Below are 144,179 nucleotides of genomic sequence, written 5' to 3' on the forward strand. Positions count from 1 at the left end.
CTCTGTATTGGTTATTCTAGTTATACATTCTTCTAAATTTTTTTCAAAGTTTTCAACTTCTTTGCCTTTGGTTTGAATATCCTCCCATAGCTTGGAGTAATTTAATCGTCTGAAGCCTTCTTCTCTCAGCTCATCAAAGTCATTCTCCGTCCAGCTTTGTTCCGTTGCTGGTGAGGAACTGCGTTCCTTTGAAGGAGGAGAGGCACTCTGCTTTTTAGAGTTTCCAGTTTTTCTGCTCTGTTTTTTCCCCATCTTTGTGGTTTTATCTACTTTTGGTCTTTGATGATGGTGATGTACAGATGGGTTTTTGGTGTGGATGTCCTTTCTGTTTGTTAGTTTTCCTTCTAACAGACAAGACCCTCAGCTGCAGGTCTGTTGGAGTACCCGGTCGGTCGTGCGAGGTGTCAGTCTGCCCCTGCTGGGGGGTGCCTCCCAGTTAGGCTGCTCGGGGGTCAGGGGTCAGGGACCCACTTGAGGAGGCAGTCTGCCCATTCTCAGATCTCCAGCTGCATGCTGGGAGAACCACTGCTCTCTTCAAAGCTGTCAGACAGGGACATATAAGTCTTCAGAGGTTACTGCTGTCTTTTTGTTTGTCTGTGCCCTGCCCCCAGAGGTGGAGCCTAAAGAGGCAGGCAGGCCTCCTTGAGCTGTGGTGGGCTCCACCCAGTTTGAGCTTCCTGGCTGCTTTGTTTACCTAAGCAAGCCTGGGCAATGGTGGGCGCCCCTTCCCCAGCCTTGCTGCCGCCTTGCAGTTTGATCTCAGATTGCTGTGCTAGCAATCAGCGAGACTCCGTGGGCGTAGGACCCTCTGAGCCAGGTGCGGGATATAATCTCCTGGTGCGCCGTTTTTTAAGCCCGTGGGAAAAGCGCAGTATTCGGGTGGGAGTGACCTCATTTTCCAGGTGCCATCTGTCACCCCTTTCTTTGACTAGGAAAGGGAACTCCCTGACCCCTTGCGCTTCCCGAGTGAGGCATTGCCTTGCCCTTCTTTGGCTTGTGCATGGTGCGTGCGCACCCACTGACCTGCGCCCACTGTCTGGCACTCCCTAGTGAGATGAACCCCGTACCTCAGATGGAAATGCAGAAATCACCCGTCTTCTGCATCGCTCACGCTGGGAGCTGTAGACCGGAGCTGTTCCTATTCGGCCACCTTGGCTCCTCTCTCTAAATACATTTTCAATTGATATTTTTCACTTAGGATTTTTTTGGAATGTAGTCCCATCATAAGTCAAAGAACATCTCTGTATCCAAAACACATGCTCCTTGACATGACTGGATTCAATATTTATATGAGGGACTGCATGCAACTAAACTTTTTATTGTGTCTTTAATCTCGTTACTTGTTATTCATCTGTTCAGGTTTTGAATTTCTTCCTGAATCAAATGTGGTAGGTTGTATGTATCTAGAAATTTGTCCATTTCTCCTAGATTTTGTAATATATTGGCATATAGTTGCTTACAGCTGCCACTAATGATCCTTTCCATTTCTGCAGCATCAGTTGTAATGTCTCCTTACAAGCTGTTTCTTATAAGCTGTTTCTGCTTTATGGAGCATCCCAAGCCCAGTAACCTTGTGATTGTTGCAGACTCATAGAGGTACCGCCTTGATGGTCTTGGACCCAATCCAAGAGAATTCTCTGGATTACCAGGCAGAGACTCTTGTTCTCTTCCCTTAATTTGTCACAGACATACAGAGTCTCTCTCTCTCTGTTCTGAGCCACCTAATGCTGCGTGTTGAGTGACACAAGCGCCCCTGTGGCCACCACCACTATGATTTCACTGGGTCAGACCTGAAGCCAGCACAGTGCTGGGTCTCACCCAAGGCCTGTGTAACCATTCCTTGGCTACTGCCCATGTTTGCTCAAAGCCTTGGAGTTCTACATTCAGCATGTGACAAAGCCAACCAGGCCTGTGTCCTTCCTTTCAGGGCAGCAAGGTGCCTCAGGCTCCATGTGGGTACAGCAGTGCTTTCTGGGAGTCAGGGATTAGAGCCAAAAACTTAGAAGTCTACTTCATATTCCATTGTATTGTGGCTGAGCTGGCATTCAAATCACAAGACACAGTTCTTCCCACTCGGCAGTCCCCTTTGCAAAGGCAGATTAACCTTACCCCATAGCCACCACCACCTCTGGCCATGAGCTGTACTACCAGACTAACACTGACGTTCTCTTAAGGCCTAAAGACTCTTAAGTCAGTTTGTGGTGAATGTTGCCTGAGCTGGGACTCTTCAGAGCAGTGGTCTCCCATCTGGCCAAGGGCAGGTCTAGAAATGCTGTACAAGAACCAAGTCCTGGAACTGGGGACCCCAAGAGCCTGCTTGGGGCTCCATGCTCTTGTGATGGTGCTGGTACCTAAGGTGCAAGACAAAGTTCCCTTTACTTCTCCCTCTGCTTTTCTCAAGCAGAAGGAGATTTTCCCCAGCATAGCTGGTAAGGTTCCAAGTCTAACATGAAGCCCACAAGTGTCAGAGGCTCACCATGATCCTCCATGTAGTACCTGGGCATTACTACTGGTTATTCAGGGCTTCAGGGCTCTTCATTTATCAGGTGACAATTGCTGCCAGGACTGAGTCCTTTCCTTCAAGGCAGCGGGTTCCCTTCTGGCCCAGGGTGTGTCTAGAAACGTCACCTGGGAGCTAAAGCTTGAAACGGGGGCCTCACAACTCTCACCAGTGCCCTGTTTGGCTTTGGTTGAGCTGGTATCCAAGGTGCAAGACAAAGCCCTCCCCACTCTTCCTTCTCCTCTCCTCAAGTGGAGGGAAGGGGTTTCTTTTGGAGCTGTGAGCTATGCATCCTGGGTTTAAGTGAGGGGCAATGGCAGCACTCCCTTGGCTGCCCCAGCTGATGTCTCAGTATGTTTTTGCCCTCCATCCGCTGTCTAAGGGCCCAGTTCAGCCCTAGTACTCACCTAAGATTTGCAGTCATTATGGCTTAGACTGCCTTTCAAATTTACCTGGAGACCCAGAGTGCTATAGTCCTCTGTGACGAGGTTTCCACACAAGTTTGGACCACTGGGAATGGCGATTCCCTTCTGGCTAGGGCTGGTTTAAATGCTCCCTCTGTGGGAGGGCGTCAGTTGAGTTTGGCCTGGTTTTCCTTTCTGCTCGAACAGAACAGCTGAGTTCAATGCCTCGCAATTGCTGTGTTCCTCCTCCCCCAGCACCCAGAGATGCTCTCTGCACCATGCCACTGCTGCCCAGGGGTAGGGGAGGGCTGGTGTGTCAATGATTCAGGACTATTTTTGCTATCTCTTCAGTGCCTCTTTCAGCAATGTGAAGTTAAAATCAGGTACTATGAGTGCTCACCTGATTTTTGGTCCTTAACAAGGTGTTTTTTCTGTGTAGACTGTTGTTAACTTTGTGTCCTTGTGGGAAGGGGGTACAGTTGGTGAAGCTTTCTATTCCACCACCTTTCTCTACCTCTCCCTCAATTTTTAGTTTTGATAAAGGACAATTTATGTATGCTTTTTTAAGGATCTAATTTTAGGTCAAAAAATGCTTTGTGATGGAGGGAAGGAGCTTATCCTGAAGTTGAGGTTGTTCTACAGTCTGCAATAGAAGATGTATGACAAGATCAGTTGGACAAAAGGTTTTCAAAAATTCTGCCCTTGTTTCTCCCCAGTGTGTCTTGGAACATTCATTTCTACTGCTTTCCTATAGGAATCTGAGACAACACTTTAGACTACAGGTTACAGTACCATGCGTTTATATAATGAAGCACAGAAGTTTGTATTGTTGAGGCACTGTGACTCCAGAGGATATACTAATTAACACATGAAATTCCTTTAGAGATAAGTCTTGGAATTCTTTATTATCTTATAAAGTATAGCTAATGGACTGAAATAGAATAGTAAATATCAGAATGAATCACACATAGATAAGCTAGGTAATTTTGCATGGAACTTTTGAGATTACATGTACGTACATATAAACTCCAAATCACTAACACATTTGGTAGATATTTCTTACTTTATACTATATTTGAGGTTAAAAATAAAGGTCCCTGCACCGGAGTATGCAATGTTACATACAACTTGGAAAGATCAGGGGCTTACAAAATCTTCCAGTTCTGCCTCTTCCCTGTAGAAATACATATTTTTTGAACACAGGATTCATAGAGACAGTCTGGCTGGTCAAGAGAAAGAATAGGTCAGTGTGTTTTTTCTCTGACAGTCCTCCTATCCTGTGCTCTATGCCTTTTGGTTCAGCTTCCCTATTTCACATCTACAGTGAGACCCTGACTTATTCTTTATAAGGTATGCAGTTGGGCAAAAGCTCAGAGCTTGCAGGAAGGTGTTATTACCAGATAACCTTTGATCAAACAACAAGGATCCCACATGAAGACCTGCGTGAGAGAAGACTGAGGTGACCACAAATTTCAGAACATAAAGATTAACACATTCTTACCTCTTCTTTCAGCCCTGAGAGACACCAGGCAGCTGTGTCTCACATATTTGCCTGAGGTGGTACCCAGAATCTAGGGAAGGTGGGGAAAATCATAGGCCACTGCAGTAGAAGGATTATTTTTCTGAGTATTCTTCAGACTTTGCTGGCTGTTAGGACACACAGCTCTCCCTAGGCCCCTCGGATTACCCCATTCACCATGAATAGTGCTGTAAATGTTTTGTGTACAAAAACTGATGAAGGGGTGAACAGCCACGAGGATGAAAATCTAAGCATTTCACAAGCCCCACCTGCCCCTGAAAACTCATGCAAAGACCTTCTAACCAAGGAGGTGGCTTTGTTTATGCACAACTGCATATGTTTACTTTGTTCAAATATAAAATTAGACTTTTATCATGAGAGCACACATTCTAAAAAAATGTCAACAAAAATTATAAGGACCACATCTCCATAATCCAATGGAGAGCCTCTGACATGTGGAGTTGCTCATTGGCTTTGACTCAACGGGTTTTAACCCTATGAAGCATCTCTATACCCTTGTCAGCAAATTGGAACTCATCAGTGATGGGAGTTGGAGTGCTGGTAGGGGTTGCCAAAGAGCAGATTGTTGATGATTCTTCTTAGTGTGACCTTCATGAAGAGCAACTGCACCACTGAAGAGAAGGTCTGAGAGTTTCTAAATGTGATAAATATATATGCTGGGACAAAGCATTTCATCAGTAGGTAGTTCAGAAAGCTCATCACCAGAAATTTTACATAGGAAAGGTACCTGGAGTACCAGCAAGTTCCCAGTAGTGATCCTACATGCTATAAATTCCTGTGGTATCCAAGAGCTCACGGTTAAATCAGCAAGAATAAAAGTCCTAAAATTTTTGTCTAAGGCCAATGATATGTCACTGTCTCTTTTTATTCCTGTGTGAAAAGTCATTGTGAGATGAGTAAAAGAGAGCCCAAGCCAGAGTTGCAGCCAGGATTGGCACTATCATTATGGCCAGGGCATGTTCCAGGGCCATGTACAACAGCCTTTTATACCCCTAGTAAAGTCTGAGGTAGGTTCTTCTCTTTCCAATTGAATAGAGCAAATAACTTTCAAGTAGTAGAGGCCATTATTGGGCAGGAGGAAACACACTGTACATGCATCATTTTTGTATTTTGTTTTACCAAATAACAAAGATTTTCCTTCCTTCCTTCCATTATCTTGTTCTTTCTTAACTCTTTCCTTTTTTCTTAATTCTCTTTCTTTCTTTTCAGTTAATTTCTAAATGCTATTTTTTAAATCGAAGGTTTAAATTGCTTCAGAATATAAGTTTATGAATTGTCACTTGGATTATACATTTATTGCTGTGTATTAGGTCTAAGGGTAGGAACTAAGCTATTTTGAGAAAAAAGGAAAATCTTCTATTTTACTTCATGATAATCACATTATCTTGTGGTAATCACAAGATAATGTGGCAATCAATTAAGTGTTTCATTGGAAATATGAAATAACAGTAAAATTGTTTGGCTCAAGAAATGGAGACAAATGAAGTGGAAGATGTTCAACTTTTAGATTCTCTAAATTTTCAGTGTATTGTTCTTTAAAATTTACATATACATACATACATACATACATTTACTTAGCTTATTCAAGAATGCAGGAGAAATTAAATCTTAATAAATATAGACAGATCAAGGCCCCTGGTTTGCAGATGGCTGTCTTCTCGTGGTATCCTCACATGGCAGAGAGAGAGAAAGCAAGCTTCCTCATGTATTTTTATAAGTGCACTAATTCCGTTCACAAGGGCTCTACCCTCATTGCCTAATTACTATTCAAAGACCTTGACTCTTAATACCATCATATTGGAAGTTAGGATTTCAACATACAGATTTTAGAGGGACACAAACATTCAGTATATAACAATGCTCATTGGCTCATTTATTCTCTGAATATTAATTGAATATCAACTTTTTGGAAAACACCATGTTATTGTTGGAGATCCTAGAATTTCTGTTATAGGAGCAGTAGAAGTTGGTGGCATCTAATGGTAGTCAGGCAGGATGATTTAAAAGAAGGAATGAGAAGGTGGGAATCAAGGCAAGAGCAATTAAGTGTAAGCGTCTTGAGATAAGTCTGTTTGGGTACTTGAGAAACAGTATTTCTTCAGTGGTACTGATGTTTAGGTTTCTCCCTGTGGTTAGTGAGGTAAGGCTCTGGGAGTGACAAACTGGCACCAGGGCCTCAAATGGTGTGTCTCAGGGTCGAGAGATTAAAGCTTAGAATGCAAAATGGCTCTTAGCAATTATTCTTGAATCCTGGATAAACTAAAGCAAAATTTTCCAGAGAGAAGTAAGATAGGCGTTCCCTGTACTTGACTCAGTGTATTTGATCATAGTTTGGTAAATAATTGTTCTGCATACTAAACTGCAAACATATGCTACCTTCCATTAAAAAAGAAAGGTGAAATAGAAGGTACAACCAAGAACCCATAGGATGGAGCCACTACCCAAGAAAATTATCCTTAGGCTTTGAAATCTAATCAAGGAACAGACAACCTTTGTTCATTGGGATTTCAGAACTGCTATTTTCTAGATACTCTTTTGTACCTCCAATTATGCCTGTTTTTACATAAGCATGTCGATAGCTGTTATCCTATGCATATCTCATCATTGTACATTGGGTGTGTTGACAGACAACTTGTTTCTTTTGTTACAGAAATCTACATATAAAGGTGTATCTTGCCCAACTGCTATATTTAACAACTACCCCAGAGCCTCTTCATCTACAGATAGACCTGATTTAGATGGTGCAATTTGAATTTGGAGCTGATGCTGTAATGAGAACAGAGTTTTGGGGATCTTTGGAAGGGATGTATGTATTTCACATAAGGTAGAGATAGGAAACAACGGGTTCTAGAGGGCAGACTGCAACAGAAAAAAAATCTTATGGGTCCCCAAAAAGTCCCACCTTCTGGTGATCATGACTTGTGTACTCCTAACTTTAATGTAGGTAGGGCATATGATTTTATGCTAAAAAATAGATTATGACAAAGGTGATGGGATATCACTCGAGCAATTACATTAGATGTCAGAGTAGAGATGACACTCGTCTAATAACGGATACTATGTAAGACACTATTTTGCTGTCAGATAGGCTCTTGCTATCCTGCTTGTCTTGAAGAAGAAACCTGCCATGTTTCGAATGGCCTGAAAAGAGGGAAATGGGGCATGACATTGCAGGCTTTGGTTAGGACTGAGGCTGGTCTCTAAGCAAGAGCTTAAAAAACACTCTTAGTCCTATAGACAAGAGGAAATGAATTATGCAAAAAAAAACAAAACAAAACAAGTGAGTTTGACAGTGGATATTTTCTTGTCCACTTTCAGTTTCCAGTCCAACATGTAAGGAGCTTAGACATGTGTCACTTCCATCCTACCAATGAGAAAAAAGTTGAACAAACTGAAAATCAACCACCTTTCTTAGACCAATCAGTTAACTGAGGTCACAGAGCAAACGGCTGTCCCCACAAAATGAAGACAGACTAGAAGATACAGAGAATCCACAGCTCACTGGAGCAGAACCCCAGGAGCAGAAACCACTGCTAGAGCTGGTACCAGGATAGGAAAATGTAAGTTATGTTTGACAAGTTACTGAATCTTCAGTGTAGACTAGCTTCACAGTTAAAAACTCTACTGGGGCCCAGTATATTAGGGGGCCTTCATACTCTTTTGAGTTTTTCCTCCAGTGGTCCTAATAGGTTCTCACAGTGAAGACTGGAGATCAGATAAAAATGCCCTTGTCCTTTCAGCAGGGGGAGGAAAAAAGCCATTTTGAAACGTGCCCAAAGCAACCTGTTCCTTATAACAAGGCCTGCTTAAAGATAAACCTATTTACCAGAGTCTAACTGACAAGGGTTTCACTAGGGCCTAAACAACTTCAAAAGAGGAAAACTCTCCATTCCAGCCCCCTCTATATCCTTGTAAGCGGAAGACGAAAAATACTCATTTACAGGTCCTCTTGACTTCCTGTTTCCCCTAAGGGGTGAAAAACCTGAAGTACTTGTGAAGTCATAGCTTAGTGAACTGGCAAAGTCTCATCAAAAGATTGAGACTTAACTATAGGATCACCGAATGCTTCCCCTCACCCCATACATTACCACTACATCAACAAGGCTCCTATATAAGAACCAAGGATTATAACTGAAAGAACTTCACATCACTAAGACTTATTTAAGAAGAACAGGGGAGATAAAAACAAGGGCATCCAAGGAAATGATGGAATCTAACACCTACAGCTATAGCAAGCAGTAAACATAGACTCATTCCAGGCCAGAAAAATATGAAAACTCACACTAAAGTCCTACTAACCTTTTCTCCTTTCACCCAGTATATTATGTTTGGTTTTTGACAAAAAAATTACAAGTCATACTAAAAGACAAAATACACAGTTTGAACAGATAGATCAATCATCAGAAGCAGACTTAGATATGGCAGACATTTTGGAATTATCAGACCAGGAATTTAAAATAATTATGATTAATATGCTAAGGACTATAATGGAAAAAGTGCACAACATGCAATAATGGTGGGTAAACTGAAAAATGAGACAGAAGAGAGTTAAAGACATAAACTGCTAAAAGAAAAAAACCTAGAATTTTATATTCAGTAAAAATATTCTTCAAAATGAAGGGGGAGGAAAAACTCTCTCAAATAAAAATCAAAACCTGAGGGATGCTGTCACCAGTAGACATGCCTTGCAAGAAAGGTTAAAAGAAGTTTGTCAGAGAGAAGGAAAATTATATACATCAGAAACTCAGATCTACATGCAGGCAGGAAGAGTGTTACAAAATAAATGATGGTAAAAGAAAGCATTTTCTTATTCTTGGTTGATCAAAGTGACAACAGTTTGTTCAAAATAATAATAGCAATAATGTATTCAATGATTATACCTTATGAACAAGTAAAATAAATGACAGCAGTGTTATAAGAGACAGGAAGTAGGTATTGGGAATATTCTTCTATAAGGTACTTGTGCTACTTGTGAAGTGGTGGAGTATGTTTTGAATGTGGACTTGGATTAGCTGTGATCATATTTCAAACTCTAGGGCAACTACTGAAAGAACTAAAAACACAGAAGTATAATTGATGTGCTAAAGAGTAGAGAAAATGGAATTGTACAAAATACTCAAAACCAGAGAATGCAGCAAAAGAGTGGAAGACAAAAATTAACATAAAATAAAATAAAAATAAAAATAAAAGAGCAGTGGTTCTCCCAGCATGGTGTTTGAGCTCTGAGAATGGACAGACTGCCTCCACAAGTGGGTCCCTGACCCCCATGTAGCCTAACTGGGAGACACCTCCCAGTAGGGGCCGACTGACACTTCATACAGCCAGGTGCCCCTCTGACACAAAGCTTCCAGAGGAAGGATCAGGCAACAGTATTTGCTGTTCTGCAATATTTGCTGTTCTGAAGCCTCCGCTGGTGATACCCAGGCAAACAGGGTCTGGAGTGGACCTCCAGCAAACTCCAACAGACCTGCAGCTGAGGGACCTCACTGTTAGAAGGAAAACTAACAAACAGAAAGGAATAGCATCAACATCAACAAAAAGGACATCCATACCAAAACCCCACCTGTAGGTCACCATCATCAAAGACCAAAGGTAGATAAAACCACAAAGGTGGGGAGAAACCAGAGCAGAAAAGCTGAAACTTCTAAAAACCAGAGCACCTCTTCTCCTCCAAAGGATCACAGCTCCTCGCCAGCAACAGAACAAAGCTGGACAGATAATTACTTTGATGAGTTGACAGAAGTAGGTTTCAGAAGGTCGGTAATAAGAAACTTCTCCAAGCTAAATGAGGATGTTCTAACCCATCACAAGGAAGCTAAAAACCTTGAAAAAAGATTAGACAAATGCCTAACTAGAATAAACAGTGTAGAGAAGACCTTAAATAACCTGATGAAGCTGAAAACCATGGCACAAGAACTACATGACACATGCATAAGCTTCAGTAGCTGATTCGATCAAGTGAAAGAAAGGGTATCAGTGATTGAAGATCAAATTAATGAAATGAAGCGAGAAGAGAAGTTTAGAGAAAAAAAGAGTAAAAAGAAAGGAACAAAGTCTGCAAGAAATATGGGACTATGTGAAAAGACCAAATCTACATTTGATTGTTGTACCTGAAACTGACAGGGAGAATGGAACCAAGCTGGAAAGCACTCTGCAGGATATTCTCCAGGAGAACTTCACCAACCTAGCAAGGCAGGCCAACATTCAAATTCAGGAAATACAGAGAACGTCACAAAGATACTCCTCAAGAAGAGCAACCACAAGACACATAATTGTCAGATTCACCAAGGTTGAAATGAAGGAAAAATGTTATGGGTAGTCAGACAGAAAGGTCCAGTTACCCACAAAGGGAAGCCCATCAGACTAACAGCGGATCTCTCAGCAGAAACTCTACAAGCCAGGAGAGAGTGGGGGCCAATATTCAACATTCTTAAATAAAAGAAGTTTCAACCCAGAATTTCATATCCAGCCAAACTAAGTTTCATAAGTGAAGGAGAAATAAAATACTTTACAGACAAGCAAATGCTGAGAGATTTTGTCACCACCAAGCCTCCCTTACAAGAGCTCCTGAAGGAAGCACTAAACATGGAAAGGAACAACCAGTACCACCCACAGCAAAAACATGCCAAATTGTAAAGACCATCGATGCTAGGAAGAAACTGCATCAACTAACGGCCAAAATAACCAGCTAATATCATAATGACAGGATGAAATTCACACATAACAATATTAACCTTAAATGTAAATGGGCTAAATGCCCCAATTAAAAGAACCAGACTGGCAAATTGGATAGAGTCAAGACCCACCAGTGTGCTGTATTCAGGAGACCCATCTCACTTGCAGAGACACACATAGGCTCAAAATAAAGGGATGAAGGAAGATCTACCAAGCAAATGGAAAGCAAAAAAAAAAAAAAAAGGAGGGGTTGCAATCCTAGTCTCTGATAAAACAGACTTTTAACCAACAAAGATCAAAAGAGACAAAGAAGGCCATTACATAATGGTAAAGGAATCAATTCAACAAGAAGAGCTAACTATGCTAAATATATATGTACCCAATACAGGAGCACCAGATTCATAAATCAAGTCCTCAGAGACCTACAAAGAGACTTAGACTCCCACACAATAATAATGGGAGACTTTAACACCCCACTGTCAATATTAGACAGATCAATGAGACAGAAGGTTAACAAGGATATTCAGGACTTGAACTCAGCTCTGCACCAAGCAGACCTAATAGACATCTACAGAACTCTCCACCCCAAATCAACAGAATAGACATTCTTCTCAGCACCACATCACACTTCTTCCAAAATTGACCACATAGTTGGAAGTAAAGCACTCCTCAGCAAATCTAAAAGAACAGAAATCACAACAAACTGTCTCTCAGACCACAGTGCCATCAAATTAGAACTCAGGACTAAGAAACTCACTCAAAACCACACAACTACATGGAAACTGAACAGCCTACTCCTGAATGACTACTGGGTAAATAACAAAATGAAGGCAGAAATAAATATGTTCTCTGAAACCAATGAGAACAAAGACACAATGTACCAGAATCTCTGGGACACATTTAAAGCAGTGTGTAGAGGGAAATTTATAGCACTAAATGCCCACAAGAGAAAGCAGGAAAGATCTAAAATTGACACACTAACATCACAAGTAAGCAAGAGCAAACAAATTCAAAAGCTAGCAGAAGGTAAGGAATAACTAAGATCAGAGCAGAACTGAAGGAGATAGAGACACAAAAATCTCTTCAAGAAATCAATGAATCCAGGAGCTGGTTTTTTGAAAAGGTCAACAAAATTGATAGACTGCTAGCAAGACTAATAAAGAAGAAAAGAGAGAAGAATCAAATAGATGCAATAACAAATGATAAAGGGGATATCACCACCGATCCCACAGAAATACAAACTACCATCAGAGAATACTATAAACACCTCTATGCAAATAAACTAGAAAATCTAGAAGAAACGGATAAATTCCTCAACACATACACCCTCCCAAAACTAAACCAGGAAGAACTTGAATCCCTGAATAGACCAATAATAGGCTCTGAAATTGAGGCAGTAATTCATAGCCTACCAACCAAAAAAAGTCCAGGACCAGACAGTTCACAGCTGAATTCTACCAGAGGTACAAGGAGGAAATGGTACCATTTCTTCTGCAACTATTCCAATCAATCAAAAAAGAGGGAATCCTCCCTAACTCATTTTATGAGGTCAGCATCATCCTGATACCAAAGCCTGGCAGAGACACAACAAAAAAAGAGAATTTTAGACCAATATCCCTGATGAACATCGATGCAAAAATCCTCAATAAAATACTGGCAAACCGAATCCAGCAGCACATCAAAAAGCTCATCCACTAAGAACAAGTTGGCTTCATCCCTGGGATGCAAGGCTGGTTCAACATATGCAAATCAATAAATGTAATCCATCACGTAAACAGAACCAAAGACAAAAACCACATGATTATCTCAATAGATGCAGAAAAGGCCTTTGACAAAATTCAACAGCCCTTCATGCTAAAAACTCTCAGCAAACTAGGTATTGATGGAACGTATCTCAAAATAATAAGAGCTATCTATGACAAACCCACAGCCAATATCATACTGAATGGGCAAAAACTGGAAACATTCCCTTTGAAAACTGGCACAACACAGGGATGCCCTCTCTCACCACTCCTATTCAACATAGCGTTGGAAGTTCTGGCCAGGGCAATCAGGCAAGAGAAAGAAATAAAGGGTATTCAATTGGGAAAATAGGAAGCCAAATTGTCCCTGTTTGCAGATGACACAATTGCATGTTTAGAAAACCCCATTGTCTCAGCCCAAAATCTCCTTAAGCTGATAAGCAACTTCAGCAAAGTCTCAGGATACAAAATCAATGTGCAAAAATCACAACAATTCCTATACACCAATAACAGACAGAGAGCCAAATCATGAGTGAACTCCCATTCACAATTGCTTCAAAGAGAATGAAATACCTAGGAATACAAATTACAAGCGATGTGAAGGACCTCTTCCAGGACAACTACAAACCACTGCTCAACGAAATAGAAGAGGACACAAACAAATGGAAGAACATTCCATGCTCATGGATAGGAAGAATCAATATCGTGAAAATGGCCATACTGCCCAAGGTAATTTATAGATTCAATGCCATCCCCATCAAGCTACCAATGACTTTCTTCACAGAATTGGAAAAAGCTACTTTGAAGTTCATATGGAACCAAAAAAGAGCCCAAATTGCCAAGACAATCCTAAGCAAAAAGAACAAAGCTGGAGGCATCACGCTACCTGACTTCAAACTATACTACAAGGCTACAGTAACCAAGACAGCATGGTACTTGTACCAAAACAGAGATATAGACCAATGGAACAGAACAGAGGCATCAGAAGTAACACCACACCTCTACAACCATCTGATCCTTGACAAACCTGACAGAAACAAGAAATGCGGAAAGGATTCCCTATTTAATAAATGGTGCTGGGAAAACTGGCTAGTCATATGTAGAAAGCTGAAACTGGATTTCTTCCTTATACCTTATACAAAAATTAATTAAAGATGGATTAAAGACTTACATGTTAGACCTAAAACCATAAAAACCCTAGAAGAAAACCTAGGCATTACCATTCAGGACATAGGCATGGGCAAGGACTTCATGTCTAAAACACCAAAAGCAATGGCAACAAAAGCCAAAATAGACAAATGGTATCTAATTAAACTAAAGAGCCTCTGCAGAGCAAAAGAAACTACCATCAGAGGGAACAGGCACCATACAGAATGGGAGAAAAGTTTTGCAATCTAACCATCTGACAAAGGGCTAATATCTAGAATCTACAAAGAACTTAATCAAATTTACAAGAAAAAAATCAAACAACTCCCTCAAAAAGTGGGCAAAGCATATGAACACACACTTCTTAAAAGAAGACACATGAAAAAATGCTCATCATCACAAAATGTTCATGTGCAGCCAACAGACACATGAAAAAATGCTCATCATCACTGGTCATCAGAGAAATGCAAATCAAAACCACAATGGGATACCATCTCACACCAGTTAGAATGGCGATCATTAAAAAGTCAGGAAACAACAGGTGCTGGAGAGGATGTGGAGAAATAGGAACACTTTTACACTGTTGGTGGGACTGTAATCTACTTCAACCACTGTGGAAGTCAGTGTGGCAATTCCTCAGGGATCTAGAACTAGAAATACCATTTGACCCAGCCATCCATTACTGGATATATACCCAAAGGATTATAAATCATGCTGCTATAAAGACACATGCACACGTATGTTTATTGTGGCACTACTCGCAATAGCAAAGACTTGGATCCAACTCAAATGTCCTTCAATGATAGACTGGATTAAGAAAATGTGGCACATATACACCATGGAATACTATGCAGCCATAAAAAAGGATGAGTTCAGGTCCTTTGTAGGGACCTGGATGAAGCTGGAAACCATCATTCTGAGCAAACTATCACAAGGACAGAAAACCAAACACCGCATGTTCTCACTCATAGTTGGGAATTGAACTATGAGAACACTTAGACACAGGGTGGGGAATATCACACACTGGGGCCTGTTGTGGGGTAAGGGGAGGGGGGAGGGATATCATTAGGAGAGATATCTAATATAAATGATGAGTTAATGGGCGCAGCACACCAGCATGGCACATGTATACATATGTAACAAACCTGCATGTTGTGCACATGTACCCTAGAACTTAAAGTATAATAAAAAATAAATAAAAATAAAAATAAAAAACACACAATGGCCACAAAGTTAAAACCAAACAAATTGGTAGATATTAACCCAACTATACCAATAATAACTTTTAAATACAATGATTTAAATACACCAATAAAAAGACAAAAACCAGAAATTATCAGAGGAGATTTAAAAAAAAAAACTTTATGTTGTCTACAAGAAATCCACCTTAAACATAAAGATGCAGACAGATTAAAAGTAAAGGAACTGGAAAAAGATATGTGATTGTACCACAAATGTAAAGAAAGCTGGAGTAGCCATGTTTATTTCAATCAAAGCAGAATTCAGGTTAAGGAAAATTATGAGGTATAAAGAGGGACATTTCATAATGATAAAGGGGTCAATTCTCCAAAAATATATACCAGTCCTCATTGTGTATGCACCAAAACCAGGGTGTTAAAATGAGTTCACATAAGGCAAATACTGATGAGACAAATCCACTCTTAAAGTTGAAGACTTCAACACACCTCTATCAGTAATTGACAGATACAGCAGGAGAAAATCAGTAAGGGTATAGTTAAACTGAACAGCACCATCAATCAACCACATCTAAACGACTTTTATATAATACTTAACCAAATGATAAAATTCACTTTTTCAGGCTCACATACACCAAGATAGAACACATTCTGTCTCATAAAAACACACCATCAAATTTAAAGGGATAGAAAGCATACAAAGTATGCTCTAAATTTACAATTGAATTTAACTAGAAATTGAAAAGAGAATGATAGCTGGAAAATCCTCAAATATATGTAGATTGAACAACATGCTTCTAAATAACACATGGGTCAAAGAAGGCATCTCAAGAGAAATTTTAAAAATACAACTTATCAAAATGTGTGAGGTACAGCAAAAGTAGAACTTGGAGGGAAATTTATGTCATTGACTGCATATACTAGCAAAAGGGATATCTAATATATTAATCTAACCTTCCACCTTAGAAAACTACAAAAAGAAGAGTGAATTAAATCCTAATAAAATTAAAAATAAATATTAGAGAAGAAATCAATAAAACTGAACACATCAATAGAGAAAATCAGCAAAACTAAAAGGCAGCCCTTTGATAAGATTAATAAAATTAATAAACCTCCAGTCACATTAACTAAGAAAAGAAGAGAGAAGACACAAATTGCTAATGTCAAAAATGAAAGAAAGGCCATCACTCATTATTCTATTGACATTAAACAGATAGTAAAGGAATGTTATGAACAATTCTATGCCCACCAACTTGGTAACCTAGATGAGATAGACCAATTCCAAAACTCACACAAGGAGACAGAGATCATCTTAATAGGCCTATATCTATTAAAGAAATTGAATCAATGACTGACAAGCTTCCAAAAGAGTAAACAACAGTCCCAAATGAGCTCACTGGTGAATGCTGTCAAATCTTTAGGAAGGAACGATATCAATTCTGTACAAACAAGCACAAAGAAGAAAAGATGCTTAATATCATGGATCATTAGGGAATTGCAAATTAAAACAACAATCAGATATCACCACACAGGTGTTAGAGTGGATAAAATCCAAAACACTGACAAGACCACATACTGGAGAGGATGTAGGGCAATAGAATCTCTCATTCAGTAATGATGGGAGTGCAAAGATGGTACAGCCTCGTTGGAAGACAGTTTGTCAATATCTTACAAAATTAAAATACTCTCGTCATATGATTCAGCAGTTACTCTCCTTGGTATTTAGCCAAATGGGTTGAAAACTGATGTCCACACAAAAACTTGAATACAAATGTTCAAAGCAGCTTTATTCTTAATTGTCAAAACTTAGCAGAAACCAACAAGAATTAAGTGTCCCACAAGCATACAATGAAATATTGTTTAGTGATTAAACAATGTGTTATTAAGCTATGAAAAGACATGCAGGAGCCTAAATGCATATTGCTAAGTGAAAGTAGCCTATTTGAAAAGGTTACATGCTGTATGGTTCTAACTATCTGACATTCTGGAAAAGGCAAAATTATGGAGACAGTTAAAAAAAGGGGGGTTCTGGGGGATGGGGGAATAAGGGGAACACAGTGGATTTTTTTTAGTATAGTGAAACTGTTCTGTATGATACTGTTATAGTATGTACATGTCATTCATTTTTAAAAACCCATAAGATAGAAAGATTAAACTCTAATATAAACGGTTAACTTTAATTAATAAAAATGTATCAATATTAGCTCATCAATTTTAACAGGTATACCACATTAATGTATGATGTTAATAATATGAGAAACTGTGTGTGAACCGATGAGAGGGTATATGAGAATTCTTTGTATTTACCACCGAATTTTTCTGTAAACTTGGAAACTGCTCTACAAAATAAAGTATGCCCATTAAAACTCCATCCCTGTGTTATATATTTAGAGTAGTTTGTTTTCCTGGAATAACCCATGAATATATGCAGTTAGCTAATTATTTGTATTGATTTTCTCATCTGAAGCTCTTTCAGCCATTAAAAATTTTAAGCAGCCATTTTAAGAATGGCTGCTTAAAAAAACAGCCATTCTGTCATTAGTAATTAAATTTGCTCAAGTGTCTTCTATCATTAAGTAAAATATAACACAACACAACATACCATGGCTCTTTAAACCTCCTTTAAATAATTCTCTGTTTCTGTCCTAAATAAATTTTACACTCCCTAGTTTTTGTATGCATAAACACACAAAAAAAATACATATATTTATATTTATATATTGAAAATATTATAGAGCATTAAGAGATATACGTTCAGCTTGTAAAAAAAATTGAGCTCTACACATAAAGTTCTATTAGCATAATTGTTGAAAAGTAGCCCAAGCAGTACTTACAGGGATATTTATTGCATTAAATAGATTTACTATAAAAAAGTTTGAAACACTGTAACAATTCAAGAAGCTAGAGAATGAATAGCATATTAAACACGAAGAAGGTAGGAATAATGAAGATAAATTCAAAAGCGATAAATGAGAAAATAGTCAAACCAACTAGTAAAAGCCAGTTCTTTGAAAGGATTTATATAACAATGTGTATGAGTACTATCAATTACAAATGAAAAAAGCAGAAATAAATGATACTAGATAAGTAAAATTATACAAAACTTAGGTGTAGAAAAGATGTAATACTAATAGAGAACACTGTAAGTATTATCAAGTATTATCTGTATCTCAAGATAACAAATGATGGACAAGGAGAAGGTTCTATCTGAAAAATTTCGGGTAATAAACTCAAAAGAATTTTAGAATCAGAGAATTACCATCTTGCAACCCATGATAGATTAATGGATAAAAGTGATGGCTGCCAACATCATCACAAAAGAAACAACAGAAATTATCTATCTCTTCATGAAACTGCACCATATCACCTCTGGAGTGCACTTGCCAATAAACTTTAATATGAACAATATTCTACTTATAAAAATTGAAGATGATTAGTGACAAATCTTAGCTGAGTTCATTATTCTATTCTCTGTACTACTGCATATATTTGAGAATTTCCATAACAGGATTTTATTATGAATATCATGCTTTTAAATATGAAAACTTAAGTAAAATGGAACAATTTTTAGCAAAATGAAAATGACTCATAAAAATACAGAACTCTCTTAACGCACAGTAGAAACTGAAACCACAGTCCAAACCCAAAGTACCATCAAACTGTTTTAGGACCAGCCAGGTTTAGAGACCCATTACATCAAATGGTGAAGAAGAAACTAATCACCACTTCATGTAAACTCTTCCAAACAACACGAAAAGATTGGGAGAATTACTCCATCATTTTAACAGGCTTGCTGTCTTTGACACAAAGACCAGATGAAGATATTCCAATAAAACAACATTTGAGACCAGTTCATTCACATAGAGACAAAATATTCTCAATAAATTCATAGTATATCCAATATAGGCATATCCAATCTAGCAGTGAATTAATGAATAAATAGCCTGCATCCAAGAAATGCAAAGATGATATCATATTAGAAAATACCATCAAATGGAAATCACTATGTTACCAAAAATGGTGAAAAAGCATGCGATCATGTGCAGGGGTAAAGAAGGAGGCTTAAAAAACCCTCAACACCAGTGCATGATAGTAACTTTTAGCAAACTTACATTAGGAGAGAATTTCCATCTTGTAAAATCTATAATTGACATACTGAATGTGAAACATTACAAACATCCCGAATAGAGTCCAGAAGAATATACACCTGTTTAGTATAAACCCTACTGCTGACAACTGGATGAAAATACATCTATAGTTCACAACTATAATAATAATACCGAGTAAATTAGAGGTAACAATAACAAAAGGAGATAATTGTGATAATATAATCTCCTAATTTAAAAATAAAACAACGTAATTGGTGCAAAAATATTTAAATGTATAAGGAAATAAAGAAAACGTGTGTACAAAAGATCACTATTCACACAAAATCAATTACTAATTATAATATGTAATGTGAAATATGCCTTTCACAACAGCAACAATATCCAAAATATATCTAACAGAAAACCAAATAGAAATGCACATGTTCATTAAGGAGACAGCTATAAAAATTTACTGAAAGACTTAGGAAAAATAAGTCTCCAATAAAGCAGTGAACTATGCTTATTTACCGTGGAGGAGATATTGTAAAGATGTTGATTCTCCTTAAATTGTTTACAGATTCATTGCCTTAGCCACAGCTGTGAAGATGACAACCAAACCCGGGTGGTTCTTTCCCATGACCAAACTCAACCATAGAAAAGTTAAAGGAAGAATTTTTTTTTTTAAAAAAAGCAGAATTAACAATAGCAAAACAACAAAAATGAGAATCCTGAGAGATGGTCAGTTTGTATTGAACAAGAACTGGTGTGTGGGCAGGTAGGGGCATGCGCTGAAGTAGAGACAGGTCTGTAGCCTACAACAGAGGCAGATAATGGAATTGGCTAGAGGAAAAGCTTTAAAACTTTGGTCTTTGCTTCTTTCACTGTGCCATTGGACAATGCATTTTTTTTTCTGCTTCACTAAAGGAAATTCAGTCAGGAACTTGGACCCTATATGCCAGTTCCATGGGGTAATATTGCAAAACATCTGGGTAGGCTGAAGAAGTATGAATCCAGACACTGTGCTAACAACCACCTGAAACTTCTTTAGTGGAAGTGGACTGGCCTTTAAATTCATATTATTTTAATGTAATATAAAGAATGGACTAAATTAGGATAGCAAATATTGCAGTGAGTCACACAAGATAATGGTAGAAATTCATTCATGAAAGTGTTGAATACAGACACTGATGTCAGCCAAGAGAGAAGTCCCAGACATAGCTATCAGGCTAAGAAGTCTTCTCACTTTCTCCTTATGAATTTTACAGGATCTAGTCGAGGAAGGGGATGAATTTACATCAGAAAATGGAGAAAACTGAGACCCTGCCAGCAGTCAATGTGTGGACCCTGAGTGAGGACTGAGGGGCTCCACGCATCAGAAGAGACAAGAGTGCCCCCCAAATCTCCCTTCATTCCCCGATCTTACATCACAACTTAATAGCAGCAGCCAGGTTTAGGAGGCCCCGGGCAGTAGTGACCAGGTGAGGTGTAACTGAATTGCACATGAGGAGTCTCAGGAAGTTGAAATCTAGTCTGAGAGGGTGTCCTCAAGTCAGTAGAGGGGACATGGCAAGAATGAAGCGACGACACTGAGTGAGGGCTGAGGGCAAAGTCCATTCATAAAGGGGGGTCCCACAGAGCCCCACCCCTACTGTCAGTCTTGGAAGGTCCCGGCATGGCTCCCGGGCTCAAGCTGCACCTTACTTTCAACTCCAAACTCTCAGGGAATGAGAGCCTCTATCTCCGGTTGACTGATTCAGCTCAACAGATAGAGAAGTCCAAGGGTCCGCGAAGAGCCCCTGAAAGAACTTTATGTGAGTTCCCTGGAATCTGCTGCACCCACAGAACACCAGGGGGAGTGACAGAGCCCTGCAGCTGCTGTTACGCAGGGAGCGCCAGGTGGGCGTGGCCGGAAGTGGTTCCTCCTGACTTCCACCTAATAAAGGGGTCTGGGCTGGTCGCCTCAGTCTGAAAAGTGTTGTGGCACGTCAGCGAAAGGAGGCGTCCCAGATCTTCTCAGCTGTCTTGGTGGGTATCCTGACATAGAACTGGGGGGCATTCCCCGACAACTTCAACCCCCTTCCCCTGAAGAAAGGCAGCACCACAGAGCCCTGCCCTAACCGGCCCCGACCTGGTCCCTGAGGAGTCCCCAAACATGGCTGTTAGGCCCAAAGTCCATTCATTTTTTCCGTCGTGTTGAAGAACATGAAGGCCTCGGTCCAAGGCTGGTGGACCCAGGTCAGTAGAGGGAGAAATCTCAGGCCCTACATAGTTAAGAGGACCCTTCTTAGGATTGAGGGAGGGGTCTCCATGTCCCGTAACGGGTTGCACCGTACTCTGCCCTTGACGTTAGCCTGGGGGTCCGGGCAGGTCTCTAGAGACTGAGGTGCATTCTCACTTTGTCCCTGTGAGAGTCAGAGAGGTAGGCCCCTGGTTGTAAGGAGATGGCAGCAGGTCGGTGAGGCTGATTTCCAGGTTGTGGGAAGAGTCAGGGTGAGGAGTCTAATTACCGTGAGGACCATTCTCACTATAACCGGAAGAGCACTCAAATGCCTCCGCTGTTGTCAGCCCTAGGCGGTCTGGGTGTCCCCGGAATGAAGTGTTGGGAAGAAGTGCTTCCTTATTTCCTCCTGGTTAAAATTCCTAGTCTCAATTTCAGAGCGGCAGAAGGAAATGGGCCTCTGGGTCTTGTCAACAATTTTTTTATTATTATTATACTTTAAGTTTTAGGGTACATGTGCACAATGTGCAGGTTTGTTACATATGTATACATGTGCCATGTTGGTGTGCTGTACCCATTAACTCGTCATTTAGCATTAGGTATATCTCCTAATGCTATCCCTCCCCCATCCCCCCACCCCACAACAGTCCCCGGAGTGTGATGTTTCCCTTCCTGTGTCCATGTGTTCTCATTGTTCAATTCCCACCTATGAGTGAGAACATGCGGTGTTTGGTTTTTTGTCCTTGCGATAGTTTGCTGAGAATGATGGTTTCCAGTTTTAATGATGATCCTGAATGTAAACAGAGAGGATCCAACCCCTGAACAGAGGGGCCCCCACTGCCAGCCCCTCCTGTCACCTCAGTAAGCCCCAAAATGGGCTGTCATGCTATAGTCTAATACTCTAACTTCCTCCTGAGTTTGAAGGAGACAAACTGACCAGGAGAAAAGGAGTCCTGTGGGTTCCTAGAGCAGTTGTTCTGTGGAAACTTGCAGAAGGGGCCTTAGTTAAAGCCAAGATGGTCGCTCTCTGCTGAAGATATTGCCGTGACGTCACTCTCTCCCATCCAGGTGCCAGCCTTCCTAGTCTTCCTACCCACACTCCTACCTGCTGTCACAGGCCACAGCCATCATGCCTCGGGGTCACAAGAGTAAGCTCCGTGCCCGTGAGAAACGCCAAGAGCCGCAGGGTCTCACGAGTCCCCAGGCCACTGCAGAGAAGCAGGAAGAGTCCCACTCTTCCTCATCATCTTCTTGCGCTTGTCTGGGTGATTGCCGTAGGTCTTCTGATGCCTCCGTTCCTCAGGAGTCTCAGGGAGTGTCACCCACTGGGTCTCCTGATGCAGTTGTTTCATATTCAAAATCTGATGTGGCTGCCAATGGCCAAGATGAGAAAAGTCCAAGCACCTCCCGTGATGCCTCCATTCCTCAGGAGTCTCAGGGAGCTTCACCCACTGGCTCTCCTGATGCAGGTGTTTCAGGCTCAAAATATGATGTGGCTGCCAAGGGTCAAGATAAGGAAAGTTTAAGCTCCTCACAGAAAGCCATCATTTTTAAGCGCTTAAGCCGAGATCCTGTAAAGACGAAGGCGTGCACGTTGGTGCAATTCCTGCAGGAGAAGTTTGAGAAGAAAGAGTCCATTTTGAAGGCAGACATGCTGAAGCGTGTCCGCAGAGAGTACAAGCCCTACTTCCCTGAGATCCTCAACAGAACCTCCGAACATTTGGCGGTGGCCTTTGGCGTTGAATTGAAAGAAATGGATTCCAGCGGCGAGTCCTACACCCTTGTCAGCAAGCTGGGCCTCTCCAGTGAAGGAATTCTGAGTGGTGATAAGGGGCTGCGGAAGTCGGGTCTCCTGATGTCACTCCTGGTTGTGATCTTTATGAACGGCAACCGTGCCACTGAAGAGGCGGTCTGGGAGTTCCTGGGTGTGTTGGGGGTATATGATGGGATCCTGCACTCAATCTATGGGGATGCTCGGAAGATCATTACTGAAGATTTGGTGCAAGATAAGTACCTGCTTTACCGGCAGGTGTGCAACAGTGATCCTCCATGCTATGAGTTCCTGTGGGGTCCACGAGCCTATGCTGAAACCACCAAGATGAGGGTCCTGCGTGTTTTGGCCGAGAGCAGTAACACCAGCCCCGGTTCCTACCCACATCTGTATGAAGACGCTTTGATAGATGAGGTAGAGAGAGCATTGAGACTGAGAGATTAAGGCAGGGCTGGCACTGTTCCCTTGGCCAGGGCACCTTATGGGGCCACATCCTACAGAACTTCCCATTTCTAGGGAGGTCTGAAGTAGAATTTTCGCTTTATGTTAGAAGAGAGTAGTGAGCCTTCTAAGTAGTGCAGTATAGTAGAGGCTGGAGGGAACAAGATATGTATTTTTCTTTTGTCTTGTTACACATGAGTAACTTGCAGATTTATGTTTTATCTCTTTGTCAGTTTTCAACATTGTTCCTGTTAAGTGAAGGTTTATTTTGCTTCAGATTATACAATTGTCTATAACATAGCTCTCACATTCATGGCTGTTTAACCCAATCTGAAAGTTACGGTTTGGGAATTAATAAAACAAAGTCATACAACACATTTTCTTTGTAATTCAGAACTAGATAACATGGTAACAGAGAATGGATTTTCATATGAATCTTAAAGAACTCCACAGTAAAATAGTTGACATCATAATATGAAGAGAAAGAAAAGGAAAAACAGAAATGTAAAGGTTGCTTAATTCTTGGTTTGCCTAATTCGTTTTCCTATTTGTTTTACTATAAATAAAGGATACCTGGATTTATTTAGGTTATTAAGACTGCCATTAGTTTGTTTTGTTCTAGGGCACTTCATATTCCATGTTATCTACTGCATCAAAAAACCCCTCTGATTGGAGGGTGGTATTTTCTGGGTTTAAAATAATCACATGAAATGCAGTGATCAACATAAGCCAGAATGAGTTCACTAAAAACCTTTTTGAAACAAGGCTGCTAAATGCAAAGAACTTCCATAGGCTTAAACTGTCTCAAATATTTTCAAGATGTGGTAATTTTGTTTCTTAATATACCATTAGGAAAATTAAAAATTAATAATTTGTGTAAAAACACATATTATGGTAACTGTCATTTATGAAAGACTCAGTATTTCCTACTTAGTATGCCATATGTTTTATGGACGGTACTTATACCCCAAAATTCCTATAAGATAGGGTTTAGCAGACTCACTTCAAAATGAATAAATTGCAAAGCTCACAAGCTTGTAATTGACAGAGCTGGGATTAGATCTCTGGTCTGGAGTCATCTAGAGCCCACATTTTTCCAATCCTCTCAGCCTGAGCCAGACTTTGTGTCTTTTAATCCATTTTTCCTCTCACTGCCCAAAATGCTTATCAGAGCATTAAAAGGACACTACCCAAAGCACTTCTTTGGAATATACAACCAGAGTAATCATAATGCTGAATAAATGAGTAGTATGAATTACGAAAAGAAAAAAATAATACACAGTGACAGTATGATCATCTACATATGCAACATTAGATAACCCAATAAGATCAGGAGCTCCCAAAATCATCCTGCTCTGCCCTTTCCCCATAGAAATTAAATCTCCTCAAAGCAAAGTACATAATAGGCTAAGTCTGGCTGGTGAAGCAAAGGAATAGATCAGGGTGCTTTTTCCACTGACAGCCCACCACCTGTCCTGGGCCTCCTGCCTTGTAGTACAGCTTCCCTATCTCATACAGAACCTGGGACAGGGAGCCATTGTCTGCAAGGTTTGCAGTAGGGAACCTGCTCAATTGCTTGCAGGTGTGTGACATTTCCCAGCAGTCTTAAAGAGAAAGGAGGCATGATGAGAACCCCCATAAATGAGGATGCTGGAGATCACTGCCTCAGAATATCAAGGTCACAGAAAGACCAGGCCCTGCCTACTCTCAGATCTAGAAGGCCCAAGCTATAGCAGTAAGCTAAAATTTCTCTATTTACTCAAAGTTCTCAGGTATATAAGCATCCTGGTCTAAGGGTGGTGTGCTCTGGTTATTGGGAGGAGGATCTCAGCCTCTGAAAATGATCAAGGTGAGGACTCTGAATGAGAAATGAGGACTTATCCACCCAGAACAGTAGGGGCTCTTAAAGTTATATCTTGCTTTCTGCCTTGGGTGGCCATAGGCAGGGCTATCTGGTTGAGGTTCCCCCTCATTTTCTTTAGGGCTTCTACCGGTGCCCCAGGGAGATAAAGGCTTTGATCTCATGGCAGTAGCTCCGATTCTGCCCATGAAGGAGGTCCTCACAAGCCTGGATTGGATTTAAGGTGAGGACACTGGGGTAGCCAAGGAGAAGCACCCTGACTTCCCCCTCTGGTTTCTCAGTAAAGGAAACGCTTTGGCTTGAGGCTGGCAGACTCAGATTAGCAGAGGAAGGAGTTCCACATCCCCAAATCAATGTTAGAAACCTGAGTGAGAACTGAGGGAGCCACTGACTCCAAAACAGTGGAATCTTGTAGGATTCTGACCCTGCTATTATTGCTCAGAGGATCCTCAATAACTATGGCCAGATGTGGCTGTTCCTAACTTCCAACTGGGAGATTCCAGGAAGATATGGCCTTGGTCTGAGGAGTGCGGCCTTGAGTTAGTGGAGGGTGGAGTTTCAGATTTCGTTAGGTAGGAGTCAAGGTAAAGATGCTGAGGGAGGATAGAGGAGACCACTCACCCCAGAACAGCGGGAATGCACAGTGTCCTGTCCCTATTGTCAGCCTTAGGAGGCCCAGGGCAGAACTCTCAGGCTGAAGTGCCCCCTCAGTTCCTCTGGGAGTGGTCTCAAGGAAGTGAGAGGCTTAGTCTAATGGGAGCAACCCTAGTCAGCAGAGGAGGTTTAAAGGAGTCACACTGCAGACCCTAAACAGGGATGACAGTACTCCTCCCAGAACAGGTGGAGCCACACGAAGCCCTGCCATTGATGTCTCTCCCTGGCAAACCCGGGAATTCTGAGATGATGAGTCCCACTCATTTCCTTTTAAGGCATCTCAAGGAGGTAAGGCATGTGGTCTAAGGGGTGAGCCTCAGGTTACCACAGGGATAAATTCCAGGTCATGCAAACAGTCAAGCTGAGGACCGTGAGGATGGAAGGAACCACTCAAATCATAACAGTACAGACAACGCAGAATCCCTCAGGTACTGTCAGCTGTAGGTGACCATAAGGCTTTCGTGCTCAGATAAGGAAACTCTTACATCCTTCTTGGTAGTCAAGGAAACTCGTATTTCCTTCTTGGTAGTCTTAGGGAATTAAGGCTGTATATAAGCAGACAGGCCTCTAGGTCTTAGGAATGTTCATTGTGAGGACCCTGAGCAAGGACTGAGAGGAGCAACCAACCTAGAAGAGAGAGGAACCCACATAGTCCTGCCCCTTTCAGCCCTGGAAATCCCCAGGCACGAATAACACAAATATGTCAGCCACTCACTCCTCTCCCTGGAGGATTCATGTCACTAGAAGGAGGAGTCAGAGATCCTTGCTGAGTGAGAACTCAAGGAGTCACAAACCCTTGAACGGTGGAGTCTCACAGAGTCTTTCTCCTGCTATTAGTTCTCAGAATCCCCTAATAGCTCCAGCGAGATCACTTTGACTTCCACGTTTGGGGACTCCAGGTGGCGAGGAACTTGGTCTGAGGCTGGCCATCTCATCATAGAGAACATTACCATGTCGAGCCAGGAGTCAGGGCGAGGACCATGAGGAAGGAGCAGAACATGAAACCTCCTATAACAATGGAGGCAGAACATAATCTCTTCCCTACTGTTAGTCCTGGCAGATTCAGGGATAAACATCTGGCAGAGCAGAGGCACCCCTCAATTCCTCCTCAGGGTGAATGAGGGCCTTATTCTGAGGGGGATGGTAACAAGCCATGAAAGGGAGAAATTGTGGGCACCGTCATGAGTCAAAATGAAGAATCTGAGCGAGGACTGGTGAGGCCAACTCTCATGAGGCCCAAAAGTGCCTGCCACAGCTTTTTTGCCTTGGGAGACTCCAGGCAGGTATGGCCAAATAAGGCTGCCCTCTCTTCCCTCTACTAGGTCTCAGAGAGTTCTGGGCCTTGCTATGAGGAGATGCCTTCAAGTCAAAGAACAGAGGAGCTGCAGGTCCTTCTAGGAGTCAAATTGAGGACACTTGGTGAAGACTAAGGTGATTATACTCCTTCCCCCAATAGAAGGGGCAACATAATGTCCAGCCCCCACCCTGGCTTTCAGCATTTGAAAACCCATAGCAGGACTGTCAGGGAGAGGCTTCGCCAATGTTTTATATTGGATCTAAGGGAGGTGAGCTCATTAGTAAGAAAGTGAAGCCATGATAGAGCAGAAGAGGGGGTCCCAGGCCCTACACAGAGTCAATATGAGAACTCTGAATAAGGACTGAGGGTCCAGTGATCCCAAGACAGAAAGGATCCCCCAAAGTTGTCACCCCTGACAGGGGTGGTAGGCTGAGGCACTCTCTCACTTTTTGTGGGTTCCAGGGGGCTTCAAAGTGTCAACTTCAGAGCAGAACAGGAAAGAGGTACCAGGCCCTGTCAACAGTTAGCATAATGATCTGGAATATCATCTGAATGTTCTCTCCAACCCCAGAACACAGGGAGCTCCACAGTTAGTCTCTGCTGTCACTCTAGTAGGCCCCAAGCTGGGTTGCCAAGCTGCAGCCTAAGACTCACTCTAAGTTGCTTTACCAGGTTCTCAGGGGACAGACTCACTGGGAAAACAATTGCCCAATAGGTTCCTAGAGCAGTGATTTCACAGAAACCTGCATTGGCAGCCTTGGTTAAAGCCAAGGTGGTCTCTCCCCGCTGACGGTGCTCACAGCATTTCATTCTCCTTCCACCAGGTGCCCATGTCACCTGCGACCCTATTCACACTTCTGTCTGCTGTCTCTGCCCACAGTCATGCCTTGGGGTCAGAAGAGGAAGTTCCACACTCATGAGAAATGCCACCAGGGTGCTCACATCACTGCAGGAGAGGAAGAGTCCCTCTCCTCCTTTTCTCCTGTTTTGGAGAGTGCTCTTCAGAGCTCTCCTGCTACTGACATTCCCCGGGAGTCTCAGAGAGCCCCCTTCATCATCACTGCTTCTGTAGATGTTTCATGCACAAGATCTGATAAACATGCCAAGAACCAAATTGAGGAAAAGCCAAGCACCTCTCCAGCAAGAGCCACCACTGGAGCTCACACAGAGACCTTTTATTCAGGAAGGGAAGTTTGGTAATACAATTTCTGCTGGAGAAGTGTAAAATTAAAGATCCCATGACAAAAGCTGCATTGCTGAACGTTATTAAAAAGTGCAAGGACCATTTCCCTGAGATCCTCAGGAGAATCTCTGAGTGCATGGAGCTGGTCTTTGGCCTTGAATTGAAGAAGTTGACCCCAGCAGTCATGTCAATGCTCTTTTCAGTGAACTGGATGTCCCCAGCAACAGGAGTCTGAGTGGTGATAAAGCATTGCCTAAAAGTGGTATCTTGGTGATGCTCCTGGGTATAAGCTTCACGAAAGGTAACTGCACCGCAGAAGAGGAGATCCGAACATTTCTGAGTAAGATTTGGATCTACGCTGGGAGAGTGATTTCATATATGAAGAGTCCAGAAAAAAGTTTGGTACAGGAAAGTAGCTAGAGTACCAGCAGGTGTCCAACAGAGATCCTCTACACTATGAATTCCTGTGGAATCCAAGAGCCCATCAGCAAGATGAAAAACTGCTGACTTTTGGCCAAAGTCAATGATACCATCCCGAGGTGTCTTCCTATCCCTTTATACAAGGCACTGAGACATAAGGAAGAGAGAGCCTGAGGTATAGCTGCAGCCAGGACTGAGGCTAATGCCATGGCCAGTGCACATTCTGGGGCTACAAACAGCAGTTTCTCCCATGTCAAGTGAAGGTTGAGGGAGATTCTTTACCCTTTTGAAAAATAATGCAGTTAATGTTCAACTTAGTAGAGGACCTAAGCAGGACTAGAAGAAATATAGTTTATATCTTGTTTGTGTTTCTGTTCTATGTGAATAACTTGATTTTTTTTTTGGTTTTCAAATATTGTTTTATTTATTTTTTTCCTTCCAACTTTTATTTTAGGTTCAGGGGGTGCATGTCCAGAATTTTTACATAGGTAAATTGCAACTTGCTGGGGTTTGGTATATAAATTATTTCATCACCCAAGTAGTAAGTATCGTACCCAACAGGTAGTTTTTGATCCTCACCCTCCTCCCACCCTCCACCCTCAAGCAGAATCTAGTGTTTATTTTTCCATTCGTTATGTCTGTGTATACTCAATATTTAGCTTCCACATGTGAGTGAGAACATGTGGTATGTAGTTTCCTGTTCCTGTGTTAATTTGCTTAGGATACTGGCCTTCAGCTGCATCCATGTTGCTGCAAAAGGCATGCTTTTGTTCTTTTTTATGGCTGTGTAGTATTCTGTGATGTATATGTGCCACATTTTTTTTATCCCACTCACTGTTGATGGGCATCTAGGTGAATTTGTCTTAGCTATTGTGATAAACATATGCGTGTGTGTCTCTTTATGGTAGAAAGTTTTATATTTCTTTGGGTGTATACCCAGTAATGGGATTGCTGGATGAAATGGTAAATTCTGTCTTATGTTCTCTGAGAAATGTCCAAACTCCTCTTCACAGTGGCTGAACTAATTTACATGCCCACTAGCAGTGTATAAGTGTTGCCTTTTCACCACAACCTCACCAACAACATTTATTTTTTTCACTTTTAAATCATAGTCATTCTAAATGGCATCAGATGGTATCTCATTGTGGTCATGATAACATTTCTCGAATGATTGGTGATGTTGAACATACACAAATCAATAAATGTGATTCATCATATAACCAGAAGTAAAAGCAAAAACTACATGATCATTTTAATAGATACAGAAAAATATGTTGATAATATTCCACATCCCTTCATGTTAAAAGCTCTCATCAGACTAGGCATTAAAGGAAGATACCTCAAAATAATAAGAGCCATCTATGACAAACCCACAGTCAACATCATACTGAATGGGCAAAAGCTAAAAGCATTCCCTCGAGAACTGGAACAAGACAAGGATGCCCACTCTCGCCAGTCCTATTCAATATTGTTCTGGAAGTCCTAGCCAGAGCAATCAGGAAAAAAGAAAGAAAAAGGCAACCAAATAGGAAGAGAGGAAGTCAAACTATCTCTCTTTGCAGATGACATGATACTATACCTAGAAAAACCCATAGTCTCTTCCAAAGGCTCTTACATCAGATAAACAACTTTAGTCAAGTTTAGGATACAAAGTTAATGTAGAAAAATCAGTAGCATTTCTATATATCAATAATGTCCAAGCTGAGGTCAAATCAAAAATGCAATCCCATTCACATAGCCACAAAAAGAATAAAACACCTAGCTATACATCTAGCCAGGGAGGGGAATGATCACTGCAATAAGAATTATAAAACACTGCTCAAAGAAATCAGAGACGACACAAACAAATGGAAAAACATTCCATATTCATAGACAGGAAGAATTAATATTGTTAAGATGGCCATACTGCCCAAACCAATTCACCAATTCAATGATATACCAACAACGGTTTTCACAGAAGTAGAAAAAATATCCAACATTCATATGAAACCAGAAAAGGGCCCGAATAGCCAAAGCAATTCTAAGCAAAAGGAACAAAGCCAGAGTTCTCCCACTACGTGACGTCAAATTATACTACAAGTCTACAGTAACCAAAACAGCAAGTTGCTGGCAGCAAAACAGACACATAGACCAATGGAACAGGTTAAGGAGCCCAAAAATCAAGTTGCACACCTACAACCATCTGATCTTCTGCAAATTCTACAATAACAAGCAATGGGGAAAGGACTCCTTATTCAATAAATGGTACTGGGATTACGGGCTGGCCATATGCAGAAGAGTGAAACTGAACTCCTTCCTTACACCATATACAAAACTCAATTCAAGATGGATTAAAGGCTTAAATGTAAAACCTAAAACTATAAAACCCTTGAAGAAAATCTAGGAAATACCATTCTGGACAGAGTTCCCGGCAAACATTTCATGATGGAGACACCATAAGCAATTGTAATAAAAATAACAACAACAAAAAATAGACCAAAAAAAACAAAAATAGAAAAATAGACAAAAACAAAAAATAGGCAAAAATCAGACAAAAATAAAGAAAAAATAGACAAAATACCAAAAATAGACCAAAAAAAAAAAACAAAAACAAAAATAAACAAGTGGGGCCTAATTAAACTAAAGACCTTCTGCACAGCCAAGGAAGCTATCAACAGAACAAACAGACAACCTAAAGAATGAGGGAAAATATTTGCAAACTATGCATCTGACAAATGTCTAATATCCAGAATCTAAAAGGAATGTAAAGAAATCAACAAGCACAAAACAAACAACCCCAATAAAAAATGGGCGAAGGACCTAAACAGACACTTCTTAAAAGAAGACGTACAAGTGGCCAATAAATATATGGGAAAAATGCTCTTTTATGTATGTATTTATCAGTTAAAAAATATTTTTAACTTACATCAAAGCTTTATTTGCTATTTTCACAGTCTGCATGCAGTATCTTTGTACATGCAAAAGTCATCTTGTTTTATTGCAGTTACCTTGATTTCCAATTGCTCTTTTGATTTTCCAACTGTGTATTTTAACTTCTTTACAGTTACAAATTATAAAAAACACTTATAGACATACAATAATGTGTGGGTCCATAAAGCCTCATTTTTTAAACATTAAAAATATAGGTTTTTGTAGATGAGTGGGACTGGATAAAGTGCCTCTTGCTTATTCTCAAAACTTCTAGAGCTTGTGAATACATAAGGCAATTTCCAGAACAGCAGCAGGCAGGAAGCTCAAATTTCCTACACACAGAAATTCAGTTCCTTTTCTATCATGACTCAAACAGGAAGCTCAGGAAGGAATTCACAAGAAAGGTTAGAAAAATGTATACTCTGTGTGTGTGTGTGTATACATAAATATTGTATATATTACACATATATATAAAATTTCTACTCCCCTCACCCCATCTTACAAAGCATTTTGAAGACCATAATAATCTGGGAAGTGCATGCCTATATGTGTGTGTGTGTGGGTGTATGTATATATACACACATAAATATTATATATATATATATACATATAAAATACCACCATGCCTGGATAATTTTTAAAACTATTTACATATATATTTTATATATATATATATATTATACATATATATTTTATATATATATATATAAAAAATACATATATATTTCCACTCCTCTCACCCCATCTTACAAAGCATTTTGAAGATCATAATAATCTGGGAAGTGCATGACTTCTAAGATATTAGCATGATTTAGGAAACAACACTCTATGAAATATCTGCCATGACACAATATATTATCTTTGTGGTCCCCCTATTTAGAGGATCTATAAGGTTATGTAGAATGAGATAATTTAAAAGCTCAAATTCCTTCAAAACCAGCATAACTTTTAGTAGGCGGGATGCCACAAGCATTGTCAAGAAAGTGCCAGTAGGAGTCATGGAAGACGTTACGGCATCAAGTGCAACAGTAACTACGTAAGGAGACTCTGGAAGGGCAAAGGTGAGAGACTGAGAAGTGTTGATTTTAAGGATTATCTTGCCAGAAATCTCTGGCTGACTTCCCAGAGCAAAGAGACTGATTTTCTGTCCTCCTCCCTGCAGGAACTCACCTAGACAAAAGAGAAAATTCTAAAGACTGGTGGGGACAATAGGAAACACAGACTGGCTAAGACGCAGAACAATCATACTGAGAGGTGACAGCGTGCTGGCAGACCTCACAGCCCTCGCTCGCTCTCGGTGCCTCCTCTGCCTGGGCTCCCACTTTGGCCGCACTTGAGGAGCCCTTCAGCCTGCCGCTGCACTGTGGGAGCCCCTTTCTGGGCTGGCCAAGGCCAGAGCCGGCTCCCTCAGCTTGCGGGGAGGTGTGGAGGGAGAGGGGCTGGCGGGAACCAGGGCTGCGCGCGGCGCTTTCGGGCTAGCGCGAGTTCTGGGTGGGCGTCGGCTGGGCGGACCCCGCACTCGGAGGGGCCGGCTGGCCCCACTGGCCCCGGGCAGTGAGGGGCTTAGCACCTGGGCCAGCAGCTGCTGTGCTCAATTTCTCACCGGGCCTTAGCTGCCTTCCCAACGGGCAGGGCTCGGGACCTGCAGCCCACCATGCCTGAGCCTCCCCCTGCCTCCGTGTGCTCCTGTGCAGCCTGAGCCTCCCCGACGAGCGCCGCCCCCTGCTCCAGGGGGTGCAGTCCCATCAACCACCCAAGGGCTGAGGACTGTGGGTGCACGGTGTGGGACTGGCAGGCAGCTCCACCTGCAGCCCCAGTGGGAGATCCACTGGGTGAAGCCAGCTGGGCTCCTGAGTCTGGTGGGGATGTGGAGAACCTTTACGTCTAGCTCAGGCATTGTGAATGCACCTATCAGCATTCTATGTCTAGCTCAAGGTTTGTAAACATACCAATCAGCACCCTGTGTCTAGCTCAGGGTTTGTGAATGCACCAATCAACACTCTGTATCTAGCTACTCTGGTGGGGCCTTGAAGAACCTTTATGTCTAGCTCAGGGATTGTAAATACACCAATCGGCACTCTGTATCTAGCTCAAGGTTTGTAAACACACCAATCAGCACGCTGTGTCTAGCTCAGGGTTTGTGAATGCACCAATCGACACTCTGTATCTAGCTACTCTGGTGGGGACTTGGAGAAGCTTTGTGTCCACACTCTGTATCTAGCTAATCTGGTGGGGAGGTGGAGAACCTTTGTGTCTAGCTCAAGGATTGTAAATGCACCAATCAATGCCCTGTCAAAACAGACCACTGGGCTCTACCAATCAGCAGGGTGTGGGTGGGGCCAGATAAGAGAATAAAAGCAAGCTGCCGGAGCCAGCAGTGGCAACCCACTCCGGTCCCCTTCCACACTGTGGAAGCTTTGTTCTTTCGCTCTTTGCAATAAATCCTGCTGCTGCTCACTCTTTGGGTCCACACTGCCTTTATGAGCTGTAACACTCACTGCGAAGGTCTGCAGCTTCACTCCTGAAGCCAGCAAGACCACAAACCCACCAAGAGAAATGAACAACTCCAGACGCGCTGCCTTGAGAGCTGTAACACTCATCACGAAGGTCTGCAGCTTCACTCCTGAGCCAGCGAGACCACGAACCCACCAGAAGGAAGAAACTCCAAACACATCCGAACATCAGAAGAAACAAACTCCGGACACGCCGCCTTTAAGAACTGTAACACTCACCGTGAGGGTCCTCGGCTTCATGCTTGAAGTCAGTGAGACCAAGAACCCACCAATTCCGGACACAATACCTACTGCCTTTCTATCTGGCTTTAAGCTACCAGAGGCTTGGCTGGCCCAGAATTCCAACAGGATTCCTAGCAGTTTCTGAGAACGCAGCAGAGGTCTCCTACTCCCTAAGGGCATCTGGCCCAAGGCAGAGCCCCTTCCTGATGTAGAGTGGGTTCTGCTTGTTTCAGGTGGCTTCCTCCATGTCAGTACTGTTCCTTTTACCCCATGGAATCATGGTGCCATAGGACTTCTAATTTAATGTTTTAGCACAGGGCAGAGGGGAAAGGTGCATTCAGAGGATATAGGATGTCTATCACTGTCAAGATTTGTCATGATTTCAACATAGAAATTGTGGCGAAAGGCAATTTCCCAGTGGATAGAGCCTTTCTTTTACTTTCCAACTCTCCTGAAAGTTCACCCTGAAATGCCAGTTCACACAAAGACAACAACTAATCTGGCTTCCTGTTTTAAAGAATAAGGCTGGGTGGCTGGGACTGCAGAAATCCAGTGGGACATGAAGAAACCAGTAAGGAATAGATTTATGTGATAGCCCTCTTCCAGGGTGGGACAGTCTTCCACCCAGGCCTGAGTCACCTTTAAGAAGTATTTGGTTTGGGCAGTGAACCAACCGTATATCTGTGGATTTTTACTTTGTTGTTGTTGTTGTTTAAGACAGGTTCTCTCTTCTGTCACCTAGGCTGGAGTGCAGTGGCTTGATCATGGCTCACTGCAGCTTCAATTTCCTGGGCTCAAGTGATCCTCCCACCTCAGACTCCCAAGTAGCTGGGACTACAGATGCACACCACCATGCCTAGATAATTTTAAAAAATATTTTTAATAGAGACGGGGTTTTGCCATGTTCCCCAGGCTGGTCTTGAATCCCTGGGCTCAAGGGATCCTCCCAACTCCGCCTTCCAATGTGCTGGGATTACAGGTATAAGCCACACTGCCCAGCCATATTTCTATTTTTGAAATTATTCTTAGCTTCCAGAGCAATCTCGGGACATCATGATGAAAATTTTATTTATTTATGTGTTTGTTTTAGAAACAGGGTCTCTGTGGCCCAGGCTGGAGCACTGTGACAGGATTATGGCTCACTGCAGCGTCGGACTACTGGGCTCATGTAACCCTCCTGCCTTGACCTTTCTAGTAGCTAGGACTACAGGTGGATGCCACCATGACCACCTAACTTTTATTTTTTATTTTCTATAGAGATGGGGTCTTTGTAGCCCCGTCTGGTCTTGAACTTCTGGTCTCAAACAATCCTCCCACCTCAGCCTACCAAAGTACTGAGATTATAGGTATAAGCCTCTGAGCCTGGCCTGAAAATTTTAAAAGGATATAGCAACAAGGCAGCTTTCAGCACCAGGTAGGAGTAGCCGAAGACTACTTTAAAGAAATCAGACTAAGGATTTTTCCCAAATCTCTTGCTCAGCCTCTTAGGTTTAGAACCTCAGACTTATGGCTACTTCTATTCTCACTCCTTACCAATATCAAAAGTCAGCCTCACTTCCCCAGATGCACAAAGGAAAACTCATTTTTCTGAAGGTATATGTCTTTGTTTGTCCTCCAGAAAAATATTCTCAGTTCATTGTTCTTTTCCTGAGTCCTGGAAAACCTGAAGCTGTCAGGTCAGCTTCACTCAAAATTCCCAACATTCCAAATACCACGAGGTTTCTCTTTTACCAGAATTTCTGTTGGCACTAATTCTCCACAACAATTGATTTTTGAGGGCTCACCTTAGAATTTCACAGGCCAACGGCCTCTAGTTCCTTAAACAAAGAACCATGAAGAAGGGTATCTCCTGGGGAGGAAAACAAGACAGATATACCAAAGCTGTGAAAATGCTAATGTGCAAAAAGGGGAAAGAGAGATATTGTACATGCATAAGATTTTGCACTCTGTGTAAGATTTTCATTTAAGGTGATCCAAAGGCCTATGGGAGAAGGATTGGACAGAGAGAAAGTGGCTTTTTGCACAAAAGGTTAAAAAGCATATTAAGTTAAAGTTTTCCAAAGAGCCCTTCAAGCAAATGTGAGACACTAGAGTATAACCTGTTGCTTAGCCTCAAGCACCTCACCCAGTTTAAAAAGAGGGGAAATAAATAACCTATTTGCCTAGCTACCTTCAAAGAATCTCAAGCATCAGTCACTTCTATACTTCATTGTATTAATCATAATAAGCAGTATTCAGAGGATCCTGCATTATGAGGGTCATTCCTGACTAATATGCTTTTAATGTGTTCCTCAAAAAGCATGTGTTGGAAACTTAATCCCCAATGCAACAGTGTTGGGAGATGGGGCTTAGGGGGAAGTAACTAGGCCATGAGGTTTCTGCTCTCATGAGTGGATAAATGCTGTTATTGCAGGAGTAGGTTCCAGTGGGCTCTTTATCATGGAAATGGTGTCCTTCTGTCACCTAGGCCGGATTGCAGTGGCTTGATCATGGCTGACTGCAGCTTCGACTTCCCAAGTAGCTGGGACTACAGGTGTGTGCTGCCACACTCGGCTAATTTTTTGTATTTTTAGTAGAGACAGGATTTCACCATGTTAGCCAGACTGGTGCTGAACTCCTGACCTCAGGTGATCCTCCCACCTCGGCCTCCCAAAGTGCCAGGATTACAGGTATCAGTCACCGCACCAAGCCTGTTTTCATTTTTAGATCCCACAAATAAGTGAGAACATGCCATGTTTCTCTTTCTGTGCCTGCTTTATTTCACTTAACATAATGATCTCCAGTTCCATCCATGTGGTTGCAAATGACAGAATCTCATTCTTTCTTAATGTCTGATTGTTATAAACAAGCCAATTATACTCTTAGTTTTTCTTAAATGTACAATTAAGGTACTATTGACCATAGTTGCCTTGTTGCACTAGCAAATATGGCTTATTCATTATTTTTAACTAATTTTGTACCCATTAAGCATCCCAACCTTCCTCCCACTCCCCTTCCCTGTCCGTGGTAACCATGCTTCTACTCTCTATCTCCATAAGTTCAATTGTTTTCATTTTTATTTATTTTTGTTTTTAGTTTTTTGAGACAGAGTCTCACTCTCACCCAGGCTGGAGTACAGTGGCACAATCTTGGCTCACTGCAACCTCCGCCTCCCATGTTCAAGCGATTTTCCTGCCTCAGCCTCCCGAGTAGCTGGAATTACAGGCGTGCACCACCACGCCCGGCTAAGTTTTTGTATTTTTAGTAGAGACACAGTTTCACCATGTTCACCAGGCTGGTCTTGAACTCCTGACCTCAGGTGATCCACCCATTTTGGCATCCCCAAGTCCCGGGATTACAGCTATGAGCCACTCACCTGGCCTGTTTTAATTTTTAGATCCCACAAATAAGTGAGAACACGCCATGTTTCTCTTTCTGTGCCTGCTTTATTTCACTTAACATAATGATCTCCAGTTCCATCCATGTGGTTGTAAATGACAGGATCTCATTCTTTCTTAATGTCTGAATAGTACACCACTGTGTATATGTAATACATTTTCTTTGTTCATTCATCTGTTGATGGAAACTTAGGTTGCTTCCTAATCTTAGCTATCGTAAACAGTGCTGCAAGAAACGTCGAGTTCAGATACATCTTCAATATATTGATTTCCTTTCTTTTAGGTATACACCCAGCAGTGGGATTGTTGGATCATATGGTAGCTGAATTTTTAGTATTTGTGAGGAAACTCCAAACTGTTCTCCATGGTGGTTGTACTAATTTACATTGCTACCAAGAGTGTACGAGCCTTCCCTTTTCCCCACATCCTCTCCAGCATTTAATACCTGTCTTTTATATATAAGCCATTTTAACTGGGGTGAGATGATATCTCATTCTAGTTTTGATTTGCATTTCTCTGTTTATCAGTGATGCTGAGCACCTTCTCATATGCCTGCTTGCAATTAGCCTGTCTTCCTTTGAGAAATGTCTATTCAAATCTTTTACCCATTTTTTTTAATGAGATCATTAGATTTTTTCTTACAGAGATGTTTGAGCTCCTTATATATTCTGTTTATTATTTGCTTGTCAGATGGGTAGTTTGAGTATATTTTCTCCAATTCTGTGGATTGTCTCTTCACTTTTAAATATTTCATTTTCTGTACAGAAGCTTTTCAACTTGATGTGATCCTATTTTTCCTTTTTTTTTTTTTTTTTTTTTTGCTTTGCTTACCTGTGCTAATGGGGTATTATGCAAGAAATTTGTGCCCACACCAATGCCCCGGAGAGTTTTCCCCATGTTTACTTGTAGTAGTTTCATAGTTGGAGGTCTTTCATTTAAGTCTTTCATCCATTTAAATTTGACTTTTGTATATGATGAGAGGTAGTGTTCTAGTTTCATTCTTTTGCATAGATATCTAGTTTACCCACAACCATTTATTGTAGAGACATGAACTTTTAATGTCATTGTCTGCTTATGTTATCTATGTCATTTCTCAATGAATTTTAATCCATTGATTTTTAAAATCTATTTTTTATTGACAGATAATAATTGTGCATATTTATGGGATACAATATGATGTTTTGATCTATATATTCTCCCTAGTGGACATATTCTCCGTTTTCTTTGCATGTCTGGCAATTAGATTATATGCCAAGTATTGTGAATTTGGCCTCGCTCACATTTGTACAGCATAAGTGTGCTGGATATTTATTTTTTAAATAGATTCGTATTCTTATACTTTGCTCTGTGACTCAGTTAAGTTTGTTCAAAATGCTATGATCCTGATAATTCTTGCTTTTAAAGTTTCTTAGGTGTGACCAGAGCTTCATAAATCTAGGACTAATCTCGCATCACTACAGAGATTAAGCCCTTCTGAGTACTCGCTCTCTCTCTCTCTAGTCTGTCTCTCTCATGTTCTGGGCATGACATGATTTTACATTGGCTGGTGAGAACAGGAACCCCCTAGGTAGGCTGGAATTCTCTCTCTCTGAAACTCTTTCCTCTCAGATACTTTGTGCTAGGAACTCTAGATATCGGATCCTCCTCTCACTGTCAGCTTCATCTCCTCGACAACAGAAGATGGCCAGGTTTCAACTGAGCTACCCCTCCCTGCACTGCAGGCTCAAGGCAGCAAGCTGGGGAAGTTACAGGCTCACCTTCTTTTCAGTCTCACAGGAATCACTGTCTTTTGTTGCTGGATGTCCACTATGTTAAAAATTGACATAGATATGTTGTCATTTTTATCTATTTTTTAAAGTTGTTTTAGGTATGTTGTTAAATCTGTCCCCTTTTATTATTCTTTTCCAGAAGTATAAGTAGTATAACCCAAATTTAAAACCTAAATTATTATGGCATGTAAATGTCCCCAAACTGCAAGCTAATCAACAGTTGAAGAACATTAGAGCAAAAACTTGAGTACAGAGATTGTGGGCCACACACACTCATACCTACATACATGTAACAAGTATGTATGTTTGTGTGTGTACCTATATATTTATATAGATGGATTAACATATAAGTAGGAGAGTATAAACCAGCAGTTTATACTTCACTGTGACAGGGCAGCACCAAATTCAATGTAAAATCCTCCAGTCACTGCGTTCTCTCCCCACAGTGCACAGATTCTCTCTCTGCACTGAATGGCTACTGTGGGGAAGTGTGGGGGGTGGAAGAGGCTGGGTGAGGGGTAACAGTGTTTCAAGACTCTCTCTTCTGCCTTACTCAATGCCCCTTTCAGTGATAGGAATTTAAAACCAGGTATTGTGATTTCTCACCTGATTTTTGGTTCCAGAGTATAAACTGCTATAAACCAGTTTATACTCTGGAATAACTGTTATAAAGGAATATCAACAATGTTCCTTTTCTGATCATGTAAATTTGTGATTAATTATTTAAGCTTTCAAGATTTTCCAAAAGAGATGAAACATAGACTTTATTATAAAATGCTATAAATATTCAAAATATGATACAGATACCTGTACTAGTAAGAGTTATCCAGAGAAACAGAACCAGTAGGAGGTAGACAGATAGATAGATAGGTAAATAAATGGATAGACAGATATCCTATTTGTTGGTTGGGTATTTGGGGTGATTAGGTCATGAGGGCAGAACCTTCGTGATTGGAATTGGTGCTCTTATAAAAGCAATCCCAGAGCGCTTCTTTGTCCCTTATTTCACGTGAGGAGACAGTGAGAAGATGGCCATCTGTGAACAAGGAAGCATGCCTTCATCAGAAACCAAATCTGCCAGTGCCTCCATTTTGTACTTCCCAGCCTCCAACTGTGGTAAATAATTATCTATTGTTTAAAACCACCCGATGGTATACCTATGGTATTCTGTTATAGCAGCCAAAATTTATTAAGATAAATATAGATAAATATATACATATGGAAAACATACATAGAAATGACATAGATATAGGCAATATAGATATAGATATATCAATAGACATAGATATAGATAGGCTCGCTTGATATGGACCCTAATGAAAAGTTCAAGATATGCAGGATGAGTCAACATGGTGGAGACCCAGGAGTGCCAATGATGTAGTTCTAGTCCAATGGCATACAGGCTCAAGACCCAGGAAGAACTTATGGTTTAGTTCAAGTGTGAAGTCAGGAAACAACTGATGACCCAGCTTGAATTAAGTAATGAGGCAGAAATTTTCTCTTATTCAAGGAAAAGTTGTTGTTTTTGTCATTCAGGCCTTCAACTGATTGAATGAGGCCCATACATATTGGGGAAGGAAATATGCTTTACCCAGTCTACTGATTCAAATTTAATCTCGTCCAAAAATAGCCCTACAGAAACACCCAGAATAATGTGTTTGAGTAAATATTTGGGTACTCCATGGCTCAGGCAAGTTGACATGTAAAACTAACCATCACAATACTAATAATGAAGACACATCCTCTAGGTTTTTATTGTTGCTGTTGTTTTTTTAATATTGGTCAACTTCTTCCCTGACTCTATTCAGCCTCTAGTTTACTTGCTGTTTTTACAACTAGAGGAAAACGTTAAAAGTTAAGTATAGGCTATGTCTATTCAACCAACTTGAAAGACTCCCTTCAGAAAAAGTGTCAAATTATATTTTAAGAGCAGAAATTATATTTATGGATCATCTCCAACTTATGAGGTTCAACTGATGATTTTTTTGGTTTTACAATGGGTTTATCAGGATGTAACCCCATTATAAGTGGTATTACATGCATTTTCAGTTGATATTTTTAACTTACGATGGGACTACTTTCCAAAAAAAAAAAATCAAGTTGAAGAACATCTCTATATCTAAAACATATGCTCCTTGACATGACTGGATTCAATATTTATATGAAAGGACCACATGCAACTAAACTTTTTATTGTGTCTTCAATCTCATCACTTGTTATTCGTCTGTTCAGGCTTTGAATTTCTTCCCGGATCAAACTTGGTAGGTTGTATGTATCTAGGAATTTGTCTATTTCTCCTAGATTTTGAAATGTATTGGCATATAGTTGCTTATAAGAGCCACTAATGATCCTTTGAATTTCTGTAAAATCAGTTGTAATGTCTCCTTACAAGCTGTTTCTTATAAACTGTTTCTGTTTTATGGAGCATCCCAAGTCCAACCTTGTGATTCTTGCAGACTTGCAGAGGTATCGCCTTGATGGTATTGGACACAATCCAAGAGGATTCTCTGAATTACCAGGCAGAGACTCTTGTTCTCTTCCCTTACTTTCTCACAGACATATAGAGTCAGTCTCTCTCTCTGTCTCTCTCTCCCCCCGTCTCTCCCTCTCTCCATTCTGAGCCACCTTAAAGCTGCGGGTTGAGTGACACAAGTGCCTCTGTGATCACCACTATGATTTCACTGGGTCAGACCTGAAGCCAGCACAGTGCTGGGTCTCACCCAAGGCCTGTGTAACCATTCCCTGGCTACTGCCCATGTTTGCTCGAAGCCTTGGGCTTCTACATTCAGCATGTGGCAAAGCCAACCAGGTCTGTGTCCTCCACAGAGCCCTGCCCCAACCTGCCCCTGAGCTGGTCCCTGAGGAGTCCCCAAGCATGGCCGTTAGGCCCAAAGTCCATTTACTTTTTCCATTGGGTTGAAGAACATGAAGGCCTCGGTCCAAGGCTGGTGGACTCAGGTCAGTAGAGAGAGAAATTTCAGGCACTACATAGTTAAGAAGAGAACCCTCCTTAAGATTGAGGGGACTCCATTTCCCAGAACGGCGTGACACCGAACTCTGCCCCTGATACCAGCCTGGGGGTCCGGGCAGGTCTCTCGAGACTGAGGTGCATTCTCACTTTGTCCGCATGAGAGTCAGAGAGGTAGGGCCCTGGTTGCAAGAAGATGGCAGCAGGTCAGCGAGGGTGATTTCCAGGTTGTGGGAAGAGTCAGGGTGCAGAGTCTGATTATCGTGGGGACCGTTCTCACTGTAACAGCAAAAACACTCAAATGTCTTCACTGTTGTCAGCTCTAGGCAGTCTGGGTGTCCCCAGAGTGAAGTATTGGGCAGAAGTGCTTCCTTACTTCCTCCTCGTTAGTGTTGTGAAAATTCCTAGTGTCAATTTCAGAGCAGCAGAGGGGAGTGGGGCTCTGTGTCTTGTCAACAATTTTTATGATGATCATGAATGTAAACAGAGAGGATCCAACCCCTGTCACAGGGGCCCCCACCGTGAGCCCCTGCTGTCACCTCAGTAAGCCCCAAAATGGGCTGTCATGCTATAGTCTAATACTCACTCTAACTTCCTCCTTCATTCCAAGGAGACAAACAGACCAGGAGAACAGGAGGCCTGTGGGTTCCTAGAGCAGTTGTTTTGCAGAAACCTGTGGAAGGGGCCCTGGTTAAAGCCAAGATGGTTGCTCTCTGCTGAAGGTGTTGACGTGATGTCACTCTCTCCTGTTGGGGTGCCAACCTTGCCAGCTTTCCTGCCCACACTCCTACCTGCTGTCACGGGCCACAGCCATCATGCCTTGGGGTCAGAAGAGTAAGTTCCGTGCCCGTGAGAAATGCCGAGAGACCCATGGTCAGCTCCAGGATCTCAAGGGTCCTAGGGAGTTAGGCCACTGCAGAGAAGAAAGAAGAGTCTTGCTCTTCCTCCTCTTCTCTTGTTTGTCAGGGTGTTCACCACAGGTCTCCTGATGCCTCCATTCCTCAGGAGTCTCGGGGAGCTTCACCCACTGGCTCTCCTGATGCAGGTGTTTCATGCTCAAGATCTGATATAGCTGCCAAGGGCCAAGATGAGAAAAGTGCAAGTACCTCCCAGGAAGCAGCCTTCATTCAGAGCACATACTGAGATCCTCTGAACAGGAAGTTGAGCATGTTAGTGCAATTCCTGCTGGAGAAGAAAGAGTTCATTGTGAAGGTCGACTTGCTGAAGCTTGTCAGCAGAAAGTACAAGCAGCACTTCCCTGAGATCCTCAGGAGAACCTCTGATCTCTTGGAGGTGGTCTTTGGTGTTGAATTGAAAGAAATGGAATCCGGCGGTGACTCCTACACTCCTTGTCAGCAACCTGGGCCTCTCCAGTGAAGGAAGTCTGAGTGATGATAAGGGGCTGCCGAAGACGGGTCTCCTGATGTCGTTCCTGGGTTTGATCTTCATGAAAGGCAATCGTGCCACTGAAGAGGAGGTCTGGAAGTTCCTGAATGTGGTGGGGATCTATGCTGGGAGGTGGCACTTAATCTTTGGGGAGCCCCGGAAGTTCGTCACAAGATTTGGTGTGAGAAGAGTACCTGGAGTACCGGCAGGGGTACAACAGTGATCCTCTGTGCTATGAGTTCCTGTGGGGTCCACGAGCCCATGCTGAAACCACCAAGATGAGAGTCCTGGAAGTTTTGGCCAAGATCAATGACACTCTCCCCATTTCCTTTCCAAATCTGTATGAAGAGGCTTTGACAGATGAGGTAGAGAGAGCAATGAGCCTGAGAGCTGCACACAGAGCTGGCACTGTTCCCTTGGCCAGGGCACTTTATGGGGCCAAATCCTACAGAACCTCCCACTTCTAGGGAAGTCTGAAGTAGAAGTTTCCCTTTATGTTAGAAGAGAGTAGTAAGCCATTTAAGTAGTACAGTACAGTAGAGGCTGGAGGGAACAAAATGTGTATCTTTCTTTTGTCCTGTTATACATGAGTAACTTGTAGATTTATCTTTTCCTCTCATTATTATTTTAAAAATGTTCTTTAAGGGAAGATTTAAATTGTTTCACAATCTAAGTTTCTTAATGTCATAGATCTCACATTAATTTCTGTTTGTCAGGTTTAAGACTAAAAGTTTGTTATTTTAAAACAAATTGAAAGATCTTCAACATTTTATTTTTAGTACAGAATAAGGTAACGTGGCATTGGAATAGGGATTTTCATGGAAATGTGAAAGAACCCCACAGCAAAATAGTTGAGATCACAAAATAGTGAAACAAAAGTAGAGTAGTTAATTTGTGTTTTTTCCTAATCTTTTTGCTCATTACTTGTAATATTAAATTATATAAACCTGTATTTGCTTTGCTTATTCAAACTGCATGAGAAAATAAATAACAAATTAGACTTCCTGCTTACTGTTTTCATTATTTTTCAATTATTGTTTCCCAACCTGTAATCGAGTACCTGCTCTTTGGAAGGCTCCCTGATAGTACTGGTGATGGTGAGCAAAAGGAGATCCAACTTCTGCCTGTAGAATTTTAGAGTCAAGCAGCAACTAACATATAAGGAAGATGATGAGGTACCATCTCTAAGACACAAGTGACAAGTAAAAAGAGGGGATAAGGAAGAGAAGATTTCACATTAATGTAGTCAAATGTAAATTATCTGATGAAGGCAGTTCAGAGTCTTAGAAAACTGCAAGTCTCTCCATGGGAGTTAATTTAAGTGAAGCTGCAGGTTGGGCTGGATGAGGCTGTGGGAGTGGTGAGCATGGGCCAGGCCTTCAGATGGTGCCTCTCAGAGTTGAGACGCTGTCCCTGAAATGGGAAGCAAGTCTTAAAAGTTATTTTGACATTGTACATATACCAGAAAGAAATCCCCAACTGGAATAGGAAGGCAAAGAGACCTGTGCAGTTGCCCCAGTTCACAAACTGTGTCTTCTGGGCACATGATGTCCAGGGAGTATCTGAGCAATATGAGTGATACTTCCTTTACACAAAATGCCAAGAAGCCACTAAACCATCACCCCTACCATAGGCTGGGAGAGCCAGAGTCTGCTCCATTAAAAAGACATTTGAATTAGGTTACTTTGAGTATAATTTGTCAAACTCTAAGGGAGGGTTTGGTTTTTGGTGGTGATGAAGTGAATGAAAATAGGGGCAGCTTGGATGGAAAAGTGACCTGGGAAGTTTTTGGTCCCTAACATGAAACAAGAACTTTGAGTTGCCTCCAGCTGAAGAAGACAACTCCACAGCCAAATAACAGATGCTTTAATGAGGAAACACTGCTCAGTTTTACTGGCTGGGCAGCATTTCAGCAGATGTGGATTTCCATGTTATTTGGAGTATTCTCTAATATATTCTGGAAATAAAATTCTATAAGGGAAGATTGTCATCATCTTGGGTCAAACTAAGTTTAGTAATAATTACCATTCATTAAAGACCCAAAGTTTACCTAACACTATGTCAGGTGATTTACATAGAAAAAATATATATTATATATATAAATTCGATAAGATGGGGTTTATCAAATTGACTTTGCAGGTTAAAAATTTGCAATTTTCTCAAGTTCACAAGACTGGCAAGTGACAGAATTAGACTAGACCCTGGCTCTGAATTTCTCTAGAGTCCACAACTGTCCCACTTCTTCCAGCCTCAGGAAGACCTTGTGTTACTTATTTTCTACTCACTACTTCAAAATATATCTCAGGTGATACAAAGCAAGACTTCAAACCCAAAATACTGTTTTGGAATACATAGCCCAAGGAATAAGGAATAAAAATACCAAAATAAATGCAAGTTGTGAATGAAGAAAGAGATATTTGTTAATATCATTATCTGCAAAGTCAATGTCAGAAACCTCAAAAGACTAGGGACTCACAAAATCATTTGGCTCAGCCTCTTCGCTGTAGCAAGTAGATATATTTGAACAGAAGTTACATAAGAAGCTAAGTCTGCCTAGTGACAAGAAGGTATGTATTAGCAATGGTTTTCTTTTTTCTCTCTCTCTCTGAAAGCACACCTGTCCAGGGCTTTCTGCTTTGTGCTTCAGATTTCCCATCTCACATCATCCTTCGGACACATCCTATTCTCTGCAACGTTTGCAGAGGGAAAACTAATGAAGAGTTTGGAATGATGTGGCATTTCTCCAGAAGCCTCTCATAGAAAGTGTAGAAACCAAGATGAAGACTCTGATGAATGAGAACTAAAGAAACAAACATCCCATAGTAAATGGAGTAACAGAGATCAGACTGTGTCTGCTTTTAGACCTGGAAGACTGAAGCAGGATTGTTAGGCTATTTCTCACTTATTGTTCAGTGTTCTCAGGAACGTAAGAGCCTTAGTCTACATGAGTGACCTAAAGTTGAAAGAAGAAACTCAAGGCCTGCAAAGAGTCAAGGTGAGGACCCTGAGTGAGGACAGAGGGCAGACCTCTACTCTCCACAGAGATAGCCCCAAGGAGCCTGAATCTTGATGTCATCCCTGGGAGGGCACAGACAGGTGGCATTTCCTGTTTTCATTCTGGGACCTTAAGGAGTAGGAACCTTGTTCTAAGGTTTTGAGACTTAGACACTAGAGGGAGATGTTCCATGCCCTGCCAGGAATCAAACGCAAAATCATGAGTGATGACTGAGGGGACCACAGACCCTATAGTAGGGAGGTGGCACAGAACCTCCCCCTGCCGTCAACCCTGGGAGGCCTTGGGCAGGGCCGTCAGGCTGACTTCTGCCAGAAGGGTTTCAGGGATATAAGGGCTTAGTCTGAGGGGAGGATCCTCAAGTCAACAAAAAGTCCAAGGCCCTGCCATGAGTCAAGGTGATGGTCCCTAGTTAGGACTTAGGAAACTCTCTACCCTCAGAACTAAGAGAACCACATGGAGCCCCACCCTTACTGGCAGTCTCGGAATACACGGGCATTGTTGACATGATGTGACATACTTCCTCGTATGATGTCACAAGGAAGTAAGGAAGTTGGTCTGATTGTGAGTTAAGGTCAGCAGTTAGAGGATTTCCAGGTTTCTCCAGAGGCCACAGTGAGTACGCTAATAACTGAGGGGACCACATACACTATAAGTGGGAACACCACAGAATTCAACTGTTACTCTCAGCCTTGGGACAACAAGGACAGGTAAGAACAAATGAGAACAGATGAGAAGACCCTCACATTCCCCATAGGGCATGTTTCAGGGTCGTTTTGTCTTTAGTATGAGGGGATAGGCCTTAGGACAAGGGAAAGAGAAGTTCCACACCCTACCAGAAGTCAAAGCAAGTGCTAAAGGAACCATCTACCACTAAATAGAAGAGTTAAAAAGGAATCTGTCCCTACCCTCGTTTCAGTGCTTGAAGGGCCAGGGCAGGGTTGTGAAGTTGAAGCTCTCCACCACCTCTTTATGTCAGGTCTATGGGAGGTGAGATCCTTAGTCTGAAGGTGCAGTAGTCACCATTCAAATGAAGGGAGTTGGGCTCCTAGGCCCTATATGCCAATGTAAGGACCCCAAGTGAGGACTGAGGATCCCAGAAAGGCCAGGACAGAAAATTATCTACTCAGCAGTCAGCACCGTGGGCACTCAGACAGCAGTGATAAGCTGAGGACCCCCTTCACATCCTTCTTATGTGTCCCAGGGAGGTTTGTAATATAACTTCAGAGGAAATAGTTCTCATGACCTGCCACCAGTTGACATGATTGTCTTGAATGTGAAGTAAAAGGACCCCTCAACTCAGAAGACTGGCAGCCACTATGTCACCTTAATATGCCTGAGGCAGGGCTGCCAGGCTAAAGCCTATGGTTCCATCTAACTTCCTCCAAAGGTTTCCCAAGGGGCACAGTGATCAGGAGAACAGAATCCCAGTGGGTTCCTAGAGCAGTTCCATCATGGAAAACTGCAAATCTTGTTTTTATTATAACCATGGTAGAATTTCCATGTTGAAGGTGCACAGACCCTCTCAATCTTCCTCCTCCAGTGGGCTCTCTTGACCTGTTCTCCTACTCATTCTCCTGCCTGCTGTCCTTTATCAGAGTTAACATGTCTCAGGATCAGAACAGTAAGCTTCACACTTGTGAGAAACACTACCAGATCCAAGATGACTCTCTGGTTCAGAGTGGAGCTCAGGCCAGTGAAGAAGTGGAAGATGATCCCCTCCCCACTTCCTCTCCTATTCTTGGGGATATTCCCCAGAGCTCATCTGCTGCTGAGTCAAGTGGCACTTCCCAGGAGCCTTGCGAATCCAGCACCATGACTTCTGCAGGCATTTTTAACACAGGATCTGACGAAAGGGCTAACAGTAGAGATGAGGAGTACCCATTTTCCTCAGAGGTCTCACCCTCCACTGAGAGTTCATGCAGCAATTTCATAAATATTAAGGTGGGTTTGTTAGAGCAGTTCCTGCTCTACAAGTTCGAAATGAAACAGCATATTATGAAGGAAGATATGCTGAAGATTGTCAACCCAAGATACCAAAACCAGTTTGCTGAGATTCACAGAAGAGCTTCTGAGCACATTGAGGTTGTCTTTGCAGTTGACTTGAAGGAAGTCAACCCAACTTGTCACTTATATGACCTTGTCAGCAAGCTGAAACTCCCCAACAATGGGAGGATTCATGTTGGCAAAAGGTTACCCAAGACTGGTCTCCTCATGAGTTTCCTGGTTGTGATCTTCCTGAAAGACAACTGTGCCAATGAGGAAGATACCTGGAAATTTCTGGATATGATGCAAATATATGATGGGAAGAAGTACTACATGTATGGAGAGCCCAGGAAGCTCATCACTCAGGATTTCGTGAGGCTAAAGTACCTGGAGCACCACCAGGTGCCCTGCAGTTATCCTGCACACTATCAATTCCTTTGGGGTCCAAGAGCCTACACTGAAACCAGCAAGATGAAAGTCCTGGAATATTTGGCCGAGGTCAATGGTATTGCTCCAGGTGCCTTCTCATCACAATACGAAGAGGCTTTGCAAGATGAGGAAGAGAGCCCAAGCCACAGATGCAGCTGAGACTGGCACTACTGCAATGGCCAGGACTGTCTCAGGGCCAAGTTCAGCAGCTTCTCTAAACCCTGTTGAAGTCTGAAGCTTTTTTCATCCAGTCAAGCAAATATAACATCACCAAAAGGGATTTTTTTTGGAAATACAAAAGAACCCCCAGTAAAATAATTGAGATAATGAAATAGAAAAAAATAATAAAATATGATCTTGGTGTTCTTCATTCCTTTCAGTCTTTTGTTCTATAAAATTAAATTAAAATTTATACCTTGATATGTTTAGCTTAACAATGTAAGAGAAATTAAATTTAATAAGTTAGATCTCTTGCTCACTCTCTCTCATATTCCCCAAACATCATTTGAGTACCTGCTTTTTGGAAGGCTCTGTAATAGTACTGGAGCTGCTCAGATAAAGGCCCAGCTTCTTCCCATAGAATCTTTGAGGCTAAAAGCTGCAGTCATATAAAGTAAATGTTGAGCCACCCTCTATGACTTACAGGAAAGTAGAAAGGATCGATGAGAAGGGGGCATTCCGGTTGAGAGCAGTAAAGCATAAATTTCATGAGGCAAGACAGTTTGAGTTTTAGGAAGCTGAAACTATCGCAAGAACAAAAAACCAAACACTGCATATTCTCACTCATAGGTGGGAATTGAACAATGAGAACACATGGACACAGGAAGGGGAACATCACACTTCGGGGACTGTTGTGGGGTGGGGGGAGGGGGGAGGGATAGCATTGGGAGATATACCTAATGCTAGATGACGAGTTGGTGGGTGCAGCACACCAGCATGGCACATGTATACATATGTAACTTACCTGCACGTTGCGCACATGTACCATAGAGCCTAAAGTATAATAATAATAATAATAATAATAATAATAAAAAGAAAAAAAAGAAAGTCAATGTGTTGTAATTTTTAAATTAGCTGCATGGGGGTGCTAGATGAGGCTATGAAATTGGTAAGCAGAGGTCAGAACCCTCAGATGATGCATCTCAAAGTTGAGAGAGAAAACCCTTTAACGGAAAACTGAACTGTAGTGTAAAGACCAAAATTAAGGCCTAATACTGCCGGGCAGGCTAAGAGCTCCCCTTCTAATGCCGCTTGCCTAAGACAGGGTCCCATAGCTGTAGTGTATCCCTTATCTTTTTTCCTATCTATTGGAAGAGGGGGCTTAGGCAAAACCTCTGTTTCCTCTTTGTTATTTTGGCCCGGTGATAGTGGGGCTGAGGGATAAGGAGGCGGTAAGGTAGGTGACGGTTCCTCTTCTCTCCCCTTTTTAGGCTCTTCTCTGTATAACGGGAGCAAAGTCACCCTAACTAAAGCCCATAACGTTAAAGATGTTACTGGGACCCGTTGCCCTTGCACATGATGTTGTTTAAGATTTCTCCCCACTTGTTCCCAGAGCTCTACGTCTAGCATACATTCTTCTGGGAACCATGGGTTATGAGATACAACAGTTTGCATTAGGTCCCTTAATTGAGCCTGTGAAACCAAGCCTCTACTAGCTTTAAGCAGCTGTTTCAATACTTTTATACACTGTTTCTGTTGAGCTGATAACTGTTGTCCCATGATGAAACCCTAGCCTGAACAATTCCCTCGAACTTGGAAATCCTGAGCAGGCACTGATGACTTACTGATTTACTGAGTTACTGACTTACTGACTGCACAGTCTCCTTACCTTCATTTTGGAGGGTTCCTTCATGATTTGTTGCAGCATTCCTCACGGGGCACCACCTGCCGGGGTCTGACCTGCAGACCCTGGCCAAATGATGGATGAAAGAATGTACTCAGACACAGATATCCAGTGAAAGAGTGGGCTAGGGGACCGGCCATGCACAGACCCCAAGGAGGGTGCTGTAAAGAGTCAGCAGCTGTGGCCCTGACAAGCTGGTGCTGTGGGCATTTATTCAGCACAGATTTAATGACAAAGCCTTTGAGACAACACACTTGTGGATAATTAACATTGTTGCCCCTCTGGAGAGAACAGTCCTGTGCATGGATGATTAAAGGCCAGGTTCTGAGGCCTAAGTAAATTGACTTATCTAGATCAGTTTCTTTACATCCCCTTGTTATCTAACCTAAGCTCATAAGAGAACTCAGCTGCCTTCAGCCAAATTTTCTTTCAAAGCTTTGCAAACTCCTGGCTTTCCAAGAAGATTTGCATCTTTCTACATTTTTTCCCACCACCCTGACTGATCTCCTACAATATATTGCCTTCGATTTTTCAAATGACCTAATTGGAAATTCCTCTCTACACTATGCACTTGCAGATTAGGTCCCTTAGCCAAACAACCATCTTTACTAAGAGAACCAGGCACGGATCTTGTTTTCTTTCCCTGACAGCCTTCAGAATTATTCACACAAGCCAATCACATCTTCCCACGAGAACTAGAGGTCACCTCTCCCTCTTGATCTACAAATCATGCCTCCCAGAGACCTTATTCATTCACTCTGTTCCTGAGTACAACCCTTGTGTGACCCTGTGTGATATGTGGTATACTGCTACCCTGGCCTGTGAGTATATGTGATTAATAAACTGCTGTTGACCTCATCTGTACAGTGCCCAGTATCATGTGTTTGAATACCACATAACCATAATGTGGAAATTCCTTCCTCAACAATAAATAGGACACCACTAAAGCATACTTTTATGAATTACTTTGAGATCATAGATAATCTAGAAAGAAATCTTTACATTTAGACTAGTGGCTTACACAACAGAAGTTTATTTTCTCACAGTTCTGGAGGCTGTAAGTCCAAGATCAAGGTGCCAGCAGGGTTGGTTTCCTCTGAGGCCTCTCTCAGCTTGCAGAAGGCTGCCCTCTTGCAGCCTCTCTACATTGTTGTCCTTTTGTGTGCGTGCATCCCTGGTGTTTCCCAATGTATCCTAACCTCTTCTTTTCAGGACACCAGTCAGATTTTATAAAAGTACTCTAATGGCCTCATTTTAACTAATCACCTGTTTAAAGACCTTGTCTCCAAATATAGTCACATTCTGAGGTACTGGGGGTTAGGACTTGAGCATGTGAATTTGAGGTTGGGGGCAGAATTCATTTCATAATAGGCAGGAGTTGGAGATACCTTTGCTCTTATCTCAGTACAGTAGAACACAATGCACAAGCTACGTTTTCTAGGCAAATTGTCTTCAGAGAGTTTCCACAAATTAAGAGTGAGATGCACAAAAGCCACTGTGTTGGCTTTTTTTTTTTCTTTTTATCTAGAATTGGAAGAAAGAACTCGATCCTTCTAGAAAAAGACATTCTAATGAGATTATCCTGAGTGTAATTTGGCAGATTCTAAGGGAGGGCTAGATTTTGGTGGGGAAGAAATGAATGAAAATATAGGTGGTTTGGATGGAAGTGTAGCTGGGACACACTGAAGGAGTTAGTCCTTAACAAAATTCTAGAAGATTTGAATTGTATCTAGATGGGGAAGAACCCCCAACATCCAAATTAAATAATGGATTCCCTAATGGGGAAAATCGAATTTTACTTGCTACAGCAAATTTTTGGCTGATTTGGTGTTGTTTGAGAGCATTGCATTTTCTCTGACATATCCTGGATTTTTAAAAAATCTCAGACAAGAAGATAATCATAAATAATCATAAATAAATGTCATTTATTAAACACCTAACATTTGCCAGTTACTGTGAAAGATTAAGTCTTAGTGATGAAGAGAATTAGATTAGTGTGTGTTTTCTGACAGCCACCTCCTATCCCAGGACCTCTGCCTTGTTCTTCAGCTTCCCCATTTCACGTCACTCCACTTGGACACAGTCCTATTCTGCTCAAGATTTTTCAGGAGTGTGGCATTTCCCAGGAAGCTTTTCATTAAAGAGACAGGAGCCAAGGATGTCAGGGCCTTGCTGCAAAGGGCTCTCATTGAAGTAAGCCTCTAAGAGAAGTCAAATTGGGAATCCTCTGTGAGACTGAGGGAACTACCCACTCCAGAACAGAGAAGGCACCATAGATGTCACCCCTGCAGTCAGCCTTGAGAACACTTTCACTGGGAATATGGGTAGGACTCACTTCCTCCTGAGGGTCACAGAAAGGTGAGGGACATGGCCTAAGGCAGGCCACCTTAGCACAAGTGCAAGCAAGTGAGGGGTCTTAGGCTCAGGCAGAAGTCAAGGTGAGAATACTTAATGAGAGTAAGAGAACCACCCACCTCAGAAGCATGCCCCGGGCCTTCTCCCCCAAAAAGCCCGACCCCTGCTCTCAGCCTTGGGAGGCACTGAGCAGAGTAGGCATGCTGAGATGTGTGCTCACTTCTGCCTCTAGGGCCTCGGGGAGGTGAGGGCCTTAGTAAAAGTACGTGAACCCAGAGCAGCTGAGGGAGAAGGAGCAAACCCTAGCAGCAGTCAAGGTGAGGAAGCTTAGGTGGAGAATCCCACCAAGCTCTTGTTTGCAGCTCCCTGAGTACCCGAACATGGATGTCAAGTATATGTGAGCTCTCCTTTCCTACTTGATGATACCGGGAGCTGAGGTCCTTGGCTTGGAGTGGGAAGGGGACAGAGGGCTAAGGTCAGCAAAGGAAGGAGTACCATGCCCTTCAGGGAATCAACAGCAGAAGCCTGCGTGATTTCTGAGGGACCACTGATCTCAGAAGAGTGCGGTAGCACAAAACCTGCTCATGCCATCAAACTTGGGAAGCCCTGGGCCAGGCTGACTTCTTCAAGGGGGGTCTCAGAGATGTGAGGGCCTTGGTCTAAGGGAAGAGTACTCAAGTCAGCAAAGAAAAGCAGCCCAGGTGCAGCCAGGAATCAAAGTAAGTGCCCTACATGAGGACTGAAGGAACCCCTGTTCTACTGGCACCCTGGGATGCCTGTGCACTGATTACATGACTTGCACTCATTTCCTGCTGTGGTATGGGGGTGTTTATTGGTAATGATGGTGAGGGATTTTGTCTAAAGTAGATGGTCTGAGGTCTGCAGTAGGAGGATTTCCAGGTATTTCTAGGAATTAAGGTGAAGACATGGTGTCAGAGGGGAACACCAAATTCATCCCCTATTCTCAGCCTTGGAAGACCACAGGCAGGTGAGGTGGTACCCATATCTTACTAGAGAGTCTCAGGAGATTCTGGTAGGAATAGAGAAGCCCTGGGCCATGCCAAGAGACAAAGGAAGGGTTGGGAGGACCACCCACCATTGAATAGATAACAAAGCATCTGTGCCCCACCCTTGCACTCAGTACTTAAAGGACCAGGGCAGGACTATCAGGCTGAGGCTCCTGCCCACTTCTTTATATTTATAAGATCTAAGGCAGAAGAAATCTTTGGTGTATGATTGTAGACACCAGTCAGCAAAAGGGAAGTCTTCCAGGTACTACCTAGAGATCAGGTGGATTCCTAGAATGACAACTGAAGACTCAAGCATCTCATGACAGAGAGACCTCCATATAGCTCACAGTTAGGTGCCCTCTGACAGAGATGGTGGGCTGAGATGCTCCTTCACTTTATCTTCTGGGATCTCAGGGAGGTGCTGGCTTTGGTTTGAGGTGTCAACTTCAGAGCAGCAGAAGGGAGGGGAACCAGGGCCTGCCAACACTTGATATGATGATTACGATTATGAACTTAGACCCCCACACTCCAAAACAGAGAACCCCCATTACCAGCCCCTGCCACCATCTCAGTACACCTAAGGCAGGGTTGGCAGGCTGCAGCCTAAAACTCACTCTAACTTTATCCACAGGGTTCTCAGTGGACAGGCTGACCAGGAGAACAGGAGCTCCATGGGTTCCTAAAGCAGTGCTCTTGGAAACCTGTAGCTGTGGCCTTTGTTAAAGCCATGGTAGTCTCTCCCTGCTGCTGGTGCTCACACCATCTCATTCTCCCGCCTTCAGGTGCCCACATTGCCAGCCATCCTGTCCACACTTTTTCCTACTCTGCCTAACCAGAGTCATCATGTCTTGGTATCAGAAAAGTAAGCTCCATATCCATGAGAAATGTCACCAGACTCAAAGTAAGACTCGGGGTAATGGGGGTACTCAGGCAATAGCAGTGGCAGCAGAAGAGTCTCCTCCCTCCTCGCCTCTTCTTTGTGGAGGTGTTACTGAGAGCCTACCTACCGCTGGGTCATGTAGCACTTTGAAGGGGCCTCAGAAAGCCTCATCCACCACTACTTAAATAGGCATTTTTTGCACTAGATCTGATAAATTTTCCAATGGCCAAGATAAGGAAGAGAAAAGCACAGCTGAGGCCCCACCTTCCAGTGAGAACTTATGCAGAGACCCTTGAACCAGGAAAGCTGGGTTGTTGGAGAAGTTCCTGCTCTACAAGTATAAAATGAAACAGCCCATTACAAAGGAAGATATGCTGAAGGTTGTCACCTAAAAATACCGAAATCAGTATGCCGAGATCCTCAGAAGAACTTCTGAGTGCGTTAAGGTTGCCTTTACTTTGATATGAAGGAAGTCAATTCAACCCATCACTCATATGACCTTGTTATGACCTTGTAAAGCTAAAAGTTCCCAACAATGGGAGGGTGTTTGGTGGCAGGGGGTTACCCAAGACTGGTCTCCTGATAAATCTTCTGAGTGTGATCTTCGTAAAGAGCAACTGTGCCACTGGGGAAGACATCTGGAAATTCCCAGATATGATGTGAGCATATGCTGGGAGGAAGCACTACACTATGGAGAGCCCAAGAAGCTCATCACTCAGGATTTGATGAGGCTAAAAAGTGCCTGGAGTACTGCTCAACAGTGATCCTGCATGCTATGAATTCCTTTGGGATTTAAGAGCACATCTTGAAACCAGTAAGATGAAAGTCCTGAAGTTTTGGCAAAGGTCAGTGATACTGTCCCTAGTGTCTCCACATCCCATTATGAAGAGGCTTTGTGAGATGAGGAAGAGAGAGCCCAAGTCATAGATGCAGCCATGCCTGGCACTACTGCCAAAGCTAGTGCAGTTTCCAGAGCCATATGTCCAGCATATCTTCCTACCCTATTGAGGACTGAGGACTTTTGATCATCCAGATAGGAAGATATGACATCACAGTAAAGATTTTCTTGAAAATATGAAATAATCACACAGTAAAATAAGTAGGGTAATACAATGGAGAAAAAAATAAAACACGATTAATCCTTGTTTTCTCTAATTCTTCTTAATCTTTAGTTTTGTAAAATTAACTGATTTGTACTTTGCTTTTCTTAGCTTATTCAATAAAGTAGAAAAAAAGTCTTAATAAATTAGGAATTAGACCTTGTGTTCACTGGCTCTTCTAGTGACCAAACATTAATTGAGCATCTGCTCTCTGGAAGGCTCTATGCTAATACTGGAGATGCTCAGATAAATACCCAGTCCCTGCTTATGGAAGTTTTGAGCCTCTGAGCTACGATCATTTAACTGCCCTTTATGACCTATAGTTAAATTAAAAATAATGAGTGAGGATGAGGGTGTTCCTTATGAGAGCAACCAAGAGGGAATTTCCTAAGCCAGGCAGTTTGGGGCTTTGGAAAACTGCCAGTCCTCAGTGGAATGTAACTTTTCTTTAAGTTGGTGGGCTAGCTGAGGTTCTGGAATTGATGAGTAGCAGCCATACCCTCGATGGGTGTGTTTCAGTTGAGAGATAAAAACCCAAGAGTTAGTGTACTTGAGCTTCTATAAACAAAATACCATAATCTGGGTGACCTAAACAACATAAACTGATTCCTCACAGTTCTGGAAGCTGGGAAGTCCAAGATCAAGGAGCCAACATATTCAGTTCCTAATGAGGAACTTCCTGGATTGCATAAAGTCACTTCCTGGATTGCATAAAGTCACCTTTTCTGTGTCTCCTTACAAGGAGGGGAGAGAGCAAGTTCTAGTCTCTCTTTCTCTTATAGAGACACAAATCCTAATATGGGGCCCCTACCCTTATAACATCAACTAAACGTAATCATCTCTCAAAGGCCCACTCCAAATATCATAATGTTGGGACCTAGGGCTTCATTATATGAATTTTGGGGGAAATACAAAGTTCACTCTATAATGGAAAACTGCTTCTATTGGGATTGTGGGTAAACCAGAGACAAATCTCTACGTGGGCAGGGTAGGAAGGTGTATTGTGCTCTAGTTCCAGTGCAGGTAAACATAGTTTGCAAATTAGGTGTTCTAAACACATGTTCTACAAGGAGTTTCTGAAGAATAAGAATGATAATGCTTTGAGATGAAATGCGCAGAAGCCACTATATTGGCAGTTTTTGCCTTGAACTGGGAGAGCTAGATCCCAGTGCATTAAAAGGACATTTTGATTTAGTTATATTGAGGATAATTTGGCAAATTCTTAAAAGAGGGCTAGATTTTGTTAAGGGTATAAGGAATGTAAACAAAGATGGTTTGGGATGGAAAGGCGCCTGAGAAGGATACAAGAACTTGTGCCTTGACACCAATTTTAGGAGCTTGAATTACATCTAGCTGGGGAAGACAACCCCACAACTGAATTAAACAACAGGTGCCCTCATGGACAATATTTACATAGCTTTACTTGCTAGGGATAATTTTTGGCTGATTCAATATTTTTGTACAAGAGTATTCCATATTCTCTAACATCTGGACCAAAACAAACAAACAAACAAAAAACTTCCAAGTGTGGTGGATTCTATCATCTTGAATCAAAATAATAATATTCAAAACTGCCATTCTTTAAATATTGGGTAATATATTCCAGTCATCTTGCCATGTGGTTTATATGTAGTACATACATTCTAATGGTCTTACAAGATAGGGCTTACCAAATTCATTTGGCAGATAATAAACTTCCAATTTTCTCAAGTTCACAAGACTGGTAAATGGCAGAGCTAGGACAAGAGCCCTAGTCTGAATTTGTCTAGAGTCTAAACTATTCCACTCTTACAACCTGAGGTAGACATGTTGTCTCTTAATGAACCTTTTAATCTCACTATTCCAAAATGTATTTCAGGCAAAAAAAAAAGGAGACTCTTGTAGTCAAAGTACTAAAAGCAGGCCTATAAAAGGAAGTTAAGTGTGAGAATAAATCAAAATTTGGAGATTGTCTTTAAACTTCATTAACCTAGGATCCTGCTGCTTTGAGGCCCATGGTATCCCTGAGAACTAACTCTGCCCAGGAGCTATTTCATCCAGCTCTTGCTGTTTCCATCATTACAACACCTTTCTCCTGGAATTTCTCCAGTGTGCACCCCTAACTCTGGAACCTGACCTGCTGGCCAGCTCTTCACTCTGCATCCTCCTCTGAAGACTATTACTTGCTCTCCTCATGATTTAGAGCATTCAAACTCTGTAGTGGTCACTTCCTTCACTTTGGATGCATATCAACTTTGTATTCTTATTTATATGATAACTTGAAGATCTTCCTCCTTCCTTCCTTTCCTTCTCTTTCTTATTTTTCAAATGTTTCTTTAAAAAATAGTTTAAATCGTTTCTGAGTATGAGTTTCTGGATCATGTGGTTTACACATTTATTGCTGTGTATCGAGTTTAAAAGTAGGAGTTTTTATATTTTGTGAAACAAGTTGGAGAAACTTTCCATCTCATTTTGTGATCCAGAACAGGATAATATGGCATTGAAATAGATGTTTCTCTGGAAATGTGAGATTACTCAGCAATAAAACTGTTGGGTTCAAGAAATAGAGCAAAATATGTGCCACAAAATCAGATTTTTAGGCCTTTATAAGGACTTTGATGTAAACAAACTCATGTCCAAACAACAACAACAAAGAAATAGAGCAAAATAAAGTAAAAGATTGTCAATTCTTGTCTTCCCTATTATTTTTAGTCTTTTGGTCTGTAAAATTAAATGACTTACATCTGGATTTGCTTACCTTATTTAAGAATTTAGGAGAAATTAAATCTTATTAAATTAGATACTGTGTTCATTGGCTCATTTATTCCCTTAACGTTAATTGGACATCTGCTCTTTGGAATACACTGTACTGTTCCTGAAGATGTCAGGATTTTCATGTCTAGGAGCAATAGTATCACAAGGAAGATTGTGAGATATGCTAGACCAGAAGGACAAATAAAAAGAAAGAATGAAGAGGGTTGTGGTCCACATGAGTGTAGTAAAGTGGCAGTTTAGTGTAAATGCCTCAAGGCAAGTCTGTTCAGGGAAACTGCAAATTCATGAGAGTTACTGAAGTTTAAATTTTGCTATGTCGTGGGGAGTTAGAACTTTGGGAATGGGGAGCAAGGGTCAGCCCTTTAGATAGTGTGTCTCAGAGTCTAAATCTTGGAATGCAAAGTGGCCCTTGAATCCTGGATAAACAGTAAAAAAACTTCCCATTGGTGGAGTCCAAGGTAGATGTTCCAGACCCTTTCCCACTGCATTTGAACACAGTTTGCAAAGTAGTTGTTTTACCTATATCTTCTCAAAAGATTTACTGAAAAATAAGTGTTATATTCTTTTGAGCTGATCTTTGGAAACCAGTTGGCTGGCACTCTTTCCTTTGGCTTGAGGAAGTCCAGTTCAAGTACATTGCAATAAAATTGTAGTATCTTGAATATAATTTGGCAAGGGCTGAGTGTTTGGTGGCTGTGAAATGAGTGGCAATTGGGATGTTGATTGAAGATACAGCTGGGAGCAAAACAAAGGAGAATAACATAATAGTATATGGCCCCTTACACAACTACTAGGTCATTTGAATGGCATTCAGATTGAAACAACTGGCCCATATTCAAACTAAATAACTTTCTCTCCGTTGTTTAGTTCTATTTATCAAGTAGTAATTTTGACTCTTGGTATTCTGGGTCCTAAGTACCTCAGATTCCCTGAGAACTGCTCAATAGTTTCTTTAAAATTCTAGAAGCTAAGGTAGCAATCAGCACCAGTAATGGTAACAAATTTCATTTACTAAAGGTTTAATACACGTGGAGAGGTTGGCTAGGTTCTTTGCATTTATTATCTCTGACCTTTCCAATAGCCTTGCAAAATGAAGCTAATTTTTCAGATGCAGAACTTAAGAATCAAAGTTTTGGAAATTTCCCCAATATTGCACAGCTAGTAAATGACAAAGGTTGGACTGTTGTAATCTGTGTAGATCTCAAACTGTCTGCGCTCTTCCCGGCCTGAAGTAGTCTCTGTGTCTCCTCCTTAAGTGCTCTTCCCACTATTCATAATATCTCATATAAGATAAAAATAACTCTGTAGCCAACATTCTAAAAGCAGGCCTAAAGACGGTAAAATAAATGTAAATAGAAATAAAACACAATTTTGGGATTGCCAACCGGATTCGTTTACTCAGGATCTTTCTGTCTTCACACGAGGGTTCCCTGAAAGCTGATGCTATTCCGGCAGCTGTATTTTATCCATATGTAGCACAATACCACATTACAGGACCCTCCACCTCAGCCTTCCCAGTGTGTTTTTCTGCCAAATTATGTGTCTTGACGTGCTAACCAGCTCTTCTTCGCAGCCTCTTCACTGCCCCCAATGGAAAAAATAAATCAGAATCACCGGTCTTCTCTCTAACTCAGAGGTTTCCTAGTCTCTGAAGATGACCCTTATTTGTCCCATCCCAACTGTGCCCCATCTCCACCCCATAACAACCCCATTCAATGTAAAAGTTTACTTTGGAGAGTGAGGTTTATATACCTGATCATATCTTCTCCGCAGGTCCATTTGTGTAAATTGCCTTATCGTTTAATCTCCCTGGTCTTGTTTTTTTAACCTTGCTCATAAGCCATGCCTAGTGATGGAGCCGAGGTGTGACAGCAGGATACTCAGGAAGCCTTCCCTCACTATCCTCACCACCACCTCTTGCCAGCCTGTGTTAGATGTGCATACTCTGTATTTCCTCAGTGCAACCCCTTGTTAGTTGGATGTATTCATAAAATTAGAGAAGAGGTTTTTTGAAACCTCACTGATATTTGCATTTTATTCCCTTTTAGAAAAAACAATTCATTCCTACAGGGTAGTTACCATGTGGCAGACATAGTTTATCTGATTCATGTCATGTATTTCTTACAATAGACCTATGTGGTCTATATTATTATTATGCCCTGTTTAGAAATTAGAAACTAAAGCCCTATCATTTATCTTCACAATAAACCTTTATTGTTTTCTTCCTTCTATCAGCTTTGGGTGTAGTTAGCTCTTCTTTTCCTATTTGTGGGCTATTATCCTCTGTTGATCTATATGTTTATTCTTTTGCCAATTCCACACTATCTTGATTACTATAGCTTTATAGTAAGTCTCAAAGTCAGGTACTGTCTATCCTCTGAAGCTGTTCTTCTCCTTCAATATTGTGTAGGCTACTCAAGGTCATTTCTCTCTACATATGAAATGTAGAACTAGTTTGTTGATATCCACAAAATAACTTTCTGAGAATATGACTGGGATTACACTGAATTTATAAAAATGGGAAACTCTGACATCTTGACAATAATTTCTATCTATGAAAATAGAATATTTCTCAAATTTTTTGTTCTTTATGATTTCTTTCATCAGAATTTCATAGTTTTTCTCATATAGATCTTATACATATTTTGTTAGATTTATACCTACAGATTTCATTGTTGAGGTATTATGTCAATGGTAATGTGTTTTAAATTTCAAATTCTACTTGTTCATTTCTTTTATTTAGAAAAGTGATCAATGTTTGACCTTATATCCTGAAACCTTGAAAACAGGAAATCAGTAAAGATATAGTCTTACAACCAATCCAAGTATACTTTCAAGTAATTCTATATCACCTCAAAGATAGTGCAAGTACCTTAAAATAACAAAGTATTTCTGATTTCTCTTTCCTGTCTGTTGTTATCATTTCTGCCATTCATTTCACTTATATATAAGCTATTATCATTGAATACAGAGTTGTTATTTTGAACAAATTGATATCTATTAGACAAATCAAAAATAAGAAAAATAAAAAGTTCTTATTTTACCTTCACTTATGACTTCTCTTCCATTATGTGGATCCAAGTTTCTGACCTATCGTTTTCCTTCTTTTCAAAGCTTCTTTTAACATTTCTAGCAAGGTAGATCTACTGGCAAGAAATTCCCTCAATTTTTGTTTGTCAGAGAAAGTATTTATTCCTCCTTCTCTTCTGAAGGATAATTTCACAGGGTAAGTGTATTAGTCTGTTTCCATACTGCTGTAAGGAACTGCCCAAGACTGGGTAATTTATAAAGGAAAGAGGTTTAATTTACACACGGCTCAGCATAGCTGATATATTAGTCCATTTTCATGCTGCTGATAAAGACATACCTGAGACTGGGCAATTTACAAAAGAAAGAGGTTTACATTTCCACGTGGCTGAGGAAGCCTCATAATCATGACAAAAGGCAAGGAGAAGCAACTCACGTCTTACATGGACAGCAGCAGGCAAAGAGAGAGCGAGAGCCAAGCAAAAGGGGTTTCTCCTTATAAAACCATCCGATCTCATGAGACTTATTCACTACCGTGAGAATAGTATGGGAGAAACAGCCCCCATGATTCGATTATCTCCCACCAGGTCCCTCCCACAACAATGGGAATTATGAGATATACAATTCAAGATGAGATTTGGGTGGGGACAGAGCCAAACTATACCATTCTGCCCCTGGCCCTTCTCAAATTTCATGTCCTCACATTTCAAAACCAATCATGCCTTCCCAACAGTCCCCCAAAGTCTTAACTCATTCTGGCATTAACTCAAAAGTCTAAGTCCAAAGTCTTATCTGAGACAAGGCAAGTCCCTTCTGCCTATGAGCCTGTAAAATCAAAAGCAAATTCGTTACTTCCTAGATAAAATGGGGGTACAGACATTTGGTAAATACACCCATTCTAAATGGGAGAAATTGGCCAAAACAAAGGGACTACAGGCCCCATGCAAATCCAAAGTCCAACAGAGCAGTCATTAAACCTTAAAGTCCCAAAATAATCTTCTTTGACTCCATGTCTGACATCCAGGTCATGCTGATGCAAGAGGTGGTCACCCACAGCCTTGGGCAACTCCGTTCCTGTGGCTTTGCAGGGTATAGCTCCCCTCCTGGCTGTTTTCACAGGCTGGTGTTTAGTGTCTGTGGCTTTTCCTGGCACACAGTGCAAGCTGTCAGTGAATCTACCATTCTGGGGTCTGGAGAACAGTGGCCCTCTTCTCACAGCTCCACTAGGTAGTACCCCAGTGGTGACTCTGTGTGGGGACTCTGACCTCACATCTCCCTTCTGCACTGACCTAGCAGTGGCTCTCCATGAGGGCTCCACCACTGCAGCAAATTCTTGTCTGGACATCCAGGCGTTTCCATACATCCTCTGAAATCTAGGCAGGGTTTCTCAAACCTCAGTTCTTGACTTCTGTGTGCCTGCAGGCCAAAGGGCACATGTAAGTCATCAAGGCTTGGGGCTTGCACCCTCTGAAGTAACAGCCTGAGCTGTAAGTTAGCCCCTTTTAGCCATGGCTGGGACGCAGGGTGTCAAGTCTCAAGACTGCACAAAGCAGTAAGGCACTGGACCTGGCCCACAAAACAATTTTCTCCTCCTAGGCCTCCAGATCTGTGATGGGAGGGGCTTCCATGAAGACCTCTGACATGCCTGGAGATGTATTCCCCATTGTTTTGTGATTAACATTTGGTTCCTTGTTACTTACGCAAATTTCTGTAGCTGGCTTGAATTTATTTGCCAAAAATGGGTTTTTCTTTTCTGTTGCATCATCAGGTTGCAAATTTTCCAAACTTTTATGCTCTGTTTCCCTTTTAAATGTAAGTTCCAGTTTTGGATCATCTCCCACAAGTTCAAAATTCCAGAGAGCTCTAGGGCAGGAGCAAAATGCCTCCAGTCTGTTCGTTAAAGCATAGCATGAGTGACCTTTGCTCCAGTTCCCAATAAGTTCCTCCTCTCCATCTGAGACCACCTCAGTGTGGACTTCATTGTCTGTATCACCATCAGCATTTTGGTCAAAACCATTGAACAAGTCTCTAGGAAGTTTCAAACTTTCCCACGTCTTCCTGTCTTCTTCTGAGCCCTCCAAATTCTTCAAACTTCTGCCTGTTACCCAGTTCCAAAGTCACTTCCACATTTTTTGGTATCTTTATAACAGCACCCCACTCTCTGTGGTATGAGTTTATTGTATTAGTCCGTTCTCATGCTGGTATGAAGAAATACTGAAGACTGAGTAATTTATAAAGGAAAAAAGTGTAATTGACTCACAGTTCAGCATAGCTGGAGAGGCCTCAGGAAACTTACAATTATGGTGGAAGGCTAATAGGGAAGCAAGGCACGTCTTCACAAGGCAACAGGAAGGAGAAGAGAGCGTGCAGGGAAAATATCAGTTGCTTGTACCTTAGATCTCAGGAGACTCACTCATTATCACGAAAACAGCATGGGGAAAACCACCCCCATAATCCAATTACCTCCACCTGGTCCCACCCTTGACATGTGGGGATTGCGGGGATTACAATTCAAGGTGAGTTTTCAGTGGTGACACAGAGCCAAACCATATCAGTAAGATTCTAGGTTGATGGCTTTTTTTTATCTCAACACTAAATATTTCACACCACTCATATATTTTGTATGGTTTCTGAGGAAATGTCAAATGTAACTCACATCTTTGCTCATCTATAGGTATGGTGATTTTTTTCCTCTTTTAAGATTTTTTCTTCATCTTTGATTTTCTGCAATTTGAATACGATATGCCCAGTTGTTCTTCTTTCTTTCTTTCTTTTTTTTTATTTATTTTGTTTGGTGTTCTCTAAGCTTTCAGGATCTATGGTTTGGTGCCTGCCATGGACTGAATGTTTGTGTCCTCCCCAAATTCTTATGTTGAAAACTAATCCCAATGTGATGATCTCTCTCTCTCTCTCTCTGTGCGTGTGTGTGTGTGTGTGTGTGTGTATGTGTGTGTGTATGAGTTGGAGCATGCCTTCTACACTCAGTCTGGCAATTTACAACTCTGCCTATACTTTCCCTCCTGCTTGTACAGAGCATAGAGATGAACCTGAGGTGAGAGATTAGGGGCTCTTGGGTAATTTTTTGAGCAGTTCTCGGCCCTAGGCATGCATATGGCCTTTTAGATTCCCAGAAGTATGTGGTAGTTTTTCAAAGTCTTTATTCCAAAAAGCAAATCACTCTTTTCTTCCCATGCTTTTTGTTTGCTTATTCTTTGCCTCAACAGTTATCCCTTGCCTAGGGTGGCAATGACTAACATATTTGCCTTTAAGTGATTTTGACATCTGCTCCAGAACTGTTCCCACCCTAGAAGAGCTGTGATTTAGGAAAAATAAAGAGTCCTTTGAGCCCATCCTTCAGGGAGTCAGCAGACAGGCAAAAACAACTACAATTCCCTGAGAACAACATCTGTTTTGCTCTCTCTGGCATAAGGAATCCAGATGTGGAATGCAGACTCCCACCCTCAAGGCCACCACTGACTATAAAAGCCAGCGATAGTTAAAATTCCACAAACATCTTCTACCAAGATTGTGCCACCTTTTCTTGATTAACCATTCTCCCTCGTTGTTGTAAACCTGTGATTAATTTCCAGAGTTCTAATAAAACTGATTCTGATGATTTCTGCCAATGTATTAGAAGTGTTGTTTAGGAATAGACTTTTGGAGTTCTCTACTCCACCATTTTCACTGACTTTACTTCAATCCCCTATTTTTGAGGAGAAACAGCCTTAACTTTTATGATTATGAAGTGTTTCACAATGTATATTTTATCTTTCACCACATGTTTGAAATGGCAATGGCAAAAGCCTTGTGTATTGCTGGCTCAAGAAACAAAAAGTGGTTGAATATCACTATGTACATAATAGGATTGTAAACAAAAGTGAAGGCTTTTATGATTGATTTTTAGTTTTTCAGTATTCTTTCTGGTCTCATTGAATTCGCACTTTAAAAGATAAAAGTTATTTAAGAAATGTGCATTCCCTTCTACAATAATATTTAAATAATAGAGCATATAAATACATTTTTTCATACAATCATACATTATTTTCTTCGAGTTATTTTTCCATCAGTGTTACTAGTCTTGGATAAATAAGTCATTTTAAAATTTCACCCAATAAATATAGAGCTATGTGGTTTGCAAAATGTCACACAAAATTAGTAACGGCATTCATATTTTAACTTGCATCCATAATCACATAGCTTATGGAATGGTGAACTTCTTAGTTTTCCTTGGAAATCTATGATGTACCTACCAGGAGACCAGAGCCAATTTACATAAATCAAGTAATTTGTCTAGAATACCACTTCTAAGCAATTATTTAAAAAAATAAAATCTTTTAAAATATTGATTTCAAAAATAGTAATATATAATTTATGATGGCATTTAGCCTTCTGCGTGTACACTAGATAGCAAAATAATAATGCTCATTCTTACAAAGAGTGCATATTGTGAGTACTAATGGGAGTCCCATTAGAATTAACATGTACAATTACTTTCATTGCATGAAAAGCTGCTTGTGAAAACTGAAATTTAGGCCACAATGCTGAAATACTGCATGGATGTAAGCCACCTGCTATCCATGTATATGATACTATTCTTAAAGCAATATTTAGAAATTTAAGAGTTTGGCATATGAGAATTGTAGGGGTAGTTCCCATTATAGTAAGATTATTTTTGAATCAAATGTGACTAGTTCATGATGTGGTCCAGTAGTGTATAAAATTTATTTTAGAGAAACAATTTCTTTGGACCAATGCGTAAAACAGAAGCTAAAATTTCTTCTTTTGACTTCCATTCATGTGACCATACTGATTAAAATTCTTCCAACCCTCAAATTACTAATTTGTTTTTAGCCTTTGCAGATGGGGAGTTATTCATTTTGCAAATAAGAGTTACTTGTCTTTTGAATTTCATTTTACATAGCATAATTCTATATAGCTGGGAGAACTTTCTGTAATTAATTGCAGAAAACTAAGGGTAAGTAAATTTCTTCACAAAAATCTTTAAAATGATATAGCACACTGTTCTTTATAAAATGAAAGTATTGTGCTGAATATGATATACATATATAATTTATTTTAAGTCAGGTCGTCCCACACACATAATCCAAAATGTATTTATGTAGAATAAAATAATTATACTTACCTGTGATTGAGTTAAATTTTTTAACTGATTATTTGCTGGAAGTAAAAATCATTAAATGGCTGAGGTAATAAAGAAAATAATGAATTATTGTCTTCTATTTTGTAGTCTTTGCTAGGATATTGTGCAAATGACAAAAATACCACAAATTAGAATTCCATTAAATTATCTTGCACAGTAATTAACAATGCTCCTAATATACTTTAATATATTGATACTTAATTTGAACAATCAAATAAGATTAAATAACATATATTATCTTTTGGAAATATCTCTATTCCCAGTGTGCAGGACACCATAAGGCATATTATCAATACTCAGTGAATGTATAAGATAGGCAAATCAACAGATTAATAGCATTATATGTTGAATTATAGTTGCTATTTTGTGTTGAATCACATGCTCTTGGAAACTGGTTATTTTTGCATGAAATTTCTATGAATTCTTCAAACAGAATATAAACTTAATCAGCTCACTGCATTATCCTTCCAAGCCAGTAATAGAAAAAAAAATACTATGCAGAACAAATGAATACCTTTAACCTTTAAGAACAATAAAGGTCCATAGAATTTGAGAAGTGAACAGAGACCATAAAGGTACTAACAGGAGGACACACTTTAAATCCCCTCCTTGCCTTGTTGTATTCGCTAAAATAAGGAGTTTCAGGTAATGGCAACAATCCAGTCAAAAAACTCAGCACAAGCATTTAGAAATTATACTTCTGGACTGTGAGGTCAGTGGTTGGGTTAAAAAATTGATGTTAAATAATCTTTCAATGTGGACCAAATGTAATGGCTACGTACATAAATTCCACTTTTTGTTTTGGTTTATGTAGTCCTGAAATGCCCAGAGATTTTTGCTGATGAATATTATTTTATGTTACTATTTTAAAGTATATTTGTTAAGTCATAAATTTCATCAGATACCTCATTTTGTTTCACTGCTTTGCAAGAGTTATTATTGTCGTAAGAAATAGTGTTTAATTACTAATTATTCTCTAAATTGTTCAGGCAGTTAAATGGACATCTGTGACATCTGAAACACTAAATAATAAGTTAAGACATTAAAGTTCAAAAGGTGTAAGAAGTAGGCATGTATATTGCTTTGTCCAATGTGATGAAGGCTGTAAAAATTCCAAGATTTTTTTGACTACCAAAGTGTAAAGAACAGATAAGAATAACTAAAAACTATGATTCTTCATATTATTGCTGATATCTAGGGTAACAATGCTAATCAGAGATTTCCATTTGTCATAATTCTAAAAATTGATGCTGGAGTTTTAATTTCAGGTTATACTCATTTTAGGATTTTTTTTCAGAATAACTATTTTGAGTTAATAGTTAATATACTGTGTACTTTTGTGTGTATGTGTTGGTGTGTTTATTAAATAACGAACTCTATGTTGCCATCTACTGGCTGTTTAACTTCAAGTAAATTAAGCTACATCTCTGAGTCTCAGTTTCCTCATCCATGGATCATAGTTACTATCATACTGCTTTTATGATGACTGAATGCAATAATGTAGCAAAGACACTACTATCATGATGGCTATGGCTGAGATCATGCCATATGTTCATCCCATCCATGTTCATTTTCTTTTCCTGAGTACACAGGAGAGCTACATTTCTCAGCATTCCACAATACTGTGTTATGGATGGAGGAATGCAGGCAGAAGTGTAAAAGTCATATTTGCCACTTCCAAGCCTGTTCAAAAACCACATGCAAATACCCAGTTCATTTTCCCCTCCCATGGTAACAATGAATGGCCAGCATTACCTTTAGTGCAGCTGCAAGTTAGCAGACCCTTCATCAGCCTGGTTCTTTCAGACACTTTTTGGAGCACTTTTGGTCATAAAATGTGTGCAAAAATAAACATTTTTAATTCTGATACGATAAGGTCTTGAGTTTTTTAAAATATGGTAGGATGGCTTATCATATCCTGACTAATACAGTGGACAATATTCAAATATTATTTCCCTTCATTTCCTCTTTTCTTGGATGAGGACAATTAAACCTAATATTTTAATTAGGTTATAAGTATTCCTTTAACATAGGCACTGTATTAGTTCATTCTTGCATTAATATAAAGAACTACCTGAGACTGAGTAATTTATGAAGAAAAGAGGTGTAATCGACTCACAGTTCCACCGGCTGTACAGGAAACATGGTTGGGAAAGCCTCAGGAAACATACAATCGTGGCAGAAGGGCAAAGAGGAAGCAATCACCTTCTTCAAATGGTAGAGCAGGAGGAATAGAGTGAAGGGGGAAATGCTACATACTTTTAAACAACCAGATCTCATGAAAACTCACTATCATGGGAACAACAAGGGAGAAATCCACCCCTATGATCTAATTACCTCCCACCAGGTCCCTCCCCCAATATTGGGGATTACAATTCAACATGAGATTTGAGTGGAGACACATAGTCTAACCATATCATTCCACCCCTGGCCCCTCTTAAATCTCATGTCCTTCTCACATTTCAAAAACCAATCATGCCTTTCCAACAGTCCCCCAAAGTCTTAACTCATCCCAGCATTAACACAAAAGTCCAAGTCCGAAGTGTCATCGGAGAGAAGGCAACTACCTTCTGCCTATGAGCCTATAAAATAAAAAACAAGTTTTTTGTTGGTAAAAGCTCCCATTCCAAAAGGAAGAAATTGGCCAAAACCAAGGGGCTACAGGCCCCATGCAAGGCCAAAACCTAGCAGGGCAGTCATTAAATTCTAAAGCTCCTAAGTGATCTCTTTTGACTCCATGACTCATTTCCAGGGCATGCTGATGCAAGGGGTGGGCTCCCAAGACCTTGGGCAGCTCCACTCCTGTGGCTTTGCAGGATATAGCCCCCACAGCTGCTTTCAAGGGCTGGGATAGAGTGCCTGCAGCTTTTCCAGGTGCACAGTGCAAGCTGTCAGTGGATCTACCATTCTGGGTTTTGGAGGATGGTAGCCCTTTTCTCACAGCTCCACTAGGCAGTACCCCAATGGGGACCCTGTATGGGGGCTCCAACCACACATTTCCCCTCCACACTGCCCTAGTGGAGGTTCTCCATGAGGGCTCTGCTCCTGCAGCAGACTTCTGAGTGGATATCCAGGAATTTCCATACATCCTCCGAAATCTAGCCAGAGGCTCCCAAGCCTCAAGTCTTGTCTTCTGTGCATCTGCAGGCCCAACACCACATAGAAGTTGCTAAGGCTTGGGGCTTGCACCCTCTGAAGCAACAGCCCAAGCTGTACCTTGGCCCCCTTTAGCCACAGCTGGGGCTTGAGTGGCTGGGATGCAGGTGCCATGTCCTGAGACTGCACAGAGCAGCAGGGCCCTGGTGCTGGTCCACAAAAACATTTTTCTCTCTTAGGCCTCCAGGCCTGTGACAGGAGGGGCTGCTGCAAATGTCTCTGAAAAGCCCCGGAGGCATTTTCCCCATTGTCTTGGCTATTAACATTTGGCTTCTCTTTACCTATGCAAATTTCTGCAGCCTTGAATTCTTCCTCAGAAAATAGATTTTTCTTTTCTACTGCATGGTCTGGCAGCAAATTTTCCAAACTTTTATGCTCTGCTTCCCTTTTAAATATAAGTTCTACTTTCAGGTCATTTTTTGTTTATGCAAATTAGTATAGGCTTTTTAGAAGCAACCAGGTTACATCTTCAGTGCTTTACTGCTTTGAAATTTCTTCTGCCAGCTACCCTAACTCATTTCTTTCAAGTTCAAAGTTTCACAGATCTCTAGAGCAGGGGCACAATGAAACCAGTCTCTTTGATAAAGCATAGCAAGGGTGACCTTTGCTCCAGTTCCCAATAAATTCCTCATTTCCATCTGAGAGCACCTAAGCCTAGACTTCATTGTCCATATCACTATCTGTCTTTTGGTCACAACCATTCAATAGGTCTCTAGAAAGATCCAAAGTTGCCCACATCTTCTTGTCTTCCTCTGAGCCCTCCAGACTATTCCAACCTCTGCCTGGTACCCAGTTCCAAAGCTGCTTCCACATTTTCAGGTATCTTTATAGCAATGCCCCATTTCTCTTGTACCAATTTTCTGTATTAGTTCATTCTCATACTAGCATAACAAACTATGTGAGACTGGGTAATTTATGAAAAAACAAGGTTTAATCAACTCACAGTTCTACCGGTTGTACAGAAAGTATGGTTGGGGAGGTCTCAGGAAGCTTACAATCATGGCGAAAGGGCAAAGGGGAAGCAAGCACCTTCTTCACATGGTGGAGCAGGACGAAGAGAGTGAAGGGGGAAGCGATACATGCTTTTAAACAATCAGATCTCATGAGAACTCACTCACTATCATGAAAACAGCAAAAAGGAAGCCTACACCCATGAGCAAATCAACCCCCACCAGGTCCCTCTTCCAACATTGAGGATTACAATTCAACATGAGATTTAAATGGGAACTCGGAGCTAAACCATATCAGACTCCCTTTTTAAAATGCTGTTATTACATAACTAAAATATGCAAGAATATATAAAGAATAATATAGTGAATAACACACACATTAAAAATAAACATTGATTTCTGGTATGAATGTGTTTGATTAAGACAGCACACCCATTCTCCTTCGGGAAACCATCCAGCAGGAGAAAAGCAAAACAGAAAACATAAATTCTATTTTCTACAAAACTCGGAAGCAAACTTCAAGATATTTCTGTGAGATGCTAAAACTGGAAATCAGGGGAGAAGAAAAGGAGAGAAGTCAAGGATAGATCTAAGTATTAAAACCTCAGCTGCAACATATCTCAGAAGGTGCCAACAAACCCATACATCCTTAAGTATACTCCTTGAAGGCATGGAACATTCCCTGGGGGGCAAAATCAACATTATCTATTTGAAAAACAGCATGTGGAAATATGTGTTTGAGGGCAAGGGGAAGGCAGTATGTATGTGTGTTGTCTGTGTATGAGCTGGGTGGCAGCATAATAATGCACATGTGTGTGCATGCTCACCCTCAACAACACACACACACTGATTACCACACCTCCCTTCCAACACACACATAGTCAATCCAGTCTGCTTTAGAGCAACAGATGCAACGGAGTCTATGAGGAATGTTCAGAGAAGTCTTGATAGGAACTGGAAAGAAGAAGGCCTTTCTGTTGTAAAATAGTTACTAAGGAACCTCTCTACCTTGGCATTCCAAAATACGGAAACCTCTTGCAAATACCCAGTTCATGAAAATCACATTTTTCAAAAAGTTGCCATTAAAAGAAAATGAATGCAACAGATGTATAAAGACACGATTAAACTATAAAATCAAGGCTGGGCACAGTGGCTCACGCCTGTAATCCTAGCACTTTGGGAGGCCGAGGCGGGGGGATTGCCAGAGCTCAGGAGTTCGAGACCAGCCTAGGCAACATGGTGAAACCTCGTCTCTATTAAAAATATAAAAAATTAGCTGGACGTGGTTGTGCATGCCTGTAATCCCACCTACTCAGGAGGCTGAGGCACAAGAATCGCTTGAAGCCAGGAGGCAGAGATTGCAGTGAGCAGAGATAGCGCCACTGCACTCCAGCCTGGGTGACAGAGCAAGACTGTGTCTCAAAATAAATAAATAAATAAACAAACAATAAAATCAGGAGTATCAACATTCATTAACTTATAAAAGCACTCACTAGCCATGTGTTGCCATAGAGCAGAAATTAAGTGTGATTGAATATTTTGTAGTGAATGTTTAAGAAAATTCAGCTTTCTGACAGAAGACCCAAGGCAGAAATACAAGAACTCAGGGAAGAGGTGACCTGATGACAGTATGAAATAGTGAAGATAGCAGAACTGAGAAAAGTATCAGTAGAGTAAATGAAACCATCACAGAAAAGAAGATGCAATTTATTATGTATCCAATAGAAAGCTTAAGAAGCAAAAAAGGAACACTGAGGATATGAATGATAAAAGAGAACATTATAAAATGCCAACCTAAGCCAGGTACAAACTGTCTCACATAGCTGAACAACTAGTTCATTTTCTCAATGAGTGGTTTTAAGCAACCAAAAATGGAATACAACATTAAAATACACAAATTGATACTTTGAAGGTTATTATGTATCTAATAACAAACTAGAATAAGTTGATAACTTATTAGCTTGTTGTTATTGATATTCAAACACCCCTGGACTTTTGTATTTTTATTTTATTAAATATATATTATGTGGAGGTAGATACAAAATTTTAAATAAATATTTAAAATAAATATAGATGCTTTATTTTTAGCGCAGCTTTTTTTTACATTTCCTCTTTTGTTTGGCCCTCCTTTTCCTTTTTTCTTCTCTCTCCCCTTAAATCAGTATATACCCCCTTCTTTGCCTTCAATATGATTAATATATACAGGAATATAAGTATGTCCTGTATAAATAGATATACATAGCTATGTATATAAGAATGATTCATTTTTGCTACTGCTGATTTTATAACAATGATATCACACTGTACACATGTGTCAACAACTTGCTTTTCTCACTCAATAATAACTCACGGGAAGCACCCAACCCCATTAAGTTCTAATTCGTTATTTTAAGTAGCAATATAATGACTGATGATATGGATGTGCCATGATTAATCTTAATATTTTCCTAATAACAACAGATTTACTTTTTTCCAGTTTTTTTTTTGCCAAAAGAATTGCAGCAATAAATAATTCCATGCATTTGTCCTTATGTGCTTTTATTTCTATGGGATGGATTTCTAGGAGCAGGCACACATATTTTCAGTTTTAATATATGTTAGCTTTCAAAAAGGCTTTGATGCATCACAGTTTTACTACTAATTATGAAAGTACCTCTTTCCTCAGTCACCATCAACAGTAGAAATTTTAGCCCTTTTTAATTTTAGCCATTCTAATAGGTAGAATGGTATTTTATTGTTACTCTAATTGGCATTTCCCTAACTACCGGGAAATTTGAGGATTGTTTCATATGTCTGTTAACTTTTTGGAATTGCATCTCTGTGAAATGTCTATTTACATTATTTTCTAATGGATCACATGTTTTTCTTTTCTTGTCTGTTTGTTAGACCATTTAACATTTTATAGAAATTAACTAGTTGTTAATTGTGTTACATTGTGTTTTTGTTCTAATACTTGTGAATTAGCTTGGTTGATATCTTTTGTCGTACTTGATTTTTTAAAAACACTTTTATCTTTTCTTTTGTAGGGTTTTGCCTTTCAGTCATGATTAAAGTTGATTAAAGTCTTCTCTGTCATTGCTTTCATAAGAGGATTTCAAGATGGTTTGAAGATTTTTCTTGTTTTATTTTTACATTTAAATTTATCACCCATCTGGAATCAATGTTAATTTATGATTTGCAAAGGAGGCCTGCTTTTATTTTCTTTCAGATATATTTTAGATTATGTCCCCACTATTCTTTACTTTCAATTTTACCACTGAATTGAACTACTAGTTTTGTTATATATCGTGTTCTTAAATAACACTACATTTCTATATTCTCTATTTCCTTCCCCTGCTGTCTTTTTCTACATTGTGAAAAACATAATCTTATAAGTGCTTGATACCTACCCCATTCCTGTTAAGAGATACTCAATTGTTACAATCAGAGAAGGACCTGAAGCTCAAGGAGAAGAAAAGTTTGCTCCAAATACATTGGAAGATTATACAAATTGATAATAGTGATATTTGTTGGGCAGTGGTGTAGTGGTGGCTATATAACCTGGGTCTGGTCAAATAGCATAAATAGAGGTCTTCTATATGGCACTTACGGAAAACTCCTATTTTTTCTGAGATTAAAAAAGAGAGACTCAGCTGGCTGGATATTTTTGGATATTTGACGCTATAAAGCAATGCCAAACTGGCTTGAAATAATTGACTTTATATAATGTCCTTGCCGAGATCAGCTTGGTTGGGGAGACCCTGACCCAGCAGTGCTAGAGGAATTACACACACACAGAAATATAGAGGTGTGGAGTGGGAAATCAGGGGTCTTACAGCCTTCAGAGCTGAGAGCCCCGAACAGAGATTTAGCCACATATTTATTAACAGCAAGCCAGTCATTAGCATTTTTTCTATAGTATTAGATTAACTAAAGGTATCCCTTATGGGAAACGAAGGGATGGGCCAAAATAAAGGGATGGGTTTGGCTAGTTATCTGCAGCAGGAACATGTCCTTAAGGCACAGATCGCTCATGCTATTGTTTGTGGTTTAAGAACGCCTTTAAGTGGTTTTCAGCCCTGGGTGGGCCAGGTGTTCCTTGCCCTCATTCCAGTAAACCCACAACCTTCCAGCGTGGGCGTTATGGCCATCATGAACATATCACAGTGCTGCAGAGATTTTGTTTACGGCCAGTTTTGGGGCCAGTTTATGGCCAGATTTTGGGGGGCCTGTTCCCAACATGTCCTAATATCTGTAATGACAAGTTATTCCTCATGATTGTTCTTTACCATAGTTTTCATGTTTATTTGGCAACATTTATTCTTCTGTATAAATGTATGATCATGTACCCTTGTCCCTGGTTCTCCAGATGTACATCCAAACCAAAGGATCTGGAATGAAGGTAAAAAACTAGATCAGTTTTCTTATCTTCTTGGTTTGAGCCCCAGTAGAGCCTAGGTTTTATTTATTCTTAGTAGCCTGTAAATTCTGTCACCCAGTGACAGGCAATAGAGGTGAAGGAGATAAAATTCTGATGTTTCAGGTTCTAGGAACCTCTTTTAGATGCCTCCTTTGTAAATCTCTTATTTTATATCTATAGCACTTATCTGATTTTCAGTTTATCAATTACTTAATATATCTCATTCTCCTAAGAAAAATGCCTAGTTTCATGTGTGATATTAGTAGCATAAGTTATATTTCATTATTCCAAAATACCTGTTGAATACCCTAACCCCTGCAAAAAAAAAAAAAATCCATAAACCAGTTAAGGAGAATTTAGTTTGAGACCTACTGGTATTAAGATTATTTAACATCCTAATAGTAATAGGAGCTATTAAGAGAAGTTGGGGAGGTTCCTCCAAATCCAAACAGCAAGGTCAACCAGTCCCTTCATTTTTCCATATATGTTCTTTCTACTTTTAGTTCCTTGTATTTACACATGCTCACTTTTCTTAAACCAGTCATCCCCCAGTGCATTGTTTAAAATATACTGAGTGTATTTTATTGGTAAATCTTTTTTTCTTCCAGGTCATGGTAAAAACTGTCACAGCAAAATCACTTTACATTTGTTATAACTAACTGTTCATTCGGTATGTTATGGCCTCCTACAAAGAAGCATTTTATAGTAGGTGTTTTTCATATATAAAATCAATTCCAATCCCTAAGAAAACTAAGTCTGTACTCAAACTCAAGTTTACTTATCTTAGACAGGAAATAATGCAGCAATTTGTATTTGTATTTTATTAGCTACTGAATATTTCTCCAGCATGTACCTGGAACTCGTAATGTCTTCTATATTCATAGTCAGTAATAGTTCAATAATATTTTATTCAAATGTTATATAATTACAATTCATTTTAATTTTTCTCTTAAAATAGCCTGGTCCACAAAGAAAAATGTTGAACATTTAAAAAGCAAAAGAAAATATAACAATGTAATTACTTATACCACCACTCAGCTCTAGAAATGTTAAATAATAGTTAATCTTGAGTAAAGAATTCACAAATTAAGACAGATTTATTATTTTAAAGACATTGTTCTGTTGTCTTCAAGTTTCTATTAATGATGTTGAGAAGACTAATGCCATTCCACTTCTTCATCTTTTTTTACATAAACTCTTCATTTTTAAATAACTTCTGAGATTTCATACACTTTACATAAAATCTTATACTGATGTTGCTTGGATGGGGCCTTAAAATTTGTTTTCAGATGGCCATTGGGCCTTTTCAATCAAGAGATCATATTCTTCCAGTCTGGGAGCGACCTACCTTCCTTCTTTGCTTCCTTCCTTCCTTCTTTCCTTCCTTCCTTTTTTCCTCCCCATTTCATTCATTCATTTGTTCATTCATTTTTTTAAATAACTTTTTTAACCAAGTTATATATTCTTTTTCTAAAAATCCTGTTAGTTGGATCCAATTTGTTCACTGCTCTTGTTTTCTTGCCCATTATCCATCGTTCCGTCATGATTATCTCTTGTGTGAATTTTTTTATGAAAGCATCTAAAAAAGACAGAAATGAACAGGAATGTTATATTAAAATAAACACCCATATGCCAGCCAGCCAAAATGGTGATTTCTTATTCTGCCCATTTTAAAAAATAGGTTTTTCTCATTTTTATTTTGATTGTCAGTTATTGATATATAGTATAACTTAATCTTTTTCAACTATTAATATTGTTAAAACAGTTCCTTAGACTGTGATTTTGTTTGTTCTTTAGTTGATGGTATCTTTGACACAGACAATTTTCTTTTTTATACGGTAGCCAAATTCATGTGTATTTTTATTTAAAGTTTGCATTTTCTGTATTTTGTTTAATACATCCTTTCATAATTTGAAGTCATAAAGATATTCTGTATTTTCTTCTTATTAACAATGTGAAAAATTTGCTTTTTGCATTTGGATCTTTAAGTCACATAGGGTTTAGTTTTGTTTATCATATAAGAAAGAAATTATTTTGTTTTCATTTAGAAAATCAATGGTCCTGGCACCATTAATAAACCATCCTTTTTCCAATGATTTATGTGGTTACCTCTATCAAAAACTTAGTACTTGGATAGCAATGTGAATGTAGTTAATGCCACTGAACTGTCCATATAAACATAGTCAAACTAGAAAATTTTATTTTATATATATTTTAGAAGAGGTAAAAATGTACATGCACATTTGATCATGGGCCTATGTGATGGCTCTCTGAATCATTCTGAATCATATATATTGTTTTATGTATATCTATAAACATCAATATGCATATATGTTTTCTGCATCAATGTCAAAGTTAATTTATTAAAGTATTTAAAAAATTTATTAGATTCAATTTCTGTATGTATAGTCAACAATTCTATAAGCAAAAGAAGGAAAAGATGTAATATATTAAAAAATGTTTGTATAACATGAGACAACTTGCCTTTTAAACTAGGTTTCTCATGGTACATATCTACTAGTGATTGTTAATGTTTTGAGCCATATTTGGTTTGAATATGAATGTGTGTACACACACACACATATATATACACACACACACACATATGTAATCACAATTGAATGGAACAGATCTTAAGGAAACAAACTATGCAAAGAAATATGTTTTGGGTTTTTTCTGCTTTCCATCAAATAGAACAAAGAACTTAGTTTTTTTGGTTAAACCTAATAAGCATTAGTTATTCTTTTGAGAGTTGAATCTCCCAGATCTGGTACATACTTTAATATATCACTTAATTAATGTTTGTTACTGTTGTTTCATTTTGAGTTGTGTCTTTTAACAATGTTTCATAGGTTGGTTTTCCAATAAAGGAGCATTACTTAGTTCATTTTTCTTCAGTCTTGATGATAAACTTTTCATGGCATCCTTGGCTTTTCGTACAATTTTTTCGAAAGCTTGTAATCATTGTACTCATCCCACTCAGTTCTCAGGCTATCCTGCTCATTTGATTTAATTGAAACTAGAATTGTGTGATAATACTCATGCTTGTGTCTGTCAGATTCTCTGGGCAAGTCATCGAGCTCCTTGTTTCTCTTGATTTCTTTGTAATTGTGCTCCTTTATCCTATTGCATGAAGCTAAAGCACTAGGTTTATAATTTTTGTTGAGCTTCAGGGCTCTATTTTTTCTGGGATAATATAGTTTCCACACTGGAGCCCATGAGGTGAGGGGCAAAGGTTCAGGCTCAAATGAGTTAAAATTACTATGAATGTTGATAGAAAATGTACCCTCTACTTGTTTTTGCTGTGATGTTTAGATGTATTTATCTAGTTCCATGTAAAAGGTGATGGGAGTTTTTGTTCATTGTAATTCCATTGAATTAATAGATGATTTGGGGAGAATCATCATCTTCACAATATTAAGTTTTTCATTAATAATCATGGCATCACACTACATTCACTTAGATAATTTTATGTCCTTTCATATCATTTATCATTTTGTAATTTTTCCATAAAGGTTTCATATATCATTTGTTAGATAAATTATTACTGAGTGCCATATGGTTTCATAATTCATGCCAGACAATTAGTTGATTTAAAAGTTGATATACAAAACTGAAACAATGGTTTAAAGAAAGAAAAGTGTAGTTATTTATTTCATTCATATCAGTATGTTTCAAAATGTTAGCTTTATATGTACTGTCTTTGTCATACCTGCATTTGTCTTACCTACATACCATCCATGCCATCATTTCCTTATTTTTAAATTTGTTTGCATTTTTTTAAAAAATACTCAAAATGGAAAGTTGTTGCTATCACTAAAAACAATGTTCAATGTGTGAAACCCATTAAAATAGATAAATAACTAATAAAATTAAGGAGACAAACCCAACTGTTTTCCTCTTAAGATCAAAGTTTGTACCATTGGTGTAGTTTTGAATGTACTGGTTTATATGAATACAAAACATTCATGAGACTTTAATGAAGTAGTAGCTGGCTGTTTGATTTTGTTACAAGCGCATCTATTGGTTACTGACTTTTAAAAATATATATTCAATATACATACTGATATGAGTACTTACTCTCTGCCAGTCAGTTCTAGACATTTTGCTAATTTAATCATCATAGCAACTCTATGGGGCCAGATGTTATGTATTGTATGATATAAAAAATTTTGTCACAGATTTTTGTGAACATAGCTATGTGCCTTTGAGTCCACTGTTTAAAGACAAAAATAATTGGCAAAATTAATTCCCATGGAAATTCTTCCTTTCTCTGATGACTATACCGAATAATTGGAATTGACAGGTATTTCTTTGCTACTAAGCATCATTATTACACTCTCTCACTACTTTCTCTTCAGTCTGTTATGTCAAGACAATGAATAATAGTTTCTTGTACATCTACAATGGGAACACTGGAGCTGCCACTTTGGTTGATGATTGGATAATTCTTTCTCGTCTCTTATCCCCTTCTCTCTCTAATACTGTAGAAAACACTGATGACAATTATAAATACTTCCCCATGGAACTTTCTTCTTCAGATTAGAATTCTTCTCATTGGAAGCAAAAGTAATTAAAGTTTAAAGAACGTGATTCTACTCTTTCTTTCACTTTTGCCTAAAGCCTTCAGAAAATGCCAAGGATTTTTTCTTTGCTTATTTACATTTGGCTTATAGGCAAACTATTCCAAATTCCATATGACTTTTACATAGGCATGGATTAAGGTATATATCTATATATAAGTATGTAAATACATATTTACATATATTTAGATTTATATCTATATATAAATATATAAAATTTGCTTCTGAATTTCCAAGATCTTCTCTCTTCCAGGTAGGGAAATGAACTGTCCACATTTTAAAAAATGATGATTCCTGTCTTTTTGTTATTTTCCTTAACATCTTCAAAGATAAGACAGATTAATTTAAAGTATTGTTATGCTAAAAGCCAGAAGACGTTCTTGTGTTTCTGTTTCACTTGAATGGGTATTAAAGAAAAACATCACCAGATTTTTGTCATTGTTGTTGCTCGGTCTTGTGTGTTTTTTAAGTGATTATTTAATAGTTTTTATTATTGCTTTTCTTTGTCCCTATTGTTAAAAGTAAAATCATTTTTATTATAATGTTTTACTTTTTTGTCACACACCACTGAAGCCTGTATCCAAACATGTAACTACTACTCTAACAGATCATATTTAAGGATGATGTAAAAAGATATTTTTCCATCTTGAACACTTTCATGTATTCAATAAGAGAACACATGGACACAGGGAGGGGAACATTACACACCGGGGCCTGTCGGGAGGTGGGGGGTGGGTAGGAAAGGGATAGCATTAGGAGAAATACCTAATGTAGATGACAGGTTGATGGGTGCAGCAAACCACCATGGCACGTGTATACCTATGTAACAAACCTGCACGTGATGCACATGTATCCCAGAATTTAAAGTATAATTTAAAAAAAGGAAAGAATAATCTTGATCTCTTTCCTTCAACATTTTATGAAAGTTATTCCTGTGTTCTGATTCATATAATTTCATTAATCTTTATATAGAAGGGAACCAAGAACAAATTATAATTAGTGTTTACATTTTCATTGTCTGTCTCTTTGGGGTTTTGCAACCTGAAGTCTATTAATCAAATATATTTGTTCACAGTATGCACCATGTATTTTGGCTTTATTCCTAATCATCTTCCTCCCAGTCCAAGTGTCTGCTTCCTTGTCACTGTCAGCCAGTTGTGGTTTCTGTGGAATACATTTTGTTTGACATAGTTCTACTTTTAGTTTAGGTTACTTTCTAAATCCGGAGTGTGAACAGCACCTTCTGTTCTTCTACATTCTCCCTAAAACAAATGTCTAAATTATTATATTTAAAATAAAAGGGCAAAATCTGTACTTTGCTAATAAGTACATAAAGTTGCCAGATGGTTTTATCAGTGTCTTGAATATTCTGGGTTTGATGGGTTGGTTATGTCTGAAGCATAAACATCAATTCTATCTCCTATCATGAAACTATTAAGGATGACCAAATTTCATCAGCATTGATCGGTGCCTGTTAGATTCTCAGAGGCATCTGATTTTGTAATTGGCACCTGCTTTTGATTCTACAAGAACTCCCAACAGCATAATAGTTTGCAAATGAAAACAGGAATATTATATATTGTAACAAAAAGTATAAAATGTATTTTTTGAAATTGTAATGTTCTTATTGTATTTCAGATGTCCCAATAATAAATAAACTTGAAAGGCAGTCAAGGTCACAAGGTCTGCAACTCTTAGGCAAGTTCTAGTGCTGAGCTACATTCAGAGCCACTGGACTTGGGGGATATAAAACCTACTGAGACACCAGTTGGTACAGCTAAAGGAGTGCTTATGCCACCCCTTCCCCAACCCCACGATGCACAGGTCATGGCTCCAAAAGAGACTTTTCCTTCTGCTTATGAAGAGGAGAGGGAAGAGTAAAAAGGATTTTGTCTTGCATCTTGGAGACCATCTCAGCTACAACAGGATAAGGCACCATGCAGAGTTGCAAGGCCCCCTTTCTAAGCCCTAGCTTCTGGATGACACTTCTAGACACACCCTGGGCCAGAAGTGAACCTGCTGCCTTGAAGGGAATAACTCAGTTCCAGGATAGAACACTGGGGCCCTGAATAACCAGCAGCAATACCTAGGAAGTATGGCATGGGACTTGGGTGAGACTAAGACTTGCTGGCTTTAGGTCAGACTCAGCACATACTCAGCTGTGATGGCTACATAAAGAGACTCCATCTGCTTGAGAAAATTGGAGGGGAAAGTAAAGGGAACTTTGTCTGGCACCTTAGGTACCACCTCGGCCACAGGGGTGTAGAGCACCAAGCAGGCTCTTGGGGTCTCTGATTCTAGGCCTTAGATGTTGAACAGCATTTCTGGACTTGCCCTGGGCCAGAAGGGATTCACCGCCCTGAATGATGAGTCCCAGGCTGGGCAACACTCACTGCAAGCTGACTGAAGATACCTTGGACCTTAAAGGAATATCAGTGGTAGCCTGGTAGCACTCCTCATTGGCTTATGGTGGTAGTGCCCACGATGTGAGGTCAGTTTCTTTTGGCTAAAAGGAGAATTGCTCTGAAGTTTCAGAAGTCTTAAATTTTTGTCTTGTTTTGACACTAACTTAAATCAGGCAAGTTACTAAAACAAACTTCATATTTGAGGAATATTACTGAGAACCTATTAACTGCTCCTGTGTCAACCAACAATGAATGTACTAGGCAATGGTATTTTAGCTACAGAATGAACTATGTATTTCACATAGCTGGTACATGAAACACCTTCTAGCTGATAATATCCTATGAATAATAAAACTGAGAAGTGAGTCATCTGAAACTGTGAATTGGCGTAAGATTACTTTCTAATGTCCACTATAATAAAATATTGTCTTCCACTGCAACGAAAAAAGCAGAAACAAACATTTTTACAATTTTAATAATATTGAGCAGAGACTGATGCATGAAGAAGAAATGATTTCATACTTGTCTGATTGAAGGATAAGTTTCTTTCTTTCTTTCTTTCTTTTTTTTTTTTTTTTTTTTTTTGAGACAGAGTCTTGCTCTGTTGCCAGGCTGGAGTGCAGTGTCTTGACTCACTGCAACCTCCGCCTTCTGGGTTCAAGCAATTCTCCTGTCTCAGCTTCCCGAGGAGCTGGGACTACAGGCCACCACACCTGGATCTCCTGACCTCATGATCCACCTGCCTCGGCCTCCCAAAGTGCTGGGATTACAGGTGTAAGCCACCGCGCCTGGCCCAAAAATTTAATGACTTGGTTTATTTATTTTTGCACTGATATTTCTAGTAATGACAATAGGATAAAAGCTAAATGTCCATCAATAGGGTATATCACAGTGTGCCATTAATACTGTGCAGTAATTAATAAGTTTGTGGTTGATATATGTGTATTGATTTGTAAATATAATCAAGATAACTTGTTGAGGAATAAAAGATAAGTGCAGAATGATGCATTCATATTATGTTTTAACACTTCATCCAATTTATGCTAAAGACAAATAAAGCTATAAATCCATGATACATTTCTGGCATATCAACCTGAGAAAGGGAAAGAACATGGTAAGTAATGTTCAAGGAAGACTTTAGGCTTGTCTTTAAATTGATTGTTTTAAATGAGAATATATTAACATATGCACACATTCTATGTGTGATTTGAATTTAATAGTATTAATTAAAGTAATGACTTTTTTTCCATTTATACAGCCACTGACTTATACATAATACAACTCTCAACATGCTTTAAATATATTAAAAGGATTTGCATTAAGAAAAATACAAAACTGTATAGTGAGGGTCATGGTTCAATATATGAACTCTGTTTTTGAAATATAGATATTTTTATATAATTTCCATTATCCTGAAATTAATTAAAGTTAATTCCTTTTATGATTTCGAGGTATGGAAATGAATGTCTCAATGAGAGACTAAATTTCTATTGAAAGAAGAAGAAGATGAAATACTAAAGCATATGTGTCAAAAGAGAATCAGTGGTGACTTGCCCTCTCATAGATCAAAACATCAAACAATAAGGAACTGAATACAACAAAGCAGAAAGTCTAGATATATGTATGAATAAATACTAATATAGACTATTACAAAGATGGACTTTCAAGAGTGTTGGAAAGGATGAAGTATTTCAAAATGATTTGCAGAGAAGTAAACATATATTTGAGAAAAAAATAAATTTATAATAGCACGCCCCTTACAACAAAGTACATTACAGTTTATTTAAAAATTTAAAGATGAAAAGTAACCTGAAAATGATAAAATTTAATGTAAGTGACTATTAACTCTTATTTGGATTGAGAGTACATTTTAAAATATTAGAACAGATATAGAAACATAAAGGGAAAATTAATAAATTTGTTTAGATAAGAAAAAATTGGTTTATATATGAAAAAATATATAAAAGACAAACGAGCTGTGAAAATGTATGCAACATATATCGTAGGCAAAGAATTACAATCCTTAATATATGTAAAGCTTTTACAAACAGGAAATGCCAAAAAAACAAGAAAATGCCTTATTTTTAAAAAATGGATAAATTATTGTGCAGAGGCAACACTATTGGACCCTGAAAATCTGGCAGCAGAATTATGTATATATCCATATATATCCATAATATATCCATATTTTACTATATATATTTAAGGTGCACAACATGATGTTTTTATATACATAGTGAAATAATAAGTAATAGTCAAGCAAATGAACATATCTATCTTCTTGCCTAGTTATCCTTTTGTTTGTGTGCTAAGAGCACCAAAAATCTACTCTCTTAGCAAATTTCCAGTGTATAATATAATAGTGTAAACATAGTCCTTACACTGTACCTTAGAACTCTAGACTTGTTTATTCTATATAACTACAACTTTGTACCCTTTGTCTTACATCTCCTCATTTCCTATGACTCGCCTACCCCTCGTAACCATGATTATATTCTCTTTGTATTTCATTTTATTTTTAGATTCCACATATAAGTGAGATCATGCATTATTTTTCTTTCTCTGTCTGGCTTATTTCACTTAGCATAATGTCCTCCTGGTTCATCCATGTTGCAATAAATGGTAGGATCTCTTTCTTTTTTAAGGGTGAATAATATTCCATTATGTATATACTATAATTTATCCATTCATCAATTGACAGAAGCTTGTTTCCATATTCTGGCTATTGTGAATAGTGCTACAATTAACATGGGAGTGCAGATATCTCTGATGTTCTGATTTCATTTCCTTTGTGTATATACCCAGAGGCATTGCTGGGTCATTTAGTAGTGATAGCAACAGGAAGAAGGGAAATTCTGGGCAGAAGAGGGTAGGTCCCTGGCTAGGGCCCCATCCTCAAGCCTGGAACCATGGCCCAAAGTGAGAACTTACAGCCTTGTTTTCCCATTCGAATGCTGCCTTTTCTAAAACAACCCATGGCCTGCCCCACTCCCAATCCTGTGCCCATAAAAACCCAAGGCTCATATGGTAGAGAGAGGAGAAGCAGCTGAATGCCAGAGACTACAGTTGGACATTAGGGAGAAGTGGCTTGACTTCAGAGGAACAGCTTGACGGCATAGCTTCAGAGACAAGTCTGGTCAGGTAAGGCTGGACTTCAGGGGAAGATCACCTTCCTGCTCTGTCCTCTTTTCAGCTCCTCTTCCCACTGAGAGCCACTTTCATCGGCAATAAAATCTCCCACATTTGCCATCTTCAATTCATTCATGCAAACTCATTTTTCCTGGACGCTCGACAAGAGCCTGGAGTCATGAGTATAGGTGTAAAAGGCTGTCACACTCCACTGAGCTGTTAACATTTAAGCCATCCACAGGCAGCAAAGCTAAAAAAGCACTGACTGTAACGCTCTCTCTGGGGCTTCTGGAGTCACAGGAACACGGCCTCCACCAGACAGTGCTGCTGGGCCAGTATGAAGTTCATTCCTGCCGGTGCCCAAAAGGGCACGTCCCGGCTCCTGTACCTGCTCACCTGCATGCTCCCCCTCCTGTGAGGGGTTGATAGCTGCGGCTGAGTAACCTCTGTCATGAGGCCCACATAGGGGTCAGGGAAATATCCTGCTTCAGTAGTTCTATTTTTAATTTTTGAGGAACCTCCATGCTGTTTTCCATAATGGCTGCCAACAGTGTACCAATTTACATTTCACACCCTTGTCAACACTTGTTTTATCTTTTTTTTTATAATAGCCATCCTAAGAGGAGTGAGGTGATATCTCATTGTGATTTTAACTTGCATTTCCTTGATGATTATTGATATAGACCCCCTTTCCATACACTTGTTAGTCATTTTTAAGTCTTCTTTGAAGAAATAATTATTCAAGTTCTTTGTCCATGTTTTAATTGGATTATTTGATTATTTCGGCTTTCTTTTTGTTATTGAATTATGTGAGTTTCTTATACAACTTAGATTGTAAGCCCTTATCAGATGTATGAGTTGCAAATTTGCAAACTACAAATTCACATTTTAAAAAATGGATAAATGACATTGAAGTGGAAATACTCTTGAACCTTGAAAATCTGGCAGAATTATTACACAGAGACATGTGGGCAAAGACCAACCTTGCTTCTTCCCCCTGCTGAGGGAGTGTCCTTGTTAGCACTGAGTTTTATTCAAGAAACAAAAAAGATCTATATGCATTCATTTAAACAGATATACATGGGTTACTAAGGTATATTCTTCTGATACAGTGATATAAACCTCTAGTATGAAAGAGCAGTGGTATAGAAATTATCCAACCATTATATTTAAAAGGAAAAAAACACAGTATGGAAAGTGTCATTGGCAGATGCATACATAATTAGCAAAGAAGGGTCCAGGGAAATTCAACCCAAGATACTCTTTATCTAATCCTGCTCTATCTAGTCATCTCACTTCTATTGATTTATCTTTCCTGGCTGAATAGATGCTCAACTTATAATGGGTCTACTCTCTCTTTCTGCCACTCAACAAACCATCTGAAATTCTGCAGTTAAAGAGATGTACTTGTTGTCAATATTCTTCAGTGATATGTTTAGACTTTAGAAGGGGTAACTACAGCTGAAAAAGGAAGCAGAGAACTTTATGTGACTGAGGTAGAAAGTATAGCTCTGGATTCAAGATCTTTAAGTTATAAAAGGAGGTTTATTTGGTAAGGAAGTTGTCTCAGTAAGATTTGCCCACTCTTCTCTTACATGTGACTGTCAGGCCTTGTGGACAAATATAGACAAATGAGTCAAAGTTGACAGAGTCTAAGCATCAGTTCCTGGATTCCTTTATTGTCATTCCTAAAGCTATTGTGTATGGGACAATGGTTCCTGAATTTTAGCATGCATAGACTCACCTGGATGATTTATTAGAATACAGAGGACCAAGAGTTTGTGTTTCTAATACATTCCCAAGTGTTGCTGATGCTAAACAACATCAAGTTGATGTTAGCAACTGTTGTTTGTACTGAAACAACATTTTGAAACCATTTAATGTAGGATCCTCCAGAGGAATTTGGAACCCTCATGATTCAAACTGCAACTCAGCTATATGTAATGGCTGCATCTTATCATTACACTAGGTTAGATAATGCTAGCCTGATACTCAATCACTTTCTAAATAGGTAAGTGTTGAAGTTTCAGGTATGGAGAAGAAAAACTTATAGTTGGGAATGCTTTCATTCTCGCTGACTCCAGTTTCTCTGGGGAAAAAAAAATAACAACAGCAACAAAACTAGTAAGTGAGGCAGAAAACTTCCTGAAAGAAAAAAAAAAGTTTAATTATTACTTTAAGTGTGAGCAATTTTATTTTGATATGTAGTTTTTTTTTTCTTTTTCCACCTTCCAATCTCCAATAGAGCTTTGATTGTGGAGCTCTGAATTGGTGCCAATTCATTAGCTTTAAGAACAAATAAATGGCATTTAGAGGACATAAATTTCTTCTGGGATCAGGTGTCTCAAAAGTAGAAAGTTGAAATATTATTTTCTACATGATGTAACATTGGGAAAGTAGATTTAAAACTTTTTCTTTGAATTCTCTTTTAAAACGATGAAGTAAATGTGCACAAACCATGTTCTAAGACCTCGGGGTGGAGCTACTTTTATTCATTTGCAAGATAATACATAATTACCAAAATAATTAGTTTAAAATAGTCTCAAAATAAATCACTGGAAGTGTCAAATAGCTGATTTCTCTATTTCAGACATAGCTTTTGTGTAAAGAAGATGGCCTGTTGAGTCAGAGCCAATAGATATAGGAGGAGGGGTATAGTTGGCAACATGCTTGACTTCATCAAGGCTAGGATCATGAAATTGTTTTTTCTTTCCCTTGAGGTATTTTAAAGTCTTAGCTTGAGGAAATGGCTTTTGAACTAAGGAGGCACAAAATCTTAGAACTTCTCTCCCTTCCCCCTTTCTTTAGTAAGGTTAGGGAAATGTACATGATTAAACAGACCTGGGTCTGGCCTGGGGATAATAAATGGGCAGCTTGGACAAAAGGGTAAATCTATTGTACGGGAAAACACAGGGAGAAACCGCAAGGGAAGGAAAAAGACTGCCCTTGTGCTGGAAGTCAGTGTAGTAGAGCATGAAAAAGAAGCCTGACATGCTGCCAGGTCATGCTTCTCCATCCATGTGCATGGCCAGATCTAACCGGGGAGATTGGGGTTGCTTTTTATCTTCAGACACATCATGTTTGACTAATGATGATGAAGAGATTGACTGGACATGTGCACTTTGAAGCCAATTCCAGGACCCTGTGGGCAAGAATTAACATCAGCAACAACAGCGGAAAATGGAAACTACTAAAATTCCAAGTAAAGGAATAAATTAGACACATGGTTTGCTATGACAATAGGACACATCAGAGTTAGTAGACGAAAGTCAGGAGTTGGAGTAACCAGTTCTCCTACCAGAAGGTAAAGAAACAAACCTTGGAAATGACAGAAGAGAAGTAGACTACTCAGGTGAACTGAGGACCTTTTGAGAAATATGTAAATTTTTGCTCTGGCAAAGTGATCAAAACTGATCCAAAAGGCACAGGAAATAACGAGCCAACGAATAACCACAAAAGATTAAAAATTAACCAAATAATGACCTCCTTTGTCAAAGAAAAATTGTACTGACAAGTTAAGCAGGTAAGAGTGACTTTATTCAATATTACTGAAATTGGGTCAAGACTATCACAATAGGGAAGAAAAATTAAATTCAACTCCCCTGAAACAAAAAGCAGAATTTTAAGCTTTGGGGTGAGCTTGTGGTAAAGTAGTAGAGGAAGTTAGAGGGAGCTTGGTCATTATGATTAGTCCATTTGTATTAGCTCTCATCCAATTAAACTCCTACCCTCCCAGAGAGTTTGAGAGGTAAGGGTGCTGTCTTTCTTGATTAGTACATTTCAAATGAATAACTCCAGGGTCCTTAAGAAAGACAGTACTCACTGGAAAAACAGGCAAGAGGCTGGAAGAGGATACATATCTGAAGTGGGGGGAGAAATAATTTACAATTGCAAATTTCCTAAAGTAAATGCTCTGAGAACAGGTTGATCAAGGGCCTATAGCCAGGAAGAAATCTGCCTAAATCAAGATGACGGGATCATTAAGGCAGTCTAAGTCACTCTAAAAAAAAAAATTAGGCACATATGCTTTACAGAGTTTGTGATCCTTTAAAGATAAGGTTCGTTTCAGTGCTCTGTGATATACAACAAATAAACATAAGTTTTCCAGTATGTTATAAGAAGTTAACATAATTCAAATATTGACTCTTAATTTTAATAAAACAGAATATTAAAATAGTAAATGAAAGCATACCAATTAAACTTACTATCCAAACAATCCATCACAATCACAGATAATTAATTCTAGAATTACAAAGTAAGTTTTAAAAGGAGAAAATCATGAAGTGATATAAAATTTTTTAAATCACACTATTTTTTATAACCCCAAACTGTAAACAAAACAAATTTCCATGAGGAATAGAGTGGATAAATTTCTGTACAGTTATACAATGGGATACTTTACAGCAATGAACATGATTTAATTAGTAATGCTCTAACTTGAATGAATGTCAGAAACATAATATGCAATGGGAAAAGCCAATCATGTGAGTATGCAGTAACCTATATTACTGTCAGTGATTTAAGGTTACATTTGAAGATGGGTGGTGTTGACTGGGAGAAGCATGGTGAAGGCATCGAGGGTGCTGGTAATGTTCTGCTTTTTTTGAGCTGGGTGGTGTTTTTTTGTGCAAATTCACTGAGTCGTCCACTTAAGGTTTGTATCCTTCTATACCTTGCACTATATATTTCAAACAAAAGTTTAAGCATATTTAGTATTAGTCTATTTATTATGACAGTTTTGGCATCCCATATACTTTTTCTAGAAATAATCTAGCCTAACAGATATATAAGTGTGTAGTTGATAATGTTATCTTTTAATTTTTATTGTTATGTCATATTTCCATAGTTATTTTCCCTCTTTTTTCCATAGTTTATTTATTTGTTTCTTTTTTGTGTTATCAGTCTTCCTAGAGGGCTACCTTAACATGCGTTTCAAAATATTGGCTCTCAGTTTTGTCTTCCTTACCATTTTCTTTTTCATCAGTCTATCAGTTTCTGAAATTGATATGTTAAATATCAAAATGCAGTTGTTGATTGAACTCTTTATCCAGGCACTTTTATCAAAAGTTGCTAACATACTATTTGAGGCCATACTGTGTGTTACTTATTTGTTTACGATGGTTTTATCCTATTGTTTTATTGTTTCTTTTATGATATACTCTGCTTATTCGTGAAGAAAAGTGTTTTTATAAATACTATTTTGCCATATGCTGCTATTAAAGTTTCTTTGTATTCACAATAACATAACATATACATTTAAATTATTTTTTTCCAACCATTCTATACTTTCTGTTTTATCTCACATGTGTATCTTATAAGACATATATTATTTCAATTTTCCAATCACAGATATTCAGTTTTTAAAATGGGAAGTTAAAGTAGTTTATATTAATTTTAATTCATGTTGTTTTAGAGTCTATTTATGCCATCACAATTGATGTTTTATATTTATTTATTTTCTTTTCCCCTATTTTGCTTTCCATTAAATAGACTAAGTTTTCTTCTGATTTCAAGGTTTAATTCTACTTTTGTTCTTACGGTGGTTATTCTTAACCTAAGCTGCATAATCATGTACGCTTACCACTACTGAATTCTTAAACTTAGTAGTACCATTTTCCCCTTAAAAAGGCAAATAATCTAGCATTTGGCCTCTCCATATGTCTAATCCCTATCCCCTCACATTGATATAGCCTTGAGTTTACGTCTGGATCATAATAAATATATTCTCTTTTTCTTTTTGTTTGCCCTAGCTATTTTTATTAAGGAGCAATAAATTTTACTGAAGCATTTTATCACATTTAGTTCTTCTCTAGATTTGCTTTCCTTCCTACTTAATTCTTAAGCCAGTGTTGTTTTCAATGTTGGTCTCTATTAATATAGATAATCTTACAAAGATAATCAGTTTAACAGGAGGCAAAAGATAGAAAAAGGAACACTGAGATGATGAAGAAATAGCAACCTAGGCTGGGGATGAAGAAGGCAAAAGCTGGAATTATCAAACTTTGAAAGCTTGTTTTGGAAACGAGCCATTAAACATAAAAACAATTGTGTAACTATAGATCAATAACAAACATAACAATACAGTTTAAAATAGTATTAATAATAATATCAAAATAAAACATCTTGGAATTAATCTAATGAAATGTACACAGAAATGTAAAAAAAACAAATAAATGATGAAGAAAGGAGGAATATCAAATTCATAGATTGCTATTTCCAATATTGTAACAATGTGAATTCTCTTCAAATTGATCTATAAATTCAATGCAGTCTCAATCAAAATCCTAGGGAGATATTGTCATAATTGGTGAGCTGATTCTAAAATTTGGAAAGAAATTCAAAGGCCCAACAATACCTACAGAAATCATTAAGAAGACAAAAATAGAGGAGTGAAACTACCAGATAGCAAAATGTATTTTAAATCTACAGTAATTAATACAGAGTGGTTTTAGGTGTAAGAGCAGACAAATAGACAAATTAAGTTGTCTATTAAACAGAATTAAATCTAGGAAAAGAGCAATATATATAGCCACCTGATTTATGACAAAGGTGATATTGCTGTGAAAATGTTCACCTTGTCCATAAATTCGGGCAGTATACAGACAAACAGCAATGATTTTCACTTCACACCATAAACAAAAAAAATCAATTCCAGATGGATTTCAGATGAATTTTACTTTTCAAACAAAAATATTTTAAAAATAAACTTTTAGAAGAAAATATAGAAGAAATGTTTTGTGTATCTAAATCATGTAAGTATTTTACCAACATGATATGAAGAGCTCTACTCATAGAATAAATATTTTATAAATTGAACTTCATTAAAATTAATAATTTCTGTTCATAAACAAAACAAAAATCACCTTTGAGAAAATTAATAGGCAAGCGGCCGACCAGAAGATATTTGCAATACACATATCAGACAAAGGATTTATATTCACAATTTATTTTTAAAATCCTATGAGTAAATAAGAAAAAGAGAAACAACCCTATAGAAAAATGGGCAAAGAGGTTGAACAGCCCATTCTAAGAGGATTTATTTATTTTCAAAGAAACCTATCATGACAGCAAATAATCTGTAATTATACAAAGAAATAATGAATATAAATGAAGTTTATAACATAGTAAAATATGTACAATGAAGTTGTTACATACTTTTTATCAGTTCATACCAAGAATACCACTTCCCGTGGTTACAGCAGATTGGGATTACCTTTTTTTATTTTTTTAACTGATGCCTAAACACCCTTTATTTCACACAGCTATGCAAATTTCAAGGCCAGTACATGATTGCAAAGAATTAAAGGATTACTTTTCTGTTGAATGGCTAAATATTTTCAAAAGGAAAGTTTAAAAATTCCCAAAATCTTAGGAAAATAATGGTTATATTTTTTACAGGTAAGGTGCAATGTTGCTACTATATGAAGATCTACTAAAAAATTGTGACAAAAAAGCCCAACAGCTCAATAGAAATATGGGAATATATAAAAAGATATATTCTCCCCAATGCAAAACGTCTTTAAGCATATTAAAAGGTTCTCTGATTGTACCATGCAGCTGTGAAAAGGAATAAGAATGATCTCTCTACAATGAAACACAGTGGTAATAAAATATATATTTAAGTGATGAAAGCAAGATTCAGAATAGTGCAGAACAATACAAACAGAAGATGTGGAAAATTCTCTCTTCTCCCCCCATCTATTTCTCTCTCTCTCTCTCTCTCCCTCTTTCTGCAACAAGCAGAGAGGATAAAAATGAAAGTGAAATAGTGAAATTTCTGTGAAAATAACTTGAATATGATTTTGGCTATGGAATCATACGCAAAAAAATATTTTCCTTAGTTACCAATGTTGAATCAGAACAGAAAAGAATCCTAAAATATAAAAGCAAACTGAAACAGATGTACTAATTGTATATGGTTGGTTGGATAGACACAAAAAGGAAGAAATTAATCAAGTGATTTTAAAACACAATATTTTGACAGACATTCTTAGTGGGATACATTCTCATGACAAAAAAACAAATCCAGCTAATGAAAGCGCGAGAGAGTATGGGATTGGAATATCACTATTTTGCAATCTTTGGTGAGATAATAGAGACAAATAACTATCGTTGATGGGTGGTAAGATGTTTAGGTAAAAGCTTGATGGGAAAATTTATAATGGCGGTGTCAGGCTGATATCATATGAACTCACTGGTCAACAAGAGATACACTAAAACTTTACAAGGAGATTTTATGTGTCTCATGATATGATGCAATAGGAAGCAAATAGCACTTGAATGATGATTTACTTTTGCCTAAAAGTGAAATCTGAATAAAATCAAGCCTCTATATCTAACTACAAGTTTACTGAAAATATAGCAGAAAAAGAAATGTTACCAAACCAAACTTGGGTTCACCTGCTTGGTGCAGCAAAGCCAAACACTGACATAGGGATTGCAGTGAGAGAAAGTGAGGGATTTATTGCAGGGTGCTAAGCAAGGAGAATCAGGCAGCTAGTGATTAAGACTCGAACTCCCTGATGGCTTAAAGGTAAAACTTTTTTAAGGTGGGGAGGAAGAAGTTACATGCAAAGTCATAAATCAACACATGGAGATTATTCATTGGTTTGACCTAAAGAGGCAGGATATCTCAAAGCAGGGTCTTACAACTCATAGGTAGATTCAAAGATTTTCTGATTTGCAATTGGTTAAGGAGGAGAAGTTTTAATCAAAAATTTGTAGGCCACAGAAAAGAATGTTAGCTCTGTTTCATGTGTATGACTTCCTCTAGGTTCCTCAAGGAAGAACTTTAGAACAAAGAACACTGATCAGAATTCAGTCCTAGGTTCCTCCTTATCTGATGTCTATTGTGTGGGAAGATCACTTTGGTGAATGTCTGAATTCCTGAGGAACAACTCAGGAACATATGTTGTTATCTTTAGTTTCTGTAGGAAACAAAACATCCTGTGATTCTAACTTCTTTGTCTATTGTTTTAAGCTACTGTTACCTTCCTGCTTATGAAGTTGCTCATTTACTTCTCAGGGTAGCTAGGTGCCTGGAATTTCTTTTGAAGGAACCCAAGATTTTCCTTTGTTTCCATGCTTAGAGATAGGGGCCTGCAGGCCCCTAAGACGGGCCGTGCTCTGTCTCAGAAATAAGGTAAAGGACAACTTGAAAAAGCAACCTGCCAAATCCAGAATGTGGGACATGCCACAAAACAAGTGATCATGGTTCCTCCTATCAAAAAAACAGCATAAAAAAGAAGGGGAGACTTACCATGTGAATTAAACTTAAGAAACAAAATCACCAAATGCAGCATATGGACATTTTGGATATCGATTTGAAAAAAAAGAAAAGACAACTTTGAAAGCTTTGATGAAATTGGAGACCATGGGTGCAATATGGATAGAATAGTACATGATATTAAGTAATTATCGTTAATATTAGTAAGTGTGCCAATAGCATTTTGGTAGGGTTAAAAGGCTCTTATTTATCAATGCGTAATAAAGTTTTAATTCATTGGCCAGGTGCGGTGGCTCACGCCTGTAATCACAGCACTTTGGGAGGCCGAGGTGGGCGAATCACGAGGTCAGGAGATCGAGACCATCCTGGCTAACGCGGTGAAACCCCATCTCTACTAAAAAAATACAAAAAAAAATAGCCAGGTGTGGTGGTGGGCGCTTGTAGTTCCAGCTACTTGGGAGGCTGAGGCAGGAGAATGGCATGAACCCGGGAGGCGGAGCTTGCAGTGAGCCCAGATGGCACCACTGCACTCCAGCCTGGGCAACACAGTGAGACTCCGTTTCAAAAAAAGAAAAGTTTTAATTCATTGAAATTACATATGCCTGAGATTTTCTTTAAAATACTTCAGCAATACAAACAAATGTGTATGGGATGAAGAATACATGAAACAATGATCAGCTTGATAAGTGTTGACAGTGAGTGATGGGCATTCATGGAATTTCATCTGCAACAGGATTGTTTCTACTTTTTTGTATGCATGATAATTTACATAAAAATATTTACAAAGAAAAAAGCAGTAGTGCCTGAGAATATCAATGCTTGAGCCAGGCTGACTGGGTTCTTGCAAATCCTGGCCCTACTGAAACAGGAGAGTTCCCTGATCCCCCTCACAGGACATGCAACAGGGCTGTGGCTTGCCTGTTCAGTAGCTGCCACTGCTCCAACCCCTGAGGGGAGGGACAGCATGCAGATGGACAGATGTAGGAGCCCAAGTGGGCGTGTGTTACAGTGTGCCCTTTTAGCCCTGCTGTCTGTGGACAGCTTGAGTGTTAACCAGCTCAGTGGATGCTCTGCTTTTCTGCAAGGACAGAGGGGCAGTGTGACAGCTTTCTGTATCCCGAGCTTTTGTCCAGTGTCCAGGAAGAATCGGGTCACACATGGACTCGAAGAATGAATGTGGGAGTTTTGAATGGTGGAGGTGGCTCTCAGTGGGATGGATGGGAGCCAGAAGGGTGGATGGAGTTGGAAGATGATCTTCCTCTGGAGCCTGGCTGTCCAGCAGCCAAACTCCTCTCTGACCACCCCCAGCCGAACTCCTCTTGGCGTTCAGACGTTCCTCCTCTTCTATCTTTCTCTGCCACATTGTTCCACTGTCCGTCTGCTTGTCTCCTTGCCTGCTCATTTGCTTCTGGAGCCTTGGGTTTGGGGTTTATATGGGTACAGGACAGGGGGTGTGGCAGGCCAAAAGGCAACCTTTTGGGCATGAAAACAGAAATGCCTGTCCCCATTTAGGGACCCTGGTCCCCGGGCTTGAGGGTGGGGCCTTTGCTGGGGAACTGCCCTCTTCTACCCAGTGTCTCCCTGTCTCCTGTCTGTATCACTGCTACTTACACACATTGCTATTTTTGTCAAAAGAACATGATTTAAGTGACTTAAATAGAGTTTAAAGGTCTGTTTATTTAACTGATGCACATGAGGGAGTGTCTACAGACCAGGTAACTCCTCAATTGAAGCAAGGTCAAGATTTTATAAAATAGGGAGAAATTGAATGCATATACTTGAGGTTTTGGTTTAGGCAGCAGTTTTATACTTTAAGGGAACTCTATGGTTCAGGATCATTTCTATTTTCATCCTTCTTTTGAGGCTCTAATAACCATTAAAAACAGTATTTTTCAAGAACAGTTTTTGCAAGTCTTGTGGCTTATCAGCCAGTCAAATTTCACAAATAGTAGAAAGAGAAAGAAAAGGTAACAAAGGTAGCAGGCAAGGGGAAAACTGGAGATCCTCTAACATCCTCGATCATATTTATTTTAGCCCTTTTACATCTTGCACTACTACCTATATTTATCATATCACACTTTGCTCATTTGTAAAATGAGGATGATAACAGTACCTAATTATCAGCATATTTGTGAATATGCACTGAGTTAATATACAGTACATCAACATTTCACATGCTCATTACCTACATACCTGGCATATATTAGGTGCTCTGAAAATGTTATTGTCCTGATAGGCTTCAAACAGGCATTGCTAGAATTTCATCTTTATATCACGTGAATCCCAGTGGCTCAATAATCTTCATGGATGTATACATGTTATTTTCTGTCTTCTTCCAAGTTGTGGCCACTTTTTCTGTTTTGGGTAGGTTTCAAGTTGTGTTTTGGATGCTTGTTTGCAAATCAGAAACCTATTGGAAAATATAAAGCAATTACCTCAATTGTGAAAATAAAAATATAATGAATTTCTAAAAATGAATCTGTAAAGCACCAATGTTTGATAGTGAAGTAAAACGTGAATTCAGTTCTTCATTTTACCTGCAGAGTTAAAAGTGCCGAGTGAGTGTGATCAAAGTGGGTACAGCAGCCTCAACATCCAGACTATGATAGAGCTTAGTGAATCCTCAGTGAGGACAATTTGCAATGTTGGCAATTCAAAAGAAAAGAGCACTCAGTAACTAATAGCTAAAATGTTTCAGTGTTCACTATTTATCAGGCTCTGAGCTAAGTAATTTATACAGCAGACCCCACTTATTTATGATTTTGCTTTCCATAGTTTCTGTTACCTGAGGTCAACCATGGTCTGAAAATATTAAATGGAAAAATCTAGAAATAAACAATTTATAAGTTTTAAATTGCACACCACTCTGAGTAGCATAATGAAATCTCCTACAGTCCTACTCCATTCCACCCAGGGTGTGTATTGTACCTTTATTTTGTTTGTCCACGCTCTAAAGGGTGTATCTGTACAATATGGGGTTCAGCATCTGCTGAGGGTCTTGGAACATATCCCCCAATGAGAGGGGGAAACTACTACACATATTTTCTTGTTTATCCCACAAAATAATTTTATATAACTAATGCTTTTGATCTCTATTTTCCAGATGAACCCATTGTAATTCAAACAGATGTAGTAACTAAAAAAATGTTTCACACTGCACCAGTAATTAAACACAAGAAGTTGATCCTATGGCTTACAGGCCTAATGATTACAACTTAACAGTCTCTGATTCAAATATATGCCTATAGAACATTGTTTTCAAAGAAAGGAAAACTTACTCTGAAGCTATTTTGTAAACTTGTTACAGGGTATTACACCTTATATTCTTTCTATTTTATGACTTTCTTTGGAGATAGTGATTTTCAGAAGTGAAAATGTCATTAGTCAGGGTGGACAGTGCATGATGGTGTTGCTGCAGTTTTATTCAAAATTGTAAAGTTCTGTAAAATAAGATAATTAAATTATGGGGGCATATTAGCCATTAATGTAGAATACTTAGTGGAATAATCAAAAGTATTTATGCAAGACACTAGCTGGCTTTTTCTCAAATTCATTATTTTCTTCTTCTACCAACAACTAGACTAAATGTACTGCCTCCTTTGCAGTAAAGTGTGTCCATGTAAATGATTTCTAGATAAAGATGTGTAAGCAGAAATTGAGTATGCTAATTCTAGGACAGGCCCATAGAAACATCCCATGCATAATTCTACAAGCTCTTTTGCTTTCAGCCAGCTGGTAGCAGAAGAGTACAGTGACTGAGGAAACAATATCTTGAATGTAGAGGAGCCTTAAGAGAGAAGGAGCCTGAATCCCTGAATCAACACTTGAAAAAGAGCCACCAGCAAATCACAGACGTTAGTTTTGGATATATGTGTGAGATAAATCTCTAGTATATTAAGACAATAAGATTTGGGGATTCATCAATTATAGTGGATAACACCACCTGAACTAATTAATACAGAAATTGATAATTTGAAGCAGGGTGCTATTTTAACAAAATGTTGCAATAAAAGAAGTGGCTTAGTTGTTGGACAGTGGTTGGGCAGTTAAATCAATATTGCAGTGAGATCCATCTGGTGAAGTACGAAAACATTTGGTGAAAATGTCACCTGCAATAACTTGAATGGCAATGATAATGATGGGTTGACATTTATGTTCTGCTTTTTATAAGATATTATTAGAAGATAAGATCAGGAAATAATTGGTTGGTGTGTAAGCAGAAATGTTTAGCAAGTAGAGAAAGTTCAGAAATTCAGGACTTTAAGGGCTATAAAGGCCAACTTATTCTAAGCATCAGGGACTAAGAGGTATGAATTTAAAAGGCATTGAATGAAAAGTCCAATAAGACTTCTCAATTGAGCAACATAATTCAGTTTGGCAGTCAAGATATGTTATCCAGCATTCTCATTTATTTTATCAGAAGGAGTCAAGTTAGCCTACATTAAGTTGAGAAATAAAGACATAGACACTGCTATGCTGGATCTCAAAAAGTACATAAATAATAAAGTATTTATAATATTTGCAAATATTCTTCCAATTTCAAGCTACCAATGTGATGTCAACTGGCTCCCAAAATTCCAAAAATTTAACAATCAGTTCTTGAAAGCCAGTACTGGCTGATTAAGGCACACCACAGGTGTGAAACCAAGAATACATCATATTTTAGCTGTCTTGCAAACAACTCCTGCAGGGTGCGGTGGCTCATGCCTGCAATCCATACACTTTGGGAGGCGCAGGCGGGTAGATTGCTTGAGGCCAGGAGTTGGAGACCACCCTGGCCAACACAACACGGCGAAACCCTGTCTCTACTAAAAACCCAAAAACAATTAGCTGGGTGTGGTGGCGCCCACCTGTAGTCCCAGCTACTCAGGAGGCTGAGGCAGATGGCACCACTGCACTCTGGCCTGGGCGACAGAGCAAGGCTCTGTCTCAAAAAAAAAAAATTCTATGTGGTTAAAGACATTAGAACAGCTTTGATGTGGTTAAAAACACTAGAACTGGAATCAAATAGAAAATAAAACTGCTAGCGTTCTCTTTTTCTGGTATTTAACCAAAAATACCATGGTTCTTGATTTGCAAGAGCAAGAGGCAGGTTATAACAACTATGTAGTACCTAAAGAAAGAGTAATTCCCAAAGTCCATTTTGGGTAAAGAATAATGAAAGAGAAGGAACCTTGCAGAAGTCAGAGCTGGGAGCCTCATCTACTAAAAAATAAGACATTTGCTCCCCCAAACCAAAATCAGCTGTAATCAAGGAATTGTCCTAATTACCAGGGGGTGAGGGGACAGCTCACAATGCCTTCCTCTTGAGCTTATGTCATTACTGTGTGCCAGTGCCAGTACTTCTGGTTCTTTCTCATTTTTTCTTTTTCTAAATGGGGATGTTTTTGTAGTTCTCCTGTTACAGCACTATCACTGTATACTGCACATTTAGGGAGGGAAGGAATTGTATTCCTTTCCTATTGCTGCTATAACAAATTGCAATGCATAAATGTATTATCTAACCATTTAGGAAGGCAGAAATTCAATTTGGGTAACACTCAGATCAAATCATATTCTAGCAGGGTGGCACTTCTTTCTGGAGATTCTGGTGAGAATCTATCTTCTTGCCCTTTTCCAGTTTCTAGAGGCTGTCCACATGCTTCACTCATGGCCCCTTCCTCCATTTTCAAAGCCACCTGATGGATGGTCGAATCTTTGCGTTGCATCCCTTGACCTCCTTTCATCATTACAGCTCCTTCTCTGACTCAGACAACTATTCTGGCCCTCTCTTCCACTTTTAAGAGCTCTCATAACTACCTTGGGCCCCTCAGACAATCCACGATCATTTTCTTACCTTAAAGTCAGCTAATTAGAAAGCTTAGTTCTATCTGAAACCTTAATTCTTTTTGCCATGGGACCTAACATACTCACCGGTTCTGGGGCTGAGGACATGGATATCTCTGGAGAAGGGGTGGGGGCAGGGTATTAGTCTGCCTTCTACAGTGATCAACTTGTCTTCTTAGTTCATATATCTCCAGATAAAGAGAAGCTACAGGCAGACTGGACAATAATTACTGCACATCTCCTGGAAATGCTTGATTTTGATTTAGATGCACTGGCTGGTTGAGGTTTTGGGTTTTCACTTCTGGGCATATTCTCTGTATAAGATATTTGATGACCAAAAGAGTGGGCTGTCACAGTCTGAATAGCCACCCATGAAACTCAGTTTTTCTTACTGAGCCCACAGCTAGAATAACACATTTCAAAAATTCCATTGCAATTAGGTGTGTCTGAGTTCTTAACAATGAAATATGAGTGGAAATGAACTGTGCCACTTCCAGTTCTGGCCTGTAAGAAACTCCACTCATCATCCTTCAGGCACCATTTTCCCCCTCTGACTAAAGGCAAAGGAACACTGACTTGGGGGACATTTTTGAAAACGGCAGTGCTATAAACTAGAAAAAGTGTGGGTCCTTAAATATTACTTAAAGCAGAACCACTTGCAAGTTTGGAACACCTATTTTTTACTTTATGTGAATGACGAATGATCTTTTATAAGGTTAAGTTTTGAAGCTTACTTTTTACAGCTACTAGTGATACCTTTATTTATATGTTTACAAAGTAACACTGAGTGATCAGTTATAATCAAAATTGTACACCCTATTATTTTATAAGAATAAGTACCATTAGTGATCATGGAATCAGTTGTTTTTAAACAGTTAGTTTTAGAACCACTGACCGTTTCTTACATTAACTACCACATCTGTAAAATGGGTACCTGCCTCATGTGACTGATGTAACTACTAAGAAAGAAATTTAAAGCACTTAGACTAATGTTATAGAAACAAGAAAACTTTTCATTAATGTCTATTATTATTAAAATTATAAATATTGTGCAAAAAATAAATATTGGTTATTTATACACATATAAAGGTACACAGAAAAGGAGCCAATTTATTTGGTTCACTAGAAATCATCACTTTATAAACAAAAATAGACAAAAACTCAAGTAGAGCATGCAACACGTGACTATTTTCTTCCTTGTGCACCATTATTGTTCAATTTACTATTCTCACTGGAAAATCCCTTAGTCAAGTATTGTTTTAAGCACATTGAAATAACAGATTAACTGTACCACTACTTACCATTCATACTTCAGCTCAGTGTCTCAATATATAAAGCATCCAAGCAATTAATCTATCCAACAGCTATTCATCGAGCATCAACCAAGCTTTTATTTTCACCAGAAATTTTTAAAAAGTAATTTCCTTCTCATGACTCTTACTTCTAGTGTAACTGTTATTCTTTCCAAAGATTTTTTTCTACATCACTATTTATAATGAACATACAAATGAAGCATATAAAACTATACTCACCTTTGAATATTTATTACAACTTCTTGAGTTCTAGCAAATTGCATTTTTTTTTTCTTTTCTTTTTTGAAACGAGTCTCGCTCTGTCGCCCAGGCTGGAGTGCAATGGTGCGATCTCGGCTCACTGCAACCTCCGCCTCCCAGATTCAAGCAATTCTCCTGCCTCAGCCTCCTGAGTAGCTGGGACTACAGGCATGTGTCACCACGCCTGGCTAACTTTTGTATTTTTGTAGAAATGGGGTTTCACCATGTTGGCCAGGCTGATCCTAAACTCCTGACCTCAGGTGATCTGCCCACCTCGGCCTCCCAAAGTGCTGGGATTACAGGCGTGAGCCACCATGCCTGGTGCAAATTGCGTTTTAATTTAAATATGGACATTGTCCTTTTCTTATTTTTAATATTTTCAAGTGTACTTAAAATATGTTTCATTCAAAGTATATGAAGTTTATATATATTTTATATTTTATATGCATACATCATGAATAAAACAGTTTTATCCAAATATTGCTGAAGAGGCATTTAGCAAGTTTACTTAATTAACATAGCCCCTTGAGATAGAACTACAAGACTTTGGGATTTCCATTAAATGAAAAATAAATGATAAAGAAAAAAATACAAATGTCAATCAACAGGTTTGTTTGAGCCACATGATGCCAGAAAATGATTGAGCTGATTTTATTCTTTGAATTGACAATATGGAGTTTTCACTATTGACTGGAACTAGCAGATGTTATGGCATAATGTAGAGACAATTAAAGCATCCTGAGCAGATGAAACTCCTATCTTATTTTCAAAGATATATGAAAAGGATTTGACAACTTCTTTTGGAAATAAATTATATTTGACTACTGTCACTTTTTGGAAAGACTTCTATTCTAAGTCTTGTACTCTTTATTTGAAAATCTGATTTTGCACTCTTTCTTTGGAAATCTGATTTTGTTCTTATTCTATTTCTAATAAAATTTGAGAACATGCATTCTAATCCTTAGGTAAAATCCTTTTTTATTGCATTTCTTATGTACCATCACATCCTTTAGACTTGTAACAGGATATTATGCTTATATATTGATTCCTTTGTTCACTTTATATATATTTATCATCTACCATTCACAAGATATTGAGCTAAATACTTTGGAAATCCATAAATGGCTTCAACATGTTTAACATAATAGAAAAGGTAAACTATGCCCATTTATATGTATAATTAATGAACAGGAATCCCCTTTGTTAACGTTAATCATATTTGTTATTACTAGTACAATATCCTTTTACTCTGCTGAGGTATGGTCTCCACAAATGCAAGAGCTATATCTGATAAGTTCATGGCTCAAAATAATTACAAAACAAGTGTTTACTGAATAAATAAATGGTTTAATATGTAAACTTGGCTTAACTATATTGATACCATATTATATTTAACATTTTGAATTACCTTGAATTGTATGTCATATTTTGGATGAATGCTGTTTAAGGAAGTTTTCCTACCTGTATTTTATGTACTTATACTTTAGGAAGTAATAAAATGTCAAATTCAGGTTGTGAATAGTCAGTGAATCTGTTGTTTGAGTTGATGCTGGTTTACCATGATACTAAAAATGTAATTATATTATAGGTTAAGGAATAATTAACAAAATACTCAAATGACAATAGTTTGTTTTGAAATATTGGCAGTTTTACAGTGACTTGAACAAGATTTTTCATTACATTACATTGAACCTTATGCTACTTTCTGCTCATATATCAAAGTATGAAAGGTTATAACGACACACCTAATAAATAAAAAAGATAGAAATTTAATGTTCCTTAAATTGTTAATAATTTATATTCTAATTTTAGAGATAAGCTAAGAAATTTTATATAAAATGAACAAACACATTTTTCTTGACATTCTTACACATATTTATAAAATCTTAATTAGGAATTCTGTTTCAAATGCTGTTTTTTGCAGATGAAAAATAATACAGTGACATGAGCTAATTCTTATGTTGGTTTATAATTTTTATTGGCTTAGTCAAAGAATCATAATAATCATAGATAATATTTTTTAAAAGGGAGCATTTTTTGAGCTGATATATTGGTTAAGCTACCCCCCAAAAACGCATACGAATTTGAGAAGGAAAAGTGAACGTTTAAGTTCACATCAAAATTCATCTAACATTATAAATTTGGTTCACTGGTGATTGGGATACATAGGTGAATAAGAAAGAATTCTTATTCTGAAATAATTTTAATCATAGAGCAAGAAACATTATGATTTGTAATATGACTTAATAATGTAAAGGGTGGCATATGTCTTAGAAAAAAGAAATAGGCCATTACAGGAATTCCAAAGCATATATATAATTTCCAATTAGGCCTATAGGAGGGAAGAGGTGTTTGAAATTAGTCAAAAGAATCAATAGTGGGTATTAAGCATTTTTAAAAATAGTGGCCCACGTACCTTTTAACTCTTAGGCGTAACTAAGACCTACCTTGATGATTGAAAGACATGGAATGTAATTGAAATTCCTTTTCAGAATAACAAAGTGGTATTTGGGGGTTCAATTTTTAGTATTTAAATATAGTAAAATGAGAAATAGGGGCTCATATGTGATTCTAATAACACAGAGCAGAGGGTATATTAAGAGGCTGAGCTAAAATCTGATTCATGTTTTATAACCTAAGCCTAGTTTTCTTAAAGGGAAGACACAGATTTTTGATTTTGGTTGTTTAAATCTCCTTTATAATGTCTTTAACATATTCAAAATGCCCAAAGCGGGTTTGGTTCTAGCAGGGCAGATAAAGTAATAATGGAACGCTATGCATAAATGGGGTAGTGTCACAACTGTCAGAGGCAGCTCTAACTGACAAAATTCTTGCAACCGCAGAGGGAGGGTCAGAGACTAAGTAGAATACGTTGCTGTCTGTTCAACAATGAAGTCACCCAGTATTTTAATGGAGAAATTAACTACAGGAGACTAGTCACTCCATATTTTTGTTATTATCATTATCACTATTATTATCTTAAGTGGTTAAACTATTATAAGCCTTCAGATTAAAAGGCAAATTACTTCTCTAGGCACTCTTCGCTTTAACTTAATAAAATTGAACATAGCTCTCTATACAATATTAAGCATGATAACAATGCGCAGAGGGTGTATGTAAAGTTTTATCTTGCGTGGCATGGCTCCAAACAGATAGTATGAACAGTGCCCTCAGTCTGTGATTACAGGAACGTAAACATTATACAACCTCATCTTCCTTATCATGATGAGGAGGACAATTTCAGCATAGCATTTAGCATTTTCTTTATTTTTATTATTATACTTTAAGTTTTAGGGTACCTGTGCACAATGTGCAGGTTAGTTACATATGTATACATGTGCCATGTTGGTGTGCTGCACCCATTAACTCGCCATTTAGCATTAGGTATATCTCCTAATGCTATCCCTCCCCCCTCCCCCCACCCACAACAGTCCCCAGAGTGTGATGTTCCCCTTCCTGTGTCCATGTGTTCTCATTGTTCAATTCCCATCTGTGAGTGAGAACATGTGGTGTTTGGTTTTTTGTCCTTGCAATAGTTTACTGAGAATGATGATTTCCAATTTCATCCATGTCCCTACAAAGGACATGAACTCATCATTTTTTATGGCTGCATAGTATTCCATGGTGTATATGTGCCACATTTTCTTAATCCAGTCTATCATTGTTGGACATTTGGGTTGGTTCCAAGTCTTTGCTATTTAGCATTTAGCATTTTCAAGCACTTAGAGCTGTAAGAGTATTTCTATTTTTACAAGGCTTTATGTCAAACACAATTTTACCTTACAATTTTATAATGACAGTTGGTCAAAGTTTACAGCTTATAATTTCTGATGGCTCAGTGCACTGGTGATTCTTATCCAGGTTATTAAATGGATATGGGATATTAAACTGAAATGAGACAAATCTTGACAGTCCTAGGAAACATTTAGATATAGAAAGGATAGAAATTTGTATTTTGTAAGTTGAAACTTTAAAAATTACTTGTATTGTTAAAATTCCACTTTCTTCTTCTCAGTATTTAATAAGGACTTTAATATTTTTTTAGAGTGTAAATACTTTTCTAATCAATTTTTAAATATTTGTAGCAATATTAGTAATCAAATAATACAATAGGACTTATTCTGAAAATATTTAGAAAATCTCCTTTATCACTTTTCTTAGCCCATGTTAAAGTCCCAATACAATTATCCTTGAAGTGATTTCCAAAATTAAATATACATATATTATCATAACTCCACATCTTGTTTGACTTTAGAAAAGAACATATTAGCTCCTTAATAGGACATTAAAAGTTTTAACTCATTTCATTATCTACATTCAACTGTCTCCAAATAGTTAATGGCCTTTACATGTTACTTTGTTGGGCACCTTCATAATCATTAATATCTTCATATTTCAACTTCTTTTTCTACAAAATTACTTACATATCTTGATTTCTTACTGTACAGGATGAGGATATCTGTGTCTCTATATATTCCTCACATTCCTCTCCTCTCTCATCTCCCACCATCTGCCACCTACAGATTTACATTTATCAGGGCTGTTAAATCTTACATTTTCTTCTTCAATCATATGACAACATTTTTGCCTTGCTTGAAAATTTACATAACCTAAAAGTAAATTTGCTGCAAGTAAAATACAATGCAAATACTACGACAATGTTAATAATGTTTATTGGTCAATAAATAAATCAGTCCGTTTACCAGAATTACAATGATTTCTTTTGGATTCAGTGTATTCATCCTACATTATTTGAAGTAAACCATTTCAGGAATCATCATTATGTACTGTATAACAACATTTTGGTCGATGATGGACTGCATATACAATGGTGGTTCCATAAGATTATAATATCTTATTTTTACTGTATCTTTTTGTCTCTTCACTTTGTTGATTGTTTATTTTTCTTTCTATTTTTATTGAGATGGAGTCTCGCTCTGTCTCCCAGGCTGGAGTGCAGTGGTGCGATCTAGGCTCACTGCAACCTCCACCTCCTGGGTTCAAGCGATCCTCCTGCCTCAGCCTCCCAAGAAGCTGGAATTACAGGGGCCTACCACCACACCTGGCTAATTTTTGTATTTTTAGTAGAGATGGGGTTTCACCAAGTTGGCCAGCTGGTCTTGAACTCCTGACCTCAAGTAATCCACCCACCTCAGCCTGTCATAGTGCTGGGATTACAGGCATGAGCCACTGGCCTTATCACATTTTCTTTATCCATTCATCTGTTGATGAACACTAAAGTTGCTTCCAAACATTGACTATTGTCTCTTCATTTTGTTGTTTCTTTTACTGTGCAGAAGCTTGTTAACTTGATGTGATCCCATTTGCCCATTTTTGCTTTGGTCGCCTGTGCTTGTGAGGTATTATGCAAGAAATTTGCCCAGTCCAACAACCTGGGGAGTTTCTCCAATGGTTTCATTTAGTAGTTTCATAGTTTGAGGTCTTACATTTAAGTCTCTGATCTATTTTGATTTGATTTTTGTATATTACAAGAGATGGGGGTCTAGTTTCATTCTTTTGCATATGGATATCCAGTTTTCCCAGCATTATTTATTGAAGAGACTGTCCCTTTCCCAATGTGTGTTCTTGGCACTTTAGTTCAAAAATGAGTTTACTGTGGATGTATGGGTTTATTTCTGGGTTCTCTATTTTGTTTCACTGATCTATCTGTCCGTTTTTATGCCAGTACCATGTTATTTTGGTTACTACATCTCTGTAGTATAATTTGAAGTCAGGTAATGTGATTCCTCCAGTTTTGTTCTTTTCACTTAGGATAGCTTTTACTACTCTGGGTCTTTTGTGGTTCCATATAAATTTAAGCATTGTTTTTTCTTTCTATTTCTGTGAAGAATGTCATTGATAGTTTTATAAGGATAGCATTGAATCTGTGGATTGCTTTGGATACTATGGACATTTAAAAAATATTGATTCTTCCAATCCAAGAACATGAAATGTCTTTCTATTTTGTTGTGTCCTCTTCAATTTCTGCATCACTGTTTTATAGTTTTCATTGTACAGATCCTTTACTTTTCTGGTTATGTTAATTTCTAGGTATTTTATTTTATTTGCAGCTACCGTAAATGGAATTGCTTTCTTGATTTCTATTTCAGATTGCTCACTGTTGTCATATAGAAATTCAATGCCATCCCCATCAAGCTACCAATGACTTTCTTCACAGAATTGGAAAAAACTACTTTAAAGTTCATATGGAACCAAAAAAGAGCCCGCATCACCAAGTCAATCCTAAGCCAAAAGAACAAAGCTGGAGGCATCACGCTACCTGACTTCAAACTTTACTACAAGGCTACAGTAACCAAAACAGCATGGTACTGGTACCAAAACAGAGATATAGATCAATGGAACAGAATAGAGCCCTCAGAAATAACACCGCATATCTACAACTATCTGATCTTTGACAAACCTGAGAAAAACAAGAAATGGGGAAAGGATTCCCTATTTAATAAAGGGTGCTGGGAAAACTGGCTAGTCATATGTAGAAAGCTGAAACTTGATCCCTTCCTTACACCTTATACAAAAATCAATTCAAGATGGATTAAAGACTTAAACGTTAGACCTAAAACCATAAAAACCCTAGAAGAAAACCTAGGCATTACCATTCAGGACATAGGCATGGGCAAGGACTTCATGCCTAAAACACCAAAAGCAATGGCAACAAAAGCCAAAATTGACAAATGGGATCTAATTAAATTAAAGAGCTTCTGCACAGCAAAAGAAACTACCATGAGAGTGAACAGGCAACCTACAAAATGGGAGAAAATTTTCGCAACCTACTCATCTGACAAAGGGCTAATATCTGGAATCTACAATGAACTCAAACAAATTTACAAGAAATAAACAAACAACCCCATCAAAAAGTGGGCGAAGGACATGAACAGACACTTCTCAAAAGAAGACATTTATGCAGCCAAAAAACACATGAAAAAATGCTCACTATCACTGGCCATCAGAGAAATGCAAATCAAAACCACAGTGAGATACCATCTCACACCAGTTAGAATGGCAATCATTAAAAAGTCAGGAAACAACAGGTGCTGGAGAGGATGTGGAGAAATAGGAACACTTTTACACTGTTGGTGGGACTGTAAACTAGTTCAACCCTTGTGGAAGTCAGTGTGGTGATTCCTCAGGGATCTAGAACTAGAAATACCATTTGACCCAGCCATCCCATTACTGGGTATATACCCAAAGGACTATAAATCATGCTGCTATAAAGACACATGAACACGTATGTTTATTGCAGCACTATTCACAATAGCAAAGACTTGGAACCAACCCAAATGTCCAACAATGATAGACTGGATTAAGAAAATGTGGCACATATACACCATGGAATACTATGCAGCCACAAAAAATGATGAGTTCATGTCCTTTGTAGGGCCATGGATGAAATTGGAAATCATCATTCTCAGTAAACTATCGCAAGAACAAAAAACCAAACACCGCATATTCTCACTCATAGGTGGGAATTGAACAATGAGAACACATGGACACAGGAAGGGGAACATCACACTCTGGGGACTGTTGTGGGGTGGGGGGAGGGGGGAGGGATAGCTTTAGGAGATATACCTAATGCTAAATGACGAGTTAATGGGTGCAGCACATCAACATGACACATGTATACATATGTAACTAACCTGCACATTGTGCACATGTACCCTAAAACTTAAAGTATAATAATAATAAAAAAAAGTTAAAAAAAAAAGAAATTCTAATGATTTTTGTGTGTTGATTTTGTATCCTGCAATTTTAATGAGTTTGTTTATCAGTTCTAACAGTTTTTGGATGTAGTCTTTAGCTTTTTCCAAATATAAAATCATATCATCTGCAAACGGGATAATTTGATGTCTTGCCTTGCAGTTTGGATGCCTTTTGTTTCTTTCTCTTGTCTGACTGCTCTAGCTAGGTCCTTCAGTACTATATAGAATAACAGTGGTGAAAGTGGGCATCCCTGCCATGTTCCAGATCTTAGAGGAAAGGCTTTCAGTTTTTCCCCATTCAGTATGATGCTACCTGTGGGTCTATTGTATGTGGCTTTTATTATGTTGAGGCATGTTCCTTATATGCCCAGTGTTTTAAAGGACTTTATCATGAAGGGATATTGAATTTTATCAAATGCTTTCTCAGCATCAGTTGAAATAATCATTTGGTTTTCATCCTTCATTCTGTTAATAAGATGTATCATATTGGTTGATTTGTCTATGTTGAATCCTCCTTGAGTCCCTGGGATAAATCCCACTTGGTCATGATTAAAAATCTTTTTAATGTGTTGTTGAATTTGGTTTGCTATTATTTTGTACAGGAATTTTGCATCAATATTCATCAGTGTTATTGGCCTGTAGTTTTCTTTTCTTTTCTTTTTTTTTGATGTGCCTTTGTCTAGTTTAGATATCAGAGAAATACTGGATTTATAGAAAGGGTTTGTAAGTGTTCCTTTCTCCTCTATTTTTTGGAATAGTTTGAGTAAGATTGGTATTAGTTCTTTAAATGTTTGGTAGAATTCAGCAGTGAAGCCATTAGGTCCTGGGCTTTTCCTTGCTAGACTTTTTGTTGTGTCTGTTTTTTTGTTTTTTTTTGTTTTTTTTTAAGATGGAGTTTCACTCTGTTGCCCAGACTGGAGTGCTGTGGCGTGATCTTGGCACACTACAATACAACCTCTGCCTCTCGGGTTCAAGCAATTCTCCTGCCTCAGCCTCCCCTATAACTAGGATTACAGGCATTCGCCACCACGCTGGACTAATTCTTGTATTTTTAGTAGAAATGGGGCTTCACCATGTTGGCCAGGCTGGTCTCAAACTCCTGGCCTCAGGTGATCCACCCACCTCAGCCTCCCAAAGTGCTGGGATTACAGGCATGAGCCATTACATCTGGCTGTTGTATCTTTGATCTTGTTACTTGTTATTAGTCTGTTCGGGTTTTGGATTTCTTCCTGGTTCAATCTTGGTAGGTTGTATGTGTCTAGACATTTATTGATTTTTTCTAGATTTTCCAATTTATTGGCATGTAGTTTGTCATGCTAGCTGTTAATGATCACTTGAATTTCTGTGGTATCAGATGTAACATCTGCTTTTTCATCTCTGAAATTATTTACTTGAGTCTTCTTTCTTTGTTTCCTTCATTAGTCTGGCTAAAGATTTGTCAATTTTGTTTACCTTTATAAAAAAAAACTTATTTCATTGCAGAATAATTTTCTTCATTTCAAATTCATCTATTTCTGCTCTGACCTTCATTATTTCTTTTCTTCCACTATTTTGGGTTAGATTTTCTCTTGCTTTTCTAGTGCTTTATCATGCATCATTAGGTTGTTTATTTGTAGTTTTTCTAATTTTTTGATAAAAGCCCTTATAGCTATAAACTTAATTCTTAGTACTGCTTTTGCTGTATCTCACAGGTTTTGGTATGTTGTGTTTCCAAAGTCATATGTTTCCTGAAATTTTTTAATTTTCTTCATAATTTCTTCCTTGATCCACTGGTCATTCAGGAGCATATTGTTTAATTTCCATGTGTTTGTATAGTTTCCAAAATTCCTCCTGTTAATGATTTCTAGGTTTATTCCATTGTGGTCAGAAAAGATGCTTCTCCTCAGAAAGAAGGGTTCTCTTTTGGAGCTGAGGGCTGTGCAGCCTGGCAATGGGGAAGGAGTGGCACAAGCACTCCCTTAGCTACCTAGGCTAGTGTCTTAGTAGATAATATGCCCCCAAGTGCACTGGCTCTGAGCCCAGCCCAGCACTGGGACTTGCCTAGGAATTGCAGTCCTTGTGGCCTAGACTGTCTTTCTAGTTTATTTAGAGCCCCAAGCACTTTAGCCTCTGGTGATGCGGCTTGCCAAAACTTATATTCTGACTGCTTGATGGGCGATTCCCATCTGTCTAGGGCTGATTTAAATGCTCCTCTATGGGTAAGTGTCAGCTGAGTTCAGCCAGGTTTTGCTTTCCACTGTGGCAGAACAGAACTGAGTTCAATGCAAAGTTTTATAATTGCTGTGCTCTCCGTCTCCTAACTGCACAGATTCCCTATGTCATACTGCCACTGCTGAGGAATGGGAAAGGGTGGCATTGGCAATTCAAGACTGTCTTTCCTACCCTCTTCTGTTCCTCTTTCAGTGGTATGAAGTTAAAACCAGTTACTGTAAATGCCCACCTGATTCACCTGATTTTTGGTTCTTATGAGGGTGCTTTTTTGTTTGTAGATATTTGTCATATTTGGTGTTCCTATGGTGGGCATGATGGTTGAAGCCTTCTCTTCGGCCATTTTGCCTGCCCCTTGTTCTGGAGTCCCAGAAACACTTAAAGTCATATTTCATTTTAGTTTCTTACACATTTAAACTATGACTGCTTTGTAACATCATTTTATTTTGTCTGAATATTCTAACTGATTTCACTTTTCCTTACTAAGAAAAAAAGAGCAGTGCATTTCTATCCCAAATATTTTTCATCAAATTAGTTGACTGTACCCAACTAACTACTTGCCTCCTCCCCCTCCAACTTGTTTTTCTTTCACTCTTCTTGTCCCGATAAATAGAAACTCTGTTGTTTCAGTTCCTCATTCCAAAAATTTTTCTGTCAATCTTGGCTCTTCTCTTTTTCTTTCACATGCTTCCAATCTAACCAAAATTCCTATCAGCTGTACCTTTAAATGACATCTCAAACCTGACTATCTCTTGTCATTTTTATCATTAAAATCCTGTTGCAAGTAACAATCATCTTTCCTCTGAATTACTTTAATATTCCCTTCACTGTTTTTTTTCTATTCTTTCTCACTACCAATATATTTTACATAAAACACAATGACCCTATCAAAGTCATTAAATCTTCTCACTCAGAATTAGATGCAGTCTCTTTTACAGCCTTAAGGTCCCCCAAGACATCCCATTAGGTTTCTATTTTCTTCTTACTCAGTTCCTTCTCTTATTCTCTCCACTTACAGCTGCACTCTACTCTTTCGTTTTCCAAAAACATTAGGTTTCAACCCAAATTAGCCTTAGGAGAGAGAACTTCTCTGTGCAATCTGCTAAAGATAACACCTGCTACCATTCGCTCTTACACCATACATTCTTTTCCTTTCATGTCTTATCTAACACCAGTGAAAACTATATGTTTGCTTACATTTTTTCTTCTACCACTAGAATATATGTTCCTTAAAAGTAGGTTCCCTTAGGCCGGGAGCGGTGGCTCATGCCTGTGGTCCCAGAACTTTGGGAGGCCGAGGCGGGTGGATCATCTGAGGTTGGAAGTCCGAGACCAGCCTGGCGGACATGGTGAAACCCCGTCTCTACTAAAAATACAAGAAAATTAGCTGGGCGTGGTGGTGGGTGCCTGTAATCCCAGCTACTCGGGAGGCTGAGGCAGGAGAATGGCTTGAACCTGGGAGGCGGAGGTTGCAGTGAGCCGAGATCACGCCAGCCTGGGCGACCAGAGCAAAACTCCGTCTCAAAACAAAACAAAACAAAAAGTAGATTCCCTTCCCCACTCCCTTGAACTACTTCACTCACTGCTGTGACTTTGGTGCCTACAGAAGTGTGTAGAATAAGGTAGGCACTCAAGAAATGTATACTGACTGGAGGAAAGAATTATTTATGCATTTGATTATATCCTATGAATTATACAACCTACTGGATGGTGCTTTCTTTTTTTCCACAAAGACATCTATTCTGGATGCCTTCTTCCACCTGCTTCAAAAAAACTGCATGTTTTAGGGCTTGTGCAGGTTGTTAAAGAGGATTTTCAGACCTAATAAACTGTGATTCATGTACAGTTTTCTGAATCTCATGCCTTTTATTTGTTATATCCTCATTTTGCTGAAGTACAACAGTGAGTAAATTGTCAGAAAGAGTGTTTCAGAAGTAAGCTACTTGATTCATTGCATTCTGAAAATATATTTGCTTTTCTGGTTAGAGAATCCTAGATTCTAAATGTTTCTCTCAGAACTTCTAAAACATCGCTCCAATGCATTCTGGCATTCAGTATTGCCCATTAACAAGTGCTACGACTTCTCTTTTCTCCTCTTGAAATTGTTAGTAACATTTCATCCTTACTGTTATAAAATCATGATATGTTTATGTTTCGATCTTTCCTTACTTCTGTTGTGTTGGGCTCAGTAAGCAATAAACACTTTTATTCTGAAGTTGCTTTTCTGCTAAAGGAAAATATTCTTCTAGTATTTTTCCATCTAATTTCTTGGTTTTCTCTTTCTAGAGAAATAACTAGTGGGTATTCTACAACTTGAATAGATACTCTACAAATTATATATTTCTCATACTTTTCAAAGCTTTATTTTTAAAGCTATTTTCTAGGAGATATTCTCAACCTGAATTTTTATCTCTTTGCTTATTTTATTTTAGCAATCATATTCTCAATCACTATGGACTCCACTTATTCCATCATCTTTGCCTTTTTATAGCATCTTGTTTTGATACAGCTTTATTGTTGCTAATTTCCCATATACGTGAAGAATTAACTATTGCCTTGGACATATACTTTTATTTTGATTATATTTACTCCCATTTTTTAAGTAAAAGGGTTTGATGATGGGGACCCAGAACTAATTGGCTTTTATGCTAATAAGGCTAACTCTTTAAAAATGATATCTCTTATTTAATGTAAAATTGGATAAAAAGCAAAAAGCCACGGTTCTTATGTGACTAGGTGTGCCCCTTATTCTGCATTAATTTCAAAAACCACAGAAGTTTGGGGTATCTCCATGGGGAAAAAGGAGAGTTACTGAAGGGTCATGTCTCCTGGTGCCCCTCATTACATATATTTTTTTCACTGCCTCTTTGGTTATTTGATATTAAACTAAAGTAACTTAAGCTGATTTGCAGTTGTCATTCTCATTCACAAAAATTTGCTTGATCTACCTCATTTAACATAGATGGCAGGATTAGCCATAAAATTGTCATGATTTAAGTGGGGTGAAGGGAAAAATGAATAGTAGTCTGAGAATTCTACACAATGTTTGTGAACTGAATCAAATCTGTGGCACTCAGAAGACAGCACATGAGCCACGGAGTGTCACCAAGAGGAAATAGGATCTCAGGACTGGGTCCTGATGACAGCAACAACTTTGCATCTAAATATTTCTGTGGATTGTTGCAGCTACTTGGATATTGTAACCATGTCCAGCAAACTAAGGAGGTCAGATTCATTCTACTTCTCACTGTCACTGGGCTGGTGTTTAACAAATTGAGGAACCACATTTTTTGTGTCTGTTTCCCTTCTGGGTCCATACTTTGGCTGTACACCAGCATGAGAAAGGCTTTTCTAACTGCAGTATGCATTTAGACTTTAAGTGGTGAAATACGCTTTTTTCACGTATACAGTCTTCTCATTTGTTTCTTTCACATAAATGATTTAAATTTTACATTCAGGGTTTACATGTGAATATTTGTTACATGGATATACTGTGTAATGGAGGGGTTTGGGCTTCTAATGTACACATCACCCAAATAGTGAACATTGTAGACCACAGGAAATTTTTAATTGTTAAAATTTTTTCATTTATTTGTGTTATACTTTAAGTTCTAGGGTACATCTGTACAATGTGCAGGCTCATTACATAGGTATACATGTGCCATGCTTGCCCGCTGCATCCATCAACCCGTCAATTACATTAGGTATTTCTCCCAATGCTATCCCTCCCCCTGCCCCCACCCCACGACAGGCCCTGGTGTGTGATGCTCCCCACCCTGTGACCAAGTGTTCTCATTGTTCAATTCCCACCTATGACTGAGAACATGCAGTGTTTGGTTTTCTGTCCTTGTGATAGTTTGCTCACAATGACGGTTTCCAGCTTCATCCTTGTCCCTACAAAGGACATGAACTCATCCTTCTTCATGGCTGTATAGTATTCCATGGTGTATATGTGCCACATTTTCTTAATCCAGTCTATCATTGTTGGACATTTGGGTTGGTTCCAAGTCTTTGCTGTTGTGAATAGTGCCACAATAAACATACATGTGCATGTGTCTTTATAGCAGCATAATTTATAATCCTTTGGGTATATACCCAGTAATGGGATCGCTGGGTCAAATGGTATTTCTAGCTCTAGATCCCTGAGGAATCGCCACACTGTCTTCCATAATGGTTAAACTAGTTTACACTCCCACCAACAGTTTAAAAGTGTTCCTATTTCTCCACATCCTCTCCAGCACCTGTCATTTCTTGACTTTTTAATGATCACCATTCTAACTGGTGTGAGATGGTGTCTCATTGTGGTTTTGATTTGCATTTCTCTGATGACCAGTGATGATGAGCATTTTTTCATGTGTTTCTGCATAAGTGTCTTCTTTTGACAAATGTCTGTTCATATCCTTTGCACACTTTTTGATGGGTTGTTTGTTTATTTCTTGTAAATTTGTTTAAGTTCTTTGTAGATTCTGGATATTAGCCCTTTGTCAGATGGGTAAATTGCAAAAATTTTCTCCCATTCTGTAGGTTGCCTGTTCACTCTGATGGTAGTTTCTTTTGCTGTGCAGAAGCTCTTTAGTTTAATTAGATCCCATTTGTCTATTTTGGCTTTTGTTGCCATTGCTTTTGGTGTTTTAATCATGAAGTCCTTGCCCATGCCTATGTCCTGAATGGTATTGCCTGGGTTTTCCTCTAAGGTTTTTATGGTTTTAGGTCTAACATTTAAGTCTTTAATCCATCTTGAATTAAATTTTGTATAAGGTATAAGGAAGGGATCCAGTTTCAGCTTTCTGTATATGACTAGCCAATTTTCCCAGCACCGTTTATTAAATAGGGAATCCTTTCCCCATTTCTTGTTTTTGTCAGGTTTGTCAAACATCAGATGGTTGTAGATATGTGGTGTTATTTCTGAGGCCTCTGTTCTGTTCCATTGGTCTATATCTCTGTTTTGGTACCAGTACCATGCTGTTTTGGTTACTGTAGCCTTGTAGTATAGTTGAAGTCAGGTAGCGTGATGCCTCCAGCTTTGTTCTTTTGGCTTAGGATTGTCTTAGCAATGCAGGCTCTTTTGGTTCCATATGAACTTTAAAGTAGTTTTTTCCAATTCTGTGAAGAAAGTCATTGGTAGCTTGATGGGGATGGCACTGAATCTATAAATTACCTTGGGCAGTATGGCCATTTTCACAATATTGATTCTTCCTATCCATGAGCATGGAATGTTCTTCCATTTGTTTGTGTCCTCTTTTATTTCATTGAGCAGTGGTTTGTAGTTCTCCTTGAAGAGGTCCTTCACATCCCATCTAAGTTGGATTCCTAGGTATTTTATTCTCTTTGAAGCAATTGTGAATGGGAGTTAACTCATGGTTTGGCTCTCTGTTTGTCTGTTATTGATGTATAGGAATGCTTGTGATTTTTGCATTGATTTTGTATCCTGAGACTTTGCTGAAGTTGCTTATCAGCTTAAGGAGATTTTGGGCTGAGACAATGCGGTTTTCTAAATATACAATCATGTGATCTGCAAGCAGGGACAATTTGACTTCCTCTTTTCCTAATTGAATACCCTTTATTTCTTTCTCTTGCCTCATTCCCCTGGCCAGAACTTCCAACACTATGTTTAATAGGAGTGGTGAGGGAGGACATCGTTGTCTTGTGCCAGTTTTCAAAGGGAATGCTTCCAGTTTTTGCCCATTCAGTATGATATTGGCTGTGGGTTTGTCAAAAATAGCTCTTATTATTTTGAGATACATTCCATCAATACCTAGTTTATTGAGAGTTTTTAGCATGAAGGGCTGTTGGATTTTGTCAAAGGCCTTTTCTGCATCTATTGAGATAATCATGTGGTTTTTGTCAATGGTTCTGTTTATGTGATGGATTACGTTTATTGATTTGCATATGTTGAACCAGTCTTGCATTCCAGGGATGAAGTCGACTTGATCGTGTGGATAAGCTTTTTGATGTGCTGCTGGATTTGTTTTGCCAGTATTTTATTGAGGATTTTCACATTGATGTTCATCAGGGATATTGGGCTAAAATTTTCTTTTTCTGTTGTGTCTCTGCCAGGCTTTTGTATCAGGATGATGCTGACCTCATAAAATGAGTTAGGGAGGATTCCCTCTTTTTCTATCAGTTGGAATAGTTTCAGAAGGAATGGTACCAGCTCCTCTTTGTACCTCTAGTAGAATTCAGCTGTGAATCTGTCTGGTCCTGGACTTTTTTTGGTTGGTAGGCTATGAATTATTGCCTCAACTTAAGATCCTGTTATTGGTCTGTTCAGGGATTCAACTTCTTCCTGGTTTAGTCTTGGGAGGGTGTATGTGTCCAGGAATTTATCCATTTCTTCTAGATTTTCTAGTTTATTTGCATAGAGGTGTTTATAGTATTCTGTGATGGTAGTTTGTATTTCTGTGGGATCGGTGGTGATATCCCCTTTATCATCTTTTATTGCATCTATTTGATACTTTTCTCTTTTCTACTTTATTAGTCTTGCTAGCGGTCTATCAATTTTGTTGATCTTTTCAAAAAACCAGCTCCTGGATTCATTGATTTTTTGAAGGATTTTTTTGTGTCTCTATCTCCCTCAGTTCTGCTCTGACCTTAGTTATTTCTTGCCTTCTGCTAGCTTTTGAATTTGTTTGCTCTTGCTTCTCTAGTTCTTTTCATTGTGATGTTAGGGTGTCAATTTTAGATCTTTCTTGCTTTCTCTTGTGGGCATTTAGTGCTATAAATTTCCCTCTACACACTGTTTTAAATGTGTCCCAGAGATTCTGGTACATCATGTCTTTGTTCTCACTGGTTTCAAAGAACATTTTTATTTCTGCCTTCATTTCATTATTTACCCAGCAGTCATTTCAGGAGCAGGTTGTTCAGTTTCCATGTAGTTGTGTGGTTTTGAGTGAGTTTCTTAATCCTGAGTTCTAATTTGAATTGCACTGTTGTCTGAGAGACTATTTGTTGTGATTTCTGTTCTTTTATATTTGCTGAAGAGTGCTTTACTTCCAACTATGTGGTCAATTTTGGAAGAAGTGTGATGTGGTGCTGAGAAGAATGTATATTCTGTTGATTTGGGGTGGAAAGTTCTGTAGATGTCTATTAGTTCCTCTTGGTGCAGAGCTGAGTTCAAGTCCTGGATATCCTTGTTAACCTTCTGTCTTGTTGATCTGTCTAATATTGACAGTGGGGTGTTAAAGTCTCCCATTATTATTGTGTGGGAGTCTAAGTCTCTTTGTAGGTCTCTAAGGACTTGCTTTATGAATCTGGGTGCTCCTGTATTGGTGCACATATATTTAGGACAGTCAGCTCTTCTTGTTGAATTGATCCATTTGCCATTATGTACTGGCCTATTTTGTCTCTTTTGATCTTTGTTGGTTTAAAGTCTGTTTTATCAGAGACTAGGATTGCAACTCTTCTTCTTTTTGCTTTCCATTTGCTTGGTAGATCTTCCTCTATCCCTTTATTTTGAGCCTATGTGTGTCTCTGCAAGTGAGATGGTCTCCTGAATACAGCACCCTGATGGGTCTTGACTCTTTATCCAATTTGCCAATCTGTGTCTTTTAATTGGGGCATTTAGCCCATTAACATTTAAGGTTAATATTGTTATGTGTGAATTTGATCCTGTCATTATGATGTTAGCTGGTTATTTTGCGCATTAGTTGATGCAGTTCCTTCCTAGCATCGATGGTCTTTACAATTTGTCATGTTTTTGCAGTGGCTGGTACCAGTTGTTCTTTCCATGTTTAGTCCTTCCTTCAGGAGCCCTTGTAGGGCAGGCCTGGTGGTGACAAAATCTCTCAGCATTTGCTTGTCTGTAAAGGAATTTAGTTCTCCTTCACTTATGAAGCTTCGTTTGTCTGGAAATGAAATTCTGGGTTGAAAATTCTTTTCTTTAAGAATGTTGAATATTGGCCCCCACTCTCTTCTGGCTTGTAGAGTTTCTGCCAAGAGATCTGTTGTTAGTCTGATGGGCTTCCCTTTGTGGGTAACCTGACCTTTCTCTCTGGCTGCCCTTAACATTTTTTCCTTCATTTCAACCTTGGTGTATCTGACAATTATGTGTCTTGGGGTTGGTCTTCTCGAGGAGTATCTTTGTGGTGTTCTCTGTATTTCCTGAATTTGAATGTTGGCCTGCCTTGCTAGGTTGGGGAAGTTCTCCTGGATAATATCCTGAAGAGTGATTTCCAACTTGATTCCATTCTCCCTGTCACTTTCAGGCACACCAATCAGATGTAGATTTGGTCTTTTCACATAGTCCCATATTTCTTGGAGGCTTTGTTCCTTTCTTTTTACTCTTTCTTTCTCTAAACTTCTCTTCTCACTTTATTTCATTAATTTGATCTGCAATCACTGATAACCTTTCTTCCACTTGATCGAATCAGCTATTGAAGCTTGTGCATGCATCACGTAGTTCTCGTGCCATGGTTTTCAGCTCTATCAGGTCATATAAGGTCTTCTCTACACTGTTTATTCTAGTTAGTCATTCATCTAATCTTTTTTCAAGGTTTTTAGCTTCCTTGTGATGGGTTAGAACATGTTCCGTTAGCTCAGAGAAGTTTTTTATTACCGACCTTCTGAAGCCTACTTCTGTTAGCTCGTCAAAGTCATTCTCCATCCAGCTTTCTTCCGTTGCTGGTGAGGAGCTGGGATCCTTTGGAGGAAAAGAGGCACTCTGGTTTTTAAAATTTTCAGATTTTCTTCTCTGGTTTCTCCCCATCTTTGTGGTTTTATCTACCTTTGGTCTTTGATGTTGGTGACCTACCGATGGGGTTTTGGTGTGGATGTCCTTTTTGTTGATGTTGATGCTATTCCTTTCTGTTGTTAGTTTTCCTTCTAACAGTCAGGTCCCTCAGCTGCAGGTCTGTTGGAGTTTGCTGGAGGTCCACTCCAGACCCTGTTTGCCTGGGTATCACCATTGGAGGCTGCAGAACAGCAAATATTGCAGAACAGCAAATATTAATTCCTGATCCTTCCTCTGGAAGCTTCGTCCCAGAGAGGCACCCACCCATATGAGGTGTCAGTCAGTCCCTACTCAGAGGTGTCTCCCAGTTAGGCTACACGGGGGTCAGGGACCCACTTGAGGAGGCAGTCTGTCCGTTCTCAGAGCTCAAACACCGTGCTGGGAGAACCACTGCTCTCTTCAGAGCTGTCAGACAGGGACGTTTAAGTCTGCAGAAGTTTCTGTTGCCTTTTGTTCAGCTATGCCCTGCCCCTAGAGGTGGAATGTACAGAGGCAACAGGCCTTGCTGAGCTGTGGTTGGCTCCGCCTAGTTAAAGCTTCCCTGGCTGCTTTGTTTACCTACTCACACCTCAGCAATGGCGGACGCTCCTGCTCCAGCCAGGATGCCACCTCGCAGTTCGATCTCAGACTGCTGCGCTAGCAGTGAGCATGACTCTGTGTGCTTGGGACTTGCTGAGCCAGGTGTGGGATATAATCTCCTGGTGTGCAGTTTGCTAAGACCTTCAGAAAAGCACAGTATTTGGGCAGAAGTGTCCTGAATTTCCAGGTATGGTCTGTCACGGCTCGTGTTTACTGGGTGAGGCAATGCCCTGCCCTGTTTCGACTTGCCCTCAGTGGGCTGCACCCACTGTCCAACCAGTCCCAATGAGATGAAACAAGTACCTCAGTTGGAAATGCAGAAATCACCCGTCTTCTGCATCAATCATGCTGGGAGCTGCAGACTGGAGCTGTTCCTATTTGGCTATCTTGGAATGGAGCCAGGCATTCCAATAGGTAATTTTTAAATCCTCATATCCTCTCCCACCCCTCCTTTTTTCGGGATCCCCAGTGTGTACCATTTCCATCTTTATGTCCATATTTATGCATTGTTTAGATCCCACTTACAAATGAGAACATGATATGATTTTCTGTTTCTGAATTGTTTCACTTAGGGTAATGGCCTCCAGCTTTATCCATGTTGCTGCAAAGGACAGGATTTTATTATTTTTCATATCTGTGTAGGATTTCATGGTGTCTATATATCACATTTTCTTTATCCAATCAACCATTGATGGACACTTTGGTTGATTCCATGACTTTGCTATTGTGAATAGTGTTGCAATAAACACACAAGCGCAGTGGCCTTTTTTTTTCTTTTTTTTTTTGGAGATAGAGTCTCACTCTGTTGGCCAGGCTGGAGTGCAATGGCATGATCTTGGCTCCCTGCAACCTCTGCCTCCCAGATTCAAGCAATTCTCCTGCCTCAGCCTCCGGAATAGCTGGGATTACAGGTGCATGCCACCATGCCCAGCTAATTTTGTAGTCTTAGTAGGGACGAGGTTTCACCATGTTAGCCAGTCTGGTCTCCAACTCCTGACCTCAGGTGATCTGCCTGCCTAGTCCTCCCAAAGTGCTGGGATTACAGGCATGAGCCACCACGCCCAGCCAGGTGGCTTTTTTATATAATTTTTTTCTCTTTGGGTAGATGCCCAGTCACAGGATTGCTGGGTCAAATGATAATTCTATTTTGCATTCTGTGATAAATCTCTATACTGTTTTCCATAGAAGTTGCATGAATTTATATTACCACCAATAGTGTATAAGTGTTCCCTTTTGTCCTCATGCATGCCCACATCTGTTGTTTTCCAACTTTTTAGTAATAGTCATTCTGACTGGAGTAAGATGGTATCTCATTGTGATTTTACTTTACATTTCTCTTATGATTAGTGATATTGAGCATTTTTCATGTTTATTGGTCACATGTATGTCTTCCTTTGAGAAATATCTGTTCATGTCCTTCATCCACTTTTCAATGGAATTGTACTTTACTGTGCATAAGTTCTTTAGTTTAACTAAGTACTATTTGGCTATTTTTATTTTTGTTGCATTTGCTTTTCGGGTTTTAGAAATTCTTTGCCTAGGCCAACTTCCAGAAGAGTTTTTTATAGTATTAGATCTTACATTTAGGTATTTAATCCATCTTAAGTTAAATTTTTATATGGTGAGAGATAGGCATCCAGCTTCATTCTTCTGCATATGGTGATCTAATATTCCCAGCATCATTTATTGAAATTAATTTTTTATGGTCTTACCAACAGATGCACCTGTTTTTAATTTTTTGTGAACTTTGTCAAAGACCAGATGGTTGTATGTATGTGGCTTTATTTCTAAGTTCTTTATTTTGTTCCATTTATCCATATGTCAGTTTTTGTACCAGTACCATGCTGTTTCAGTTACTATAGACTTGGATATAATAATCAGGTAATCTGATGCCTTTAGCTTTGTTCTTTTTGCTTAGGATTGCTTTAGCTATTCAGGCTTTCTTTTGGTTCCATATGGACTTTAGCTTTTCTTTTTTTTTTTTTCTAATTCTGTGAAGAATGACATTGATACTCTCATAGGAATTGCATTGAACCTGTAGATTGCTTTGGGCAGTATGGTAATTTTAACAATATTGATTCTAATCCATGAGCATGGGGTGTGTTTTCATTTGTTTATGTCATCTATGATTTCTTTCATCAGTGTTTTGCAGTTTCCTTGAAGAGATGTTTCACCTCCTTGATTAAATGTATTACTAGATATTTTTTGTGTGTATGGCCATTGTAAATGAAATTGAGTTCCTGATTTGATTTTTGGCTTTATAAGAATGTTACTGATTTTCATGTGTTGATTTTGTATCCTGAAACTTTACTGAAGTTGTTTATCAAATCCAGGAGTCTTTGGGAGTAGCCCTTAGTGTTTTCTAGGTATAAGATGGTGTCACCAGCAAACAGAGATAATTTGACTCCCTGTTTTCCAGTTGTGATGTCTTTTATTTCTTCCTCTTCCCTGATTGCTCTGGCTTGGACTTTCAGTACTATGTTGAATAGGAGTGATGAGAGTGGGTTTCCTTGTCTAGTTTGAGTTCTTAAGGTGAATGCTTTCAACTTTTCCCCATTCAGTAAGATGTTAGCTATGGATTTGTCATATATGATATAAACATACCTCAAAATAATATCAATATGTCGTATGATTTCAGTAATAATATGTCATATATTATATTATTTTGAGGTATGTTCATTTAATGTCTAGTTTGTTGAAGGTTTTTATCATGAAGAGATATTGGATTTTATGAAACGCTTTTTTTTTGCATATGGTATTTACTATTAATTCTGTTTACATGGTGAATCGCCTTTATTGAGCTGAGAATGTTGAACCATCCTTGTATCCTTGGAGTAAAACCCACTTGATTATGATGAATTAACTTTTTGATATGCTGTTGGATTCAGTTTGCTAGTATTTTGTTGAGGGTTTTTGCATCTATATATTCATCAGGAATATTGGCCTGTAGCTTTCTTTATTTGTTGTGCCTTTGCCTGATTTTGGTATCAGGGTATTACTGGTTTCATAGAATGAATTAGGGAGAAATCCTTCCTCCTTGATTTTCTGGAAAAGTGTCTGTAAGATTGGTATCAGCTCTTCTTTTATGTCTGGTAAAATTTGGCTTCAATTTTTTGTGGTTCTGGGCTTCTGTTTTTGTTGGAAGATTTTTTTTTTATTACTGATCCAATTTCGTTACTAATTATTGATCTGTTTAGGATTCTGTTTTTTCATGGTTCAATCCTGGGAGGGTGTATGTTTACAGGAATATATCCATTTCCTCCAGGTTTTCCAGTTTGTGTGCATAGAGATGTTCTTTATGATCTCTGATGACCTTTTGTATTTCTGTGTTATCAGTTGTAACGTCACCTTTATCATTTCGGATTGTGCTTATTTGAATCTTCTTTCTCCTTTTCTTGGTTAAACTAACCAGTGGTCTGTTGATTGTTTTATCTTTTCAAAAAACCAACTTTTTATTTTGTTGATCCTTTCTAGAACAAATTAAACCCACAGCTAGCAAAGGAACTAAATAACAAAGATCAGAGCAAAAATAATGAGATTATACATTCTAAAATTTGTGTTATACTTAGAAAAGCTTTACCTTGGATCAGGAAAATCAAATTCTTACTGTTTCTTTGAATATTTTATTGTTTACTTTTTTACATGTATATTTTTGCTTCTTCGGAATTTATTCTGCTGTACAGAATGATGTAAATTTCCAATTTTAAAAATATATTTTTCCTAGTGTCTTAGTCAACCTCATAATATAGGAAAACTTTATATAAACATGTATACATTTATTTTCATATACATATGCACTGATTTATGTTTGTCTATTTATGAAACAGTGCTACACTGTGTTTAGTTATTCAGCTTTAAAATGATTTTCATGTTTATAATTTTTCTGGCCCTTCTTATTTTGCTGCTGTGGTTGTTGGTTTTTCCAAATTATATCTATGAAAATCCCTACAGAAAAGATGTGACATTTTAAATGTATTAATTCAGGGAGAGTTTAATAAAGAAACAGTATACGAAGTTGTGGGCAAGGTGTAGAAGGAAGGGACACGGCTGTTCCTGTGACTATTACTATCTGGATACCATTATACTTAGGTTTAAGAAGGTGAGAAGGGGCAAGAGGAGGAAGCTGTTATCACAACCCAGAAGAAGTCATGTAGCAGCTACTAATTGGCAATATGACTTGCCATTGGGGCCTAGAGTACATGCAATTGAAATGCAGAAGACAAGCAGCCTGTTGATGCAGTCCATATAGTTCACCCTTCAAGCGCAGAGCAGGTTAGAGAAGGATAGATAGAAAATATGCAAGGATATGTGGACATTGCTCAGCAAAATAAATGTGTTTTGCTTCCCAGTATGCACTTATATCTTTCATTTAGTTGACAAGTTTGTGCTCACCTAGAAAGAGGAACACTATCAACTACTTTATCATTGTGAAGTAAAGTCAATTCATGTATCCCATTATTTGAACCCTAAATTGTTGAATAGGTTATTACAATATTGGATTTGATAAATGTAATTATATCTTTACAATCTCTATCAGAAAGAATTCTTCAGACTCAGAGAAAAAGAAGATTTTAAACACATGAGTAGCATGTGATTACTTGACATGTGGAAAGGGCTATAGAGTAGCCACCAGTCAAAGTGTAGAACAGGAGAAATTAGATAGATAGGTAGATAGATAGATAGACAGATAGATAGATAGACATGGCTGGGTGTGGTGGCTCATGCCTGTAATCCTAGCACTTTGGGAGGCCAAGGCAGGAAGATGGCTTGAGCTCAGGAGTTCCAGACCAGCCTGGGCAACATGGCCAAACCACATCTCTACAAAAAACACAAAAATTAGCCAGGTGTGATGGCACATGCCTATAGTACCGGCTACTTGGAAGGCTGAGGTGGGAGGATGGCTTGAGTCCAGGAGGTGGAGGTTGCAGTGAGCCATCATTGTGCATTGCACTCCAACCTAGGCGAGAGACCCAGACCCTGTCTCAAAAAAAAAAAAAAAATACGTAGGCACAGTTTCATAAATTATAAAATCATGTATAAAGAAAATCAACAGGAAGTATAAGAAAATATTTTGAATAATTTTATGCTAGTACACTCACTAACTCAAATAAAATGGATGAATTCTTTGAAAAACAAAGCTAATAAAACATATAAAAGAGGATTAGGACATCTGAATAACATTACTGAATTCTTTATCAGAGTTGACTTTATTGTCATGAACATGTCAATATAAAAATCTCCAGACCCAAGGCTGGGCGTGGTGGCTCATACCTGTAATCCCAGGACTTTCGGAGGCCGAGGCAGGCAGATCATGAGGTCAAGAGACTGAGACCATCGTGTCCAACATGGTGAAACCCCGTCTCTACTAAAAAGACAAAAACTAGCTGGGCGTGGTGGCACATGCCTGTAATCCCAGCTACTCAGGAGGCTGAGGCAGAAGAATTGCTTGAACTGAGAAGGCGGAGGTTGCAGTGAGCTGAGATTGTGCCACTGCACTCCAGCCTGGCAACAGAGCGAGAATCCATCTGAAAAAAAATAAATAAAAAATAAAAATAAAAATCTCCAGACCCATATAGTTTCAAAGGAGAATTTAAGTAAACATTTAAGAAAGAAAGAATAATATTTACACAATGTATTTCAGATATAGACAGATTCCTATTTCATTAAATGGATGAAGACATCCTTTATACCAATACCTAAGATACAAGAAGAAAATTATAGACGTATATCTCATGATATAATTTCAATGAAGGATTTGCAAAATAATTAGCAACATATAAAAAGGGAAAATTCATCACGACCTCTGAGGTTTATCTAAGAAATGAAAGGTTGGATTAAAATTTAGAAAATAATTACTACTAGCAAAGTGAGAGAAAAAACCTATTATCTCAGTCTCAGAAGATGAAGAAAAAACAATTAACAATTCAATATCCATTCATGATGAAGGTTCTCAGCAAACTTGCTCAGTCTGATAAGGAGTGTCTATAACCAAAAAGATTATATCTCCCTACTTAGTGCTAATATATGTAATGCCCTTTCTTTAAGATTAGGAACATGGCAAGGATGTCTTCTCTCATTACTGCACTGAAAAATATATGAAAGGTTCTAGCCAGGGCATGTGGCAAGAAAAATAAAAGTAACTTGGATTGGAAAGGAAAAAGTAAAATTGTCTCAATTAAAAATACAATGTAATAATTTATAGTATTAACATTATGTTATTAAAATAATTACATTATTATAATTACTTTCTTGTTAATTGCAATATTTTGCAATCTACAATCAAGAAAACAACTACTAACACTACCAGTCAAATTTAGCAAATACACAAGACAGAGTGAGCATTTAAAATTAACAGTATGACCATCCTTACCATTATTCTGATTCCTCCATTAATGTGCAAATTAAATATTTAGCATATACTCACTTCATATTTCTTTGAGAGTCATGCTTTTCACTTTTGAAAATTATTCTTTGACAGTTTGGAAGCTCCACTACATGGACAATTAAACTGGATTTCTTCGGAAATGCCACACATGGGTTCTTTAAGTTCAGATACATCTTTTATCAGCTCTTTGTGTGACTCTACAGTGATAAAAGTATTGTATTCTCTGTGACTCATGTTTTGTTTTCTCCTGATTCTGTATTTTTTGTATGTGTTTCTGGGTTTTGTCCAAGTTTGGTTCTTTATCTGGTTTGAGATGTTCATTAAATTATCCTCCAATGGAGGCAGTAAAAATTGTCAGTTTGGTTTTATTATCTGTCTGATCATTTGATAATCTCTGACAGATAGGCATGGGGATCTATTTTCTTTTGAGTGAGAAGAAAAAAGGAGGATTTTATTTGTCAGAGTTGTTTTGTTTGTTTCTTCTTGTCTATTTTTCTATTTCTGTGAGAACACATCTCACTTCCATCAGAAAAAAAAAAACATTTTATTTAATATAAGAAATATCAAATTGTTGTGAACTGTAGTTACTCTGGTCCAAGAATGACAGTTGTAGCTATAAAGGATAGTACAGATAGATAGACAGATAAATTAAATTTAAAATTGGGATCCCAATTCACTATGCCAAAGGGAAAAAAATTAAGCTGAAAGCAGAGTCATGCAAGAAACTGCTTTCCCTTTTGTTGCTAAGCAGAGAGCTACAGGTAAAAGATTAAATGTATCCACAGGTAGCTACTTTATGTAAAGTGCCAGTTTACTGAGTACAAGATGAATATATAATTGACTATTCCCCTACCTGCTCCTTTTCTTTCCCAACATGTGTATTACCATACCCTCCCTCTTTTCCCTCCAGTCCACTTTTCTCTTTAAATATTGAAGCTTTCAAAATAATCTTTGGAGAAAGCCAAAGACCACAGACTTTCTGTGATTCTGCATTTTTATCTCCTGGGCATGTCCTTAACCTTGGAAAAAGAAACTTCTAAATTAATTGAGGTGTGTCTCAGATACTTTTTGGTTTACAATAGGTTCATACACACAGACATAAATATAGATATATATTGGTGAATATAGTGGATCTGTTCAAATAGTCATAATAAGATTTCTCAATTATCTAGGCTCCAGTTTTCTCTGTGAAAGAGAATTAATAACTTTGTTTAAATGTTTTATTTAATATATGTTCGAAACTCAGCTAGAAACAAAAATAGCCAAGAAGACAATTACTCTACTGCCAAATATCATAATAATACAAGTTTTGAATATAATTTACTCACTGTCAAAATAGCACATTAGTTTTGAAGTACCTTAGTGGGCTACAAACAAAAGAAAGTCAAAAGTTATCCCTAACTTGTGTAATTTGCCCAGATAATGGAGATTTGTATCTCAACAGAATAGCTTTCTGTGCTTTATATTGATTTTTATATTTCTGATGAAACAAAAACCACCACACAAATACTTTCTTCTGAAAGAGCTAAGTTTGTTTTTTACAAGTGTACCAGCTTCTACTAGGTTTTATTTTTAAATATTTGAATTTTGTCTTTGATTTATAGGTTTCTAAGCTCAATCTTCCCCTTGGTCTCAGGTACGTATGTTTCTGTTTTAATTATGTGACAAAATTATCTCAATTTTTTTAAGTTTTTACTTCTCAGGGTAAGACCCTAATTTCAAATAATACAATTTTCAAGATGAAATTAGTAATATCTTTGGAGTTTCTCAGAAGTTTCCTCATCAACTACAATGATTTTTTACCTTATGATAAGAGACCACTAACATAATTAGGTTAATTTGGAAAGCTCCATATTTCTTGAATAGCTCAGTACCAGAGAACAAATATCGGGGGAGTTTTTAGAAGTTCAAATTTCTTTAAGTTCATTTTGTTCAGATAAAGTATTTTTAGTTAAGATCTATTACAGAAATTGTATACTTTCAATATGGACAAGAAGCCCATGGAGCTTTGTCAGTGCCTTCCCTGCCTATCATATATCCATTCTTAATGTCAGGGAAAACAACAATTAAATTCTTGTGAAATAGTTATGTACCACACCCATTAGAGAATTTTCATCTCCTTTATTCTGATAGTGTTTTTATTTTGTTCACTGTTACTGTAATGAATTAACCATTAAGTCTTATCTGCCGTAACAGCCTTATCTGCCTTATCAGTCTTATCATCAACTTGTGGTTTCTGTTTTAATCTCCTGCTTATTTGAAGACAGCTATAAACTGCAGGCTAGATATTACAGCATCAACAAAGAAGGGTAGTCTTATAAAAAGTACTCTACCAGGTGCTCTTAACTATAGATACTGAAATAATTTTTGGCTACAGGCTTCTGAGCTGACATTGTATAGAGAACTATGAGAATGTAGGAGAAATGAAATGCAAGATTTCCAGTACACTTTGTAGACCAGAAGCAGATGAGGTTGTGGTTGCAGACTAAGGGCCCAAGTTCCAGTCAAACAAGAATATAAGATTAAATTAAGTGATGAAGAAAATATAACTGTGATTAATTTGTTTGGAAAACTGTAGGCATTATTTTATCATCTTTTCTCTAATGAAGGTTTTCATTTTTCTTCTTAATCTACTTCTAAACTTTAATTGAGACTATACTATTATGCACTGAAATAAAATATCTCAGAAATCAGGAATGAATAGTTTCGCTGAATCATTTTAATTTTGCAGTAACTTTATTGAGTTAAAGTTTACATAAAATTATGTGTATATATTTAAACTATATAATTTGATAAGTTTGTCACATATATACAAGGAAACTTCAAAAAGTTCATGGAAAATGCACATTATGAAAAAACTATGTATGGATTTCAAAATTATTTTTGCTCCAGAATAAACTCATACCGACTGGTTATGATATGTTTGAACAAGATCTAATTTGAGGCACTAAGAAATATAAGACACCAGTTTGAAAGGAGCCCCTATTAGAGCAACATGAATTCTGCTAAAATTGAAGCAAGAACAAACATCAGATTTATGGTGAAATTTGGGTGGAAGAATAGTGAAATCATTAATGCTTTACAAAAAGTTTATGAGGACAACGTCCCCAAGAAATCAACAGTTTCCAAATAGACAACTTACTTTAAGAAGGAAAAAGATGATGTTGAAGATGAAGCCCACAGGAGCTGATCATCTACATCAGATTGCAAGGAAAAATTCATCTTGTTCACGCCGTAAATGAAAAGGACCAAATAGCAGAAACAATAGCCACCACCACAGACATCTCAGTCAGTTCAGATTACACAATTCTGACTGAAAGATTAAAGTTGTACTAACTTGTCACTCAATAGGTGCCAAAGCTGTTGCACCCAGCTCAGCTGCTGACAAGAGCAGAGCTTTCAATGGAAATTTTAAACAAGTGGGATCAAGATTGTGAAACATTTCTTCAAAGACTTGTAAAAGAGATGAAACATAGCTTTACCAGTACATTGCTGAAGACAAAGCACAACAGTAACAAAGAGGTGAAAGTGGTCTAGTCAACGCAAAAACATACCAGTCAAGAACAAAGGTCATGGCAACAGTTTTTTTCAGACCTTCAAGGCATTTTGTTTATTGATTTTCTGGAGGGCTAAAGAATGATCACATCTGCTTATTACGAGAGAGTGTTGTGAAAGTTAGCCACAGCTTCAGCAGAAAAACACCCAGGAAAGCTTCACTACAGAGTCCTTCACCACCAAAACAAGCTCCTGATCATTCCTCTCATCAAACAAGAGCAATTTTGTGAAGCGTTTGATGGAAAATCATTAGGCATCCACCTTATAGTCCTAATTTGGATCCGTTTGACTTCTTTTTGTTTTCTAATCTTAAAAATAAAATCTGTAAAGGGTACCCATTTTTCTTCAGTTAATAATATAAAAAAAGACTGCATTGACCTGGTTAAATCCCCAGGATCCTCAGTTCCTTAGGGATGGACTAAATGGCTGGTATCATCACTTACAAAAGTGCCTTGAACCTGATGGAGCTTATGCTGAGAAATATGTTTACATTTTTTATTTTTATCTTTTAATTCCATTTCCTTGAACTTCTTGAAGTCCTTTTGCACTTGTGAAACCATCACCCCAATTAAGTTATGAACATGTTCATCACCCCCAAAAGATTGATTTTGCCCCTTTGTAATCCATCTCTGTAGTACCTCTCTCCATCCACAGGTTCCGCTTTCATTCACTGTATATTGGTTTATGTTAATAAGGTTAAATATACTTTTATCATACAACTAGGCAAGTCTACTTTTAGGTATTTACCCAAGAGAAATGAAAACATATTTCCACAGAAATAATTGTAATATTCATAATAGCCTAAAACTAAACAATTCAAATATCCAAGAACAGGTGAACTAATCAACCAGTTTTGGTACATACATGCAATTCGATACCAGCCAAAAATAAACTATTGATTCATACAACAATATGGATCAATTTTAAAACCATTATGCTCATACAGAAAAGTACATTGTCTAATCCTATGTATTTAAATTTATAAATGGGTGAAAATAATCAATGTTCATAAAAATCAGAACACTTGTTGCTTTTTCGTATGGGGATTGACTGGAAGTGGGCAGCAGACTATGATTCTCTGGTGAGAAAATATTCTAATCTTGATTGTGGTGATGTAAATATTTGTCAAAACTTATTGAATTGCCCAAAAAATGTGCATTTCACTTTATGTAAATTTTACCTCAATTACAATGATTTCTTGCCCCTCAAGACTAACATGTGCTAAGGAGAGCGGAGGCATGAAGTGTTTAAGCAGTTTTTCCTGGGACATCATCCATTTCTGCTTCAAACAAAAATGGTCCACATTTACATGCTTAGCATATTGCTCTCCTGTTTAAGATTCATTCTGATGGGTGCTAAAGACAGAATCTACCTACATCCTAGAGTAAAACAGAGGGGTCAAATTATTATCACTTTGAAATTATGTCCTTTGCAGTAACAGGATTGGAGCTGGAGACCGTCATCCTTAGTGAGCTAACTGAGAAGCAGAAAATGAAATATCTTATGTTCTCACTTGTAAGTGAGAACTAAACAATGGGTACACATGAACATAAAGATGGAAATAATAGACTCTGAGGACTCCAAAAGTGGGGAGAGCGGGAGAAGGATGAGGGTTGAAAATTGCCTATTGGGTACAATGCTCAATATTTAAGGGATGGATATACTAGAAACCCAATCCCCACAATTACACAATACAGCCATGTAACAAACAAGCATATGTACCCCCTGAATCTAAAAGAAAAATAATTAGAAAATCAAATTTAGCAACAAACCCCAAGAAATATCAACTCACTCCCAGACTAAATTTTTTTCATTCTTATAAAGCTAAGATTCTTATACTATTCATATACTCAATATTACCATTGTGGAAGACAGTGTGGCGATTCCTCAAGGATCTAGAACTAGAAACACCATTTGACCCAGCCATCCCATTACTGGGTATATACCCAAAGGATTATAAATCATGCTGCTATAAAGACACATGCACACGTATGTTTATTGCGGCACTATTCACAATAGCAAAGACTTGGAACCAACCCAAATGTCCATCAATGATAGACTGGATTAAGAAAATGTGGCACATATACACCATGGAATACTATGCAGCCATAAAGAAGGATGAGTTCATGTTCTTTGTAGGGACATGGATGAAGCTGGAAACCATCATTCTCAGCAAACTATTGCAAGGACAAAAAACCAAACACTGCATGTTCTCACTCATAGGTGGGAATTGAACAATAAGAACACAGGGACACAGGAAGGGGAACATCACACACTGGGGCCTGTCACGGGGTGGGGGGAGGGGGGAGGGATAGCATTAGGAGATATACCTAATGTTAAATGACGAGTTCATGGGTGCAGCACACCAACATGGCACATGTATACATATGTAACAAACCAGCAGGTTGTGCACATGTACCCTAGAACTTAAAGTATAATAAAAATAATAATAATAATAATTTAAAAAAAGAGTTTGGCACCGTTAAAAAAAAATACTTGGACTATGGGAAAAAAATGTAAAAGTAAAACAACATTTTTTTGCTACACTCCTTTATGAATACAAACAATACTTTAGGTAATGCAATTTTTAAATTGTTTTGCTTTAATTTTTAATTTTTAAAAATTTATTTTAATATTTTTATTTTATTTTTAAAGAGCTATATTAAGATATCATTCACATAGCATACTATTATTTTTAATTGAAAGATAACAGTTATGTATTTATGGGTTAAAATATGATGTTTTGATAAATATATACAATGTGGAATGATTAAGTCAACCTAATTAATATATCCATCATATCAATTGTAATTTTTGTGGTATGACATTAGAAATTTACTCTCTTTGCAATTGTGAGCTATATAATACATTATGATTGTCTGTATTAACTGATTACCTGTAATCACCCTGCTGTGCAATAAATCTTACAAACTTATTCTTCCTGTCTAACTGAAATTTTGGACTCCTGACCAACATCTCCCTATTCCCTCCCCACTTCCCACCCAGCCTATCATAATCACCACTCTACTCTTTACTCCCATGAGTTGGACGTTTTTAGATTCAACATACAAGTGAGATCACGAGGTATTTGGATTTGTTTTTCTGTGACACGTTTTTCACTTAGCATATTGTCCTTCAGGTTTATCTACGTTGTTGAAAATGACAGAATTTCCTTCATTTTTAAGGTTGAATAGTATTCCATTGTGTATATATACCACATTTTCTTTATCCATGCATATATTGATGGACCCTTATGTTGATTCCGTATCTTGGCTATTGTGAACAATACTGCAATTAACATGGGTGTATAAATATCTCTTTGGCATATTGATTTCAATTCTTTTGAATATATACCCAGAAGTGCAATTACTGGTTCATGTGGTAGTTCTATTTTTAGTTTATTGAGAACCCTCCACACTGTTTTCCATAATGGCTGTATGAATTTACATTCTCTTCAACAGTGTGCAAGTATTCTCTTTTCGCCACATCCTCACCAACTGTTACCTTGCATCTTTTTTTATAATAGCTATTCTAACAGGTATGAAATGATATATCATTGTGTTTTTAATTTGCATTTTCCTAATAATTTGTGATGTTGATCATTTTTTAATGAACCTGTTGGACATTTTTAAGTTTCCTTTTGAGAAATGTCTGTTCAGATCCTTTGCACATTTTTAGATTGGGTTACTTGTTTCATTGCTATTGAGTTGTCTGAGTTCTTTGAATAAATTTGGAGGAGCTGATCATAATCCAAAAAGACATAATCCTGAATGCCATAATCTTTAATGTTGAAATTCCAAAAGATAAAAATCATGAGAATATAATTCTGGAAAAAATAATTAAGATTATTTAAAAGAAATTTATTTATATTTTAGACAGGAAATATATTTGAGAAACATAAAAACATGACGGAATATTTCATAAGTCACTTTACACATACAGTAGGCAGTAATAACAGATTTGTGCAAGCATATATACTCAGGTATTCTAAAGATAATTACATGACTAGAAGTTATAAGCAGATGAACAGTATTCATGAAGAAATATGTCAAAAAGTGAAATCTATAAACCCATGTTATATGGTTAATAATTGTGTGAATCCATCTTTATAACTGCAGTCATCTGAAATATCCTGACAATCGATCTTCTGAGCATATGGATAAAAAACCATGATGGATCTCCACCACACTAGTCATCCAAACAGCCAATATCTCAAGACATTTGAACAAAAAGGACATTGCTTCAGTGCTTGAGGAAGTTTCAAAATTTTTACATACATGCACAATGTTTACACACAAGGCCAACATTATAATAATGCACTTTCATGGAGGAGTCCCATTTGCAAAAAAAAATGTATCAAATGAATTAGAAGTCTTTAAAAGTCTTCATACAGTTCATACCTAACAGTATTGGAAATGATGTAAAGATGAAATACATAATATAGAGAACTGCAAAAACAATGCTGAAATTTAAAACAGTTTAAAAAAATTGAAAAAAAGAAAAAACTAAAAAGAAATTAGGCATATGAAAAAAGTGTATTATATGGACAAATTATGGGTAGATGCATGATGGAGATAATCCATAAGAGCTGGCCAACTGTCACAATCATTAACGATCATTAACTATATTTTGAAGTCTTTCGTCATAATGAGTAGCTCCTTTTTTTCTTTTAAAACATGGCTCTCCTTGGAGAATACCTTCACATTCATTTTCTACTTTGCACTGCTCTTTTTGAAATTGTATAACTTGATATACACCTCATTTGATATACATGAGTATTCCCTATTAAATTTTTTCATCTTCTTTACAATGCTTCTGTGTTGTTTTGGGTATGTGGAAATTCATTCCACATACACTTATATACAGTTCACAAATTTGGTGGAAACAATACTCATGATCAAACAGCAACTCTGTTGCATATGTGTCATCTTCTCCTATCATGCCTATAATTATTTTTGAACCAGTCAGTAACTCCTCTGGCTTCTTCAGACAAATATGGCCTTAATTCCTACAAAGCTCATGGAATGTTATCAGCTGGAAGAAATGCCAATGCAGACAAATGATATATTTTTAAATAGAAGTTTTGGTCATTGCCATATTGTATGGCCAATCCACTCATCTGAATTTACCACCAAATGCATTGGGCTGAATGGATAAAACAAACTTTATTGGTAACACCTTGAAATTCACTTTTATAAACCTTGATCACACTTAATTCCAAATCTGTCATTATGGTTTGGAGATTCAATCGAAATCCATTTTCTCCTACATAAAAGCAATAACAAGGTCATAGTTCTGCCCAACATGATATAAGTATTCTGTGATTGTGACTTTTGGAATTTTAGACATTTGAGATTTTACACTAAGGATTTTGATCTTTCAGGATTTTGACATTTGAGATTATGACATTCAGCACTATGTCTTTTGGAATTATGATCCAAACCTATATTTTGCAAAAGGAGAAAGATTTATACAATTGGAAGAGAAAACAGAGTATCCAAACCCATATTTTGGATATTAACTCCTTATCAGATATATGGTTTGTAAATATTTTCTCTCATTCCATAGGTTGTCTCTTCACTCTGTTAATCATATCCCTTGCTGTGCATAGCTTGTTAGTTTGATACAATCACATTTGTCTATATTTGCTTTTATTGCCTGTGTTTTGGGGGTTACATCCAAAAACTCATTGCTGAGATCAATGTTGCTAGTAGTTTTTACAGTTTCCGGTTTTATATTTAAGTTTTTAATCCATTTTGAGTTGATTTTTGTATATAATGTGATGTAATAGTCCAATTTCATTCTTCTGCATGTGGATCTCCAGCATTGCCAGTGCCGTTTATCCAAGAAACTGTCTTTTCTAAATATCAGTCATTTTTTAAAGTTCATTTAGGAAAGGGTATAATCGATACAGGTTAAAGACAAAAATTCACTACTAAGTTAAGAACCTTTTAAGATAAAAAAAAAAAAAAAACTTGGAAAGTGCAGTGAGAAATCTTTTCCTGGTTTTCTAATTGCCTAGGGCTACTTTTTGCCACTTAACATTTTTATAAATCAGAAGCTTCTTCATTTGTGCAAACTTTTAAAGCTTATGTTAATTCTTGGTAACACTTTAGAGAAGTTCCTTTGTTCTGTTGTCATCAAATGTATTTAATTGTCATCAAATGTACACTAGGTGAGCAGGTGACAAGAATCTAGAGTAAATGTATGTCCACAGAGAACTAAATCAATTCTCTCAGAAATGAGGCTTGATTTCCTTAAGATCTATTTCCACTTCCAAGTTCAATGTGTCCTAGGTCCCCAGTTGGGAAATATTGCTTTAAAATAAGAGACCCATAAGGAAGTGGTGATTTTAGTATCTGTTATGAGGGGAAAACAGGCACCTATTTAAAAGTACTTAATGCATATATTAAAACAATTATTACATTGTTTTATTTGTTTAAAGGTAGGTAGTAGGGTTTCCAGCAGGGATGTCCAGCTATAGAGAATGTACTGAAGTAATTTAATGTTTCTGTTTTTATAATTCACAAGGGCCATTTAACAGTTATATCAGAGTAAGTTAAATGCACATCACACATATTAACATTTTAAGAAAGATCTCTATTTTTTATATTTGCTATTATATCTGTAAACAAAGGCTCTAGTTAAGTTTTACAGCAGAGTTTATTCCCTATTAAACTTTAAGAGAGGACTCAAAGGATCAAGAAAGATGCAAAAATTCTTTCACACTGAGATACAGATGACCGATGTTTGCTTGAATTACATTTCTACCAAAAAATACATTTTAACAAAGGCACAAAATATATTCAAAGGATGTAACTACTACATAAAATATTGAAAAACATTAAAATATATTTGGAACCTATTTGAGGAATTTGAGGAGCAAGAGGTCTTTTTGGTCTTAAAATCAGCCAATAATTCTGCATTTACTTAAGAAAATCTTTAGTTTCAACCATTTTGGACCTGCAGAACTTATCAGTTCTATATGGTTTAACTTAATGTTTCTACTTGCACAGCATAATTAACTCACCATGAGAAATAATTTTCTCTCAAGTCAAACCTTATAACTAGGAAATGGTGAACATCAACTGGTAGAGGGTTCTCAGTACCTGGATGTAGTCGTGTGTTTCTGTAAAAGACACTGTTAACTGTGTAGAATATTCTCCATTTACCTATTTAAATTAGCTTTTTATTGCAGTATCACAAACTAATACTAACTTCGTTTACAACAGTACACATTTAGTATCTCTGTTTCTGTGGATTAGGAGTCCAAGTACAGCTATTGGGTCCTCTGTTTGTGGTCTCAAGAGCTATAATCAAAGTATAGGCCAGACTGTGTTCTTATCTGGAGGCCTAAGAAAGGATTCAATTCCAGGCTCACTTAAGTTTTTGGAACAACTAATTTACTTGTGGTTGTAGGACTACAGTGTCCTAGGTTCTTGCTGATTATTGGCTGGAGACCACTTTTAGCTCCTAGAGGCTGTCCTCAACTCCTAGAAGTCACCCACAATTGCTAGAGACCACTTTGTCTCCTTGTTAGGTGTGCTTTCCCAATATGGCCATTATCCATTTATTTCATCAAGTAAGCAAGGAGAATCTCTAAAGTGAGTGTGCTAGAAATATGAAATCCTATATAATATAATCACAGATATAGACAAAAAATGAAATTCTAAGCAACCCCAGTTGACTGAATGGACCCCTCCTCTTAGCAAAGGGCATTCCACAGAAACCTAAAAAACCTAACTCAGGCCATGATGGGAAGAGGAGATTGGACATGCCTCATTTTACCCACCTTCCTTTAAAAGTCAGGCACAACTGACCAGTATTAACATCAAAACAGAGATTTTAAGACTGACAAAACAGACCCTTTGTAGCAATAAGATGCCAAATTCCAACCTGACTCTAGTATAGCATCACAAGACAGATAGCAGACACTGAAAGAAATTATTTTACCCCAAATATATTTAATTGACATATTTTGAAATGGCCCTGCAAAACCGTCTCTTGTGGGGGAAATTTACATTCTGTTTCCAGGCATTTTTTTGATCCTGAAGAGATTAATGGAGAGTCTAGTACCTCTTAAAGGTCTGAATCAGAAACATTTGCCATCTATTGCCTTTAAGGTCAGCTACTTATGACACTTCATCTATATAATAAGAACTTTGGTCTCTGCAACCCTTTATTTTAATCTAGACATTACTCTATTTATTCCAGGTCTTTAGATAATAACTTAACTCTTTCAACCAATTGTCAATCAGAAAATATTTGAATCCACCTATGACCTATAAGCCCACACTTTAAGATGTCCCACCTTTCTGGGCTGAACAAATGTAAACCTTTCATGTATTAAACTTTTGTTTTTGCCTGTAACTTCTGTCTCCCTAACATGTATACAACGAAGCCGTAACCCAACCACCTTGGGCACATTATCTCAGAACCTCCTGAGGCTGTGCCACAAATCATGGTCCTACATTTGGCTCGGAATAAATGTCTTCAAATATTTTACAGAGTTTGGCCTTTTTCATCAACATAAGAATGACATTGTACCACCTTTGCCATATTCTATTGGTTAGAATCAAGTCACAGGCCCCATCTACACTAAGGGGTGGGGATTACACAAGGGCATAAACACCGGGAGGCAAGGATCACTGGGAAGCCACCTTAGAATCTGCTACACTACCCCAACTGCATTTTCCTTGTTTTCAGTCGGAGCCCCAATTTTGTCTAGTGTCTCCTTGTATTAGTCATTTATTGCTGAACAACAAAATTGGTGGCAAAAAAAAAAATTATTATCTCACAGTTCCTATAGGGCAAATATCTGGGCATGACTAAGCTGGGACCTCTAGCCCATGGTTTCTCACAGGTCTGAAAACGAAATGTTTGCAATCATCTCCAGACTTGATTGGAAAGATCCATTTCCAAGCTCACTCATATGATTGTTGACAAAGCTCAATTCCTCATGGGCTACTAGACTGAGAGTCTCAATTCCTCACTGTTTGTTGACTGGAGGCCTCCCTCAATTCCTTGCTGTGTGGGCATACTCACAATATGGCAGCTACATCTATTAGTGTCAGAAAGCAAGAGAGAAGGAGAGAGGGGAGCAAGACAGAAATCAAATACTTTTTGTAATTCAGTATTGGACATAACACCCTATTACTTTTACTATATCTATTTTTTAGAAGGCAATCACTAAATCTAGCTGACAATCAAAGGAGGCAGGAATTACATAAGGGTATGAATATCAGGAGTTGGAATCATTGGAGCCAATCTTAGACGCTTCCTACCATATTCCCTTGTGCAAAATGATTTAGGCATAAATCCTGATTAGTCTGACACCAATCATGATGATTGCTATCCCTTGCCACCAATTGGCTTAGATGTGTCATGTAACTCTAATCTGGTTAATAAAATGTAGAAGGAAGCCAGCCTGAAGAGCTCTGAAATATCTCTTTTTCTCTTGGTTTGGTACTATCTAGGATATTGGAAGCCATTTTGTGACTATGAAAGGGACTGGCTGAAGGCAAAGTCAATGCCTTGAGTATATCAGAAGAGCTTCGGTTCTTAATGATGATGTTAAGCCACAGAGTTTGCCAATCTATGATCTTCCTAGTGCAGGACATTGTTTAAGATAATAAACTTCTTGTTTAAGTTATTTTTCATTTGAGTGTTTTATTATTTGCAACCGAATGCACCTTAACTGACACAGTATCTCCTATGCAAAAAAGTACCTTGCCTTGTGTGAACAGTTGAACTGAATCATCATTACTTTTTTTTCAGCTAGGAAAACATAAATCTTGGATATTAAGATACCTGGGACACAGCTCTAGTGAATGGAAAGATCACATGCAAAGTAAACCTGGTTTACAAATTGCTGTTTTCCCATGCTTAGAACTGCAATATTTGAACAAAATACTAAAATACAATTAATCATTACTTGTGAAAATTTTGAGTTGTTATTATACAGACTAGCGTGTCTCAATATTTAATGTCCATACAAAGCACCCAGGAATCTTATCAAAATATAGATTCTGATTCAGTTGGTCAGAGGTGAAGTCTGAAAATCGGCATTTTCTGGCAAGCTTAGAAGTGATTTCAATGTTGCTTATTGTGAAGACCATGTTTTTGTAGAAAACATGTAGACATAGTCTGTTAAAAATAGTTTTTCAGAACAGAAAAAAATAAGCTTTTTTGTTTTTTTAAGATATGACTTCAAAAGTATGCTCAAGTTTGGTTTTGCTTTTATTTTGCTTACTTTGATGCATGGGCGATAATCATAAGCTTAAACATTGCTAAAATTTTTTAAAAGGTCTCACAAACCAAATAACATTTCTTCTGACCAGTATTTTTATAATTCTGTTGAATCATTGGAAAACACCAATTGCTTTTCAGTGTTGATTATCTTGATATTTATTAGGGAGTAAATTATATCTTAAAATAATGAGGCCAAATGATCCTTTAATCCATAGGAAGCATGTCAGATGCTTTTTTCTTTAAAAGAAGAAAGCTTCCCTTTGATGTGCTGACAATTATATTGTGTTCTTCTTTGTAGTCTCCTGTGACTACTGATTTACATCAAAGCTTTGCTGACAATTCAGCATTTTTAGTCTGTTCTTCGGGCTGAGTGGAAATGTCAGGTAGTTTAGTTTAGATCATTCACTACAAGGCATAGGAAATGACTTTTATTTAGGCTGAAAACAGCTGCAAATTAGTAATATCCCGGAACCTTTCTGGAATGTCACTTTCATTTGAAATCCACAAGCCTAAATCATATAACGCAAGATTTGGATCCTTTAATGGAAGAGTTGACAATTTATTTTATTTGGGATATGTATCCTCAATTGAAGTGTTAATTACTTTGAACTTGCAGAAGGCAATTTACTGCCCTTGGTAGAAATCATCTGACCCTTTTAAATTAATATTAAGGTGTTCAGGAAGACTCTTGCTTTGTCTTTTCAATTAGATAGGATACTTTAAAGCTCCTTGATAAATCTTAGTTTCTGGATGACAGAAGAGAAACATCCAGTCCAACATAATAAAGGACGTGTTTACAAAGCAATAAATCTCCATTTTATATTTCATTAACACTATAATACTGTAAAAGATTACATAAGCTGACATGAAAAAACTTTCACATTTAATACATAAGAATGAGTTTGCTACTAAGACTAAATTATCTCAAATCAATTCTAGGCTTCCAATTTTCAAATGTACTGTTATTTTAGACAAATACACATATTCCTTAAGATTGTGCTTAGATGATTAATTTTATCAGGATAATACTTTTCTTACATGATCAAATGTAGACTTTAATTCTTAACCCAAATAGAAATAAAATTTCTGCTGTTAATTAATAAAGAAGTTGCAAGTATGCACATCCACATATATGCAGTTAAAAAAATATTTCCCACATTTGTATTAGTTTGCTTGGGCTGCCATAACAGAGTATCAGAGATGGTGGCTTCAACAACAGAAATTTTATTTCTCACAATTCTGGATGCTGGAAGTCCAAGACCAAAGTGTCAACAGGATTGGTTTCTTCTGAGGCTTTTCCCCTTGGCTTTTAGATGGCTGTCTTCTCCCTGTGTCTTCACATGGTCTTCCCTCAGTATATATCTGTATCCAAATTTCCTCTTCCTATAAGGACAGCAGTCATATTAAATTAGGGCCCATGCTAAGGACATCCTTTTTACTTAATTACCACTTCAAAGACTATCTTCAAATATAGTCACATTCTAAGGTACGGGGGATAGGAACTTCAACTTCTGAATTTTGGGGAGATAGAATTCAGCGTATAACATGAATAAAATGTTACAATTAACCTTTTTCCACATCATTACATATCTTAGTGTCCACAATCCAGATATATGGGAATCCATAATAGATTATTTCACAATTTTACTTTGGACTATCTTCAATTTCATTGTTATCAATAAATATCTC

General features: G+C 38.3%; 2 protein-coding genes and 1 pseudogene across 3 annotated transcripts; all 3 read left to right on the forward strand.

The window, feature by feature from the left end:
* The first annotated feature begins 21,193 nt into the window (after positions 1-21,193).
* On the forward strand, positions 21,194-24,311 carry LOC100436626 (melanoma-associated antigen B6). The gene is made up of 2 exons (XM_002831480.3): positions 21,194-21,316; positions 22,578-24,311. The coding sequence occupies exon 2, from the start codon at positions 22,639-22,641 to the stop codon at positions 23,722-23,724; it is 1,086 nt and encodes a 361-aa protein (XP_002831526.1). The 5' UTR covers positions 21,194-21,316; positions 22,578-22,638; the 3' UTR covers positions 23,725-24,311.
* A 4,104-nt stretch (positions 24,312-28,415) lies between these two features.
* LOC129052810 (melanoma-associated antigen B6B-like) lies at positions 28,416-44,748 on the forward strand (annotated as a pseudogene).
* A 3,082-nt stretch (positions 44,749-47,830) lies between these two features.
* MAGEB5 (MAGE family member B5) lies at positions 47,831-50,079 on the forward strand. Of its 2 annotated transcripts, none has more exons than XM_054544204.1 (2): positions 47,831-48,004; positions 48,838-50,079. In XM_054544204.1, the coding sequence occupies exon 2, from the start codon at positions 48,900-48,902 to the stop codon at positions 49,866-49,868; it is 969 nt and encodes a 322-aa protein (XP_054400179.1). In that variant the 5' UTR covers positions 47,831-48,004; positions 48,838-48,899; the 3' UTR covers positions 49,869-50,079. The 2 variants fall into 2 exon arrangements, with proteins under 2 accessions (XP_054400179.1, XP_009232955.2); XM_009234680.3 differs by having other exon boundaries at positions 48,893-50,079.
* The last annotated feature ends 94,100 nt before the right edge of the window (positions 50,080-144,179 follow it).

The sequence above is a fragment of the Pongo abelii genome, chromosome X (assembly GCF_028885655.2).
Source record: "Pongo abelii isolate AG06213 chromosome X, NHGRI_mPonAbe1-v2.0_pri, whole genome shotgun sequence".
NCBI classification, from domain to species: domain Eukaryota; kingdom Metazoa; phylum Chordata; class Mammalia; order Primates; family Hominidae; genus Pongo; species Pongo abelii.

What these genes read in the sequence shown, in the direction of transcription:
- LOC100436626 (XM_002831480.3), top strand. Translation starts at nt 22,639, where the DNA reads ATGCCTCGGGGTCACAAGAGTAAGCTCCGTGCCCGTGAGAAACGCCAA.
- MAGEB5 (XM_054544204.1), top strand. Translation starts at nt 48,900, where the DNA reads ATGTCTCAGGATCAGAACAGTAAGCTTCACACTTGTGAGAAACACTAC.